The 127,800-nt window shown below is 40.8% G+C and overlaps 2 protein-coding genes across 2 annotated transcripts; one reads left to right on the top strand and one right to left on the bottom strand.

Moving 5' to 3' along the window:
• Window positions 1-23,874: 23,874 nt before the first annotated feature.
• Window positions 23,875-126,213, top strand: SYTL5 (synaptotagmin like 5). Its single transcript, XM_089904638.1, has 16 exons — window positions 23,875-24,609; window positions 55,248-55,457; window positions 74,652-74,767; window positions 76,195-76,303; window positions 79,617-79,751; window positions 93,151-93,292; window positions 99,151-99,283; window positions 100,906-101,012; window positions 102,562-102,654; window positions 107,249-107,427; window positions 109,483-109,582; window positions 111,181-111,342; window positions 119,496-119,602; window positions 121,154-121,300; window positions 124,092-124,300; window positions 125,232-126,213. Exons 1-16 carry the CDS (start codon window positions 24,491-24,493, stop codon window positions 125,372-125,374), a joined length of 2,211 nt encoding a protein of 736 aa, XP_089760764.1. The 5' UTR covers window positions 23,875-24,490; the 3' UTR covers window positions 125,375-126,213.
• On the bottom strand, window positions 35,916-36,948 carry LOC111170453 (E2F-associated phosphoprotein-like). Its single transcript, XM_089903880.1, is given in 3 exon segments — window positions 35,916-36,605; window positions 36,608-36,722; window positions 36,863-36,948. Coding segments are annotated over 3 exon segments (861 nt in total). The 5' UTR covers window positions 36,934-36,948; the 3' UTR covers window positions 35,916-35,930.
• Window positions 126,214-127,800: the final 1,587 nt, after the last annotated feature.

The raw sequence follows: 127,800 nt of genomic DNA, 5'->3' as shown, positions 1-127,800 counted from the left end.
GCTAGGCACTGAAGTTACAGTAGGAAACACTTAGGTCTGCCTTGAAGCGCCTCCAGTCTAGTTAGGAAAGATGTCAATTTACCCAAATAATTTATTACAATTGTGATAAGTGCTGTGAAGTATACTTATTCAAATCCTCGTTCTGTTTGACTCCTTTGCTTTATGTGACATTCATGATCACTTCCTACTTCTTGAATTTTCTCCTTCCTTGTTATCTGTGACTCTATACAATCTATTCAGCTGCTTTTCTACCACTTTCCCTTTTGTCTTACTTCCTCTTCTCTTCCCTAAGTGATGGTTTCCCCCAAAGTTTAGCGTTTGCACCATAATGTATTACTTCTTTCCTTTGCCTGTGACTTCTCATCGACTCATAGTTTTAAATATCACTTCCCAGTGGATGCCTCCAAGATACCCATTTCTAGGTTTTTCTGTCTGCTGTATATTTTCCCACTTGTACTTCCAAGTCCAGCTGTCACCAAATGTTCTTCATGGTTGGAGCCAAACTCACTGTCTTTTATGTGAAACCACTTCCTCTTTCATCCATGTTTCTGCTAATGGCGTTGATGATCTCCTGGTTTCTCACATTTGAAACCTAGGAACCAGTTTTGCATCTAACTTTTCGTTTGCTCTCAATACCTAAGCCATTACCAAGGCCTTTTATTTCTTTCATGATAATCTATCTAGCATCTATCCTTTCTCATCTCCCTTTTCTGTTATTTTTTCTTTTATTCTGTATTTTCTCATCCTCTCCTCCCTGAGAGTTACCTAGGATTCAAGGTCTTGGTTAGACCCCAGCTCCATCAGAAAATCCATACCCAGAAAGTCCCTATTTTATGGGTATCTTCTTTCTCGAAACCTTCAGAACAAAATCTTGGGAGTGATGGGAAGAACACAGGCTCTGGTAGCCAAAGACCCAGGTTTAAATTCTGATTCTACCAGCCACTACCTCCTTTACACTTTATCTCTCTGTGAGCCTTTGTTTCCTCATACTTATCCTATCTCACATAGTGGTCACATGAAGATAAGTTCATGGAGGTGAAGTCATTTAAAACTATGAAGCGTTATATAAATATTACAGTAAGATTTGTTAATATAAGAATAACTCAGGGGGACTTCCCTGGTGGTGCAGTGGTTAAGAATCCACCTGCCAATGCAGGGGACACGGGTTCGAGCCCTGGTCCGGGAAGATCCCACATGCCGCAGAGCAACTAAGCTTGTGCACCCCAACTACTGAGCCTGCGCTCTAGAGACCGCAAACCACAACTACTGAGCCCGTGTGCCACAACTACTGAAGCCCGCATGCCTAGAGCCCGTGCTCTGCAACAAGAGAAGCCACCGCAATGAGAAGCCTGTGCACCGCAATGAAGAGTAGCTCCCGCTCGCTGCAACTAGAGAGAAAGCCCATGCGCGGCAACAAAGACCCAACACAGCCAAAAATACATGAAAAAGAAGAACTCAGGAGCAGGGACCATAGTCCTGGGTCTTGACTACCGAGGCAGTATAGTGTAGGGTTAAATTTGAATCCCAGCTCTGCTACTGACCAGCTGTGTGAAATTGAGAAAATCTAGCTTCTCTTTTCCTGAGTTTCTTCATCTGTAAAACGGGAGTAATAATAGTTTGTACTCATAGGGGTGTTGTAGGATTAAAAGGGTTAATAGATGTAAAATACTTAAAAAAAAAACAACAACAGTGCCTGGCCTATAATAATTGCTCTTAAGTGTGGGAGGTGGTGCTGGCAGCCAGTGGGGCAGCATGTGGATATAAGGTGGGAGCGAGTTATTAGAACTGAGTCACCAGGTGAGGATCAGGTGTATCAAGGATGGAAGCGCAGAGCCGTGGAGTGGACACCTATACCTGGCTGAATCCCTCGTGATTCACATCACAAATGGCCCTGCCATCTGAGGCAGAACTGAGCAGATGCACATAAGGAGATAGGAACATTCTGAGCAGCCATTCGGGGCTCAAGGATGGGGATAATGGTGTTTCAGGTACATTTTTGTTGTTCTTATTAAAGAGAAAAGAATGGTAAGCAGTTTGCCCTTATAGAGTCATGAAATATGGTGATATGTCATGGAATCAAAGTATCAGTATCCAAATGTTAAGAAAACAGACTTATCCTCTGTATTCTAGAAATCTCTCTCTCTCTCTTTTTTTTTTGTTTTTGGCCACACCGCACGGCATGCGGGATCTTAGTTCCCTGACCAAGGATTGAACCCGTGCCCCCTGCAGTGGAAGCGCAGAGTCATAACCACTGGGCCGCCAGGGAAGCCTCTAGAAATCTCTTTCGTTAACAAGCATAGGCTTATAACATTTCAGAGTGCAAGGGACCTTAGAAATTCTGTTCCTCTCAATTTATAGGATCATTGGCCAGAGCATGTATTTTTACTAACACACGGTATTCATTTTGAATGAGGATTTTTTTTTCATGTTAAGAAAGGACAAATAATACTTAGAATATTCCAGGGGTGGTTCTAAGTGCTTTAGATTGTTTAACTCATTTAATCTTCACAAGAACCCCATGGGATAGATATCATCATCCTCACCCCATTTACAGAAGAAGAAACAGGATCATAGAGGTTATGCATAATTAATGAGTAATTGAGCCCAGCTTCAGACCCAGGCAGCCCAGAATCAGAGCCTGTATTCTCAGGCATTGTGCCCTATCATCTCAGCACATCTGTGCTCTAGTGTCTGGCTCAAGAGAGCAGGCTGTGGTGTCCTGGGCAGATGTTAAATGTTGCAGTTCCAATTTTCCTTGACAATTGGTATTAAATGTTTGCTAGTGTTTCATAATATATAAAAATAATATTTATACTAGGTATTCCCCTATCTGTTCAAGAAGAGTCTGATTTTTCTCACCCATGATTCTGTACGTGAGCATCACAGTTGTCAAATAATTGTAAGTTGGCAGCTACTTTGCACTGTACTTCATTGTTGCTTCTGCCATGGGGATGCTCTCTTGCATGTTAGTTCCCATCTTTGCTTTTGCTAACAAAAGTTTAGGCCCAATTTTTAGAGTTGACACTGTTTCCTTTTTAAACTACTTCTTGTTCATTTAAATGTTCTCTCACCTTAGTTTTTTTAAAAAACAATTTTCTCTAAGCATTATCAGCTACAAAAATAATTTTCTTCTTCACTGAATAAAAATATTAAAATCCGACTTACCTTCCCTGAACCCCTTAATAACCTTATTCATTTCCAAGTAGGCACAGTACCATTTGTAACTCTTGTTAAGTTTAATTTAGCAATTTCCAGTCCTTGTAACAGTTGACTTATCCAGGCTAATTTGATTTAATCTTTCTAACCGAATGCCAGGAAACACTCTGTTCCTGCATTATGAACACGTCCAATTCATTTAAGGATTTCTGGTTCATGAAAATAGACTTTGGTGGCATTTTTGTTTTTGGTGTTGTGCAGTCAGAAAATATTTCCAAGAATCAGGACTTGGAGGGAAATTAAGATAATGATTAAAAAAACAACTTGAAGATATATTTCATTTTAAAGGAAGCAAAATCCTTAAAACCAAACAATGTAAATAATTATTTAACATTGACAGTGTCTTCTAAGAATGGAAGTGGTAGATTTTACCAGAAAATATAGTTGACATGGGGTGGGAGGAGGGGTGTGTATGGGTAGAGAAATCATATTTGGAATCTAGCCATCAAATAATGATGTTCCAGGGTTCAAAAATAGACTTTAAATCTAAACATACTTTTATCTGGATTATAAAAGCCAAAGTTCAGCAACAGCCCACTTGGTAAACACAGACCAAGAGAGAGCATATGAAATATATTTATTTAATTCAAGTGTCAGAATATAGACAAGTCCATTGATATATCTTCCCAAGATCTGTGTATAGAGAGCAATAGATTTTAGTCTCCTAGTGTGAAATTATATTAACATTAACATATGATTTAAAAATTTGAAGTTAATTTCATTTAAAGCAAGTGATACGATATCAAGGATGAATTTTCTAAGCAGTAAGGACCTAATGCAAAATTGGCATTTTTTCCCCCAACTTTCAACAAATAATGGTGTATTCAAGGATGTATTCAAATGAACTTATTTACAAAACAGAAACAGACTCACAGACATAGAAAACAAACTTATGGTTACCAAAGGGGAAGGGTTGCGAGGTGGGGAGAGATAAATTAGGAATTTGGGAGTCACAGATACACACTACTATATATAAAATAGATAAACAACAAGGACCTACTATACAGCACAGGGAGCTATATTCAATATTTTGTAATAACCTATATGGGAAAAGCATCTGAAAAGGAATATATATGTATAATGGAATCACTTTGTTGTATACCTGAAACTAACACAGCATTGTAAATGAACTATACCTCGATAAAAAATTAATTAATAAAAAAATAAATCAAGTGATACGATATCAAGGATGAATATTCAAAGTAGTAAGGGCCTGATACAAAATAGGCATTTTCCCCCAACTTTCAACAAATAATGGTGTATTCAAAGATGTCTGTGCCTATAAATAAATGCATAATTTTTAAGTTATAAATTTTGGCTGGAACTAGAAATGTATTAAAACATATTTTGTGACAAAGAATCACTGTCCTCTAATTGAGAGACCAGCTCAGGAAAAGTAACTTAACTACAAGGAAGTTGTCAGAAACATGGAAAAAAAAAAAAAAAGACTGGGATGTTCTCTTTGTAGTAGCCATGTTCCAGAAGGAAGAAGTTAACCTACTTCAAACCATTCACAGCTGTCATCTAATTTTGTTGGCTGTTACTGAGTTTGAGCTCTAAACACAGGAAGGTTATTTCTAAATCAGTTATACAAAACAAACGAAACAGCTATTGATTTTCTTTCAAGTGAATTCCTGTTTGTCTCATTGTTTTTATGAGTAATAGTTATATATATGGCTTTATACTTAAGCACAGTAGGATATGACTAAATATTAGCACCAGTCAGATCTACAGAACAGGTTCCTGAACAATGAAGATAAAATCCAGTGGTAGTATGTGATTGATTGTAGTGTGAAAACTATTGAACCTGGGTCAGCAAACATAAAATGTGGGTCCAGTACTGCCACCAATAATAATAGTAACTCTTCATCCTTCCTGATGATTTCCTATGACCTAAGGACTATTCAAACACTTTCTTTTTTTTTTTTTTTACATCTTTATTGGAGTATAATGGCTTTACAATGGTGTGTTAGTTTCTGCTTTATAACAAAGTGAATCAGTTATACATATACATATGTTCCCATATCTCTTCCCTCTTGCATCTCCCTCCCTCCCATCCTCCCTATCCCACCCCTCCAGGCGGTCACAAAGCACCGAGCTGATCTCCCTGTGCTATGCAGCTGCTTCCCACTAGCTATCTACCTTACGTTTGGTAGTGTATATATGTCCATGCTACTCTCTCGCTTTGTCACAGCTTAACCTTCCCCCTCCCCATATCCTCAAGTCCATTCTCTAGTAGGTCTGTGTCTTTATTCCTGTCTTACCCCTAGGTTCTTCATGACGTTTTTTTCCTTAAATTCCATATATATGTGTTAGCATACGGTATTTGTTTTTCTCTTTCTGACTTACTTCACTCTGTATGACAGACTCTAGGTCTATCCACCTCATTACAAATAGCTCAATTTCATTTCTTTTTATGGCTGAGTAATATTCCATTGTATATATGTGCCACATCTTCTTTATCCATTCATCTGTCGATGGACACTTAGGTTGCTTCCATGTCCTGGCTAACGTAAATAGAGCTACAACGGACATTACAGTACATGACTCTTTTTGAATTATGGTTTTCTCAGGGTATATGCCCAGTAGTGGGATTGCTGGGTCGTATGGTAGTTCTATTTGTAGTTTTTTAAGGAACCTCCATACTGTTCTCCATAGTGGCTGTATCAATTTACATTCCCACCAACAGTGCAAGAGGGTTCCCTTTTCTCCACGCCCTCTCCAGCATTTATTGTTTCTAGATTTTTTGATGATGGCCATTCTGACCGGTGTGAGATGATATGTCATTGAAGTTTTGATTTGCATTTCTCTAATGATGAATGATGTTGAGCATTCTTTCATGTGTTTGTTGGCAGTCTGTATATCTTCTTTGGAGAAATGTCTATTTAGGTCTTCTGCCCATTTTTGGACTGGGTTGTTTGTTTTTTTGTTATTGAGCTGCATGAGCCGCTTATAAATTTTGGAGATTAATCCTTTGTCAGTTTCTTCATTTGCAAATATTTTCTCCCATTCTGAGGGTTGTCTTTTGGTCTTGTTTATGGTTTCCTTTGCATGTAACCAAGATCATGTCTTGATTCAGTCATGTCTCCAAGATCCGGTATCTAACAAATTTCAGAGCCTGGATTTGAACCAGAGTCCCTATTCTGTGCCAGAGTTACCTTGGTCAAGTTAAGTAACTTCTAAAGGCATTTCCCTGGGATATTTTTTTCCTGCTGCCCCAGTTTTTACCTTTCTCCCTGGTTCACAGGCTCACACAATCTGTGCTGGTATCTATAAAACTGTCACTGATCTGGCCCTGTGCGCTAGTGTCTCAGGGGTTGTCATCATCTCTGTGACCTTCTGTCAAGGTGGGGATGGGGGGAGGCTGCGTTCATCATTACTCAAGGCTCTTAGGTCTGCTGGCCCCTCCGCACTTCTGGTTCCCTCAGCCATTGCTAACTCCCCTCTCCCGGCTGAGCTGCTCAGACCATCCTTGCAGGAGCCCAAGTAGCATCAGGCCCTTCCTCACCTCATTTTCCTCTACTCTCTGCACACCTTGACCACTGCCGGAGCTTTCATGTCCTTTCTTAGCCAGGAGAAGCTGCCCCAGTGTCATCTCTTATATTCCTCTCTACACTCCTATAATAAAACTCAACATTCAGGCCTCCAAGCTTTGTTCTTGGCAGAGAGAACACATAGTTTGAGGAACATCAGAAGAGAAAGAAAGCATATTGCAGGTCACCTTCCAGTGTTGTTTCCCGAACTAACTGTGCTAAAGAACCAGTTTCTTTGTGTTTAATTTTCCAAGCCACCTCAAACTAATACTTTTGTAAAATTCACTGTACAGCGAGATGAGTCCACAATGACACACTCCTTTGTCGTGTCAATGTCAGATTCCTATGAAAGTTCTTAAACGCTCTCAATTTTGCACACATCTTGCCGCAGACCAATAACTAACAGTTTATGACCAGCACCAGTCCGTGAACCACACTTACAGTAGCATTGTCATGGAGACCTCCTTTCTTGGGAAAAAAGAACAAAAGGATCTGTGTTTACTGCAGTCCATCTTTCATTCTGCAGGTGTGCCTATATGTCCATCTTTGTATGGTCCTTTGGTGCACAAATGTGTACCCTCCAAAAGCAGGAGTGCTGGGCATTGGTATAATGTTGACCAAGACAAAATTTATATATATATATAAATTTTGTATATATATGAAGAAAAAGAACATACGTGTATCCATACATCTGTGTGTTATATAGTATATAGTTATAAATGTATATATATATGTGTGTATGTTTATAAATGTATATATTTCATTCTACGGTACAGTATGATGATCACAAGCATGGTCACTAGAGGAAGACTGCGTTAGTTTGAATCTTAGCTCCACCACTTTTGAGCTTTGTGGCACTGAGCAAGTTATTTAATCTCTGCCTTATTTTCTCTATCTGTAATAATATGGGAATAGCAAAAATAACTCAAAGGGTTGATGTAAGGATTGAATGAGTTAATATATATAAAGCAATCTTAGAACAGGGCCTGGTACTTGGATATGAGTGCTGCGTGAGTGTCTACAGTCATTATTACCGTGAGCCATAAGGAAAAGGAGTTAAGGCAGGTATAATAATGGAGCAGGAAATATTCAATCCAATATAAAATATAATACAACATGGATAGTAGAACAGGTATGGTTAACTATGGCTTGGATAATGTGAAGTATGTAATGATTTCTTTTTGGCTTTGTATTTGATGTCTGTGACATTCCATCGTGTCACATAGACATTTTGCATTAGCAGTTACTTTTTATCCCCCCAGAAACCCCATGAGATGGGTATTGTTATTATCTCTACTTTACAAAAGAAGAAACTGAGGTTCAGAGAGGTTAAGTAGCTTAGCTTCTGTAACACAATAAGTAGCAAAGCTGGTGTTTGAACTCAGAACTTTCTAACTCCAAAACCTGGAGTCCTTGCAATTCTCTACTTGAGCTGTCTGCTGGAAAACTATGGGAAGTTTTAAAAATGCAACTCCTCGCTCCTAAACCCAAAAATTCTTTAATTTGATTTTTAAAAAATAGCCTTATCAAGATATAATTCACATACCATACAATCCACCCATTTGGAGTATAAAATTCAACGTTTTATAGTATGTTCACAGGTTAAACGCCATCACCACAATCTAATTGCAGAACATTTTCATCCTGGGGTGGATCTGGCAATAGAGTCCCTGGGGTCTTCACTTCAGGGCCAGAGACCCTGTAAGAGTTCTTGAATGGATTTCAGACGGTTTGAGAATGTTTTCTAGGATCCACAGCTTTCATTTCTTCTTTAAAGGGATAGAAATGCACCTCAGATAGTATTAAGAAACTAGACCAGTGTGTTCTCAAACTTTAGGGTGCACACAAACCACTGGGGGCTCTTGTTAAAATTCACATTCAGGGACTTCCCTAGTGGTGCAGTGGTTGAGAATCCGCCTGCCAATGCAGGGGACACGGGTTTGATTACTGGTCCAGGAAGATCCCACATGCTGTGGAGCAGCTAAGCCCGTGTGCCGCAACTAATGAGGCTGTGCTCTAAGAACCCGCGAGCCACAACTGCTGAGCCTGTGCGCCACAGCTACTGAGCCCATGCACCACAACTACTGAAGCCCGTGCGCCTAGAGCCCGTGCCCCACAAGAGAAGCCACTGCAATGAGAAGCCCGGGCGCTGCAACAAAGAGTAGCTCCCGCCCACTGCAACTAGAGAAAGCCTGCGTGCAGCAACGAAGACCCAACGCAGCCAAAAAAAAGAAAACATTCACATTTAGTAGGTCTAGGGTGAGGTCAGGCCTACTTTTATCACTTTGGTTATAGGAGTACTAACATTGGATCCCAGTTAAGTGAAATGTTATCTGTCCTAAAATCCCATTCTTCTCATTAGTAGATATGTGTTATCAAGAAACCCTCAAAAAACTGTATTCAATCATTATTATTATATTTTGAATTTTGTCAGTAAAATATTTGTGGACATTTGTTTTCTTTCTTGTTATATAAGTAACTACAATATAGCCATGATTTTGCCTCTTGTAACAAAAAGCCTAATATATTTACTGGCTGGCCCTCAATAGAAAAAGTTTCCCAACCCCTAGTGTGGAGCATGGTGTAAGGCCACATCTGAGGTACATAAATCTTGTTCATCTTACTCTCCACGGTTCCTTACTGCATTTATCAGACTTGGCATTAACAGTCAGACTGATAGGAATCCGAAAAGTGAGGGGCAACAAGCTGGCTGTATATACGGATAATCCCCCCTCCCCCCGCCCAGGGGAGCCATCTGGGCCTGTGAGAATCAGCTTCAGGTTTAGTTTAAAAATAGATCTTCCTGGGTTGCAAGGTACTTGCCTGAGTAGCATGGGTGAGTTTCCACAAAGGACCCAGCGTCTTCTCAGCTAGGTCACGTGAATAAGATTTTAGAAGCAGGATGCCCTAGGAGTAATCTGCCATCCATATAGAGAGTTTGGTTAATTGGGTGACAGTTAGCTGAACTTATAGGTAGAGTATTGCTTCTTCTTGCACCAACTTTAAAGCTGCTTGGCACCGAAGGGGTTTGCTCAGAGCTCTGAACTTGCAAGAGCTATTCGACCATGCATTTTATATATATGACATTCCTGCTTATTTTCTAACACTAGCTCACTTTGGCTCCCGTGAAAAAGACCTGTGCCACACTCATACTAGAACATAGATGACTCTTCAAACTTCTCCTGGCTTCAGGTAGTTTCCTACACCATAACCTATTGTGGAGCTTCCTCCCATATGTCCATCGTGAACTACTGCTCCCTTTGGTCTTGGTCAGTGACAACTTTAGATCTCCTAACAGATGGCTGATTTTCAGGCTATCTTTCTGCCTTTTTTTTTTTGGATTCAAGAGCTTGTCCAATAATCAACACTCACTGCAAATAATCCTTTGTTACCACAAGGCCCATAACTGTGGTCAGATTTCTTCTTTAAAAATTATTGTTCCTCATGATCTTATCCCTGGCCCTCTTCTCTTCCTGTGTATTCTCACTTGCATGATTTCAGCCATAAATGTAGGTACCAGTAATTCTCAGTTAAACCCCTCTAGTGTAGACTTCTCTGATAAACTCTAGTTCCATATTCCAATGCCCTTCTGGACAGGTCTTTGGTTTTGATATTTGCCTCCTAAGCTCCTGGACGCCAACATCTTCAAATTTTAATTAATTTTTTTCCTCTCAACCTTTTTGATCTTGTATCCTCTGTCTCTGTGACTAGCATTACCATCAACGTTCCTAGGCTTTACCCCAGTCCTCTCGAATCAGGATCTCTGGAGATGGAACCTCAGGAATCTGTTTTTGAACAAACACCATAGGTGGTTCTTATGTACACTAAAATGTAAGACTCTTTGCAGTTCTCCATGCCAGAAACCTCAGAGTCACTCTATTCCCTCTCCCTCATCAGCCACATCCAGTTGGTAACTGGACCTCATTAGATCACTCCCAAATATCTGAAAAATGACCCTTCGTTCCTCTCCCACTAACACAGCTTTAGTTCCCAATCTCTCCCTGGCCCTCCTGCCCAAGTCTCTTCACTGTCCCCATAACTTCTACTCTCTCAGACAATCACTCAGTACTGATGTGTTTCAAAACACACATCTAAAAGAGAAATCTGACTGTGCTATTCCTAGGCTTAAAAGCATTCAACAGTTTGATGGCATGCGAGCAGTTTTCAGACTTTTTAAGGTCATGGAGCTCTTTGTTCAAATAAAATCCTGGCAGGAAATCCAACTGATAGAACAGATAAAAGCAGGGCTGCTCTGTTTGAAGCAGGGATCGGCGTCACAGGCTTGGCCATGTAACCTACCTTGCTGTGTTTCCTAAGAAACCATTCCCACAGACACAGTCTGGAAAACACTGGATAAAGTGCAGGTGCTTTATTTGGACACAAAATTCCTCCCTGGCTGGCAGCCCTTCCTCTCACCTCTCCACCATCAACTCAGGCCCCAGCCCTGGGATGATTCACTGTTCCCTGGGCTAGTCATGTGTACTTGTGACTTTTCACATTTACTCTCTTCACATTGTACAATGACCACGTTCCTTTTCCCAACTGTCCTTTTCTTTGCGTTCTCAAAGCCAAGTTGGCATTTATGACTGTGTTTTTTTGTTTTTTTAATGTTTTTGTCTCCACTACAAAATAGACAAGCTCTTTGGGAACAGAGCCCATGCTTTCTTCATCTATGTATTCCCTAGCTCCAGCCGTTTATTGCACGAACATTTCTATGCTTTGTAACCTTTTGTATCTGTTCTTTGGTTTGGTTTTCTTCCAGACTGAAAATGCCTTAGTGAATTAAGCGTTATTTTAAAAATACATTTATTAACCACAAAGCCGTATAGACTCTACTACTGATTTTTTTCCCCTGTTCAGCAGTCAAGCATGATCAGTGGATATATGCATTGTGTATCATGGCATATGAAGTTGAGCTAATATGGCTAGAATATAGTTTTGACAGCAATGACATTTGCTGTTTTTTTAAACTGATTTTATAAGTAATATGTATTTGTTGTAGAAACATGGAAATGAAGACAGTTATGAAGAAGAATCTAAAATACAGCTATAATATAACTAACCAGAGATAAACTTAATATTTTGACTTATTTCCTCTCATTCTATTTTCTATAATATTTAGTTGTGTAGGTATTTCCTTTAGCACATTTGGAATCATACCGTATAAGTAGCTTTATGTCCTGAGTTTTTCCACTTACCTTCATGTTACGAACCTTCCAGCATGTTATCATATGTCAAAGAATCTTAGCATTATTAAAAATCTTATTATTTTAATAAAAATTGTGGCATTTCTAAGCGATTGCTAAGAAGTTTGTAAATTCTTAATAGAAAGTCTAGGAAGCCAGAGAGAGAGACCTTTGGGAATTTTGTGAATTGAAGGGAATGGAGGTATGTTTTTACTGATCTTTTTTAATGACATTGCTAATTTCAGTGTAAGAACAGAAAGGATGGAGAGGTCTAAAATGTTTTGAGCATCTGTTAGGTGCCAGATACTGTGCTAGGGACTTTGTATACATTAATTCATTTTAAGATTCACAACAAACCGAGGAAGTGCATGTTAATATTCCCATTTTACAGATGAATAAACTGAGATAACAAAAACTTAGAATAGCTTGTCTATGTTATCCTCTCAGCGAGTAGAATGAATCCCATTAGTTTCCAAAGCCCCATGTTTTCTACAACACCAACTCTGAGAGGCTACATAGAGCCAGCCTTTGATTCTGAGGGCTTTGTATCAGCATTGCTTACCCCATGGACTGTAAAATCTTCTGGTGACTACAGTTGATGAATCCCTTAAATTACCCCCACCCCTTTGTCCATTAGAATATATGTATTTTTTCTACATAGAACATATATATTTTTTCCTATAGTCAGTGTTAATTGCCTAAGGTATCAACTGTCCCTCAAAAAAGTTTGAGTCTCTACTGCAAATAATGGGGCATCCACAAGTCTTGCAGAAATACTTTGAGGAGCCTTTACTTTTACTCTCCAGGCCCTGCATTGAGAACATTCTCCTCTCTTGTTCTATTACCCTTTCATGAGTCCCTGGAACCCATTGGAACCAGTTTTCTCCCAATACCCACCAGTACCCTTGATACTGTTTGTTTATAGAAGAGTTTCAAATAATTTACACTTTTGCTGACTGTGCTACCATTTCACTGATTTATGCATCTGTGTGTGTAAAATAATAATGACTCTTGTGTTCTTAGGTCTGAACAGCTGAGCATTTCAAACCCTGCTTACTTCTCTTTGTATAGCTAAAAGTGCCTACACTTGTACTGAGCCATTAACAAAAAACAGGGAGTCATGGTACACATGCGGTTTTTCCATTCCCATCAAGAAATGGAAGAATGCGTGATCCTTGGTCTTCAAATTCCTGGTAACCACAAACTTCCATATCCTGTATATGAGGAAGTAAGACATGGGAAGCTAAAAGGGCCACAAATTCTTTGCTACTCCCATTCCTTTGGAATCTGATTCACCCCCTTCAATCTGAGATGGCTTTTGTGATTGACTTGACAAATAAAAGGTGGCAGAAATAATGGTAAGTCCTAAGATATCTTGCAGTTTCTGCTTGGGCAGAACACTTGCTCTGGGGGAAGACAGCTGCCATGTACAAAGTCTTGACTACCCAGTGACCACTGTGAGGTCAAGAAGCTACGTATAGGTGTTGTGGTCAACAGCCCCAGCTGTGCTCCCAGTCAGTAGCTGACATCAGCTTCCAGTTATGTGAGTAAGTCATCCTTAGCATCCCACCTAGTCCAGCCTTCAGGTGACTTTCAGCCCCACCTGCCCTTTGACTGCAGTCTCGTAAGAGGCACCAAACGTGTGCTTCCCAGTTAAGCCCAGTCAATCCACAAAACTGTAAAAAGATAAGTTTTTGTTTTAAGCTACTAAGTTTTGGGGGTGGTTTGTTACTGAGCATCAGCTAACAAACATGAAGGAATGATTGTACATGTTGTATTTGGAGCTAATAAACTCCACTTTCATTGAAGGTTTCCAAGGAAATGCCGATCATTGGTCTTCTTCCTACATTTTGTATGATGGAGCCTTCTCTTGTCCTTATATTCTCCCTGGTAATTTTTTTTTAATTGACTGAAACAGATTTTTTTCTGTTTATTTTCCATACATCTGCTCTAAGGGTGGCAATATTTAATGAAATTCTGTAACATAGAATTATTAGAAGAAGGTTAACTCTTTGTCTGAGTAAAGAGAAACTACCACAGGTTAACAAGAAGGCATCCATGGTAAGGAGGCCACCATAATGTCATGTACAGTGATGTCAAGTAGTACATTCCACTCTAAATCCACTAGCAGTGCAGTGGCTGCCACAGAGCTGGAATATTGTCCAACTTCTTCATCTCAAGCATCTGCCCAGAGTTTAGTTTCTTTTTTACACTCCATTTTGGCATACAGCATCACCTCACGCTGAGATTTTTATTTTAGGTGTTCCTTCTAAAATGTCTGATTTTTTTCATCTCATTCATTAGAAGTCTGAAATGAGTCTTATAAAGCTAAAATCATGGGTTTGGCAGGACTGTATTTCCTCTGGAGGCTCCGGGGAGAATCCATTTCCTTGCCTTTTCCAGCTTCTAGGAGCTGCCTGCATTCCTTGGCTCATGGCCCCTTTCTCCATCTTTGAAGACCATCACTCCGACCTCTGCTTATTTCATCACACTTCCTTTTCTAACTTTAACTGTACTGCCTCCATCTTGTAAGGACCCTTGTAATTACACTAGGCCCATCTGGATGATCTAGGATAATTTCCCCATCGCAAGATCCTTGACCTAGCCACATATGCAAAGGTTCTAGTGATGAGGACATGACCATCTTGGGGGCCATTATTCAGCCTCTCACAGATACCTGAGCTAGACTAAGAGGCATTTAAGTAGATAGCTGTGGATGCTTAGCAGTTAGAAGATGAGGGGAGGGGGAAAGTGTTCCAGGCAGAGAGTCTTGCAAATTGGAAGATCTGGAGGTGAAGAAGACCATGGCTTCTTTAGAGGAATGAAGTGTTGAGTGTGGTTAAAGGATAGATATGAGAGAGAGGAATAGGCAAGAGTCAGATCCTGAAGGGTTATTTTTTAAACCATATTAAGCAAGTTTGAACTTTTAAGGGCAAAGGAAAGACACTGAAGGATTTAAGCATAGGAGTGACAATGGTCTCATTTGTGTTTTGGAAGAATCTGATGTAGGAGAGCAAGAATGGAGGTGGGAAACTGTGATGCTGAAGAGTCAGGGTGGTGTCACCTATTTCACAACATGTCTAAAACCAAAATCGATTATCACCCACCCAAACCGGCACATCTCCCCAACTTCCCTGTTGCTGGCAGTGTCACCTGTATTCTTCTAAGATCACATTTAAAAAATTATTTTTGGCTTCTCTCTCTTTTGCTTCTAACCACACCTTATCGCTTCTTAAAAATTTTAAAGACATAAATAATATATGATTATATGAACATGTATACAATAAAAAACAATATGTAAAGAAGCCCCCTTTCATCTCTTCTCCACCCTTTGACAATCCAGCTACCATCTTTATAGGCAACGTGATTAACAGATCAGTATGTATCACCCTGTGCCTCTACCTATACATTTACATGTATTATATGTGTGTGTACTGACCGCAGTACATCACATCCGTATGCGTTTAAAAGCATAAATATCTTTCTGTTTTCAGCTAACAGTGTAGCTTAGTTATTTACATGTCAATACGTATTTTTAAATACCTCACTTCAATATGGTACCATGATATTACTATAACTTTAGGCTATTTCCGAATTTTCACTCTTGATGATTACGCTGCAATGAATATCTCTACATTATCCTCATATGTACACACAGGTATTAATTTTTCTGCAAGATAGATTCTTAAGTGATCAAAAACATTCAAAACTTAATTTAAAAAACATTATTGAGGTACGACTGACATAAAAAAGCTGTACGTATTTAATGTATACAACTCAATGAGTCTGGAGGTAAGTATACATCTTTGAAACCATCACCACAATGCCGTAAACATATCCATCACCTCCAGAAGTTTTCCCACATCCAATTTACGTATGTATGTGTGTATGTATCGTGTATTTACGCTAACACGTAGCAAAGTTTTAAGTAAACAGCACCGTATTGTTAGCCGTGGGCACTGGGCTGTCCTGTAGATCCCTAGGAGTTAATCATCTAGCATAACTGAAATCTTGTACCCTTTGACCAATTTTGAAAAATTCAATTCATCCTCTAAAAAGGTTGACAGGAACCATAAAGGCTGTGAGATTTTACCCTACTTTCAAGCTAAGAAGTAGGCCTGTCACTATTTTATGTTTGGTGATTGAAGACACACACTCCTGGGTCATATACAATGTATTTTATTCCTCACAGCAACTCTCATGAGCTTCACATTTGTGTTGGTTCCCCTTGCCCGCAAGTGCCCAGGTGAAAATTGTGCATGCAGTGAATTTGCGTGACAGCTGAAGAACCCTGAACATGTATCCAAATTTTTTACAGTGGACTACAAGCAAATCTGCCGTCTGCCCTTGAGGGAGAGTTTTGCTTTATTAAACAAATTGTAAGCAGATCTTCCCTTTGCTCCAGAGAGAGACATACTATGTCTTTTACTGGTCACTCTGCAAACATTTCTGGAAGGATTGTCCAGAACAAAAGGCCATTTAGTGCCTCTGCTCACAAGACATGTAAATATGGAGGAACCCATGGAGAATCCTCTCTCAGCTAAGGGTTGAACCTATCTCCACTTCCACCAATGGGGCATGAGTATGCCCATTTCCACGCACCCTCACCGAACACTGGATGATAATTGATTTTTGTTTTTTACATTTTCATAACCTAATAGGAAAACTAAAAAGTGTTCTCCTTGTAATTTGCATTGAATGACTAGTGAGCTAAATAAGCCTCTTTTCATGTTTATGTGAATTGCTTGTGAATTGCTAATACTGTGGGTTACCTGCTTTTATTTTTGCCCCTTATTTTACCGGTTTATTTTCTTGTAATTTGTAGGAGCTCTTTATATTTTCTAGATATTAATTCTTTTTCTGGTTTATATGGAACAAATCTTATTCTCCCAGCTTGTCTCTTGTTTCTTTTCACTTTATTTATACTGGCTTCCTTTGTACAGATATTTACAATTTATATATGGTCTGTTCTGTGAAACTTTTTCAGAAATACAGAATTGTATAGGTCTTGATAGTTAAAAAGCATGCAGGGGAACTACCAGATATTATGATCTAAGTGTGTCTTCGAATTTTTCTTTCAAATCTTTCTCTCTTGAATTTATTTAGGTTCTTTCCTAACCAGTTTTTTTATTTTAAGATAGACAGTCTTCTCTTTAAAAATATCAAAATACATGATGCCAAGATTAAGAACCAATAATGGTAAATATCTTTTTCCAGACTGAGGGTTCTGTGAAAATTCACAATGAGCATCAGAGCATTAAAGATTCTGAGAAGTTGTGGGGTTCTGTTGTTCCATGGAGGCCCTGAGAGGCAGTCACTGTCATGGTTGGAAGCAGGGCCCTTGAAACCAGACTGTTCTGAGTTACTTACTGACTGTGTGACTTTGGGCATGTTAATTAATTTCTCTCTGCCTCAGTTTTCTCATCTATAAAATGGGGGTATTAGACTTTATTTTGCGAGAGGGTCATAAGGATTAGTTGAATTATCTAAGTATTAGCTGTTGTGGGACATTTTGAGGATGCTGTTCTTGGAGCATCACTATAAAGCTGATGGTATTGTTAGTTGAGCTTCCTATTACTGTTTGGAGAGTCAATACCATTTTGGAAAAAAATTCAACTACTGCACTCCCATGGAGTGTGCCACACAGACTTGCCCACGTGAGAAGAAACTGCTCTATTGAAAATAAATGCCTGGGCTTCCCTCGTGGCGCAGTGGTTAAGAATCTGCCTGCCAGGGACTTCCCTGGTGGCCCAGTAGTTAAGAATCCACCTGCCAATGCAGGGGACACGGGTTCGAGCCCTGGTCCGGGAAGATCCCACAGGCCGCGGAGCAACTAAGCCCATGTGCCACAACTACTGAGCCCAGGTGCCACAACTACTGAAGCCCGCATGCCTAGAGCCTGTGCTCTGCAACAAGAGAAGCCACTGCCATGAGAAGCCTGCACACCACAACGAAGAGTAGCCCCCGCTTGCCACAACTAGAGAAAACCCACGCGCAGCAACGAAGACCCAAGGCAGCCAAAAGTAAATAAAAAAAAAATCTGCCTGCCAGTGCAGGGGACACGGGTTCGAGCCCTGGTCCAGGAAGATCCCACATGCCGTGGAGCAGCTAAGCCCATGCACCACAGCTACAGAGCCTGCGCTCTAGAGCCCGCCAGCCACAACTACTGAGTCTGCGGGCCTAGAGCCCGTGTTCCGCAACAAGAGAAGCCACCACGATGAGAAGCCTGTGCACCGCAATGAAGAGTAGCCCCCGCTTGCTGCAACTAGAGAAAGCCCGCACACAGCAACGAAGACCCAATGCAGCCAAAAATGAATAAATAAAATACATAAATTTATTAAAAAAAGAAAATAAATGCCCGCAATTCTGTAGCATCTGCCTTTGAGTCTTTCAGCTTGGGATTCATAGCAAAGGAACTATTCATTTCTCTCCTCACAGCATCTTTATCCCTCTGGCAGTTCTCACCTCTTGACAGTCATGTGTAGTCTTGCCTGCTCATCTATTTGAAAGGTACTCCCAAGTGAATTTTGCATGTGTTATTTAGCTGGTTTTTCTAAGCATCCTAAACATCCCTATAAGTGTGCTGAAAATCCATCTCACTGTTGTGTTGTCACACAGTAACAGGCAAACAGGAAGTTAATTTTATTTGTATTAATTTCATCCTAAGAGCACTTTCAGAAACATTCTATTTTTATTTTTTTTCAGTTGGTATGTAAGCATGTTTTATTTTTTTAAAGAATGCTTGTATGATACACGTTGTTCAATAACCTGATTTTTTTAACTTGACATATAGTACGCATATTTCCACCTTAATAAATATATTAAGTTATATCGGTGTGCCCATTTCCTGTTATCTGACATTGTTTCTAATTTTCAGCTCTCAAGCAGTGCTATGGCAAATCTCGCAAGTGTCTTACTAGTTCCTAAGGGTACATTTTATACTTGGAATTGGTGGGTCAAGTTCCTGCCCTTTTGTGGTGGATTTTAAAATACTTTGCAGCTTTTTTCTTTTTTTGCGGTACGCGGGCCTCTCCCTGTTGTGGCCTCTCCCATTGCGGAGCGCAGGCTCAGCGGCCATGGCTCACGGGCCCAGCCGCTCCTTGGCATGTGGGATCCTCCCAGACCGGGGCACTAACCCGTGTCCCCTGCATCGGCAGGCGGACTCTCAACTGCTGCGCCACCAGGGAAGCCCAGTTCCTGCACATTTTTAAACATGATACATGTTGCCAAATCACCTCCAGTGGTAAAAGTCTTGGAGTTAATGTCCTTCATATTGCATTAGAAACAGTTGCCTGCAAAAGAGCTAAGTTATCATGGTCTCCGTTTCATAACTATTATAGTCCCTCTGGCATTACATTTTTTAAAATGAGCATGTTATTGTGGGGTCTTTTCGTGACTAGCTGAATTTATAACTAAGTAACAGTGCAATGAATTTTTTTTGTCTGTCTCATAATCTTCTTAAATGATGGAAGAAGCATAGCTAAAAACATTCTTCACAAAGATAAATCTTGGGATAAGACTGGGTTATAGCTTCCTTAGCAGTTATCACTGTGTATCTTATGGTTATTTTGTGAAGACGATAAAATGTATAGAGGATCATTTGTGACATGTCATCCTTCCTAGAGGTCTTGAGATATAAATTACCCACCTGAGATTAGGAAATGTTATTCAGTCATTTAAAAAATAATTTATAGTTATTCTAATTTCTCTTTTTTTAATATCTTTATTGGAGTATAATTGCTTTATATTCTGAATTCTAATGCATTTTTCTGTAGAAAATGATACACAGTATCTCAGTATGTTTGAGCTGCTACAACAAAAATACCATAGATTGGGTGGCTTAAACAACAAACATTAATTTCTCACAGTTCTGGTGAGGGCCCACTTCCTGGCTTTTAGATGTTGACTTCTTCCTGTGTCCTTACAGGGCAGAAGGGAGGAGGAAGCTCTTGTCATTCATGAGGGCTCCACTCTCATGACCTAATCGCCTCCCGAAGGCTCCACCTCCAAATACCATCACATAGGGGATTAGGTTTCAACATATTAATTTTGAGGGGACACATAATGTCTATAGCACACAGTGTAGTTGTTATAAATATAATTTTGAAGGCTTTCATTTACCATTATCACTTTCCCCATGTGTTTCCTTTCAATTTTTTAATGAAAATTTTCATACATAAAGAAATATTGAAAGAAGTACAGTGAACACTCGTGGACTTGCCGACTGGGTTCTGCAGTTGTTAACATTTTGCCATATTTGCTTTATCTCTATAGTTAATACTTTTTTGAAATTATTTGAAAATAAGTTACAAGTATCACACTTATCAACTACTTCATTATGCATCTTCTAAGAGTAAAAACATTTAAAACAATATTCTTATTAACAACCACAATATTATTGTCATACTTAAAAGAGCTAGTAATTTCATAATATCTAATATCCGGTCCATATTCAAATTTCCTCATTGTCCTAAGAATGTTTTTTTATAACTCTTGTTCTAAAGGATCTAATCTAAATAATCAAGGTTTATGTATTGTATTTAGTTATTTGGTTATATGGCTCTTTGGTCTCTTAATCTACAACAGTTCCTCCATCATCTTTTTTTTTTATATCATTGACTTGGAAACGTGTTGGCCAATCCAGAATATCAAGTACTCCCATTTTATATTTGTAAAACTCACTGTTTTTAAAGCTGCATTTCAAGTACCCCATAATAAGATACATTCAGATATACCCTTTCCTTTGACTAAAATACCAGCCCTCTATTAATTTTAGGTGTGTGTTACTCAAAACAGATGCTTTTTAAGAAACTTATGTCTTTGTGTGGTGCTGTGAGAATTTTTGATTATTGCATCTTGTGTGGCACCGAGCAGACTTAATGACCTGTCCTGAGCTATCTATGCTGAAAGGCGGCAGAATGACATGCAAACCATCTTGTCATCTTTTTAAATATTTTAGCTCAGTTCGGCAAGGCTACTGGCCAGAGAGGGAAAAATCTGTATCTGAAATGGTAAAGGAGAGAGATCTGTTTAAGTGAAGGTTTTGAAGAATAAAATAAAAATGAACTCATCTCTCCTGACTAGTGTTGGGTACATTTAACTAAAAGAATGAGACTCACCTCTAGATAAAATGCACTCGTGATTATTTTTACTCATTTTTTCGCTTGATTAAAGTGTGTACATAGTGGGTAAGGGATTCAACAGGAGGGGCTATGAACTAGCTGAAAACAGGCACCCCAAAATGGTACACACTGGGACTTCCCTGGCGGTCCAGTGGTTAAGACCCCAAGCTTCCAATGCAGGGGGCACGGGTTCAATACCTGGTCTGGGAACTAAGATCCCACATGCCGGAAAAAAAAAAAAAAAGGTGCATACTTAAGTAAACTCATCACAACCCAGATGCTGGTCCTCCAAAGGCTCAGAAATGTGATTTGGTCAGCATACAGAGAACGGATCAGACATGGGTTCAAAGCAGACACAGAGGGTTCCATTGGCAGGACCAGGACATCCATTCCGTGAAGGGAGAGCTCTAGGGGAAGCCAACTTAAACCAGAAGTGTCCAGGAGGAAGTAAAACTCAAGCAAGAGGAAACAGTTGTCTGCTTTGAGTGATTCATGACGTGAAAATTTGTCAGACTGAAGCCTCATCACCCAACATGGAACGTGTACTACCAGGAATACATAGGTTCTTTTCATTTTGAGGCCCAAATGCTTCTGCTCTGGTCAGAGTCTGGATCTAGCATCTAGCTCCTTGGAACTCCTCTCTCTCTGGCCAAGCTTACTGTCTCCTCTGCTCCACCCTGTATTTCTCCAGAAGGACTGGATGACCATCATGTCCATTCCATGCTAGTAAAGTATACTCACAGTCCGGTCCTGGCTTATGGAGGAAACATCCTGATTTTCTTGATAAAATTTTAGCTACTTCTGATCTCCTTGGTCACTCATTTATAAATCTTCTCTAGCAATCCAGGTATAGATGGGTAAAAATCCATTTAGGGCTAATTTTGTTAATTAAGCTCTCACTGACTAATTTCATTTTTCTTATATCCATGCTTCATTTCCCATCTTCTCTGTCACCTTCCTGTGCTACCCCCGTGGTGTTACTACTCCCCTCCGTTTTTTCTCCTCATGAGTAGACCCTTGGATTTTTAGAGGGCAGACTTGCATAAACTTAAGCCCAAGGCAAGGAAAATCATAAGCTTCAAGTCAAGCATTTTTATAGCTCCCAACCCTTTAAGTAAATTCTAAATACAATTCTATAGAATGTTCACATAGGACATTCTAAATCTGACATTTCAAATACAAAATATGTCTTAAGTGAACCTGGTTGTGATGATAAGATGTTCATTAACTGAGTTACCAAGTGCTTTTTCTATTTCTGCATGAAACCAGATGAGACACACAAGGGTTAGAAAAACAGCTGTGCTCTTTATCTGAGAGAGACCACAATTGACAGTGATGTAAAAACCAAACCTTTCTATGTCTGTGGGTCTATTTCTGTTAAATAAGCTCCGTTACCAAAGGGGAAGGGTCGGGGGGAGGGATTAATTAGGAAGATAGGATTAACATATACACACTACTATATATAAAATAGATAACCAACGAGGACCTACTGTGTAGCACAGGGAACTATACTCAATATTTTGTAATAACCTATATGTGAAAAGAATCTGAAAAAGAACACGCACACGCACACACACACACACACACATCACTGTGCTGCACACCTGAACCTAACACGACATTGTAAATCAACTATACTTCAATAAAAAAAAAAAGGAAAAACAAAACAAAAACTCCAAACCTTTCTGAAGAGCCCCTTTTACTCTAAACCTTGTGGTTTCCTCTTCATGTCAATCTTGGGGTCCTCTGGGCCCTGTAGCCTCTAGAACTTTGGAGATGGAGGAAAGGACTGGAGTATATTTAGAGAGTCTACACTCTCTGAGACCTAGCCAGTTTCCTCCAAGGTGGATAGCTCTTGGTCTATAGGAAGCAGTTCAGTTCTGAGTCATTTCAGCAAAGTTCTGGTTTCGTTATACAATGTAGAGAACAAACACATGGGGACTTTGGAAAGTTAAAGAGGCCCTGGACTAGAGCCTATCCTTTCAGGTCTGAGAATTTGAGTCAACCTGACCTTATGGTAACTGGGAGGTCCCAAAGCAACCTTTGAGTAAGTATCTCGTTACCCTTAGAAACCTGGCTAGAACCAACCAAACCAAGTGTAACCTGCATACGGATTGTAGTTCAGAGACCTGAAGGGAAGCTGAGGAACAGTGTCGTGGGATGATGCCAAATCACAAAACCCCGTAGGTCACACTAAGAGCCATCGTTCTTAAGGGGATGCGCAGAGAGAATACAGGTGGCAAGCCAATGAAAGAATGTGCCCAAGAGTTAATATGATGGAGAGGGCCTGGTGAGCTTATGTTGACAAAGGGATAGTTTTAAAACATCTATTTGGTGGTATGTTAATACAGAGCTGGGCTAACTCATGAACAACCATGTACATCGTAAGATATAAACCTATATTGAGGATAAAACATCACCCAGTAGTTGAAGTTCCTGTGTTCTCCTCTCTGATTGCATCTCTCAGAATTCCCCATGAATTTCCTTATATTTATACTCCAAATGTATGTGGTCCTAAATTAGATGTAATGTCTTTGAAAATTATTTCCTCCATGCATATGCTATTATTCTGCATGAATTCTTCTGCAACTTAAGCTTTTGCATTCAACATGTTTGTGAGAGAGATTTAGGTTGATATGTGCAGCACTGATTCATATTTGTTTTGCCGGCAATGCTTTTTTATGTCGTGGTCCTAGTTTTGGGGAGGGAGGGAGGGAAGGCATGATGGAGCCACTTAAGGGACCTGTCCTGTGTCGACAGTCCAGACTGTGCTCTTAGAGTCCCAAAGCGGTGACCCATGGATCAGCTGCAAGGGTGGTAAACGGAATCTGGCTGGTAGAGGAAGCTCTTCATAATGGAAGAAGAAGAATTGACATAGAGAACCTGGAATCAACTAAATATAAGTACTCTTTGATGGTAATAAATACAGTAAGTATTTCATAAATGCATGTTTACTGATTAAAAAGTGTTTTTTGAGTTAGGCACATCACTGTTTCAAAAATTAGACACTCTTACAAGTGCTCTGAGGAAAATGGCCTAATTTTCCTCTCCTTTGTTTTTTCCACCTTTGCAGCGTTTTCTGGATTCTGTCCCAGCGGATCTGTTTCCTGCTCTGTAACTTTCTGGGTTAACGTTGAGCATCATTAGGGAAACTCAGCTGCCACTGGACTGTACACCACCACGAAGGCTTTGGAGATCTTTTCAGTTAAAAGAATGATGACTTTCTTGGAATGTAATCCCAGTGGAGCTTGTTTTCTGTGTTGCCTGGAAGAATCCCTACCTACCATCAGCAGTTCTTCAGAGACCTTATAAAAGCCTCTCTACATCAAGCGACTGAGTGACTCTGGGTTGTTCGGGGAGACCTTAAGAATTGTGGATATCAATTCACCTGGAAGATTCAACCACTGCTACTCAGAGCTACTGCTGAAATACCATGTCTAAGAACTCGGAGTTCATCAACCTGTCATTTCTATTAGATCATGAGAAGGAGATGATCCTGGGAGTCCTAAAGAGAGATGAATATTTGAAAAACGTAGAGGACAAGAGAATAAGGTAATGTTCTTTTGTCTGCCTTCCTTGACTGTTTTCTGTTTGAAGCAATTTAGATCAGAGATGGGGCGACTGCAACCACATTGGTGACACGTGTTAGTGACTTCGTAGAGTGCAAGCAGTAGCACAAATATTAGAAAACGTCTTTGGCACTTTATCATTTATCTAGAAGGAAGGATGGGATTGAGCTGTAAATAGGTTGATGAGAATGTCAAGTTGCCAATGACATCATAACTCATAGGTAAGTGGAAGGACTGCTCAGGTTTGAGAACCAGCTCTGGGATGTACTAGTTGTGTGACCTTGAACCAGTGACTCAACTTCTCCATGCCTTGGTTTCCTCATCAATAAAACAGGGATAATAGTAGCACTCATCTTATAGGGTTGTTGCAAAGATTAAGGAAGATAATGTGTAGTGCCTGGTACTTAAGTGCACAATAAATGTTAACTATTATTTATTTATAATGCCTTTCTTAGGTCAGTCTTAGTGGGAATTTGCCTTGACCAGAGCTGGGAGAGGAAGGGGATCTGGAAAGTGAAAAGTTCCCATTGTATCCCAGAAATCATCTGAATTTCTTGAAATAAGTTTCTGTGTGAGGAAAGTTGAGTAATGTGGGCAGAGTTGAGTTTCACATCAGTTGTAGGCAGGGTTGATATTTAGCTGAATCCCCAGGTGTGACCTCATCTGCCTTTCAGCCAGTATCCATTCTGATTGGTTACGTCATCTGTTCTGAATGATCAGAGCATCATTCTGATTGTTTGCCACATTCATTCTGTTTGGTTGCTGCCTGTCCTGTCCTGCTTGTTAACTATATTTGGTTAGGGCTTCCCTGGTGGCGCAGTGGTTGAGAGTCCGCCTGCCGATGCAGGGGGCACAGGTTCGTGCCCCGGTCCAGGAAGATCCCACATGCCGCGGAGCGGCTGGGCCCGTGAGCCATGGCCGCTGAGCCTGCGCGTCCTGAGCCTGTGCTCCGCAGCGGGAGAGGCCACAACAGTGAGAGGCCCGCGTACTGCAAAAAAAAATATATATATATATATATATATGTATATATATATTTGGTTATTACGTCTCAACTCTGAGTAGAGGAGCAAAGATAAACAGAGTTCCCTCCTCAGTCACAGCCTACTACTGTGCAACGTGTAGCTTTTGTACATCGCGTGTCTACCAAAACTGCAATCAGAAGCTTATGTTTGTTTTACTTGAGGAGAAAACTCATCGTAAGATTATCTTCACATGTTGCAAAAATATTCAACGTGCCTAAAGCAACTAGGATCCTTAGAATTGGAAAGATACTGAAATATTCTTGACTGATTCTTATTTCATAGTGAAGAGCTCAGAATTTTTATTTCCATCATTTCAAGGTATTCCGCCAATCTTAAAGGCTTTGATTAAAATTATTGCACTTTTTCTGTGCTTAGAATTCAGGTGGCAATGAAATGCAGTTAATGATTTTCAAGAAATCAGTAATAGTTGTGGCATTGGTAGTCCAGTCATGAAAAGTGACTACATTTTCTAATGCGCTGCAAAAAGTTATATTGTTTATGGGGGGCAAGGTACAGAGCAATTATTGATAACATTCTCAGGTGAATTCAAAATCACCCTGTTTAGGAAAAAGCAATTTAATAACCAGATCCCAGGAAAGACTGAAGTACAATGAACAGGATTTTGTTCAGAATATTTGTTCCTGTCATTCTCAATAGCTATTAGTAATAATCTATTACACTCCTCCTTCCTTTTTCTCTATCTTCCCTTGCCTTCTTTCCTTATTCTCTTTAACAATTGTGTCATATACAACAGAGCTCTCAAGAATAAAGCTGTTGATTTCCTGATTCTTTTAAACATTTAGAGGATAGCAGAAGAAAGGCTTTTTACAGATCTAAGAGATACTTTTATAGAAAATAGATTTTTTTTTGAAAGTGGCAATGTCTTGTTCCCTTCTTTCATAACAACACTGACTAATATTTAGTTCGTGCAGTTTTTTTCTGCACTAACTGTGTTAGATGCATTGTCTCGTTTTGTTCTGAGCTACCAAGACAGGAGCCCAGGCCAAATGACTCAAGGCTCTGCCACTCTTCACAGCTTCCTGTATTGAGAAGCCACGCCGAAGTGGGTGGCATGGGTTTAGAGTGTGTTGCTGTTGAATCACCCATCTACGTTCGTTGATTCAAATCTTAGTTACACCATGAAGTCTTCGTGTCACTTTAGACTAGTTGCCTCCATAGATCTAGGTTCCTCATTTGACAAAACAGAAATAATAACATTAGCTACCTCATTAGGCTGTTGTAAGGATTAAATAAGCTAATATTACCAAGAGCTTAGAACAAGGCTGGCCTACAGTAAGCACTTAATAATCGCTGGCTGACATCATTAGGCTTATTGTTGGTTTGTGTTGCTCTTGATTTATGAGTTGTTGTGAATACCATCAGTGCTCCACTCCGATCCTTTTGAGCCCCTTTGTTGGATCTGTGCTCTCATCTCCCAGTTTCCACGTGCTTTACTTCTAAAGACTGGCACCTACTACCTTCTTTAGAGGACTACCTTTGGGTGGCTGGAGTTGCCCATAGGAGCAGAGAGCCACAAATGCCAGATAAACTTGAGTTTCAGTCCCTACTGGGCCGCCCCGGGCCAATGGCTGATGGGTACAGAAACCCTTGCCTGAACGCAAGACCGACCGTACAGTGCAACTTCTGCTTCAGAGCTCCCCATGGGATCATGCTGAGACTGGCCTTCAGGTAAAAATCAGTCTTCCTTAGTCCCCCTTCTCTTCCCTTTCCTGCCTCCCCTACTCCCTTATAGATTCCTCCTGAGAGCATTTCATAAATCACTTGCACAGGTATCTACATCTCTGAGTTAGCTTCTCAAAAGCCCAACCAGGAGATTTGTCAGACCAGTCAGTGAACTTAGTCCATTTTCCTTGATATCCTCCAAAGTCATCAACACAAAGAATTTATGGTGTAGCAGATTTTACTGCAACTGTAAACATTCGTGCTAGCTATTACAACCATTGTTTTCACTGTGCTACAGAGGTGTAGGTTGATATTTTGTGGGAGTCTGGAGGAATAAGTAAGCTATTATGGATAAGATAGAAATTGAAGGAATGGTTTCACAGAAGAGCTAACATTTGAGCTGAGCCTTGAAATGGGAAAAGGATTTTGACATTGGCAAGTATAGATCAACTGTGTTTCAGCTGTTTACCGTGACCCATAAATTTGCCTTCAGATTCCGCTAGTAAGTTTCCGAAGGAAGTGGAAGCCAAAGAAAATTTTTAAGAATTACCATGATTACTAAGAAGAAACTGACCTGGAAAGTTAGTACATTGGAGTTTGGGAAGCAGTGGATTTCTTGTTTGTTTGTATATTTATTTGCTTGAGTAGGTTGTCCTTAGAGATAAGGAAAATAGAACAATGAAAGAGTGTAAAAATGGTATTGAATCAACATTTTAGGCCTGTTGCCCAACTGTGCTCCACAGTCCGTATAGCCACCGAAGTGTGTGGCATTAATTAAGGTGGTGAAGCCGAATCTGGCCTCTGTACTCCGACACCTAATTAAATCGCGGAGACAGAGTTTTGGGTGAGGTAGAAAAGAATAGCTTTATTGCAAAGGGGGGCAAAAGGGGCTAACGCCCTCAAAACTGTGTGTCCCAATGCAGGGGGTGAGGGTAGGGGGTTTGTGAGGAGTTTTATTATCAGGGGGACTGGGTTGCTGATAAGGAGCAGGGTGCGTGCAAGGCCTGCATTCCTTCAATCCAGAGATTATCTGGGGTCAGGTGATGATGGGTGAACTGTGACCTTCTCTGGAATGAAGAGTGCTTCATCAAGTAGTTAACATCTTCCATTTGGTGGGGGTTTTAGTTCTGCAGAACAGCTCAAAGATATTGTTATGTGTATCCCTTTAGGGGGAACCAGGACCCTGCCCCAAGGCTGCACTATTGTGTCTTTGAACTGTCTCTGCATCCCCTCCCTTCCCTGATTAGCAACTGTTTCTGAAAGGCTTTCCGTGCCCAGGAGCCCCACAGAGTCCTGCTCGGTTTCAGTGGGACTGACCTCTAGGTGCTTCTAAAGGTGCTCTGCACCCAAAGGCACATGAAAAGTCTGATAATTACCTCCAGGCATGAATTGTAGGCTGGGAAGAGACATTAGCCAACTACCAGAGCATTCTAGGTTGATCCAAGAGGCTCAAATATATTTATTCTTCTCCTTCCGACTAAGAAGGAAAAAGAGGTAGGAGATATCTAGACACAGGTTTCAACTATTAGAAAGTAAGTTTTTAAGATATTCTCTGTGAAGAACAAATCACTTAGATGTATTGATGGCTTTAATGCAATGAAGAAAGAGGGAGGAACTGATGCAAAGAAAATTGAGCTATCAACAGTAATTGCAAATGGAAAAAAATACCGACCGTTTGGAACCACAAAATAAAAATCTTTATTGATCATTTTGTTCCTTAGGTTTTTCTAACTTTGGAAGAACTCAGCCTAACAAATATGAATACATGCCGCATAGTATCTACTCCAAAAAAAACCTCATTAAAAAATTCTTACCCTACTTGATTTTTCACACCTAAAAACAAATACTGTTCAATGTCTACTTTGTGGTATTGGGCTATATATAAGAAATCTTCAACTTATAAGTGACTATGTTACCGAGTTCAAGCTCACTCTGCTCGTCGCACAACAGGCCAATAAATCGGGAGACGAGGTGTTGAGGCAAGGAAGACGACTTTATTTGGAAAGCTGGGCATCTGAGAAGATGGCGGACTAATGTCCCAGAGTACCATGTTATCGGGGTCTGGATGCCAGTTTCTTTTATAGAACAGAGAGGGGGAGGAGGTGAGGAAGTAATATAAAAAGGCCATAAGTCTTGCAAAACATCTCCTGATTTGGCCAGCCTCAGAGAGGGGATGTGTTTATTTCTTCTTTCCTGGAGCCATTCACAGGTGGGCAGGGTCAGAATGTTTCCCTGTGAGCTGAACAAAGGCACTTTACTTTAGTTTAACATTCAGGCAGAGGGGCAGGGTTCCCCAAGGGGAGGCCATTATGTATGCTAATAGCTATAGACAACATCCCTTTGGTGATTATAGTAACAAAAAGCAGCAGAGAGCAAAGGTTAAAGTAGAAGAAACAGATCCAGCATGGAGTCAGATTTTGTTCTTCCCTGTTACAACTGTTCATTTCAGCAGTTCATCTGTGGGCTATATTGTCACTTAGAGGCTGTCATTTCCATTTAGCCACAATGCAGGAAAACATATCTGGCCTTATGTTCTGTTTGGCACCTATTCTTGGGCTTGTGTCAGTGGTGAACTCTGTTGGTTGTCTTACTGCGTACATTTCTCTTTTCTTCATCCCTACCCAAAACTCAGTTTTGCTCAGCTCCAGCAATGGATTTTTTAGGACAGTCCCTTGACGTTTTTAGGACAGTCCCTTGACTGGGATTCCTCTGCCAATTATTATTGGTCTGATGGTGGACATGAGACCAAAGATGACCCACTCAGACATGTATAGCCTGAATTTACGGGAGGTTCTCTTTCTCACTGGATGGGTTCAATGAACCATGTGATCCTGGTTGCTGCTGAGTATAAAAGCCAGCACAGTGATGAAGCGGAGCCAATAGGTTGGCAGAAAATTGTTGCCAGCATCCTGATATGCTAGAACCTGCCACACTTCTGGCCTTATTCTTTAAGCAATATAATATATTTCAGTGTTATTTATAGCAGTTTGGATCAGATTTTCTGTTACGTGCAGCCAAAAGCATCCTACAACCCCCAGAACTCGGGAGTAATCAACATTTGTTGAGCGTGTTCTATGAGCCAAGCACTCTGTATTCATTGTTAGAATAATGGAGGTGAGCAGAGATACAATCTTAATGCTTGTTGGATCCGTAAACATAAAACAGTTCGCAGTCATGGATCAGGCTTTATCTGTGGTATAAACCAAGGGTCAGCAAACTTTCTGTAAAGGGCCAGATAGAGAATGTTTCAGGCTCTACAGGGCATATGCTCTCTGTTGTGACTATTTCACTCGGCCTTTGCAGGGTGAAAGAAGCAATAGACGATATGTAAACCAATGGATGTGGCTGTGTTCCAATAAAGCTTTATTTATAAAAACAGGCAGTGGGCTGGATTTGGCCCAAGGGCTGTGGTTTGCTGACCTTTGGTGTTGAAAACAACACCTTGGTAAGTTCTAGCCTTGGGAATAGCTGCATACACCTGAAAGCTTGATAAGCCATCTTGGGGAGAAGCAGGACATTTATAGCCTAAGAGAGAAGATGGAGTTGGACTAGAAGCCGTCAGCTATCAGAGGTACAACATGGGCTTCTGTCTCGGAGGTTAGATGATTTCACAGGGTCCTTCCATCTCTAGGAGATTTTGATGCCTCACCCAATTTGTAGTGGCTCACGTGCTGGACAGCTTCAATGTATTTCATTGCCTCTGTAGAAGAACAACAAAATGATATGGAGGTATAGAAAATAGCAAGAAATAGCAGGAGGTTCTGCACAATTGCAAGGGACAGATTACAACTCCATTTTCCCAATGAGGTAAGAAGTATTAATTTCCCTATTTATAGGTGGGGGAACTGAAGTGCAAAGTTAAATAACTCACCCGAGATCGCACAGCTAGTAAGTAGCAGAACTGTGATTTGCATTCCCCACAGTCTGGCTCCAGAGCTCACACTCCACTCTTAGGTCACTTTTAACTTCTGAGTGATGTATCTGATCTCTCAGGGGGGCTAGAATAAAAGAGATGTCAAACTCTCCAGTGCCTTCCTCACGCCGGAGAATGGATTACTCAATTCACAAATGGATACTCATTTAATCCTCATGTCACCCCTGAGGTGTATGTACTATTATAATGTAGTATAGCTGTGGCAACTGAACCTTAGATTAAATAATTTGCCCAACTGGTAAAGATGAGAGCCGAGATTCTCTCATTCCATTTTGCTTCCTTTTCCTCTGTGCTGGGATGCTTCTGCGGTAACTGCACCCATTCCGACCCTGTTGAAAGCCCACAGCTTTACTAATAGCTGTCAGAGAAATGGAACAAAAGAGAAAACATTTCCTTAGCCTGGTATCTACTGAAAGCTCTGACCTGTAAGCTGTATAACACTATCCAAAGTTATTACGACTTTTATTGAAGCGTTGCTCTCACAGAATAAAAACTGACAAGAGTTCCTTATGTTGTTCTACCCTTTATGCTGACTGAGAACCAAAGTGCAAGCGTATAATGATTCGTTCCACACAGCTAGCCCAGCTGAGACGGGCCACCAAGCAAACCAGAGGTTAGTATCATCAAGAGACCACAGAGGTCAGCCTGGGAACTGCCATCCACCTTATGGCTTTGTCTTTGGGTTTGATTCCATCATTTTACAGCAGGATGGGGGAAGAAAGAGAAGGAGGGAGAAACAAAAGGGGAAAGTGCATTTAAATTGGCTGTTTGGAATCCTGCAGATAAGCTAAATATTTGGTTCAAATGGATTTGAAGCGATTTCAAGAATTATCCATTCACCCGGCAAGTAAGGGCGACCAACAAGTGCCAAAAACAATATCTTAATACCCTACAATTGTTTGATCTGTGGGGCTGTTTTTTCAAATCTTATCACTACCACCAAGAACAGAATTGGTTTGACCTTCTCAAGAGCGTAGACTCACTGTCCCCATAAAACACCAGGAGAACTATTAGAGTGAACTTCTAGTTTGGTAATTTCTTCTTCTTATTATTACTTTTTTTGCGGTACACGGGCCTCTCACTGTCGCGGCCTCTACCGTTGCGGAGCGGAGGCTCAGCGGCCATGGCTCATGGGCCCAGCCGCTCCGTGGCATGTGGGATTCTCCCGGACCGGGGCACGATCCCGTGTCCTCTGCATCGGCAGGCGGACTCTCAACCACTGCACCACCAGGGAAGCCCACCTCTAACATTTTAGATTTCAGGAATATGACCGTTGTATATCAACAGTTTATCTGAAGGTTCCTATAGTAATAGGAGTTAGGTTTAATTGATTTAACTGTGTAATAAGATTAGGCGACATGCATTTAATAATTTTTCTAATCATTATTTCATTGCAGAGTAATTAAGCATAACTGCTAAAGATTTCATGCACATATCTAAAATTGATAAAACTTCTAATGGCAAGAGAGTTTTTAAGTTTTTAAACTCAATAATGCACTAGGATCTATAAAGAGCATCAATATCTACAATATTTTTGTATTATAAATTCTTAATTCACAATTAAAGAAATATTTAATATCTTCTGATACATTTTTCATTATGGAAGTAGTTATGATTATTATAGAAAATACATATAATATGAACTTTATAAACTCACATGAGATCCCTCTTCCCAGAGATATTTTCCACTTTTGTTGAATTTGCTTTCTGTTGCTTTTCTTTGTGTACATGTAATTTTCACATAATTGGAACCACATTATATATGTAAGTTTGTATCCTCTATCTTTGCTTAACGTTATTTAATGAACATTTTTGATGTCATTCAAAATTCTTTTGAAGCATCATTTTTATTAGCTGGATAAGATTTCATAACACAGATGTGCAATATTTTAACTTCTAATTTCCATGAACATCCTTATTCTTAAATCTTCTGTCTTAATTTTTTATTATATTATGATTCATATTTTGATTTATACTTCCTTTAAATTGAAAAATTGTTTTCCAGAAATGTGTCCATTTCCTCTTCACCAGACTGTTACATTATATCACTGCCAACATCAGAATTATTGTTATAGATCTTTACTAATTTGATAAAGTAGTGTCCTATGTTAATTTGCATTTATGTGATTATTAGTGTTTTTACATGATTGTTAGCCATTTGTATTCCCTCTTAAGTGGATTTTTTATTCGCATTATCTATTATTATTGGATGTTAGTGTTGTTTTAACATTTATTTGTATGAATTTATATTTGGGAAATAATTTCCAAGATTCAGCAAAAATTCATTGAGTACTTATTATGTGCAAGGCATAGGAGATGGAGATGAATTAATTTCTAGTTTAACAGAAGCAAAGTTATATTTTATTGGATTTTTCAAAGTCTCCACTTTCACAGTAACTTACACAAAGAATATGTCAATTTGATTTAAAATACAAATAACTTACATCTTTGCCAGACTCTCTACAATTCGTATTTTAAAGGCAGGATTTGCATTCTTCTCTACTTCTGTAACAGTATACATGCTATTTATTGGTATGGAAATTAGGGTAAGTTCAGCTCTGAGCGTCAGAAAATCAAAATAACAGTGGCTTAAGTAAGAGAGAAGTTTTTTTTTTCTTTTTTTACCTTGATGAAGTCATGAGGAAAGCAACCCAGGGCTGGTAATGGTGGCTTCTTGCTCATCCGAGGCCCAGGGTCCTTCTAATTGGCTGTTCTGCCCTCTTCAACATGGGCTAACACCTGTTAAAGTAAAAAATTATTCTGACACTTATTAAAATGGTAAGGAAGACTCTATTCAGGACTATTGCCATAGATTTCAAGACTATCATGAAAAAATAAAAGTAAAAACAGACTGTGGTAGTAGGAGAGGGAGATCAGGTTCAACTCCAAATACAGCAAAAGCGGTTGCAGACATACAGCCAGTAAGTAGGAGAGGGAGATCAGGTTCAACTCCAAATACAGCAAAAGCGGTTGCAGACATACAGCCAGTAAGTAGGGTGAGGGGGTCAATTAATGGAAAATTACTAAAGCGGAGACATTGATGGTAAGGGAATTCTTACTAAATTGACTTAACAGAATTCTTACTGAAGGCAGGCCAGAGTGATGTCAGATATCAAGGGGTAGGGGGGCACGGGATTCTCGCTAAACTGATTTAGTAGGACTCTTACTGAATCTGGGCTCTGCAGGTTGAAGACAGGGCCCAAGGACAAGGTCTAGTCGAAAAGAGACCTCAGAGGAGCCTGTCTAAAGTTTGGTCAAGGGAAGAGTCTGAGTCACACTTCATGGTCCAAGATGGCTGCTCCAGCTCCCATCATACTGCCCTAATTCCAGTCAGCAGGGAGAAGGGACAAGGGCAGAAAAAAAGACACTTTCCCTTTCCTTAAGGACATTTCTGAGAAGTTTCACGATGACCTTGCTTACATCCTGTTGGCCAGAGTGTAGTCACATGGCCATACTTAGCTGCAAGGGAGCTTGCATATTTAACTGGGGAATGTAGTTTTTAACTCTGCGTGGCCATGTGAACAACTCACTCTTGGAAGTTTTATGGCTCTAAAAGGGTAAAAGGAATGTTGAGAGACAACCAGCAATTTGAGGAGATGGGTGCAATTAAGATCATGCATCTTATGGATCAGATTCGTTTATTCCTCAGCACAAATCTCATCTTCCTTTTTATGGACTCTGAAAGCAATTAAATGTCAGTGGTGATTTTCAATGAAGCATTTAAGAAAAAAATCATAGCACATAAAACAACATTTATATTCATCCTCAATGAATTTCAAAGAAACGGTGATTTGACATTTCTTGTACCATGTACTGATAACTAGGAAAACTGCTGAAAGTGTTTTTTGAAATAATCTTTATCTATGGAAATATAAGTCCCCATAAGCATCACCTAAAGAGGTAAGTGGGAAAAATTAAGTACTGATAACTGCCTTTGCTGTGCATGTAACTCCTTTTTTTGCTGCATTTAAAATTATTTAGTTTACACAAATTCAATTTCCAGACAGTTGAGAAGTAAACTCCAGCTATCTCTTTATAAAAATTAAAACTAGTATGTACCTGTATTCAGCAGAAGTAGTTTTAAAGAATTTTTCAAGGGCAACATGTTCTCTTTAAATTATCTTTTTTGTGTATGAATGCCCAATTTCCTCCCATCAAGTCAATTCTGTCCTTTCATTGTCATAGTAATAATCTTTAAAAGCCCCGTATTTTATCCTTTTTTTTTGTTTGTTTTTTTAAAACAAATGCAGGTTTCCTACTTCTTATTGTACTGATTCTATCTCCACATCCTCTCTCTCTGAGTAATTTACCGTGTGGATAAAAGGACTTTCTCCTGGTTTTTTTTTTTTTTTTTTTTTTTTTACCTGTAACTCCAGAACATTTTAATTCTAAAGAGCTTTAATAAATAAAAAGCCCCAGTTTCCAAATATCTATCAAAAAGAGAATGAATAACGAGTCCCATCAGAGCTGGGGAAAAATTTTTTTTAAAAAGGAAGGGGAGGGATGAAGGTAGATAACAATTTTCTTTTCAAAAAGGTAAAGATAAGACACTGCTTCCTCAAATAACCACTCAGAATGTCACTTGAGATGAGTAGGCAGGAGGAATCTAACGGTCCATATTTGCCTTGTATACAGCACTGGGCAGCTAAACGCCAACTTAGCTATTTAGGGATGGCTTATTAAAACGTTGAAAAAATGAAAGACTTCATCCTTGTCATAGACCACCACTTCGGTGGAACATTCAGTGCACATGACTGGGTGATAGATTTCTTCCACATCTGTCTCTGCCTGCTCCGCAGCGTCTTCTTGGTTAGACCTCATCTTCTTATGGCCTCGCCTTTTCTTCCTGTTCTCTGGGCTTTTGTATCTTAGAATCTCTTCTTTGTTGATAGAACAATTCATTACAAACATTGCTCTATACTGAGTTTTGTATGATTCATGCCTTTGGTAATCAAGACACAGGGTGGTCATGCAGGCCAGGCAATTCAAGACAGCATCACTATGTGGAAAAGGCTGTTGTTGTTGACGTGGCCGCTGTATTCCAAAACCATGGTAGCCTCTTCTCTGTGCATCAACCCAGGCCTGATCTCTGTCATCTTTTTCAGGATCATATAGTAATTCATCATTTGTTGGAATTCTGTGTTGTTTCTTCTTCTTTTTCTCGGTCACCTGTGCTGCTTTGTCTTCATCCTCAGAATCAGAATCCAAATATATATCGTCATAGTACTTTGTCGGAGCTGTTCCAACTTTCCCATTTCCTGAGGAAGACCCTGTTTCTAGAGAGGATAACTTGTCCTCCATTGTTTTTATGGTGGAATTTAATTCAGCTTCCATTTCTTTTTTTCAAATTCATCTTCACTAGAGGATTCACTTTCTCCAGTAAGACATTCTCTGATAAGTTTTCGTTTCTGGTCAGGAGTTCCATGTAAAAGCACATCCACCTCATCTTCAGAACTGTGGCAACTGTCACAGGAATATAAAGCCTCTTTAAAGGCATTTAACTACATGGGAATTCCCTGGTGGTCCAGTAGTTAGGACTCCATGCTTCCACTGCTGGGGACCTGGGTTCAATCCCTGGTCGGGGAACTAAGATCCTGCTCAAAGCCAGCTCCTCACCACTAGGCTCTTCAACTGCGTAGGGGTCATAGTCATCTTGGAGGCGGCTCATGGCGGCCTGCCCCCTCCGATACCGTCCACAGGCGTCGGCAGAGTACCTGCTTTCTCCGCAAGTCCCTTTCCTAAAGCGCTCCAGCACTACTCTCTCCGGTTTTGTTTTGTTTTGTTTTTTTTGCGGTACGCGGGCCTCTCACTGTTGTGGCCTCTCCCGTTGTGGAGCACAGGCCCAGCCGCTCCGTGGCATGTGGGATATTCCCGGACCGGGGCACGAACCCATGTCCCCTGCATCGGCAGGCAGACTCTCAACCACTGCGCCACCAGGGAAGCCCTCTCCTGGTTTTTAAAAAAAAAAATTTATTGGAGTATAGTTGATTTACAGTGTTGTGTTTAATTTCCACTGTATAGCAAAGTGACTCAGTTCTCCATGTATATATATTCTTTTTCATATTTTCCATTATGGTTTATCACAGGATATTGTATATGGTTCCCTGTGCTATACAGTAGGACCTTGCTGTTTATCCATCTATATATAATAGTTTGCATCTGCTAACCCCAAACTCCCCATACTTCCCTCTCCCATCCTCCTCCCCCTTGGCAACCACAAGTCTGCTCTCTACATTTGTGAGCGTGTTTTTGTTTCATAGATATGTTCATTTGTGTCATATTTTAGATTCCACGTATAAGTGATGTTGAATGATATTTGTCTTTCTCTTTCTGGCTTACTTTGATCAGTATGATAGTCTCTAGGTCCATCCATGTTGCTGCAAATGGCATTCTTTTGGTTTTTTTAATGGCTGAGTAATATTCCATTGTATATATGTACCACACCTTCTTTATCCATTCATCTGTCGATGGACATTTAGGTTATTTCCATGTTTTGGGTATTGTAAATAGTGCTGCTATGAACATCGGGGTGCATGTATCTTTTTGAATTATAGTTTTGTCTGAGTATATGCCTAGGAGTGGGATTGCCGGATCATATGGCAACTCTATTTTTAGTTTCTTGAGGAACCTCCATACAGTTCTCCATCGTGGCTGCACCAACTTACATTCCCACCAACAGTGTAAGAGGGTCCCCTTTCTCCCTACCCTCTCCAGCATTTATTATTTGTTGACTTTTTAATGATGGTCCTTCTGACTGGTGTGAGCTAGTACCTCACTGCAGTTTGGAGTTGCATTTCTCTAATAATTAGCGATGATGAGCAGCTTTCTACTGTTCTTGATACTCAAGAAAGGTATCCTTTGGGTTTCAGATTAGTAGAATACGTCCTTGTTCCTTGTCAGGCCAGGAAATTGAGATGATGTTTATTTCAAGGTGTTCCCAGGTGGAAGAGTTGGTTTGATAGTTACATATGAGATCAACTTCTGCTATGATTTTAAGACTATAGATAATAAACAGTTGCCTGTCTGTTCACATGGCTTTGAGAGATCTCCTGGTATGTTCCTATGAGCCAAGCGTTTTACTGCCGGAAAGTGCTTGGTGTCATCTGCAGACATGAATATTTCACAGTGCCCCCTCTCCTTGAGACAGTTTCTTTTCTTTTTTCTTTCTTTGGCTGCACTGTGCAGCTTGCAGGAACTTAGTTCCTTGGCCAGGGATTCAACCCGGGCCCAGGACAGTGAAAGCGCAGCGTCCTAACCACTGGACCACCAGGGAATTCCCAAGACAATTTCTAAACACATTAAATCGACACAAATCGCAAGTTTTCTTTCTTTCTTTTTAAAAAAAGATTTATTATTTATTTTTTTATTTTTTATTTTTTGGCTGTGTCGGGTCTTAGTTGTGGCATGCAGGATCTTCATCGAGGCATGTGGGATCTTTTGTTGCAGCACGCAGGCTACTCTAGTTGTGGCGTGCAGGTTTTCTGTTCTCTAGTTGCGGCGCGCAGGCTCCAGGGCGCGTGGGCTCTGTAGTTTGCGGCATGCAGCTCTCTAGTTGAGGCACGTGAGCTTAGTAGTTGTGGTGTGCGGGCTTAGTTGCCCCGAGGCATGTGGGATCTTAGTTCCCCAACCGGGGATCGAGCCTGCGTCCCCTACATTGTAGGGCGGATTCTTTACCAGTGTACCACCAGGGAAGTCCAAAGATTTCTTTATTTAGTCAAGTGTTCTTTCAATTCTGTTCCTTATTTACGTTCTGCGAAGTAGCTTTCTATCTGAGTGAAATTTTTCCCCAATTCTTGGATGGTCTTGATTGTTTTTAATAGCCTTTGACTTGAAAACTAATCAAAAGCTTTATAAAGTTTATAGTGGTGTTTGTTGAGGAACAGTTCTGTTCTGGATTATTTGTCATGAAAGACTTTGTGATAAGAGGCGACTTGGGCAGGTGCCATTTAGTGGGAGAAGCAGGGCAGGCAGAAGAAACCCTTCATGTTTACTGAGGCTGAACTTTGTGTTCAGCCTGGCTTTGCACAACTAGGAAAGCAATAGCAGTCCTTAGTATAAATACAGTGTTCTTTCTGAGCAACAATATTTTAATACATTGAGAGGCAATGAGGGGGGCCTGGTGTAGGGAAAAGAACAGATTTGGAAAACTAAAACTCTGGATCTGAATCTTGACTGCACCACTTAATAGCCCTGTGAAGTTTCCTTTCTGAGATTCGACTTTCTTATCTATAAAATCAGAATCATAATGTCTTTCTCATGGGTTACTGTCAACGTTTAAGTGCATGACACTTAAAACAGAGTGCGCGTCATTATTGTGGCTAAGCGTTATGATGGTTAGCTTTTAATAATAGGTTCTACACACAGAATCTACAATCAAGATGAAAAAGTCACATTTTTGTATTCAGAGTACGGAAAGGAGGTCTGGTCACATCTGGATTTTCCTTAGGCAAATATGAAATAGCCCCAGTGTTGACGGCATTGCCTCTGGATGTGAACAAAAGACAGGAGCGGTAGGAGGCATGCAACCATTGGCATCAGGCTGCTGTGACATTATTCTGCCCGCATATATTATTTCAAGTGATTTTTGTCTCATTGTTTCTGGTTCGGGCAATACTTTTCGTTAGTCACCATGGTTTTGCTCTCTTAAAGGAATATGAAACTCTAGCTTTAGACAGGGATTTAGCTGGCAGGCACTGCAGCAGAGGCTGAAGCAAGACCTGATAGCAACATCTTTGCAAGTGTACAATAATAAAAAGAGCTAATATTTACAGAGTTCTTATTGTATTTGTTTGGGAAATAAGTTTGGCTGTGGGTGACAGAGACACGTTTTAATTATGGCTTAAACAAGATGGAAACATAATACATTGCTCTCTAATGGAAAAGCCTGGGCTGTTTGGCAGATTTGTGATGTTGTTAATGGTGGCTCCATTATAACATGGGTCTGGGTGCCTTGTCTTCTGTAGTTCTACCATCTTGAGAGTTTGGCGCTTCATCCAAGGTGGCTCACCCCTATGTTCTCATCGCAGCCTCTGGGAAGGAAGAAGGGTTCAAGGGACAGGGATACCGCTTTAACATTAGGGGCATGACCTAGAGGTTGCCTGTATCATTTCTGATCACATCACGTTGGCCAACATTTAGTCTCATGGCAAAACTAACTGCAGGTCATGCTGGGAAATATAGTCTTCACTCTGAGTGGCCATGAGCCTGGCTAAACATTCCACTAATAGAGAAATGGAGAACGCAGATTTGGAGACGCATACTAGAATGGTCTATTCCACAACTGCTGTGTGCCAAGCTGTGCTTCACACTTTACTTATGCTCACCACAGCATCATCTTACTTAATGGTCCCAAGAAACCTATGAGGTTGTAACTACTATGATTTTTTTTTTTTTACGCAGGGAATATTTCGAGACACAGGTTAAGTCTCTTTAAGTCTTGAGACAGAGAGGCTAAGTAATTTTCTTAAAGTCTCCAAGGAAATAAGGGGCAAGGCCAGGATTTGAACCCAGGGAGTCTGACTTCAGAGCCTTATGCTCTGGACCGCTGTATAGTCCACGCTTGCTCATTATTTCTCTTGAGCCTTGATGTGCTCTGCTAGATGAGATTGAGGATTGTGTAAAGATGTCAAGGAATCAAAGAAGCTTTGTGAAGCTTCTGTGGCTTCCTCTTCCAGGCAGCAAATTGCTTCTCTTCTAAAATTCCTAGCGTATTTGATGCAAAATAGTGTTCAGGATAATTAGGTCTAGACAGGGTAACAGAAGAAAAGTTAACGCCACACACAAGTGACAGGAATTTTAATGAAAGCAATTCCTGATTTGAAAGGAATGTGTCTGTGCAGTGATAAAGCAAGCAGTCTTTGTAATGCATTGAACATTTTTGATGATGGGATAGAAAGAAAATGATTTCAGTATATCACTGGAATATAGAAATGAAAATATTCTATCATTCAACTACAGTTGAGATCGTTCATCTCTTCAGTCTTTAGGATTTCAACTCCATATAGGTCATCAGTTCGCATGTTAATACACATGTATCTGTGTAGCAACAAGGAAACATAAAGAATAAACTGATATTTTAAAATACAGGGGCATCCTGAGTTTATCTCAAATAAAGAATTGGTGTTAGCTGGAAGTAAATGTCTTCAACAACTTTTTTCCTTTTCCTTTTTCTTTGTATTTTTTTAAATTGAGGTATAGCTGATTTATAGTGTGTTAGTTTTGGGTGTACAGTATACAGCTCACCGTTGGCTGATGGCTGCAATCACTGATGACTGTGACATCCTTTGTTTACTGATACGGCAGGCAATATTCCATTTGTTAACAGCGGAGTGCTTCAGTTATACGTGTATATGTGTATCTATTCTTTTTCAGATTCTTTTCCAGTATAGGTTATCACAAGATATGAATATAGTTTCCTATGCTATACAGTACATCCTTGTTGTTTATTTTATATATAATAGTGTGTATCTGTTAATCCCAAACTCCTAATTTATCCCTACCTCCCTTTACCCTTCGGTAGCCATAAGTTTGTTTTCTATGTCGGTCAGTTTATTTCTGTTTTGTAAATAAGTTGATTGGTATCATTTTTTAAGATTTCACATATAAGTGATATATTGCATTTGTCTTTCTATGTCTGACTTACTTCACTTAGTATGATCATCTCTAGGTCCATCCATGTTGCTGCAAATGGCATTATTTCATTCTTTTTTATGGCTGAGTAATATCTTTTTCATAATATTCTTTCTCTTTATATTCTTCATTACTTTTTAACAGTTGATTTGGGGCCATATTTACCTCTGCTACACATTTTCATCCATCTCCAGTATTCTTTGTTTCTTTTCAGGTAAGAACAAAGAGAGGAAATGGTTAGACTTTAAACGTTTTCAAGAATCACAAGTTTTGCTTTGTCAACAAAAGTGTAGGAATGAGGTTAAGGAAGATGGGAAAAGTTCTAAAAGTCCTTACCAAGTAATTAAGAACATTCTGTAGTTTTCTCAGGCTCATATTACTTTTTCGAAATGTGTTTGATTTCAGTTTTAGCAAATTTTAATTTGAATTCTTAGACGATCTAACATTGTACATTTTTCTCTTCTCATTCTCTTTTTTAATAATAATGGCACCATATCGTAAAGGGCTCTATAATTCATGAAGCACACTACCATGATCAATTGCCTCTGGCTCTCACAAACACCCTCGGAGGAAGATAGGAAAGGAATTACCATCTTCATTTTGAAGTTGAAGTACTGAGACCCAGAGAGATTTACTGGAATGCCCAGTGATGCCTAGTATGGCTGAGATTTTCTCTCCCCACCCACTCCCTTTCTTTCTCCTTTCGTCCCTCCTCCTTTCTCCTCCTCTGTCACTCACCAGCTTTTGCTTATGCTGTCTTTTATTCATTCCATTAAATGATAGCTATTATGTTCCCAGCACTGCTTATGTGCTATAAAATGCAAAACTGAACAAAACAGATACAGTCTTACCCTCGTGGAGATTACAGAGGAGTTGGCAAGACATTAAACCAGTAAAAACAGCCAAATAAATGTACAATTAAAAATTATGGTAAGTGCTGTGAAGAAAAAGAACACAGTTCTCTGAGTTAGACTAAGATGGGAATCTGTGGTAGATTTGGTAATCAGAGAAAGGCACTCTGGGGGAACAGCAGTAAAGCTGAAATAAAAGAATATATGGAAGCCAGCTAGATGAAGAACTAGGCTATACATTTATCAGTCAGGGCACGCTAAGTGATGCTGTAAGAACAGCCCCAAATTCTTAGTGCCTTATAACAATGAAGCTTTATTTGTCTCTCATGCTACATGTCCATAACAAGATGGCTAGGGACTCTATTTCATGGCATCCTCAGACCAGGACTCAAACTTGCAGGGTACACACTATTTGGGACGTGGCCATTCTTCATGCAAAGAAGAGGGTTTGTGATAAACCATGCACTTGCTCTTATAGCTTTTACCTGGAGTCACATATCACATGTCATGGACCAGTGTGAGTCATGTTACCACATCTAATGTCAGGAGGGCAGGGATCTGCAGTCCCAAGTTGTTCCACTTTCCCAGCCTCCCTTGCAGCTAATGGTGATGCTGTGACAGTGTCTGGTCAAGGGAACCTAAGGAGGACTTCATTAGGGAAGTTCTTCTTGATGGAAGGAATTCTGAATCAATTTTTGCTTTTCTATTAAGATACAGGTGTAACTGGCACGCCCTCCCTATTCTTCCTGCCTTAAACTTGGATGCTCTGCTGAAGATGCCTGGCCATTTTACATAAGAATGATGAGCCATACCTTGAAGATAGGGGACCATCAGAATGAAATGAATTCTTAATGACCTGATTTTGCAGCTGAGCTAATACAAGCAACTACCTAATTCTGGATTTCTTGTATGTGGGGGGAAGAAATGAAACCAATTTTTTAAGCCTGTTACTTGGAACCAGAAGCATTTCTAGCTTATGTGGATGAGAGAGATGAACAGATACTGTGCTTGTGTTGCAGGAAGGGGGACCCCTTCCAGGGCCCGAGAGTAGGGTCTTGTCTAACACTCGGAAAAGAATTGTCCGAGGAGACACACGTGCTGATAAAGCAAGAGACTTTATTGGGAAGGGGCGCCTGGGCGGAGAGCAGGAGGGTAAGGGAACCCAGGAGAACTGCTCTGCCACGTGGCTCACAGTCTCGGGTTTTATGGTGATGGGGTTAGTTTCCGGGTTGTCTTTGGCCAATCATTCTGACTCAGGGTCCTTGCTGGTGGTGCACACATCCCTCAGCCAAGATGAATTCCAGCAAGGAGGATTCTGGGAGGTTGGTAGGACATATGGACTGGCGTCTCCTTTCATCTCCTTTTGACCTTTCCCGAATTCTTCCGGTTGGTGGTGGCTTGTTCTGTATTCCTTACCAGGACCTCCTGTTGTAAAATAACGCACGCAGATGGTTACTGTGGTGCCTGGCCAGGGTGGGCAGTTTTGGTCAGTGTTTCCCCTAATACTTACAGCCCAGAAACTCACCTTTCTCAGATACCTTCCTGAGACTGGACCAGCAATGCAGGAACCAAATGAGGTCCACCTTGCTTTGTGAGTGGGGACTATTAAAGCAGAGGAAAGAGACATCTTCCATCCTGTTCCTCTCTCCTAGCTCCCTGTGCTTCCCTTTCTCCTTGGTACTTATTCTCCAATTGCACACTTTCTTTTCCTGGCTGCAGTTACCCTCCCATTATCCTTTCTCTTCTTCTTGAGCGTCTGAAAATCGTTGTGTCCATTTAAGGTGAAATTATCCTAGATATGATTGAATTAGGTCAATTTCTCAGAGATTTGAGAAACCAGTAAGCTGGGACTCAGGATGGGAAAGAACTGGATACTGCTACGTAGCTAAGGTGCATATCAAAGGAATGATTTCAAGGAGCCCAGACTCTTGCATCTTCCCATACATAGAAAACCGCTAAATTTATTAACTTGAGATGTTTGGTTGGTTTACTTTACGGTAATCTTTTGATGTTCCGACTACCTGTTTTTTGTTTGTGTGTTTGTTTTTTTGTGTTTTGCAAAACTTATATATTTCCTGAGTGCTCCTTTCCCTCTTCTGAGCAGCCCCTCAGAGCTATCTGAGAGGCTGCCTCCTGGGCTTAAATCCTCAGAAAGTCTGCCAAATAAAACAATTCTCAACTTTTAGGTTACGCATTTTCTTCAGTCGATGTGCTTAATATTTGATGCCGGCCTATGGAATTCTCCCCAGCTTTTTCCATAGTCTCAGAGTTAGCTCTCAGGATATGTGGGACAATTAACACCAATTGCCTTAGGAATTCCCAATTGGTGTGTTTGGACCTTGAAGTTCTTGCTTCCCTGTGGCCTGATTTATACAGAGTCCCAAGTCTTTTCAGACTCTAGAAGTGGGAGCTCAGTGAAACCCAATTGCTAAATAAAGTCCTGTGAATAGAACACAAAGAAAGATGCAATATAAATGTTTGACTTTATGGCCATAATTTCTCCAAGTGGTCTCGCCCACTGTAGTTAAGGAGCTGCTAAGTGGTTAAACTTCAGGCACCTGATCATAGAATTTATTTCCGGAAGAGAATTAGTCTCTTGGAGTATCCTGCAATACCCCCTGTTCTCAGTTTCTTATTCTTTGGCCCACCAGCCTACTGGGATAGGACTCAGTCTAGGATTGTTCTTTGTTTTACTCATTTCGATCACGGTGTTTCTTTATCATTGTTGCATGAATTGTTACAGATTTTGACTAGGCAGTGTTTTATTTCTCCTGTGCCCTGAGGTGTTTAAAGGTCTGTTATGCTCTTCCAAATAATACAACTGCAATCTTCAAATGAGAACTCATCCTGTTATTTTAAAACTTGTAGCCTTTACAGGTTTTCAAAAGTAAATTGTGTGGAACTTTTCTTACACTCAATTTCAGGAGCCAGTTGCTCATGAAAAAGGACATAAAGATGTTTTGTAAGCTCTAAATAAGGGATTAGAAAAGCATGTGTTGTGGGTTCTGGTCATTTGTGTTCAGTTGGACAAGAGCGTGAGGACTCTTTTTTTCTTTTCTATTATGGTTTATTACAGGATATTGAATATAGTTCCCTGTGCTATACAGTAGGACCTTGTTGTTTATTTTATATATAGTACAATAGTTTCTATATGCTAACATCAAACTCCTAATTTATCCCTCCCCCAGGCTCTTTTCCTTCTGGTGACCATAAGTTTGTTTTCTATGTTTGTGAGTCTGTTTCTGTTTCATAAATAAGTTCATTTGTGTCATATTTTAGATTCCATGTATAAGTGATATCAAATGGTATTTGTCTTTCTGACTTACTTCACTCAGTATGGTAATCTCTAGGTGCATCCATGTTGCTGCCAATGGCATTATTCTTTTTTATGGCTGAGTAGTATTCCATTTTGTTTGTTTGTGTGTGTGTGTGTGTGTGTGTGTGTGTGTGTGTGTGTATCACATCTTCTATATCCATTAATCTGTCAAGGGATATTTAGGTTGCTTCCATGTCTTGCCTATTGTAAATAGTGCTGCTATGGACATTGGGGTGCATGTGTCTTTTCAAATTAGAGTTTTCATCTTTTCCAGATATCTGCCCAGGAATGGGAATGCCGGATCATATGGCCACTATATTTTTAGTTTTTTTAAAAAATTGAAGTACAGCTGATTTACAATGTTGTGTTAGTTTCTACTGTACAGCAAAGTGATTAAGTTATACACACATATACATACATATATATACACATTCTTTTTCATAGTCTTTTCCATTGCGGTTCGTCACAGGATGTGGAATATAGTTCCCTGTGCTGTACAGCAGGACCTTGCTGTTCATCCTAGAGTGATGAGTCATCTTGCATCATTTGTCCTCTTCTTGACTGACATCAAGGATACTGGGAGTCCTTAGTAGGTGTCCTGTTTTGACTCATTTTCGTATCTGAAGTACAGAATGCCTAGCACACAATAGGCACTCAATAAATGCTCACTGGATGAATGAATGAGACAAAGAACCATAGGTTTTTGGAAACCTTACTCCTCACTTTTAAAATTCTCCATTTATGAATCTCTCATTAGGCTAGGAATTAAAAGACTTGCTTTCTGATTTTATCTCTACTGCTTACTATCTTTAACATGAGGCTCATAATATCTCATAAACTACTTTGAAGGCCCAAAAGAGGTAATAGTTTTAAACATTTAAGGATCTTATGATCTAGCACAGAATTGAGTCCTGAGCAGTATATATAAGAAACTAAAGCCATCGTTCCTGCCTTTGGGGAGATGCTAATCTAGTTGGGTATAACAAAGCAGAGAACCACAAGTGTAGAAGGAGGTGGTATGAGATGTGTGCGATGATCCTGGGATGTCTGGGGTATTTTTGTTTGTCTGTTTTTGGTTTTTTCTGGAAATGTATTGAAGGAGGGAATGGAGCTGGATAACAAAAGAATGGCATGTCTGTGAAGCATTTAAGTGGGAGCGAACCTATCTTCTAGAGGAGTGTTTTCCAAATCTGGCAGTGTATTAGAATACATAGGGAAGCTTTAAAAAAAATCATTGCATGGGCCACATCTCAAACCGATTATACCAGAATCTGTGGGGATGAGAGTTGGGAAACAGTACTTTTTTTTTTTAATACATCTTTATTGGAGTATATTTGCTTTACATTGTTGTGTTAGTTTCTGCTGTATAACAAAGTGAATCAGCTATATGTATACATATATCTCCATATCCCCTCCCTCTTGAATCTCCCTCCCACCCTCCCTATCCCACCCCTCTAGGTGGACACAAAGCACCGAGCTGATCTCCCTGTGCCATGTAGCTGCTTCCCACTAGCTATCTATTTTACATTTGGTAGTGTATATACGTCCATGCCACTCTCTCACTTCATCCCAGCTTCCCCTTGCCCTCAAGTCTGTTCTCTACATCTGCATCTTTATTCCTGCCCTGCCACTAGGTTCATCAGTACCGCTTTTTATGTTTTAGCGTACGGCATTTGTTCTTCTCCTTCTGGCTTACTTCAGTCTGTATGACAGATTCTAGGTCCATCTACCTCACTACAAGTAAGTCGATTTTTTTCCTTTTTACGGCTGAGTAGTATTCCATTGTATATATGTGCCACATCTTCTTTATCCATTCATCTGTCGAGGGACACTTAGGTTGCTTCCATGCCCTGGCTATTGTAAATACAGCTGCAATGAACATTGTGGTACATGACTCTTTTTGAATTATGGTTTTCTCAGGGTATATGCCCAGGAGTGGGATTGCTGGGTCGTATGGTAGTTCTATTGTTAGTTTCTTGCGGAACCTCCATACTGTTCTCCACAGTGGCTGTATCAATTTACATTTCCACCAACAGTGCAGGAGGGTTCCCTTTTCTCCACACCCTCTCCAGCATTTGTTGTTTCTAGATTTTTTAGTGATGGCCATTCTCACTGGTGTGAGGTGATACCTCATTGTAGTTTTGATTTGCGTTTTTCTAATGATTAGTGGTGTTGAACATCTTTTCATGTATTTGTTGGCCAGCTGTATGTCTTCTTTGGAGAAATGTCTATCTAGGTCTTCTGCCCATTTCTGGACTGGGTTGTTTGTTTCTGTGATATTGAGCCGCATGAGCTGCTTGTATATTTTGGAGATTAATCCTTTGTCAGTTGCTTCGTTTGCAAATATTTTTTCACATTCTGAGGGTTGTCTTTTCATCTTGTTCATGGTTTCCTTTGCTGTGCAAAAGCTTTTATCTTTCATTAGGTCCCATTTGTTTATTTTTGTTTTTATTTCCCTTACTCTAGGAGGTGGGTCAAAAAGGATCTTGCTGTGATTTATGTCATAGAGTGTCCTGCCTATGTTTTCCTCTAAGAGTTTGATAGTTTCTGGCCTTACATTTAGGTCTTTAATCCATTTTCAGCTTATTTTTGTATATGGTGTTAGGGAGTAATCTAATCTCATACTTTTACATGTACCTGTCCAGTTTTCCCAGCACCACTTATTGAAGAGGCTGTCCTTTCTCCACTGTACATTCCTGCCTCCTTTATCAAAGATAAGGTGACCATATGTGTGTGGGTTTATCTCTGGGCTTTCTATCTTGTTCCATTGATCTATATTTCTGTTTTTGCGCCAGTACCATACTGTCTTGATTACTGTAGATTTGTACTATAGTCTGAAGTCATGGAGCCTGATTCCTCCAGCTCCGTTTTTCTTTCTCAAGATTGCTTTGGCTATTCGGGGTCTTTTGTGTTTCCATACAAATTGTAAAATTTCTTCTTCTGTGAAATGTGCCATTGGTAATTTGATATGGATTGCACTGAATCTGTAGATTGCTTTGGGTAGTACAGTCATTTTCACAATATTGATTTTTCTAATCCAGGAGCACTGTATATCTCTCCATCTGTTTATGTTATCTTTGATTTCTTTCATCAGTGTTTTATAGTTTTCTGAGTACAGGTCTTTTGCCTCTTTAGGTAGGTCTATTCCTAGGTATTTTAATCTTTTTGTTGTGATGGTAAATGGGATTGTTTCCTTGATTTCTCATTTTGATCTTGCATTGTTAGTGTATCGGAATGCAAGAGATTTCTGTGTATTAATTTTGTATCCTGCACCCTTACCAAATTCATTGATTAGTTCTAGTAGTTTTCTGGTGGCATCTTTAGGATTTTCTGTGTATAGTATCATGTCATCGGCAAACAGTGACAGTTTTACTTCTTCTTTTCCAATTTGTTTTCCTTTTATTTCTTTTTCTTCTCTGATTGCTGTGGCTAGGACTTCCAATACTATGTTGAATAATACTGATGAGAGTGGACATCCTTGTCTTGTTCCTGATCTTAGAAGAAATGCTTTCAGTTTTTTACCATTGAGAATGATATTTGCTGTGGATTTGTCATATATGGCTTTCATTATGTTGAGGTAGGTTCCCTCTATACCTCCTTTCTGGAGAGTTTTTATTATAAATGGGTGTTGAATTTTGTCAGAAGCCTTTTCTGCATCTATTGAGATGACCATATGGTTTTTCTCCTTCAATTTGTTAATATGGTGTTTCACATTGATTGATCGGCATACATTGAAGAATCCTTGCATTCCTGGGATAAACCCCACTTGATCATGGTGTATGATCCTTTTAATGTGCTGTTGGATTCTGTTTGCTACTATTTTGTTGAGGATTTTTGCATCTGTGTTCATCAGTGATTGCTACTATTTTGTTGAGGATTTTTGCATCTGTGTTCATCAGTGATATTGGCCTGTAGTTTTCTTTCTTTGTGACATCCTTGTCTGGTTTTGGTATCCAGGTGATGGTGGCCTTGTAGAATGAGTTTGGGAGTGTTCCTCCCTCTGCAATTTTTTGCAGGAGTTTGGGAAGGATAGGTGTTACCTTTTCTCTAAATGTTTGATAGAATTTGCCTGTGAAGCCATCTGGTCCTGGACTTTTGTTTGTTGGAAGATTTTTAATTAAAGTTTCAATTTCATTACCTGTGGTCGGTCTGTTTATATTTTCTAATTCTTCCTGGTTCAATCTTGGAAGGTTGTACTTTTCCAAGAATTTGTCCATTTCTTCCAGGTTGTCCATTTTATTGGCATATAGTTGCTTGTAGTAGTCTCTTATGATCTTTTGTATTTCTGCAGTGTCAGTTGTAATCTCTTCTTTTTCATTTCTAATTTTATTGATTTGAGTCCTCTCCTTTTTTTTCTTGATAAATCTGGCTAAAGGTTTACCAATTTTATTTATCTTCTCAAAGAACCAGCTTTTAGTTTTATTGATCTTGCTGTTGTTTCTTTGTTTTTAATTCATTTATTTCTGCTCTGATCTTTATGATATCTTTTCTTCTACTAACTTTGGGTTTTGTTTGTTCTTCTTTCTCTAGTTCCTTTCGGTATAAGATTAGATTGTTTGAGATTTTTGTTGTTTCTTGAGGAGAGCTTGAATTGCTATGATTTGCTTCCCTCTTAGAACTTCTTTTGCTCCGTCCCATAGGTTTTGGATTGTCGTGTTTTTGTTGTCATTTGTTTCTCGGTTTCTTTTTTGTTTTTCTTTTTTTGCGGTACGCAGGCCTCTCACTGTTGTGGCCTCTCCCGATGCGGAGCACAGGCTCCAGACGCGCAGGCTCAGCGGCCATGGCTCACGGGCCTAGCCGCTCCGTGGCATGTGGGATCTTCCCGGACCGGGACACCCCCTGCATCGGCAGGTGGACTCTCAACCACTGCGCCACTAGGGAAGCCCTGTTTGTAGGTATTTTTTGACTATCTCTGATTTCTTCAGTGATCTCTTGGTTATTTAGCAGCGCACTGTTTCTCTCCACGTATTTGTGGTTTTTTTCTGTTTTTCTCCCCTGTAATTGATTTCTAATCTCATAGCGTTGTGGTCGGAAAAGATGCTCAATACTATTTCAATTTTCTTAACTTTTCCAAGGCTTGATTTGTGACCCAAGATGTGATCTATTCTGGGGAACGTTCTGTGTGCACTTAAGAAGAAAGTATATTCTTCTGCTTTCAGGGGGAATGTCCTAAAAATATCAGTTAAGTCTATCTGGTCTGTTGTGTCATTTAAAACTTGTGTTTCCTGATTTATTTTCTGTCTGGATGATCTGTCTGTTGGTGTAAGTGGGGTGTTAAAGTACCCCTCTATTGTGTTACTGTCGATTTCTCCTTTTATGGCTGTTAGCATTTGCCTTATGTATTGTGGTGCTCCTTTGTTGGGTGCATAAATATTTATAATCGTTATGTTTTCTTCTTGGGTTGATCCTTTGATCATTATGTAGTGTCCTAGTGTCCTTCCTTATCTCTTTTAACTATCTTTATTTTAAAGTCTATTTTATCTGATACAAGTATTGCTACTCCAGCTTTCTTGTTATTTCCATTTGCATGGAATATCTTTTCCCATCCCCTCACTTTCAGTCTGTATGTGTCCCTAGGCCTAAAGTGGGTTTCTTGTAGACAGCATATATAAGGGTCTTGTTTTTGTATCCATTCAACCTGTGTCCTTTGGTTGGAGCATTTAATCCATTTACATTCAAGGTGATTATCAATATGTATGTTCCTATTATCATTTTCTTAATTGATTTGCTTTTGGTTTTGTTGGTCTTTTTCTTCTCTTGTGTATCCCGCTTAGAGAAGTTCCTTTAGCATTTGTTGTAAAGCTGTTTTGGTGGTGCAGAATTATTGTAGCTTTTACTTGTCTGTAAAGCTTTTGATTTCTCCATCGAATCTGAATGAGATCCTTGCTGGGTAGAGTAATCTTGGTTGTGGGTTTTTCCCTTTCATCACTTTAAACATGTCCTGTCACTCCCTTCTGGCTTGCAGAGTTTCTGCTGAAAGATCAGCTGTTAACCTAATGGGGATTCGCTTGTATGTTATTTGTTGCTTTTCCCTTGCTGCTTTTAATATTTTTTCTTTGTATTTAATTTTTGATAGCTTGTTTAAAGTGTGTCTTGGCGTGTTTCTCTTTGGATTAACCGTTATGGGACGCTCTGTGCTTCCTGGACTTGATTGACTATTTCCTTTCCCATGTTAGGGACGTTCTCAACTATAATCTCTTCAAATATTTTGTCAGACTCTGTCTTTCTCTCTTCTTCTTCTAGGAACCCTGTAATTTGCATGTTGGTGGGTTTAATGTTGTCCCAGTGATCTCTGAGATGTCCTCAATTCTTTTCATTCTTTTTTATTTATTCTGCTCCCGGCAGTTATTTCTACCATTTTTTCTCCCAGTTCACTTATCCATTCTTCTGCCTCAGTTATTCTGTGATTGTTTCCTCCTAGAGTTTTTTTAATTTCAGTTATTGTGTTGTTCATCACTGTTTGTTTGCTCTTTAGTTCTTGTAGATCCTTGTTAAACATTTCTTGTATTTTCCCCATTCTGTTTCTGAGATTTTGGATCATCTTTATTATCATTACTCTGAATTCTTTTTCAAGTGGGTTGCCTATTTCATCTTCATTTATCTGGTCTTGTAGGTTTTTACCTTGCTCCTTCATCTGTAACATACTTTTTTGTCATTTCTTTTTTTTTTTAATGGGTGGGGCTGTAGTCCTGTCTTACTGGTTGTTTGGCCTGAGGTGTCCAGCACTGGAGTTTGCAGGCAGTTGGATAGAGCCTGGTCTTGTTGCTGAGATGAGGACCTCCGGGAGACCTCACTCCTATTAATATTCCCTGGGATCTGAGGTTCTCTGCTAGTCCAGTGGTTTGGACTCGGAGGAGCTCAGGCCCGACCTCCAGCCTGGGAACCAAGATCCTGCAAGTCATGTGGCATGGCAAAAAAAAAGAAAAGAAAAGAAAAAAGGAGCAGTACAATAACAAAGAATAAAAAATAAAATAAAATTAGAAAAATAAAAAATATATCAGGAAAAATTAAAATATAATTGAAACAACTGCAACAAGGTAAAATAAAACCACAACAGAAAGAGGAAAAAAAAAACAAAAAAAGGCGAACAAGCCAAAAGGAGCAGAACAATAACAAAGTATAAAGAATAAAATAAAATTAGAAAAATAAAAGATTTATTAGAAAAAGTAAAAATATAAAGAAATCAGCAAGGTAAAACAGAGCCCTAATCTAAAAGAGGAAAAACGGGGGGAAAAAAAGCCTTGGCTGTGGTGGGAGCAGTTTAGGTGGGAGGTGGAACTTAGGCAGGGGTGGGGTTTAGGGTGGGGCGGGACCTACATGGGGGTGGGTGGGGTGACGTTTGAGCATGGGTCAGGGCCCAGGCTCAGGACCATAGCCGGAAAAGGCCTTGGGGGTGGAGCCTAGGCAGGGCAAAGTTCAAGCGTGGGGCAGGGCCTCTGCTTAGGACCTGCAGGGAAGGGGAGAGGCAGCACGTGGAAAGGAGGGCTTCTGGAGTGTGGAGTTCCGGAGTTTGGAGGTAGGGCCCTGAGTGAGGGTGTGTGGGTGGGGTTTAGGCACAGTGTTGGACGGGGTCTCTGAGTGCAGCAGTAGGGCCCTGGGTGGGAGTGTAGGGGTGGGCTTGGGCTCTGCACGGCAGGAGGGAGGCTCCAGAGGGCAGAGGATTAGGCCCCGGAGCCCAACAGGCTCCCTGGTGCCTAAGTGGATAGGGAAAGCGCTGGCTGCATTCCCTTCCATTCCTCCACTACCCCGCCCCCCCACGTACCCTTCTGTTCTCCTCCTTCCCCTCTGGACCCGTAACCTGTGAGTGGATCCCGCTGGGTGTAGGAACTCCTCCCCTCCCCCAGCCGCCCCTCAGGTGTGTTGGTCCTGTTGGTCCGGCCTTTACTTTTGCTCCCCCTTCCCACCCTCCCACTCCCTCAGGACCTGCGTGGCTAGAGGCGGCCTTGGTGGGCAGAGGATCTCAGCAGGCTCCTGGGGGCCCAAGTGGGCAGTGGAAACCTGGCCACGCTCCCTTTTGATCCTCTGCCCTTCCAGTGGTCCCCCAATTTCCCCCTTCGGGTGTGGGATCCCTTCCCCTCCCACAGCCACCCCTCAGGGGCGCTGGTCTTGTCCTGCCTCCACTTCTCCTCCCCCTTCACTCCCCCTCACTACCCCCCACTCCCCACGTCCTACCTGGTTGCTAGGGGGCTCCTCCTGTCCCCTTAGGTGTCTGTGGTCCCCAACTGGTGCCTGCGAGGTGCCCTAGTTGTGCGGAGATGTGAATTCCGCATCCTCCTAGTCCAGCATCTTCTCATTTAATCTTAAAAACAGTCCCAGTAGAATGTTGGGCTTCCCTGGTGGCGCAGTGGTTGAGAGTCCGCCTGCCGATGCAGGGGACACGGGTTCGTGCCCCGGTCTGGGAAGATCCCACATGCCGTGGAGCGGCTGGACCCGTGAGCCATGGCTGCTGAGCCTGCGCGTCCAGAGCCTGTGCTCCGCAACGGGAGAGGCCACGACAGTGAGAGGCCCGCGTACTGCAAAAACAAAAACAAAAACAAAAACAGTCCCAGTAGAATGTTAATACTCCCAGTTTAGAACTGAAGAGACTGAAGTTGAGTGGGTAAATCATTGTTTAAGGTTGAACAACTAATTCATGATGGAACCTCTATTCAAAGAAAGGCATATCTAATAGCAGAGCCCCCAGGTCAGTGGAAGTTGTTGGAAACCCTCATATATTAAGCGGAAGCATTTTGACCTGAAATGATGGACAGTGTCTTTGCAGCAAACTCTTCATTGGCTCTCTTAAGGAAAGTACCCATGTTGCCAAGCTTGATTTCACACTCTCGCCTCATGTAATATGTCTAGGCAAGGAGAGAACATGGTATTGTGCATGCCTGTAGACTGGGGTTGTATTCCCATGTTATGGTATCAAGGATACCCTGGAGAAGATAGAGTGGAATGTAAATAAATACTAATAGCAAAATAGTAGTGTCAAATTAAAACAGACACATTATGTTTTTCCACTACTGAGATCAAAGGATTATTGATTCTGGAGGGAGAAATTGTGTTTTTTGAGTCATTTGACTCTAACTCCTTGATTCTTTCAAATATTCTTCCAAACGAAAACATCCCTTAAATGAAGATAGCTCTGCTCCTCTGCTTTGTTTTTGGGGATTTTTGTAAGTGATTTTTTTTCTCTTCTTCCAGGAAGCTGAAAAATGAACTTTTGGAAGCAAAACGTAGAAGTGGGAAGACTCAACAAGAGACCAACAGGGTCTGTGCTCACTGTCAGAGAAACCTGGGCTTGATATTCGACCGCGGAGACCCGTGCCAGGCCTGCTCACTCAGAGTGTGCAGCCAGTGCCGGGTCTCAGGCCTTGGTGGCAGCTGGCGCTGCACCGTCTGTGCCAGAGTCGCGTGAGTTTCTTGCCTTTGTGTGGAAAGTCCGTTTTGATGACTGAAGGGTTTGGAGTGGGGGAAAGCAAGAAGGAAGAAGAGTATTTAAAAGATAGGGATAGAGAGTAGAACTAAAAGTGTAGCCCAGCCACAGGCTCAGCACTGCCTTGGCAGGGTGTGGTGTGTGTGTGTGAGAGAGAGACAGAGAGAGAGAGAGAGAGAGAGAGAGGAAGGGACAGACAGACAAAAACAGAACATTATGCTTATTTTTTAAAACTATAAAACACAGTACAACTGGAAGCCTCACAGAACATGGTCTCTTGCTGCATCTGAAAACCACCCTCTGGCTTTCTTAGAGCCATACGTGGCTCCACGTGGCTTCTCAGAAGGCACAGACAGTTGCCCTTGAGACATTCTTAGACATTTGGGGTGACTGGTGAGATGAGTATCAAATATCCAGCCTGCTCTTCACATCAGCTGAAGTAGCCCCTGAATTTCCTCCCAACCTAGTTCTTGAGAAAGGGTGAAGGGAGACAGCTTTATCATTCGCCTCCGTGTTTAGCCTGCGGGAATGTCATGGCTGTGGGTTTCACCCTGCCGGCCAGGGTGCACATCAAGAGTCATTGTTTTCTAAGTTCAGTTAAACTGGAGTCCAAGCACGATAAGGTCTCTACTACTCCTTGGGCATGCCAAACTCCATCCTTTTAAGAAATCTGACCCTGGATCAACTGGTACGTTTTCTCCCTCCCAAGGTCCCTTCATCTCTTCTGCTCTGGATGGCACCTAATAATCTCATCTCCAGGCAACTCCATGTTGACCTCTCTTTCCTGTGGTTGAGGTCGGGGATGCTGGCATCACATCAGGTTTACCTGGTTTGGTTGGGTTTGGTTTATCTTTTATCCTCACTAACTCATTCTCTTATAGGAGTTAAGAGGCTATCTTGGGAGGAAAAGTGAATAGTTTAGTAGTAAGAGTGAGTGACCTTCATTTCCAACTTCTCTGAATGAGGACGACTGTGTTCTATTGAGGTCTCCTGTGTTCACTGATTGCATTATTTAACCAATGTTATTTCTCCTGTACTTTTTCATAAAATTGATCATAAATTGAGCAGTTCATACTATGTTTCCACACTACATTGAGATAAGCAGCTCTAAAGAAATGAACCATTTAAGGTATCTCATTTCTTTCTTTGGATACATTACTTTGATTTACCTAAGCAACCATCTTCAGTTCTTTGTCTCGCATAAATTCCTCTTCATACTTGCCTCTTAGTCATTGGCAAACATCATTTACCAGATCTGGGGGAATGAGCACTGATGGAATCATTGATATAATGTGTTGCGACGTAGCTTTTGTTGATATTGGTATTCTTTCTCTAAACTGAGTTTAGTCATCTGCAAATCAAGATGCAAAAATAATCGTGGGTACCTTCCTGTTTTTCCCATGAAATCAAAGTATTTACTTCGGATATTTCTCCATATACATATAGAGAAAAGTATCAGTAATGCACTTTGCTTTCTACTTAAAAGAAACATGATACATCTGTGACTCAGGTAAGTAATGCAGAAGTTGCTCTTTTAGACCCTGGACTCTTCCTAGAAAATTTGTTTCTGTGTGGGATAATGCTTTCTCCAATCCTGCTTTCCTTTACTTGGCATTTCAGAGTTGGATATAAAGGTTCTTCCAGTATAGTCAAATAATGAGTTATAGAGGAAATAATTAATGGACAGAATTTCCTCAATTACAGTTTTGCTTGTATGCAATTTTGCGGGAGCATTTGTCCCTCTCCACCCTTAGTGACCACTAGAGGACCACAAATCAAATTAACAAGAAGCAAATGAGTAGAAAGAGGAAAACTTGGAAAGAGGCTAGCATCCTTTCTGTTTATGAATAAAAAACATGCACATGGCTTTTTTTTAAAAACTAGAGTTAACTTACACAAAAGGGCACAAATGACAAGTGTACAACAGGATTTCTCAGTTTCAACGTCACTGATGTTGTGGACAATATGATTCTTTGTGGAGGAGGGAGGGGGAGGGGCTGTCCTGTGTACTATAAGATGTTTAGCAGCATCCCTGGCCTCTACCCGTTAGACGCCAGTAGCACTCCGCCCTTTTCCAGTGGTAACAATGAAAAGTTCCTCCAGACATTGCCAAATGTCCCCTGAAGAGCAAAAGTCACTTGGGGTTGAGAAGCAGTGGTGTACAGCTTTGCAAATCATCACAATTTCTGTGTAGCTATCATTCAGGTGAAGAAATAGAACATTACTAACACCCCAGAAACCTTTCTTCTTCCTCCTCGCAAACACCAGTCCCTTCTTATTCCCCAGGTATAAATACTCTCCTGCTAACACCATAGATTAACTTTGACTTTTTAATATTTTATATAAATTGACTCATACAGGGTGTGTTTGTTTGTTTCTAAGTACTTTTGGTCAACAATATGTTTATGAGACATCCATTTTTGTTGCATTTGGCAGCTGTCTACTTATTTTCACTGTTTTATAACTTATAGGTTGTTCCAGGTTATCCTCTCACTAGCAATGCCTGGAAGTTGATTACTTGATATTTTTACCAACCCTGTTTTTTGTTTTTCTATTTTCATAATTTTGTTGGGTGTGCAGTAGATTACTTTGCATTTTTCTTTATTACTGTTGAGAATGAAGATATTTTCATATGTTTATTGACCATCTGAACATCCTTTTTTGTGAAGTACTAGTTCAGGTCTCTTTTTTTCTATTAGATTGTCAGTCTTTTATTGACTAGTGTGAAGGAGTTCTTTGTATATCCTGCATACAAACAGTGTTGGTTCCTTGTGTTGGAGATATTTTTTCCCAACTTCTGATTTGCCTTTTTGTTCTCTTACTGGTGCCATTGATTAACAGAAATCTCTAAGTTTTCATAACTCAATTTGTTCATCTTTTCCTATATGAGATTAGTGGGATTTTTTTCTGTGTTCTGTTTAAAAAAACAAAACAAAACTTTTTCTAACTCCCAAATGATGAAAATATTCTCCCATGTGATCTTCTGTAATTGTTATTATTTTAGCTTTTATCTTTACACTTACAAAAATGAGTTCCAACTAGATTGTATATGCTGTTAGTTAGGGATTCATTTTCATATTTTAATATGGGTATCTACTTGACCCAGCACCATTCACTGAAGATTATTTTTTCACTGCTGTACAGTGTTAACCTTCACAAATAAAGTATCATTTCTGAACACTCTATTATGCCTAACATTGTGCCAATGACACATTATTTTCATTATTGTAGCTTTATAATAAAATTTTATATCCACTAGACTTCCTACTTTTTTGTTTTTGTTCAAAACACCCTGAGTATTATTGGCCTCTGGTATTTTCAAATATGTTTTAGAATCAGCTTTCCAGAAAACAAGTCCTACTGGCATTTTTATAGGGGCTGCATTACATCAGTAGATACTTTTGGACAGAATTGATATCTTTCAGTATTTAGTCTCTCAATCGACAAACACTATGTGCCCCTTCATTTATTTGCCTTTAATTTCTCTCAGTAATATTTTATAGTTTTCCTGGTCTTATACATTATTATATTTATTCCAAGTATTTGATTTTTATGTTATTATAAATAGTATGCTTTTAAAATTTTTGTTTTCTAATTGTTGTTGATATGTAGAAATACGAATTGATTTGGGTAGTCTAATCTGTATCCAGAAATCTTGTTAAATCACTTCTTAACTATAACAGTTTCTGTGGTGCCTTTCAGATTTTATTTCTGCACAATTATACTATCTTTTCTAATACTTATATCTTTTTTCTTGCCGTATTGTATATTTTCAATTTATTGGTTTCTTCCTTGCTCTTTTCTTTTACTTTCTTTGAATTTATTTTTGATTAACAATTTTTTGATTCAGGTATTTAGATACTTGATTTTCCAGCCTTTGTTCTTTTATGACATATACATTTAAGGATATGAATTTCCCTGTTTTCACTGCTTTAGCTGCATCCCACACATATCAGTTATTTTTATGATATTCATTTCATTCTTTCTATTTGCTAATTTCCATCATCATCTTTTTCTTTAACTATGAATTATTTATGATTGTCTTTCTTAATTTATAATTTCCTAGAGATTTTCTGTATCCCTTTTTGATACTGAATTCTAGCTTAATTCCACTGTGGTCAGAGAACATACTCTTTGTGGTTTCAGTATTTGAAATTTGGCCCAGAAGAGGGTCAGTTTTATTAAATATTTCCTGTTTCCTTGAAAGAAAATGAATTCTGCAGGATTGATTTGAGTATCCTAGTTATGTCTTTTAATGATGTTTGTTAATTGTGTTGTCCAAATCTTCCATATCCCTACTGATTTTTTAATCTACATATTCTGTCTGATATTGAGAGAAATATATACTAACTTCTCTCAATAATGATTGTGGATTTTCTATTTTTCCTTTTAGTTTGATAATATTTGCTTTATATATGTTGAAGTTAGAGTCTTGGGTGCTTAAATATTTAGAATTGAGATTTTACACATGTACAGAAACCTTTATAATTATGAAAAATCTTTCCTTATCTCTAGTTATGATTTTTTCCTTGAAGTTTACTTTGCAATTAGTATGGCTGCAATAGCTTTCTTTGGTTAGTGTATGTTTGGTAAATCCTCCTTATTCTTTACTTTCAACCTCTCTGTTTCCTTACGTTTAAGGTGTGTCTCTTGTAGGCAGCATATAATTGCATGCACATGTTTTAAATCTAGTCTGACAATTGTCATTTAATTAGTATATATGTTCCATTTGTAGTAATGAAATAACTCACATATTCTACTTAAAATCTGCCTCTCATTTACTCATTCTCTCTTTGTCCCATCTATTCTGTTCTTTTATCTCTACTTATTTGCCTTCATTTAGGTTGTCTAAGTATTTTTCTATTTATCTCCTCTAATATCTATACATTTTTTATCACTCATCTAAGGATTACTCTAGAGATTACAACATACATTCTTGACTTGTTAAAATCTAATATTAATTAGTACTTTTGGTACTTCCAAGACAATAGCAGGACCTTAAGACTCTTTAATTCCCTTTACTCCCCTCCTAGTGCTATTGTATATTTTAAATAGCTGTATGTCTATCTATATCTGTGCACACACATATACACACATATGTATTTATACTTATAGATATATATAGCTTGTCCTAGTCCATTCAGGCAGCTGTAACAGAACACCATAGACTGGGTGGCTTTTAAACAGCAGCCATTTATTTTTCGTAGTCCTGGAGACTGGGAAGTCTAAGATCAGGGTTCTTGAAGATTTGTTGTGTGGTGAGCGTCTGCTTTCTGTTTCATAGCTATAGTCTTACTGTGTCCTCACATGGCAGAAAGGGCAAGGGAGCTCTCTGGGGTCTCTTTTATAAGGGGATCAATCACCTCCCAAAGGCTCCACCTCCAAATACCATCACATTGGGAGTTATGTTTCAACATTTGAATTGTGGGGGGGATACATTCAGTCTATAACATACTTAATCCCACAAGATATTATTATTTTGTAGTCAATATTCACTTAAATTTACTACATAGTTACCCTTCTTGTTGCTCTATATTCTTTATTACTACATCTCTGTATTCCTATCTGGAATAATTTTCCCTCTGCCTAAAGGGTAACCTTTAGCATTTCCTTTAGTGTAAGTTCTCCTAGTGATAAATACTCTCAAGTTTTGTTTTTCTTAGCATGGCTTTATTTCACTCAGTTCCAAACATGTTTTGCCAGCTTATTCAATTCTTGGTTAGAAGTTGTTAACTTTCAGTAATTTGAAGATATTATTCCATTGGCTTCTGGTTTCCAGTGTTTCTGTTAAAAAATCAGATGTCAATATACTGTTGCTCCTTTGAAGGTAATGATATTTTTCTTCAATTACTTTTAATATTTTCCCCTTTTCCATTGGATTTTTAACAGTTATTATACGACACCTAGGTGTGATTTTCTTTGTATTTGTCCATCTTGGAGCCTTAGTCCCTGAGAGAGCAGATCTGTTTTCAGATCACATTTATTCCTAGGGAAGAGTCCTACAAGGTCTCAAAATATACCTATTAGATAAGAGAGGTGATTGATTTTATATATTATAAATAGTGGAAATAAGAACACTAAGAGGATAGAATGTGTGTTAGTAGAGTTGGATTGAATAAGTATCAAAGTTTGTCTGTTTGTTTTTTCCACCCAGCTCTTTTCCCACCAGACTCTGCCAAGGTGTGGTTTGCCATTTCAGGGCAGAGAAGAAAGGAAATGGGATTTTAACAAATGACTGACCTTCCAGTTGCAGGGTCTGAGGACTTAAGGAATTTCTCAATAACTATTTCTTCAATTCTTATACAGTATTCTTTTATTTGATCCCTAGTATTTAATCATTTCCATTTTTTGTTCCATTACTGTTTACCTCTTCCCTACACCCTGGACCCTCATTTGCTCAGACAACAGTAACTAGGGACTGTGACTCATGGGTCTTTCAATCAGGAGCTGCCTCAAGCTTCTGTATGGGGAGAGTAATTTTGTCTTTAATTTCTAAATGCCAGTTGTAATTACTGAAACATTCTTTTCAGTACAAGACCCAAGGGGCTTGTGTATCCATGCATTGCTAATTGAAAGTTTTGCCATCAACTCATCTGCTAGTCAGTATGGATGGTAACTGCGGGTCTAATTCACAAAAAATTTCCCCTAAATCTTGTCAGATCAACATTAGGTTATATATATAGAGAGAAACTTTTAATGTGTTAAGCCAATGGAATTTGCAAGTTGTTCATTATGGAAGTTAGCCTACCCAAACCAACATAACCCCTTCCTGTGTTTTTTCCTCTTAATATTTATATGCTATATACTTTACTTATCTTGTTTATTATCTTTCTTCCTCCACTAGAATATAAGCTTCATAACCATGAGGGCAGGGTTTTTTATCTATAATGTTCAATGAAGTAGTTCTAGTGCCTAAAAGAATCCCTATAGCAGGTACTCAGTGAATATTTGTTAAATGATTAGATGGATGGATGAATAAGCAAATGAATGGATAAATGAATGAATGAATAAATGGCAGGGTCCCACTTAAAGCATGTCAGGCTTAAGCAAGTTATGGAACAAATGTGGTTTTCTTCTGTCAGGAGAATGGAATTAAAATACACGTACACACACACACATACACATACACATGAGAGACGTGCCAAATACATTTGCCTTCTGAACAGAGCAAATTTCCAGCTGTCACTGAAAGGTATAAGACAAGTTGTTGTCAGAAGGGTGTAAGAATAAATAATAACAAATTGAAGGTTCTATGTCCTCCTTAGGAGATGTTAATGCATCAATACAGAACTTCTGAATCACTTGTACTTCTTTTATTGGTATAACAGTAACTTAATAAACCCAGCTATCCACTTATCCAGTTGATCTATCCTTTGACCCACCCATCCATCCGTCCTACAACATTTATTGATAACCTGTTGGTATACTAGGGGATAAGGATACAAAGATGAATAAAACATGGACTACACTCAGTGGTTTCAGAGTCTAAGGAGGAAGATGAGTTTATTACATTATTGTCTCAAAGTAGAGGAAGAAGCAGAGCTCTCATTGGTTCTTACACCTCTTTGACAACAATTAATAGTTGTTAGCATCTGTGACAGCTGGAAATTTACATGATGAGTGTTTAACTTGATATAAACAAAATCCCTCCTCATTTTTAAAGCTGAAAACAGAGACCATTATTTCTTCAATATTCCAGCTATGAGTCTACGAGATCTCAGAGAGTATCTGTCAGTGCTGGAAGTATCTTATTTGCTGTTCATGGAGTGGTTTTCAAAAAGGAAGTGTGAATGATATTTTATTGGCAGTGAATGTCCTTTGTTTGTTGTGAGAGAATGCTGCAGTGCCAGTGGGCTGTCTCCATGTTCAATAGACCATAAAATTGAAATTCCCACCGTGACCTCTAAGAGATGAAATGAGTCAGAAAGTGACTCATTCTCTAATCAGTTGGAAACACAACCTTTATTGTCATTTACCTTGGATTGGATAAAAGTAAAGAGATTTTATTGCTGTAGCACTGAAAACGATTACAGCAAGGACTGATAGAGGGAGGCTCCCTCTTACAGTGGGCTGAGCAACCCTTGACATTTTCTCCAACCCCTTCTGGTTTTAACAAGTAGGTTGCTGTTGGTCTAGTTTTAAAAGTAACTCTATAGAAATAGAATGAAAGGGATCCCCGGCACAGCCAGTTAGTTCATGTTGCTATCTTAATGAGACCTACAAAATTCCACATGATTATGTTAGCTGAGGCAGTTGCCATGCAACACAAAGACAGTCATAATGATTATTTTTCCTAATTAGCACCTCAGTTGAACTCAGAAAGACCCCTAAGATAAAAGTGACATGATAGAGATTCCCCCAAATGAAATAGTTCTAATATGATATTGATGAGCTGATCTTATATATATTTGTGCCATGTGGTGACATTTCATGCTGCTGTATGTCCTTGTGAAAGTCTTTGTAATTTTAAAGGAGGAACCTGGTGGTTGTGTTTTTGATGAATTTGTAGTGATTACTGCAAACAGATGAAATACAACTGAAATAGACAAAATATTAGTCTCAGTAACTTAAAAGACAATAGTACCAATGGCTGGAAGATACACACAGAGAATGCAGGAGGAAATATATAGTGCTTTGTTATGAGGAAGAGAAATACAGCTCCTGACATCCGGAAACTGATCTGACATTTACATGTGGGCCTTGACGTTGTTGGGAGCTGATCTGGCACTTTCAGGCAGGCTGTGGCGTTCTCCTGGTGGACAAAAACGACCTCAGAGCACCAGCCTCCCACACGATCACTCTGCAACCAGGATGAAGTGAGAGAAAATAAGAATACTTCATAATCTTGTCTAAGCATAGACCAAAACAAGGTGACAGGTCAAGCCACAAAGTATCAGACATCCCCCTCTCTTGGCTAATGTGAATCTCGTGCTACCTCCTTACCAATTACAGCTTTAGCCTTTTAGTTGGCCCATCTTCTTTATAAAACTTAAGATACCAATCATAGCGTTGTCCCCACTTCCTGACATCACCTAATCTAGAGCAAATCCCTGTTGCCTTGAACCCTCCCCATAATTACCTAGCATAACCCAAAATTCTATATTAAATCCTTTCAAACGCCCTCTTAGTAAGAGACTTCCTGTGGTTCTTCATGGCATGTGTTTTCCTTCATTGCAATGAACAAAAACCTCAACTTGTTCTTGGCGATCTTTTGGTCTCATGGGTACTGGCAGTTGCCACATAGTCATTTCAAAGTCAATCCTAGTTTAGCAAATTTCTATAATCTAGTTACAAGGGAAAGATTCACATCAGAGTAACCCCACACTGACCCACAGATTTTGGGGGTGGTAAGAAGCTGTTTTGAGCGCCTTGACATGCTATTTTCAGTCACTTATTAATCATATACAAGAGCCCTCCCCTGTTTTTAGAATGTTCTGTTCACTGTGGTTTAGTATCTTAATACCTACATAAACTAGAGGGACTTTTTTTTAATATGGAAGTGTCATACATATCAAGACACTCTACATGTACTGTTTAGACGATAATAAAAGAGTGTCTGTATTCAGTACCCAGTTTAAGAATGAGCATTCTTGTTTTGCATTTTTTATTCCCTTGCTTTACTTTATGGTTTTACTGTCTACTTGGATATATCCCTAAGTAATATATTTTCTAATTGTTCATTTTTGAATTCTATAGAAATGGAAATCATACTGTGTGTATTCTTTTTTTTTTTAACATCCTTATTGGAGTATAATTGCTTTACAATGGTGTGTTAGTTTCTGCTTTATAACAAAGTGAATCAGTTATACATATGTTACCATATCTCTTCCCTCTTGTCCTTTCCTCCCTCCCACCCTCCCTATCCCACCCTTCTAGGTGGTCACAAAGCACCGAGCTGATCTCCCTGTGCTATGCGGCTGCTTCCCCCTAGCTATCTATTTTACGTTTGGCAGTGTGTATATGTCCGTGCCACTCTCTCACTTTGTCACAGCTTACCCTTCCCCCTCCGCATATCCTCAAGTCCATTCTCTAGTAGGTTTGCATCTTTACTGCTATCTTGCCCCTAGGTTCTTCATGACCATTTTTTTTTTTAGATTCCATATATATGTGTTAGCATACAGTATTTGTTTATCTCTTTCTGACTTACTTCACTCTGTATGACAGACTCTAGGGCCATCCACCTCACTACAAATAACTCAATTTCGTTTCTTTTTATGGCTGAGTAATATTCCATTTTATATATGTGCCACACCTTCTTTATCCATTCATCTGTTGATGGACACTTAGGTTGCTTCCATCTCCTGGCTATTGTAAATAGAGCTGCAATGAACATTTTGGTACATGACTCTTTTTGAATTACGGCTTTCTCAGGGTATATGCCCAGTAGTGGGATTGCTGGGTCATATGGTAGTTCTATTTGTAGTTTTTTAAGGAACCTCCGTACTGTTCTCCATAGTGGCTGTACCAATTCACATTCCCACCAGCAGTGCAAGAGTGTTCCCTTTTCTCCACACCCTCTCCAGCATTTATTGTTTCTAGATTTTTTGACGATGGCCATTCTGACCGGTGTGAGATGATATCTCGTTGTAGCTTTGATTTGCATTTCTCTAATGATTAGTGATGTTGAGCATTCTTTCATGTGTTTGTTGGCAGTCTGTGTATCTTCTTTGGAGAAATGTCTATTTAGGTCTTCTGCCCATTTTTGGATTGGGTTGTTTGTTTTTTTGTTATTGAGCTGCATGAGCTGCTTGTAAATTTTGGAGATTAATCCTTTGTTGGTTGCTTCATTGGCAAATATTTTCTCCCATTCTGAGGGTTGTCTTTTGGTCTTGTTTATGGTTTCCTTTGCTGTGCAAAAGCTTTGTGACTCTTTTGGCTCAACGTTTTTTTGTGAAATCTGTCCATGTTTATGTGAATACCATTCCGTTCATCTTCACTGTTGTATCATTCTATAATGTATCTGTTTTCTTGTTGATGCAGATTTTTGTTGTTTTAGTTTATAATGTTACAAAAAATGCTGCTATGACATTCTTGTACATATGGCCTAACAAACATGTACAAGAGTTTCCTTGGGTAAGGTTTTTAAACTGTGAGTTATGACCTATTGGCGGGTCATGACCAGCATTTAAGAAAAAAAGGAAACAGAAAATGTCATCATATATAAAATTATATGTATGTAAGTATATATATATTCTTGTGTGTGTGTGTGTGTGTGTGTGTGTTTGTGTGTATGTGTAGTTATTTTCTGGATTGTGGTATAAAACATACTTTTTTCTTTCCAATTCCCCTTTCCCCCATCCCCTGCCTCCGATAACCATAAATCTGTTCTCTTTTTCTATGTGTTTGGGGTTTTTTTTGAAGTATAATTGACCTCCAACACTATGTAGTTCCTGGTGCACAACATAAGTCTAGTTTACATCTGTCACCATATGAAGATATTACATTATTATTGACTATATTCCCCATGCTGTACATTTCATCCCCTTGAGTCATTTATTTTGTAGTTGGAAGTTTGTACCCTCTAAATCTCCCTCACCTAACTCACTCATCCCCTCGCCCCCCTCCCCTCTGGCAACCAGCTGTGTTTCTTACTGTGACCTCTGCCAAAAATGTTTGAGAAGACTCCGGTAGGGAGTGCACCTAGGAATGAAACTGAACGGCAAATGGTATGAGCATTTTCAGCCTTATAAGATGATAAGTTGTTTTTTATAATCGTTGTACCAATTTAAACTCCACGAACATTGTATAAAAGTTGCCTTTACAATCTTACCAACGCTTGGCATCATGAAGAATTTTAATTGTTGTCCAACTGGTAGGTATAAATGGATATCTTATTATGATTTTAATTTGAATTTTTCTGATTACTAATGAGGTTGAGCATCTTTTCATAGGTTTATTGGCTGTTTTGGGTTCCTATTCTGTGATATGACTATTTATATGTTGCCATATTTTCTATTAGGCTGTTAGTCTTTACTGATTTGAAGGTGTTTTTTTATGACCCCCTTCATCTCTAGAAATGCTTTTGCCTTAAGGTCTATTTTGTCTGCTATTCATGCAACGATATCAAGTTTCTTTTGGTTAATATTTACATGGTATATATTTTTTTACCATTTGCCTTTCAACCTTCCTGTGTCCATATGCTTAAGATGAGACTCTGTATAGCGTAGCTGCTATTTTAAATTATATGTTATATGTATTTAAATATTTGCTATACATATATGCTGTATGTATAATGTGCTACATATACATGCTATGCATATATGATATATAATTGTTAAAAGTTTAATTTGACAATATTTTTTCTTAAACTATAGAGTTTAGTCTACTTATATTCATTGTAATTGCAATATTTGCGTTTGTTTCTATTGCAATTACTGTAATATTTGCTTTTATTTATATTATCTGTAGATTGAAGTACTATATTTTTCTCATTCCACTTTATCCTCTCTACTAGTGTAGATATTATATGAATTTTTATTTTTAGTGGTTACCCTGGAAATCACAACATTCATATTTAATTTTATAAATCATTAGTTATAGCCTTCTTCTAATCAGTAAAAGGAACTTGGTATTCTGAAACTCCAGATGTCATCAGCCTGGCTTGTATATACTTTTTGTCCTATGTTTTAGACATACCTTATTTTTCAATTCAACAATTTAGATATTATCATTTTTGTTTTACATCAACATTCGTTTAGATTTATCCACGTGTTTTACCAATTTCACTTTTCACCATCCCTTTTTATATCTCAGATCTACTTTAATTAACTCTTCTTGAAGTCAAGTCTTTAGAAGTTCCTTTAGCGAAACTCTTATCGATGGTAAATTATCTCACTTTTTATTTTACTGAAAATTTTTTTGTTTTACTCTTATTCGTAAACAGTGTTTTCTCTGGATATACAGTTCTGGATTGATAGTTATTTTCTCTCAGAGCTTTGTAGATACCATTTCACTGGCTTCTGGATTTCATTATTTCTACTGAAGGTCAGCTGTCATCCTAACCATCATTCCTCTGTATGTAATCTGTTTCCCCCTCTCTCTGTACGTTTAAGATGTTCTCTTTATCTGTAGTGTTCTGCAGTTTCACCATAATATGCCTAGGGGTTTCTTTTTACTTTTCCTGTTGGAAGGGAAGAAAGGAATAAATATATACCATCATCTCCATAAGGCCAGGGTCCTTGTTTGTCTTTTTCACATCTGTACTCTTAGCCTTAGCACAGGGCTTAACACATGTAGGAATGCAATAAATATTTGATGTGTGATGCATAAATTTAGAAATAATTCTAGTTTCCCTATGAATAGTAAGAAAGAAACTCATTTCAGCATATCTAATAAGCGGGTCTCATCTCAGATGTCTCTGGTCACTAGTAGAAGATAAAGGAAGAAAATGAATCTTTTGGTCACTGTTCTTTTTTAGGATAAGATTACCTATTTTTCGCCTGTAAATCTAAGGACAACTTAACTTGACTTTACATCTAAATAAGCTTCCAAGTGAAAGTTTGAACTCCCATGAGTTTAATGTTAAAATTAGGGCCTAGCAAATTCTGAATACTCGGTAATCATTAATCAGAAATAATGAGTGTAACTCAATTTCAGTCAAACTCACTCTTTAGAGTATGACCTATAGGAAACACATCGTCTATTCTGAGCCTTGTATTTCTGAAATATTAGATTGATGTGGCAGAGAAGAATATAACTTTTATAGTGGGTGTCATGTTTATTTTCTTTCCTCTTTTACCCCTCCTTTATTCCTGTCACTCTGCCCCCAACACAGAGACACACTTGCAGGCACGTGTACATGCACACACACACAATCATAGCCCATCATATGAAATGCTACATGTTATTCCTTGGCTTCTCTACGTTTTCACCCTTACTCAAAGCCTTGTCATACCTGACAGCTACAAGTTCTTTACTGACAATTTTGCCAAATATAAAGGGCTTTCGGTATAAATCCTGTTTTTGTCATAATATTGTATCACTTTGGACACGTTATTTAACCTCTGTGGGCTTTGATTTCCTCATCTGTAAATTGAGCATAACATAGCTACTTTATGGGCTATAGTGAGGATTCTAGGTGTCACGCGTCAAGTGGCTAATGCATGACTTGGTGCGTGGTACACACTGACTCAGCATTAGCTCCCTGTTCTTCAGCTAAGCCTTCCATCTACCTCCAGGACTTGAGAAGGTGGCAAAGGCATAATCCCAAGAGATTGTTCTGATGTTGGATGTTGCAGAGTTCTGAAACGACAGGTGACTCAAGTCCATATCTGAGTCGAGCAAATATAAGGATTATAGTTATTGTTCTTATAAGGATAGCAAGAAGTAATGACTAACAATTCTGGGAAGATCTTATTTGTGTTAGGTGTTGGCAGCTCTAGGCATATATGGTAAAGATGATATGGAGGCCCATTTCCTGGGGCATGTAGACCTGGTGTGGCCCTCTTTCCCCTGTCACACATGAAACGGCCATCGATGTGCCATCCACCTCACCCTATATCTCAAGAACATACCAAAAAACAAAGACAAAAAAACCAACTCAAACAAACAAAAAATACGAGCTGAGACTTTGGCATGCCTCTCTTAGGTGGTTCTCTATAGCTGATCTGTATTATTCCCCTTGCTCTTGTTTCTTTTTGTGTCAATTCTTTGTTCTATCGCAGAGGTTGGCAGGCTTTTTAAAAAATAAAATGCCAGACAGTAAGTATTTTAGACTTTGTGGGCACTGTGGCCTCTGCTGTAACTCCTCAAGTTTGCAGTTGTAGCAGAAAAGCAGCCAGAGACAACACATAAACAAATGAGCATGGCTGTGTTCCAATAAAACTTTATTAATAGACACTGCCTTTTGAGTATAATTCATATTAATTTTCACATGTCATGAAATCTTCTGCTTTTGATTTTCCCCAACCATTTAAATTGTAAAAACCATCTCTAGCTCGTAGGCTGTACAAAACAGGTAGTGAAGTGAATTTGGCCCACAAGCCATAGTTTGCCTACCTCTGCCCTATTCTTCCTCTGAATTTTTCATAGGTATCTTCTTAGAAGCCATGCAAATCATTTCCTGAGTTGAATGCTAAAACAAATAGGTTTTTATGCTTAACGACTCTGTTAGCTTCCTGTGGCCACCATCACAAATTGCCTCAATGTAGCAGCTTAGAGCAGTGTAAATATATGATCTTGATGCCGAAAGCTCGGCCTCCGTGCACCGGTGCCGAATTGAATCTTGGAGACAGAGTTTTGGGTGAAGTAGAAAAGGATAGCTTTATTGCTTTACCAGGAAAAGGGGGACACAGCGGGCTCATGCCCCTGAAGAACTGTTGTCCCAACCTGAGAGGATTTGGTGAGGAGTTTTATAGCAGTGGTTCAAGGAGGGGGTTGCTGTTAAGATTAGGGTGTGTGCAGGGCCTGCACTCCTTTAATCTGGCCTCAGGTAGTCTCTTGATGAGCTTCTCTGGTTCCTTTAATCTGGCCTCAGGTGGTCTTCTCTGGAATGAACAATGCTGACATCTTCCATTTGTTGGGGGTTTTAGTTCTGTAAAGAGCTCAAAGATACTGTTATGTGTATCCCTTGAGGGGGCACCAGGACCCTGCCCCAAGGCTGCACTGTTGTTTCTTGACTGCTCCTCCCTTGTCTCTGCATCTCCTCCCGCCTCTGATTAGCAACTGTTCGAATCTGCCCTTTGGAACACAGGGAAGGTCACAGAGGCTGTAGTCTGTTCCCTACAAACAAGAAACAACAGAAAGGCTTCCGTGCCCAGGAGCCCCACAGGGTCCTGCTCGGTTTCAGTCTCACAGTTCTGTAGCTCAGGAGTCTAGTTTGGCTTGGCTTGTTTCTCTACTCTCGGTTCACTAGGCTGAAATCAAGGTGTCCGCTGGCTGAGCTCCTATCAGGAGGCTCTGGGAAGATTCCACTTCCAAGCTCATTTTGGTGGGCAGATTCTGATTCCTTGTGGCTGTAGGAACGAGGCTTCTGTTTCCCCACTGGCTGTTAGCTAAGAGCCAGCCTTTGCTCCTAGAGGCCTGTCTCTCTGAGCCTTGCATATGGACCTCTGCATCTCAGAGCCCTCTTCTCACATTTGGAATCTGTCTGACTTCCCATTCGGCAGCATCTCAGTATCCAACTTCCCCCTCTTCTTCCTCTGTTTTTAAGGGCTCAGTGATTACAGTGGGCCCACCTAGATAATCCAGGACAAGCTCCCTATTTTAAGGTCAGCTGATAGGTAACTTCAGTTCCCTCTGCAAAGTTCAGTCACAGCAGTACCTAGATTAGCATTTGATTGAATAATTAAGGGACAGGAATCTAGAGGCAACATCTTTAGAATTGAACAACTACCACGTAGATTTCCAACATAAGTACTGATGTATAAGTCTAGATCACTTAAGATGTATCCAGAACTAATTTAACCCATTCAAGTATTCAGTTTGGGTGTATTTTATACAGTTTTGGAGCTAATCCAATAATCCTTGCTTCTCAGTAGATGATCTAGCCACTTGGGAGGAAATTTGAGATGTACATGCCATGGTCATTCAATGAATAATTTGCTCCAAGGATGACATTTTCACTTTTTTCCCAGTAGTAGAACTGGGTTTCATAGATAACTTACCTTTGTTTCCTACATTCAGTAGTACTTCAGGATAATTGCTGTGGAGAACAAATTGACATATTTTTCTGGAGTGATTTTTTTTTTATATTTAAGATCCAGTTGTTAATTTCTAAGTCCAACCAGGTACTGAATCTCATGGATATAATACTCTAGGGCTAGAAATCTCTCTTTGACTCCTAGCTGCTTTGCTTCAGCCACCATGTCAGACTTGTCACCGATCTTGCTGATTTTCATCCTCAGTTGTTACCTGAAAACTGGGTTTGCCTCTTGGTGGGTGTTGAGCCAATAGACACAGCCAAGCCAAAGATCGGGAGAAGAAGGAAGGATTTATTATTACTTGAAGCAAGTAAGGAGAACACCAGGGATTGTTCTCAAAAGAGTGTCTCCCCAACAGCAAAACTGGGGAAGCTTTATGCTAAGAGTACATGCATATTCATGAGGGAGCTTCAGCATAGAATTGGGGCAAGTTGACGGAGTCCAAGCTTCAGTTGACTGAAGTCAGGAGGGGCGACATTATCATTCCATCCTCCACCTGGGTGGGGGCCTTAGTTCCTGCAGAACTCAAAGATACTATGTTTATCTCTTAAGGAACCAGGACCCTGCCCCAAGGCTGCACTTTTGTTTCTTGACTGCTCCTCCCTAGTTTCTGCATTCCCTCCCTTAAGATCATTAATTACTGAGACCTGTTCCAGGGCAAGTATTTTAGCCAGATTCAGATCACAAAATGGCTTAGGCCAAAATGGGTTCTACGTCAAGAAAGCCTTTCCTGGTTCCCTTTCTCCAGGAACCCCCTAACCTATCTGCTTCATAGTGGCCCAAGTATCTTTATCTTTCTTTTCACTTCTTGCCCCCATGGTACCCTGATTCACATCTTCATCATTTCCTATCCTATCTGTTGCAATAACTTCTTCATTGACCTTCCTGCTTCTGGTTTCTCCCCCTTACAATGCTCCAGAGATGCTGTGATTCAACCTGAAATTTAGAAAAACTGCCGGAGTTCCCTAGCACCTCCAAAATGGCATTCCAACTCCTTCACTTGACATTCAGAGATTCCCATTATGTGACCCAATCCTACCTTTCAACCTCATCATTTTCCATTACAGTCCTCCATAGAGGTGTTGGGACAAGTAGTAAGTGAACATGGGCCATGTTCTGAGAATGGTAAATAGGTCTGTGTAACTGGGGTAAAGGGTTTGTGTAACCCTTGCAGATGGGTGTGATTATTCAAAGGTCCTTCTTTACCACATTCAACGTTCAATTGATTGTGAAACCCAGACAGGTCCTTCTACCACCTACATTTTTAATTTGTCTCCTCCTCTCTATTAGTCTTGCCATTGCCCTAGCTCGGGTTTTGCCATCTCTCTCCTGGACTGTTGCCATGGCCAACCTGTCTCTTTGTCCCATTCTCTCTTTACTCTAACTCAGTCATTATATTACATCAAGGTATCGTGCTAAAACAGGGTCTGATTGGGACACCCTTGGTGGTCCAGTGGTTAAGACTCCGTGCTTCCACTGAGGGGGCACAGGTTCTATCCCTGGTCAGGGAACTAAGATCCTGCATGCCGTGCATCATGGCCAAAAAAAAAAAGAAAGAAAGAAAGAAAGAAAGAAAGAAAACAGAGTCTGATCATGGCCCCTTTATAATTCAAAACCTTTATTTGTTGCCCACTGTTGTCATTAAAGATTATTTACCCACTGATGCAGTGGTTAAGAATTTGAGCTATAGCATAAAAAAGAATGAAATAGTGCCATTAGCAGCAACATGGATGGACCTAGAGATTATCATACTAGATGAAGTCAGAAAGAGAAAGACAGATACCATATGATATCACTTATACGTGGAATCTAAAATATGACACAAATGAACTTATTTGCAAAACAGAAACAGACTCACAGACATAGAGAACAGACTTGTGGTTGCCAAGGGAGGGGGGAGGGACGGGTTGGGAGTTTCGGATTAGCAGATGCAAACTGTTATAAATGGAATGGATAAACAACAAGGTCCTACTGTGTAGGACAGGGAACTATATTCAATACCCTGTGATAAGCCACAGTGGAAAAGAATATGAGAAAGAATGTATGTATATATGTATAACTGAATCACTTTACTGTATAGCAGAAATTAACACAACATTATAAATCAACTATACTTGGATAAAATAAATGTAAAAAAAAAAAGAACTTGAGTTATAGGCCAGACTGCTTGGGATGGGATCCTGGCTTTACGTGTGAGACACATCATTTTGTTGCTCTAAGTCTCAGTTTCCTCATCTATAAAATGGGGATAATAATGTTTACAGAGGGTTGTTATGTGGATAAAAGTATACTGAGTATGAAGAGCAATTAGCAGATACCTGGTACATAGTACGTATGCAACTAATAGTGGCCATTATAATCACCATAATATACTCCAAAGATTGAGATGGACTCTGTAAATAACTATAGGCTATTTTTTAGCCTATAGGCTATAAATAACTATAGGCTCTTTTTTTACTTAATTAAGGATTTTTGAGAGTTTATTTGGCTAAAGAATTGAATTTCAGTGCTGTCCTCTTTTCTTTTGAGTAGGCAGCTAAGGACTGTAACTGGTGAATGGTTTTTTGAAGAAAAGGCAAAGCGTTTCAAGCACGTCAGTGTTCTGGGCACTGATGTCGTCCGACAGTCCATCTTAAGAAGAAGTCCAGGTAACTAAAGCAAGACTGTTTTAACCTTCATTTTGGCAGCTAAATAACTTCCCTATATTATGTAGCAAATGAGAACAGTTGAGTTTCCTGAATCCCTCGGGTCATTTCAAAACTCAGTGGCATGAAATCTAAATCTGCAGTTCGTACAAGGGAAGAGGAAGTCGGTAGAAAATAAAACCCACAGTGATTTTTCATATATGTGACACACTGAGATTTTCAGGGGAGGCATTTATCTTCATCACAGACGGGTCTTTTCCTGAATGCACTTCCAATATTTTACTAAACATTTAAGAATGTAACATAAAACAGGTGAATTACATGATTCACATTGTGAAAGCAGTCCTTGGTTTTTCAACAGGATGTGTTTCAGATTTCATTTAAATGCTGCTTTTTCTCATCCAGTGATTCTCAACCAGGGGCTGATATTTTGTACTGTGCCCCCCTCCATCAAGCTAGGCGAGTGTTGAGATATGCAAGGGGGCATTTTTGGTTGTCCCAATGACTATGGGGGAACTAATGGCATTTAGAGATGCTAAATGGCCTGAAATTGCACAAGACGCTTTCACTCAATGAGGAATTATACTGTCACCAAATGCAAATAACACCCCACCTTGAGAACATTACTCTGTGCATTGAGACTACAATTTAATTGGTTAAATATTGAGTGAACCTGTGTTTAGGATCATGTTTCTCAGGTATGCTGTAGTAAAAGGTGGAGCAGGTGTCTTTTGGTCTGTTCCTAGGGTATCTTCCCTTTCAGACACTGGAGACAAATGCCCTTATTTTTAAGTCTGGCGGGTAGGGCTGGGAGGCTTGGACCTGATTCCAGTGCCACTTCTGGGTGTCACAGTAGCAAGGAAGGGCTTTCCCAGGTGGGTAACGTCAGGTCTGATGCCACAGTGGGACAGAGTGGAGTTAGAAGTAAGCAGTTAGCTCTGGCTGCTTCCTCCGCTCAAACCTCAGCACCTTCCAAAGTGTAGACTGTCTCTCAAGTCACGAGGTGTGTCCACAGGTGTTGGCCCTCCCGGGAAGTCTGGCTTATGTGCTCAAAAATCAGGGTATCGTTTCTAGAATCCCATGCTAGAATTCAGTCTCTAGGGATTTGGAGTTCTCATGAACCAGGCTCCCCTTCCCTAAAAATATTTGCAGAGGGATCATGTATAGTTGCTCCATTGCAGTCACCCCTAGAAAGCTTATCTCAGCAAAACTCCCACAGATGAGCCCCAATCTTAGTCCTCACTTAACTGTGGAACACTCAACAGATTAGAAATAAGTGCGTGACCGGGAAACATGGATGGGCACATCACTGCCAATTTTTTAGACTTCTGTGTCCTGTGCTAATGTAGGAAAGTGAATGAAGAATAGAAAATTGCTCTCATTTCTGGCCACTTCATATGTAAATTTGTCTTCTGGTTGTCTTTCATGAGGAGCTGAAGAAATACAAAGCCAAGAACAAACCCACCAGAATGCAGAAAAGTCAGACGCTTCGCTTTCTGCTGGGCGGAAGGCCAGCCACGATGGGCCCAGGAAAAAGGGGTAAGACCCAGCCTCTTCAAGGGAATCTTTGATCTTTGTTCCAGTCACCTGTGAAATAGATGCCTTAGTTTCTCAAGTCTAATGTCACCTAAGTGACCCAGAGAAGGTCAGAGACTCATCCGAGGTAACCTTCTCCTATCATTCTCAGGAAATGCAGTTTTAATTACTTTCAGCTTTAGATAAAGGTCCCTTCTGACCTGAACCTGTAAGAGTTTTTCTTTCACTTGACATATCTGGTCCTTTACTTCTGGGTAGAAGGTTTCATGCTAGGGCCAGTCTTGTCTGTAAGGAGGTGACAACTGCCTTTGTTGTAGGGTCAACATACCTGCCCCGCACCCAACCTGAGTGCTGACGCAAACTGAAACCTCCAAATCAGAGATGTATTAAGAGGGCTTAAAACATTGTCTCCCCTCTTTGAAATGCGGGCCTCCTTAAGGAAGAAATCATTTGCCCACCTCACTGACTTCATTCAGAAAGCAAATATGTGTCAAGTGCTGGGAATAGGAATGGGAGGCACACAGGGACGCAAGATTCAGGGAGGCGCTGGGAAACTCGGAGTGAGAAGGTTCCATCAGGGAGAGTCAAGTGGCCCCCAAAATGCAGGTCATAAGGACCCAAAAAGCAAACTGTAGCCTTACAGCCCTGCCTGTTGCAGTCTCCATTTCTCAGGCAACTGGTGGCCAGTTTTGTGGCCGAGGGAGTGAGAATCCTAATCTACACCAAGTGGCTTTATGGTTCTTTCTGGGTAGTGTGGCTTCGTTCTCAGCAGAAGCCAACGTGAGGGGCTGCCAGTGCCTGAGCCTTCATCTGTCACTACAGAAAGTCCATTTTGTTCTGTTTTGTTTTGTTTTTTAAAGAATCTGGAACTGTGAGTAGACATGAAACCTAAATGTCATTTGACTCAAAGACTCATGACTAACCATGTCTTTGTTAATTAGCAGAGATGAACGGGAAAGATAGCCTAGAGGGACCATACATCCTATGTGTTGAGTCTTCCTACCACGTTAAACCCATTTGTCACTCCTCGAGGCTCCCACAGTGCCTTGTGCCCATGCGTCACTCGTTACTTGATGCGCTCTGACACAAAGCCCCTCCTTACACAAGAATGTAAAGTAAATGAACTGGTCTCGCTCAATACCACCCCCGTTTAATTGTAAGCTCCTTTAGTGCTGGCCCAGTGTCTTTTTTGCTTTTGTGCTACAGTATCCAGCATGGTGCCTGGCCCATCGAGAACAATCAGTGGTCTGATTGAATTAAACTCAGAGCCCACAGGTGCTTCTAGGAGCTGTAGTGCACAGACCCCAGGCCAGGCATCACTGTGTGGGTTACAGAATGGTGGGCTTGGAGCTAGGAGACAACAGTGAGCCCTGCTAGAACTCAAAACTGGCATCTGATGCTTCTGTCTTCAAGGAATATAACACCTAGTCGGGAAGAAAAGGTTCAAAGGTCCACACCTGAAAAGTTAATTTGTACAGAAGGATTTTAGAAAAACATAAGATGACAATATGAGCTGCCTGAAAGCCTGTCTAAAACAACAAGACAAGGAGTTAACTACAAGAGATAGAATATGGAAATAAATAATTTAAATTTTAAATTTATTTATTTATTTTTTGGCTGCATTGGGTCTGGGTCTTAGTTGCGGCATGCGGGCTCTTCCGGGTGTCTCTCTAGTGGTGGCATATGGGCTCCAGCGTGCGTGGGCTCTGTAGTTGTGGCACACGAGCTCTCTAGTTGTGGCTCACATGTTCAGTAGTTGCAGCATGCTGGCTTAGTTGCCCCACAGCATGTGGGATCTTAGTTCCCTAACCAGGGATCGAACCCACGTCCCCTGCATTGGAAGGCAGATTCTTAACCACTGGGCTACCAGGGAAGTCCCAATAATTAATTAAATATTAAATAAGTGGCTTAGATCATTGATGTCGGGAGGGCACAGGGGCCATTGGGAAAGACATGAAATTCTAAGTGGGACTTGATGAGGACTTTGAAAGATGGATGGGGCCAGGATAGCAAAAGAGGAGGAACAGTGATTCCAGGTGGAGGAGACACCATAAGCAGCACTGCGGAGGTAAGGACATGCACAAGGTGGTTCTCAGAGCAGCATAAATGGACATTATATTAACTGCTATTCTCACCAAAAATGTAATTTTCCAGTTAGATTGAAGCTTCTGAGACTTTGACAAGACATTCTTCTAGTGGTCTTTGAAACAGAAACAACTTGGCAGATTCTATTAAGATTGTCCCAGTACCTCTGGAATACTTTTTCCCCCTGAGAAAACTGGAGCCTGTAAAGTAAATGAACTAGTCTCTCCAGATACCATCACAAAAAGAATATAGCTTTGGTTTTTTAATCCAAGTGCATTTGGAAAGATCCATGTTTGAGGCCTTTGGTAGCCTGGATTGTGACTTGAATCTTGGTTTCTGAAAAGCTCTTTTTAAGTTCCTAGTAATTTAGTGCAATGGGCATGCGATCAAATTTCATCTGGTATGAGCCATTCCATTGTTCAAACTTATTACCCCAGGGACATGGGTGCCGTCACTTATTCCACAAGAATTGTCTGGGTTCTAGTACGTGCCAGGCATCTCTCTAAACTCAGGGGACCTAGCAGGGAACAAGAAGAACAGAGTTGCTGCTCTCAGGGAGCTGCAGTCTAATAAGTTGCTACCTCAGTTGGTCTCAGAGGATCACCCTAGCTCTCCTCTCTGAGCAAGGTGAGTTCAAGCTCCCTTTTCTCAGTATCCTATAAACAGGCTCTGCCCAGGCGTTGCTTCTCCATTCTCAGGTGACAGTGGCGAGTCCCCAAAGTCAGTGGTCTTCTTCTTAGGAGGGACAGAGGCCTGGCTTACCAGCAACTGGTACAGCCTTGGGAGCCTACCAGAACCTTTGACACTCTACTGCAGAAGCCCTGGGGACTGTCCAGAATTTCTCAGCCCCAAGTCTGCTTGAAAGAAGAATTATTTACTGTTGAAAGTACAAGAAATGGGTTTTTTTTGTTTGTTTGTTTTGGGGTTTTTTTTGTTTTTGTTTTTGTTTTTTGCGGTACGCAGGCCTCTCACTGTCGTGGCCTCTCCCGTTGCGGAGCACAGGCTCCGGACGCGCAGGCTCAGCGGCCATGGCTCACGGGCCCAGCCACTCCGCGGCATGTGGGATCTTCCCGGACCGGGGCACGAACCCGTGTCCCCCGCATCGGCAGGCGGACTCTCAACCACTGAGCCACCAGGGAAGCCCAAGAAATGGTATTTTTGAAATGATATGTTTAAATGCTTTCTTGTCTTGCTTTTAAATATATATATATGTGTGTGTGTATAATTTCAGATTTCTTCTTAGCAAGTTCAGATCAGCAACCAGAGGAGAAATTGTAACTTCAAAAACTGAAAGTGGGCGGAGCTACAGCTTGGACTTAGACAGCCAAAATTTTCGGAGTTTAAAGTCAGCCCCTGGTTCAGACAGGTAAGACACATACAGATTGGCCAATGGGATAGCCTGAGGATAAGGTTGATGAATTTCCATCCAAACAGTGCTTCTGGACACCTGTAAAGTATTCCCTCTCGGAGATCTAACGCATAATGTGAAAAGCCAGGAGGATGCATTTTAGTTGAAATGGAAAGCACTTACACTTCTGGGATTACAGCTATTGAAATCATCTGTGTTACCTGCACGGCTGAGACTTGATGTTTTGGGACTCAGGGCTGCAGTTCAGATGGAGAGATCCAGGAAAATAAATTATTTTCATTGATTTCTTGATATTTTTCTGTTTAAGCTTCTGAAAAAGAAACCTCTAAGTGTCATACATTCCTTGCAGCTTTTTTTAAAATATAAATTTATTTATTTATTTATGGCTGTGTTGGGTCTTTGATGCTGCGCGCGGGCTTTCTCTAGTTGTGGCGAGCAGGGGCTATTCTTCGTTGTGGTGCGCGGGCTTCTCATTGCAGTGGCTTCTCTTGTTACGGAGCACAGGCTCTAGGCACGCGGGCTTCAGTAGTTGTGGCTCGCGGGCTCAGTAGTTGTGGCTCGTGGGCTGTAGAGCGGAGGCTCATTAGTTGTGGCACACGGGCTTAGTTGCTCTGCAGCATGTGGGATCTTCCCAGACCACGGCTCGAACCCCTGTCCTCCGCATTGGCAGGTGGATTCTTAACCACTGTGCCACCAGGGAAGTCCCCTGCAGCTTTCAAAAAATTAAAAATAATTTCATTTGAATTGCCTCAGAGAATTTCCATAAATTCCACTTCTTTCTAGTTCCACCACCTCTAACTTGTTGTCAGTGGGCCAGCTCCTCATATCTCCTATGCATAGAGCTATCGCCTTGTCAAGAAAAGTAAAGAGAGAAAGGATAGCTAAGAGCGTAGTCATTTCATATCAGGCTTGATGTTCTTTATCCTGTTGGGGCATAAGTCAAGGCTTATTTTCACGACCGGTGTATTATCAAAGGCAACGATGAGAAGAAAGATCTACCCTCATGTTTCATTAAGAGCACAGGTACTCTCATACTGATACCTTTTTCCCTACAGCAGCGGTCCCCAGCCTTTTTGGCACCAGGTGCCTGTTTTGTGGAAGACAGTTTTTCCCCGGGGGTTCCGACAGTAACGCAAGCGATGGGGAACAGCAGATGAAGCTTCAGTCGCTTGCCGGCTGCTCACCCCCTGCTGTGTGGCCTGGTTCCTAACAGGCTGCGGACCGCTACCAGACCCCTGCCCTGTAGCATTCCTCTAAACCAGTGTCACTTTATGTAAAACTGCACAGAAAAAAATAAGCATAAAATAAATCACTTCTCATCCACTATCAAAAGATTATCACTGGGGCTTCCCTGGTGGCGCAGTGTTTGCGAGTCCGCCTGCCGATGTGGGGGACGCGGGTTCGTGCCCCGGTCTGGGAGGAGCCCACGTGCCGCGGAGCGGCTGGGCCATTGGGCCATGGCCGCTGAGCCTGCGCGTCCGGAGCCTGTGCTCCGCAGGGGGAGAGGCCACAGCAGTGAGAGGCCCGCGTACCGCAAAAAACAAACAAACAAAAAAAAAGATTGTCACTGTATTCACTCTTTTCCACATTTTTAAGAATGTAGATTTATTTCCTTTATGATCAAAAAAAATACTTTAAACCCTGGTTGCATTTGTCCTTGAAGTCATTTCCTTTGACTTCCCTTGGGGTAGCCCCCTGTCGTGTCCCACGAAAACTCTATAAAGAAAAAAGCTCATTTTGGGTTTTGATTGCTGAATTCCTGACTCTCAGACAGTGATCAAGATTATTTAGAGATGATAAGCATCTCGCTTAGTGTTGCTATTTTTTTTTTTTTTTTTTTGCGGTACGCGGGTCTCTCACTGTTGTGGCCTCTCCCGTTGCGGAGCACAGGCTCCGGACGCGCAGGCTCAGCGGCCATGGCTCACGGGCCCAGCCGCTCCGCGGCATGTGGGATCCTCCCGGACCGGGGCACGAACCCGTGTCCCCCGCATCGGCAGGCGGACCCTCAACCACTGCGCCACCAGGGAAGCCCAGTGTTGCTATTTCTGTTCAGCCTCGTGGGGACTCGGTGGAGGAGCCCTCTTGGTTCATATTTCAGGCTGGCATTTAAAAGGGAAAATATATATACATAACGAGGAAAGATGGAGTCCCCCGTTAAAAACACTTAAAGTCTCCTGGCCCAACAAACATTAAATTATTGCATTTTAAATTAATTTGTCTTACAGTTACTCAACAAGAGTAAGGGGCATGCTGTCCAGTATCACATTGCTTACCCCGTTCTTTCAGAATCTACCTGCCTAGGTTTATTCCTCGAGTCTTAACTACTGCTGGGTATAAATACATTTGACTCTGGAATAACACAGGGGTTAGGGGGCCGACCACCCCCCAACACACACACTGCCCAGTCAAAAATCCGAGTATAACTTGACAGTCAGCCCTCTCTATCCACGGTTCCTCTGTATCCAAGGCTTCACCCAACTGTGTATCGTGTAGTACTATAGTATTTACTGTGGGAGAAAAGTCCGTGTATAAACGGACCCATGCAGTTAAAGCTATAAAGCCATACGGACTTGTTTCACCAAAGACTGGTGTATTGACCCAGGGGTTTTCTTGTTGTAAACTGGAAGGTCGTCCCTAAGTAGATTTTCTATTTTAAATTGTAAATACCCGAGATGGTTTATAGACAGAATATAGCAGTCAGCGTGCTTTGGCTGAAGCATGCCAAGAACAGTGTTTCCGCATGAAGGAAGAGACTGAGGATGTTTGGGACATCAGTAGAACAACATGTCCTTTTCCTAGAACATGTATTTATCACAGTGATGACTCATTAATGGACTGCCATAGCAAGATGCATTACCTTATCCCCAAATTATTCCTTAGAAAAGTTGGGGCAGGAGGTGGCCCATCTTTTCTTCAGTCCCATCACGTAAAGATGTTAGCTTCTTTTTGTTTGCTTGGAGCTGCAATAATTCTGCAAAGCCAAGTGGTAAAGCTGGCAGACTCTTTTCTCCTTAGGTTCTGCAAGCAGAATTGCAGCCTCCCTATAAATCCTTTTTAATATGGAACAGCACGTTCCCCAAAAGAGAACTGCAAGATTGTGGTCTCTTTGGTCTATTACCTGACCTAGCTTAGCAATGAATTCCCCTTTCTCTTCCTCAGTGCGTGTTTCTTCATAGTTTGTTGCTCTTTCCCTGAAGCAGTTGGGCTTGGGCATCCTTTTTTAAAACTCATAACATATCAGAGTAGAAATGATGTTTTAGTAGATGCCTGGGTAGAGTTTATTTCTTTTCAGTAGTTTCAAAGCAGGGAAATGTGTGAATGGCTTAGTCAGGCCTCAGCAGCCTCTCAGAGGAACATGGCGAATGGCTCTTCACTGGTTGCTAGGGACTTGACACATGAGACAGATGAGATTTTTTAAAAAGAATGTAAATGTGAAATATGATTAATAAACAGAATGCTCTTCAGGGCAGTGATTCCTAATTCCTTTCACTTTGATGACTTGTTGTGTGATTGGCGAGATACCTATCTTAAATCTTACTCTCCTAGAAACGAACCCTCAGGCAAGGATTCCTAAGTGAGGAATTTGTTAATTGAAATGATTCCAGGAGGAACGAGTAAGGGAATAAGAAAGACAGAATAAAGAAACGGAGGAAGATAAGCAATGTGCTATCTCAGGTGAGGTCTGAGTTTGAGAACTCAGCCTGATCCTGCAAGGGATTCTGGAACATAAAGTGTCCCCAGGTTTTTCCATTTTGAGCAGCTGAACCATTGCACTTCTGTCCCAATCAGTCATTGTCTGTAGGTTCCCTTAGACAGGGTTTCCATATTTAGCAAATAATGACACAGGATGCCCAGGTAAGTTTTAGTTCCAGATACAGGACTTTTTAAAAAGCATGTTTCATGAAATCTTATTTTCATATACTATGTAAATAGTAGTATATTTTTATACTAAAAACTTCTTGATTGTTTATCTGAAATTCAGATTTAACTGAGGGTCAGGCGAGGCACACCTTAAGGCATGTCTTGGCCTCCAATGCTAAAGGCAAATCTCTGAAGGTCATAGGTGCAAGCCATTAGCAGAAAAGCACCCAGAAGCTAGGGATGCGTGTGTGGAGCCTGGTACAATGGATCTGAGGGGATCTGGGTGCGACATCAGTAGTGTCCCCTAAAAGACAGAAAGGAAAAGTGGAACTTGGAAGTGAAATTTTATTCTGTTCAGTAACAAATGGATAAAGGATGCTGCTGTGCTTCTCAGCAGCATTTCTATCATGACATTGGGGGTTATGGCAAGCATTTAACCATGGGAACCTGTACCTTCTGATAACCAACCAATTTCTCATATACCCCCCAGCACCCCCTGCCCAAGCACATTCCAGTTTTCTCCAGTTCTTTTTTTTTTTTTACATCTTCATTGGAGTATAATTGCTTTACAATGGTGTGTTAGTTTCTGCTTTATAACAAAGTGAATCAGTTATACATGTACATATGTTCCCATATCTCTTCACTCTTGTGTCCCCCTCCCTCCCACCCTCCCTATCCCACCCCTCTAGGTGGTCACAAAGCACCGAGCTGATCTCCCTGTGCTATGTGGCTGCTTCCCACTAGCTATCTACCTTACGTTTGGTAGTGTATATATGTCCATGCCACTCTCTCACTTCGCCCCAGCTTACCCTTCCCCCTCCCCGTGTCCTCAGGTCCATTCTCTAGTAGGTTTGTGTCTTTATTCCTGTCTTACCCCTAGGTCCTTCATGACATTTTTTTCCCTTAGATTCCACATATATGTGTTAGCATACGGTATTTGTATTTCTCTTTCTGACTTACTTCACTCTGTATGACAGACTCTAGATCCATCCACCTCACTACAAATAACTCAATTTTGTTTCTTTTTATGGCTGAGTAATATTCCATTGTACATATGTGCCATATCTTCTTTATCCATTCATCCGATGATGGACACTTAGGTGGTTTTCATCTCCGGGCTATTGTAAATAGAGCTGCAGTGAACATTTTGGCACATGACTCTTTTTGAATTATGGTTTTCTCAGGGTACATGCCCAGTAGTGGGATTGCTGGGTCATATGGTAGTTCTATTTGTAGTTTTTTAAGGAACCCCCATACTGTTCTCCATAGTGGCTGTACCAATTCACATTCCCACCAGCAGTGCAAGAGGGTTCCCTTTTCTCCACACCCTCTCCAGCATTTACTGTTTCTAGATTTTTTGATGATGGCCATTCTGACTGGTATGAGATGATATCGCATTGTAATTCTGTTTTGCATTTCTCTAATGATTAATGATGTTGAGCATTCTTTCATGTGTTTGTTGGCTATCTGTATACCTTCTTTGGAGAAATGTCTATTTAGGTCTTCTGCCCATTTTTGGATTGGGTTGTTTTTTTGTTATTGAGCTGCATGAGCTCCTTGTAAATTTTGGAGATTAATCCTTTGTCAGTTGCTTCATTTGCAAATATTTTCTCCCATTCTGAGGGTTGTCTTTTGGTCTTGTTTATGGCTTCCTTTGCTGTGCAAAAGCTTTGAAGTTTCATTAGGTCCCATTTGTTTATTTTTGTTTTTCTTTCCATTTCTCTAGGAGGTGGGTCAAAAAAGATCTTGCTGTGATTTATGTCATAGAGTGTTTTGCCTCTGTTTTCTTCTAAGACACATTTATGCCAAATCGAAACAGAATTCAACATATTAATGACTGAAATCCTCCTTTAATCAAGGTACCATCATACACTTACTCAGCCATCTCATTCATAGATTCATTTCCAAAAATCTACTGGGTATGTTTAATAATTATTTACCAAAAGTTACATATATTTAAGCAATTTGGTTATTACTAGGTATCTTTATTATTAATGATTGTAGCTATAACTCAATCTAAAGGATTTTTAAAAATACTGACAACCTTATAGTCACAGAAAATTGTTTTAAAAATTGAATTTAAAACCACATGGGTGTATTTGTCATATAGAAGTATGACAGAATGATTAATAGAAGACTTTATAGCATAAATATGTATTACATTAGGATACAACTCTTTGGGGAAGTGGACTGGAAATATGATTTAAAGAAGAAAGAGGACTGATAGGAAACTTCTAATTATTAATGATGACCTTGTTCTGCGTTTTTTTTTTTTTTTTTTTTTTTTTTTTCTTCGGTACGCGGGCCTCTCACTGTCATGGCCTCTCCCATTGCGGAGCACAGGCTCCGGACGCGCAGGCTCAGCGGCCATGGCTCACGGGCCCAGCCGCTCCGCGCGGCATGTGGCATCTTCCCGGACCGGGGCACGAACCCGTGTCCCCTGCATCGGCAGGCGGACTCTCAACCCCTGCGCCACCAGGGAAGCCCGAGACGTTCCTTATTATAACATCAATAATGTGAGGCAGTATGGAGATCGGGAGTTCAGCCAGACCCTTGACACTATACTTAGGTTGAACTAAACTGGGTTTTTGACTTGCTCATCCTTGTGGCCAGATGATTGTAAGCCGGAAGCCGCCTCCTTGTTATCTTGTCATTTCTCCACTTGTTTCCCGCCTATGCATTTTATTTATACAAATGAATTCAACACAAAGCTCTGCCAACATTATTAGCCTAGTACTATATGCCAAGTGGTAAATGTGGAAGATCTTAGCTAATGCTACTTTTCTACCCGTTCGTGAACGTCCAATTTGGCAGGGAAGGTTGGGATGACTAAACAAATAATTTCAAGACAGTATGGTATCATGCTAAAAAGATATCTCTGTGCTATGGGAAAACCAGAGATAGGCATTTAACCTTCCAGAGGATTCAGGGAAGCTTCCTGGAGATGGTCCCCAAGCAGTTTGAAGGAGTGAGGAGGACTTGGCCAGGTGAAGAGAGGTAAGAAGAACATTCTAGATAGAGGAACTAGAAAGTGCAAAGGAAAAGAGGCATAAAGCAATTTTGCATGTGCTAGGAAACAAACAGTTCACGGTTTTTAGAGTGTAAAATTGAAATGTGGTTTACAAGAGGTGAGATGGAGAGCTTCATTGGACCAGGATATGGATGGCTTTGGATTCCTTGGTAACTTTTTTCTTATAAACAACATAGCATTACAGGTAGAACAAGAGTTCAGCAAATCCGAACTACTAAGTACAGAGTAAGTGCTTGTTCCATTTAGTTGCTGAAAGCTAAGTTCAGCTAAACACTTGCTTTCCTTGCTGTCTAGCGGGGGAGGGCACTTGGTTTTCTTGCTCTGACTTCTTGTCCACCCAAGGTTTTGCATGGCTGCTGGCCTCCCATCCAAGTGGCTACCAGCCATTCTTTATTGTTTTTTGTTTTTGTTTTTGTTTTTATTTTTTTGCGGTACGCGGGTCTCTCACCGTTGTGGCCTCTCCCGTTGCGGAGCACAGGCTCCGGACGCGCAGGCTCAGCGGCCATGGCTCACGGGCCCAGCCGCTCCGCGGCATGTGGCATCTTCCCGGACCGGGGCACGAACCCGTGTCCCCTGCATCGGCAGGCGGACTCTCAACCACTGCGCCACCAGGGAAGCCCCAGCCATTCTTTAGAAACTAGACATGGGAACAGAATTTTGTTGTGATTGTAAACGACCAAAATATTATCAGACAGAGTTCTACCTGTTCTTAATTTTCTTTTCCCTCATACCCAGAGTCCTTCCCTCATGATGACTGTCTGCTCCATTTTAGAGAGTCTTTTTAAAGGAAACAGATTCATTGAGGAAACCGTAAACATTTACAAACCATCAAACAAATCAGCTTTTGTTTTAGTAAATCAAATGATAAAGCCTCTTTATACACTTAACACTAAGATTCATCGAACAAGATTTCACTGAGCACCTACCACATTGTATTATATTTGTCCTTTCTCCAAAAAGGAAAAGGAAGGAAAATATGTGTAATTCAGCCACAGAAAGCTAGTGGCTTCAGAGGAACTGCTCAGTGAATTTCCACTTCTTCCATTTTTATCTGCTTCTCTAATTCAGAGTTCAAGAGCTCTTAGGATGGTTCATTTGTGCCTAAGTATAACACACACACACACACACACACACACACATACCCAGTACCAGAAATTCATTCCTTTGGGGTGTGTTGACCTCTCCAAAGAGTTTGGTTTTTAAATGGAGACACACACACACACACACACACACACAGGGGCCGACAAACTTTTCTGTAAAGGTAAAGATAGTTAATATTTTTGGCTTTGTGAGCCAGATGGTCTCTGTCTGAGCTACTCACTGTGCTGTTGTAGTGTCGACTGGAAAAAAGTGCACAACCTGAGAGTTGTGAGTTAAGTTTTACTGGGGGCAAAATGAGGTCTGTCGTCTTGGAGACGGCATTTCAGAGAGCTCTGAGGAAGTGCTCCAGAGAGGCAGGCGGAAGGTCAGTGTACTATGTGACTTTAGGGAAGGGGGACGTGCAGTGAAGCACACATGTTGGCAGAGGCTGGCTGCTAGTCACGAGGAGCAGACGTCCCCGTGAAGGATTCTAGTGCTTTCCTAGATACAAAGAGATGCAAGAATTGGGCTCATCAAATCTTCTCCTGAGAATATCTAACTCTCTGAAGAGCTGTTCTGCCAGTTTTTCCCAGAGCACAGAGGGCCTCATTCCTGATCTCCACCTTGAATTCCTTTCAGGGGGTGTTGGAGATCAGCGGCTGCAGTGGTTAGTGACGTCATCCTTGTAGAGGCAGATGGCAAGCGCCAATTTGTCGTTGGCAGGCGCATGAAAGCAGCTGAACACAAAACAAAAAGTGAATGTGCATGCCTGCACTACAATAAAAGTTTATTTATGGGCACTGAAACGTGAGCTTCACATAATTTTCACATCACAAAATATTCTTCTTTTGAGTTTTGGGTTTTTTTTTTTTCCCCAGCCACTTGAAAATGTAAAACCACTCTTAGCTCGTGGGATCTACAAGAACAGGTGGTGGGCCAATTCGATACAGGGGCCATAGTTTGCTGACCCCTGGTGCCATACATTCACTCACCGACACAGAAAGCGTCCTTCCATTCCTCACAATCTAAGCTGTGAGGACAGCTCCGCTCTCTTGATGCGAGCACCGTGCTGAATAAAGAAAGTCGTGCTAGGAGAGGAAACGACAAGGCGGTTGGAGAGATGCCTGAGATCAATGAATTTAAACTCATCCACAGTTTGGGCCAGTGTTTGTCAGCTTTGGCTGGTGGTAGGGGATGCGGGAGCCGTGGTAAAACACATGGATGCCTAGATCCCGTGCCCAGAGGCTCTGATGTGGTTAGTCTTGGGTGTGGCCTGGGCATGGGGATGTTTAAAACCTCCCCGGGTGTTTCTGATGTGCAACCAAGGGTGAGGGCCACCCAGCTCACATAAGACGGTGTTGACAAAGACATTGCATTTGGGGATCACCAAAAACTGGAAGGTTTGAGCCACGTACAGCTTTTTTCCCTTTTGTTTCTCCTTTTTAACACCTCTTTCCCATTTAACAGGCGCGCGTCACTTTCTAAGTACAGCCTCCCTTGCCTGTCCCTTCCATACTTATTTCAGATCTGAAATAACCAAAAGAAGTTAGGACAGCGCGTAAACTGCAGAACGAATGTCATGCCACCTCTGTGTCATGTTACGCCCTAGCCTCGTTGTCCCAGCGAGTGTCTTATCTCTCAGGTTAATGCTGCCTTCGGCTGGTCTTTAGGGGAGCATTCATTTACCCAGGCAGGCACAGGCTCAACCTTGTCAGCCTGCTCTGGGAAGGTTGAATCCTGGGAAATTCTTTCCGGGCTCCAACTCCTGGGAGACTTCTCTGTAAACCAGAAAGGCGACTCGTTAAATTAGAGTCTCTGTCCCCTATCCTTGGATTCTTTATCTAGAAATGGATATATCTAGGAAGCCATTTTCAAGGTTTTGGGCCAGCATGAAATCAGAGATAACAAAACAGAAGGCTTTTAAAAAGCATCTCATAAGCTAAAGTAAATGACACTCTTTTTTTACCCTAGGGAATGTGTCTTTCAAGTAACTCAGAATTTCCAAGCTCCCCAGACAGTGTCATATTCCCCATACTTCGGGCCCTATTAGAACGAGATAGATGTATCTTTTTCTTGTCGGTTTCCCCCTAAGCCGAGTTCAGCTTCAAGGTTTGGTAGCACTGATTTCTAATACTTCTAATTTAAATATCAGTAACAAGATATCGGGATCAGAAATAGCTCTTTCTTTTTTTTTTTATTTTTTTTAACATCTTTATTGGGGTACAATTGCTTTACAATGGTGTGTTAGTTTCTGCTCTATAACAAAGTGAATCAGTTATATATATACATATGTTCCCATATGTCCTCCCTCTTGCGTCTCCCTCCCTCCCACTCTCCCTATCCCACCCCTCCAGGCTGTCACAAAGCACCGAGCTAATATCCCTGTGCCTTGCGGCTGCTTCCCCCTAGCTATCTACCTTACTACGTTTGTTAGTGTGAGTATGTCCATGACTCTCTCTCGCCCTGTCAAAGCTCACCCTTCTCCCTCCCCATATCCTCAAGTCCGTTCTCCAGTAGGTCTGCGTCTCTACTCCCATCCCACCCCTAGGTTCTTCATGACATCCTTTTTTTTCTTAAATTCCATATATATGTGTTAGCATACGGTATTTGTCTTTTTCTTTCTGACTTACTTCACTCTGTATGACAGACTCTAGGTCTATCCATCTCATTACAAATAACTCAATTTCGTTTCTTTTTAAGGCTGAGTAATATTCCATTGTATATATGTGCCACATCTTCTTTATCCATTCATCCGATGATGGGCACTTAGGTTGTTTCCATCTCCGGGCTATTGTAAATAGAGCTGCAATGAACATTTTGGTACATGACTCTTTTTGAATTTTGGTTTTCTCAGGGTATATGCCCAGTAGTGGGATTGCTGGGTCATATGGTAATTCTATTTGTAGTTTTTTAAGGAACCTCCATACTGTTCTCCATAGTGGCTGAACCAATTCACATTCCCACCAGCAGTGCAAGAGTGTTCCCTTTTCTCAGAAATAGCTCTTTCTTAATTGAACTTTAAATTTCTCTAATTTAGGCTTGAGGAAGCTTTTATCCTCTTTCTATTTAAGAGGTGAAGATTCATGTATTTTATGTCAGATTTTACATAATGTCTAAAAGAGTTGGCACCCAATGGGTCCTAGCAAGGCTAATCCATGATGGGGACTTCTCCAAAACTACCTGGGTCTGAGAGGACCTTCAGCACAGACACAAGCAGAAATACGCACATAAATCCCCTTGGATCATAACGTCTGGGCTCCTTTCTGCAAGATTCAGTCCTAGCCTTTATTTTTTAAGGAGATTTTACCTAAAACAGGAGGGAGAGAGATTTTTGTGGTTGTATTGTAAGAGTAGAGAACCTATGAACACAGGGCAGGATCACTGGGTAGGTCTCTAAGACCCTTCTAAGTTGGACTTCTGAGAATAAGTAGCATCACTTGGGAAAGGTATGAATATATTTAACTGTTGTCAAATGTAGAACTGTAGCACCCGAGATAGGAGGACTCAGGTAAATCACCAAGGAACTGAGAATTTCAAATTGTATCAATGTACTTAATCACAAAATTTTATTTTCTTGTTGTTAGACTCAAAAGACACAGTCATAGACCCCTCCTGAGCAGAGTCCATAGTACTATAATTTACTCAAAGTACTGCTTCTAGAAAGGAGCAGCAGGCTCTGTTTCTGTGTAGTATTGAAGGACTCCTACCCAGAAAATTTTCCTAGCTCTCTTAATCGAATTGTAAGAAACGAACTCTCAGGTCTCTGATCCTTTCGTTATCTTCTTCTTGATAGCATCCTTCTTCTACGTTCTATCCATGTAGAACCTGCCTGGTTGTGACAATTTGATCTTGGTGAAATGATGAATAAGCAATGTGAGAAACTAGCATGAGCATGAGTGTAGGCTTTGGATAAGCAGACAATTCTGTTTTTATCCTGACTTTGTCATGTACTAACTCTGCCGTGTATGCACACACAGACGCATGCATGTGTGGAGTAACTGCTTAACCTCTCCAAGACTCAGTTTCTTTATCTTCAAAATAGGGATGTTAATACCTTTTTTTTTTTTAAACATGGATGTTGCGGAATGGAGAGTGTCAGCCACCTAGAAAATACTCAGTAAATGCAGCTGCTATTTGCATAATTATCGAGAGTGTTGGTGGCTGCTCGTATCAATTAGGGCATTTTTGGTTTTGGTAGCTTCTCTGGTGCAGAGCCTTGAAAAAACTTACAAGCTGTGGTTGACAGCTCCACTGGTCATTGCTGATTCTTTCTTCTGCCAGATTTATCTTCTAGTAATGACCCGTGCGCCATCATTCTTTTTAAGAAGGCCCCTTCCTTTATTCCTGTAAGTCTCTCCTCTTATTGGCTCAACTGTGAGCTCTAATCACTATTGTGCTTTAACAAGAAGATGTTTATTATTATAGGTGCACTTATAACTTATTAAAATAGTAACTGAAAGAGTGAAATTCATAAGGGCTTATATTTTCCCATTTAGCATATTTTGTACTCACTGAGAACAGAATAAAAGAAGAACAAACACTTCTCTTAAACTAATTTGTCAAAACTTACTTACTTACGAAGCTCCATTTAATAAGAAAATTGTGATCACCTCCAGGCAGGAACTGTTTCTTCATTAATCATTATTGAATGGCATTGAATCAGATTTAGCAAACATGAAAGTGAATCAAACCCATTTACAAAATGTCATTATTTTTATCCTACATTCATTAAATGTGCGCCATGAGTCAGTCACTGAAAACAACACTGAGAAAATATAATCGCCAATCTTTGATTACATAGGTACCGAGTGCTTCCTTTGCACCAAGATATTGTGAAACTGCTAGAGATATCATGGTAAATATGTCATCAACTCTGTCCCCAAGGAGGTCACAGTTGAAAGAGGTGCCAACGCCCACGTATCTGTTAGAGACCAAACAAGACATTGTGTAGGCAACTTCTACATGGTTTGGCAAAGACTGTAAATTACCAGAAATTGAGTAGAGCAGAGGTTGACAAGGCCTGTGATAGACAGGGAAGGCATGACTGGGGAGGCTGGACTTCATTTGGCCCTTGAAGGATGGGGAAGATTTGGATAAACAGAGAATGGCAAATAGGGCGTATCAGGTGGGGAGAACGTGAGCAAAAGCCTTAGAAGTGGAAGCATGAGCACGAGCATGGTAAGCTGAAAAAATTGTAGGGAACCTGGGCTGGCTGGGAGTGTGCTGGTGAGCAGTGGGAAGAAAAAAGGCTGGAGAGGTAAGTTCAATTACGAAGACCCTGGAGTCAGACAAATGATGTTGAACCACATGAGCCCCTGGAGGTGTTCGCGTGTTGCCATTGTTTTCTTGGAAGCTTTTCCCTGACTGTGTCTTTCGTCGCTGCTCTGCTTCCATGTTAAAGTCAGAATATTCTTTCACACTTAGGGGAAGTACTGGTTCATCAGGTTCCAACGAGCAGGAAGCTGGTCCTGGAACTCCAAAGAGCATCCGGAGCAGTGGTGTGACCCCAGTCACTCAGAGGTCACCGGCGCCAAGCACACGCAGCGTGACCTCAGTCAGCAGTCGAGTAAGTACACGGATGTGAAGGAACACTCCCGCTTCTGGGACTAAGCCTCACCACCATGGCATGGCTGGGCTTCAGCTCTCTGTACCTGAGACCATGTTGTTTATCTTGTTTAACATAGATGCTTCTTTATCAGGACTGAACCTCCTGCATCCTTAGCTCCTGGCAGGAGGCCTCAAGTGAGAAGGAAAGGGAAAGAGCAGGTTCAAAGGTGGAACTTGTTTGATGGGGGTATCGACGGCTATGTGGTTTCAATAAAATATAAATAATGCTCAGCAGTCTCTGATTTTGATCTTCCACGTTGCTTGTCAAGATCTTGACTGTTCTAAAAATTTTCCAAACCAATTAAAATTAGGAAACCTAGACTCTTGAAATATTTCTATCGTTTTCTTTTCTATACATCCATTAAAATAAACACATAATGGAGACTTAAATCGCATAGTGTGTGTGCGTGTATGTATGTGTGTGTGTATAAGCTGTTCTTTTAAATGAATGAATATCTAGATTTTTTGATTAAGCAGGAAACTCCATATATATAGCTGATATCTATATTTAAGAAATCTTTATATACAAACTACAATTCTTTGATTCAGCCAGTATTTAATGATGACCTACTTTATGTCAAGCCCTGGTCAAGCAAAGACTTGAAGGAAGTGGAAGAATTAACCATGCAGGAGTCTGGGGCAAGGTTTTCATCCATGCTGGGACAGCACTGATATTCAGCAAGTACATTACAGGAAGGTTGTTCCAGTCACTTTATGGCTGACCTCCATCTTGCATAGTCAGTGCCCTTACTTCACCAGTGTCTAAAAGATCTCTAATGCCCCTGGAGGAGCAGCCAGTGCAAAGATCCTGAGGTGAGAGCATACCTGGTGTGTTCAAAGACGAACAAGGAGGCCAGCGTGGCTGTTGTGAGTGAACGAAGGGAGGAGTACTAGGAAATGAGTTCAAAGGGGTAGTAGGGCCAGGTAGGGTCTTGGAGACCACCGTATGCACTTCGGCATTTACTCTGGATAAGACGGGGGCAGTTGAAGGGTTTTCAGCAGACTAGTGAGATCATCTGGCTTCTGTTTATACAGGAACTGGGGGCTTTTCTGAGAAGCAGCTGTAGGGAAATAAGAGTGGAAGCCAGAAGGCCAGTTAAGAAGGAGGCCATCGCATTACTGCAGGCAAGAAACTGAGCTTTGGAACAGGGAGATAGACATGGAGGTTGTGAGCATCCAGATTCTATAGATACTTTTAAGGAAGAGCCAAAAGGCATTCAGACAGATTGAATAATAATTAATAAGTGTCTTTAAATACTTATAGTCTAAATTTGCTGATAAGATAAGAGGCATATTTAAACTTTTATCAATATTTATAGTAAGCTCAGCAAGCAGTACTGTCCAGAAAAGTGCACGCATAGTTGGTGATTGCACTCGCTGCTTTGGCAACCTAACAAGGAATGGTATTCAAAATATTTAGCAACTGGTATGGCATGGGCACTGAGCCATCAGAACAGACCCTGGCGCAAGGTTGCACAGCATCCTGGGGGCCCTTCCATGCCGTGCAGTATCCTGGATTGCGGGGAGAACTACGGTTGAGGAGGAGAGGAGCACAGGGAAGGGGAGATGGACTGGGAGTAGCTCTGTTTACCAACTGATACAGAAGTATTTAAAAAAATTGAACAGCTGGTACAGCTGTACCCATGGGTAGCAGACTATCAGTCCAGTAACTAGTAAGTTAGTCAAGTTCGTTCTCAAAACAAGGCTTACCTTCCTAAGTACCGTCATTGGCGGGATGGGGGTGGGAGGGAATCACCCTTGTCATGTGCTAGTACCCTCAAAACTAACAGCCTTTACAAGAATATTTCTTTATTTTTTTATTTTATTGAAGTATGGTTGATTTACAACGTTGTGTTAATTTCTGCTGGACAGCACAGTGATTTAGTTATACATATATACTTTTTTTTATTCTTTCCCATTATACGTTTTTTTTAACATCTTTATTGGAGCATAATTGCTTTACAATGTGTGTTAGTTTCTAGTGTATAACAAAGTGAATCAGCTATACATATACATACATCCCCATATCTCCTCCCTCGTGCGTCTTCCTCCCACCCTCCCTATCCCACCCCTCTAGGTGGTCACAAAGCACCGAGCTGATCTCCCTGTGCCATGTAGCTGCTTCCCACTAGCTATCTATTTTACATTTGGTAGTGTATATATGCCCGTGCCACTCTCTCACTTTATCCCAGCTTACCCTCCCCCCTCCCCGTGTCCTCAAGTCCATTCTCTACATCTGCGTCTTTATTCCTGTCCTGCCCCTACGTTCTTCAGAATCTTTTTTTTTTTTAGATTCCATATATATGTGTTAGCATACGGTATTTGTTTTTCTCTTTCAGACTTACTTCGCTCTATATGACAGACTCTAGGTCCATCCACCTCACTACAAATAGCTCAATTTCGTTTCTTTTTATGGCTGAGTAATATCCCATTGTATATATGTGCCACATCTTCTTCACCCATTTATCTGTTGATGGACACTCAGGTTGCTTCCATGTCCTGGCTATTGTAAATACAGCTACAGTGAACATTGTGGCACATGACTCTTTTTGAATTATGGTTTTCTCAGGGTATATGCCCAGTAGTGGGATTGCTGGGTCATATGGTAGTTCTATTTTTAGTTTTTTAAGGAACCTCCATACTGTTCTCCATAGCGGCTATATCAATTTACATTCCCACCAACAGTGCGAGAGGGTTCCCTTTTCTCCACAGCCTCTCCAGCATTTATTGTTTCTAGATTTTTTGATGATCGCCATTCTGACTGGTGTGAAGTGATACCTCGTTGTAGTTTTGATTTGCATTTCTCTAATGATTAGTGATATTGAGCATTGTTTCATGTGTTTGTTGGCAGTCTGTATATCTTCTTTGGAGAAATGTCTATTTAGGTCTTCTGCCCATTTTTGGATTGCGTTGTTTGTTTTTTTGATACTGAGCTGCGTGAGCTGCTTGTAAATTTTGGAGATTAATCCTTTGTCAGTTGCTTCATTTGCAAATATTTTCTCCCATTCTGAGGGTTGTCTTTTGGTCTTGTTTATGGTTTCCTTTGCTGTGCAAAAGCTTTTAAGTTTCATTAGGTCCCATTTGTTTATTTTTCTTTCCATTTCTCTAGGAGGTGGGTCAAAAAGGATCTTGCTGTGATTTATGTCATAGAGTGTTCTGCCTATGTTTTCCTCTAAGAGTTTGATAGTGTCTGGCCTTACATTTAGGTCTTTAATCCATTTTGAGTTTATTTTTGTGTATGGTGTTAGGAAGTGTTCTAATTTCATTCTTTTACATGTAGCTGTCCAGTTTTCCCAGCACCACTTATTGAAGAGGCTGTCTTTTCTCCATTGTATATTCTTGCCTCCTTTATCAAAAATAAGGTGACCATATGTGCATGGGTTTATCTCTGGGCTTTCTTTCCTGTTCCATTGATCTATATTTCTGTTTTTGTGCCAGTACCATACTGTCTTGATGACTGTAGCTTTGTAGTATAGTCTGAAGTCATGGAGTCTGATTCCTCCAGCTCCGTTTTTCTTTCTCAAGATTGCTTTGGCTGTCTTGAGAAAGAAAAACGGATATACCATGTTCTTGGATTGGAAGAATCAACATTGTGAAAATGACTACACTACCCAAAGCAATCTACAGATTCAGTGCAATCCCTATCAAACTACCAATGGCATTTTTCACAGAACTAGAACAAAAAATTTCACAATTTGTATGGAAACACAGAAGACCCCGAATAGCCATTATGCTTTGTTGTAGGATACTGACTATAGTTCTCTGTGCTGTACAGTAGGACCTTGTTGTTTATCCATTCTATATGTAAGAGCTTACATCTGCTAACCCCAAACTCCTAGTCCATCCCTCCCCCAACCCCCTCCCCCTTGGCAACTATAAGTCTATTCTCTATGTCTGTAAGTCTGTTTCTGTTTCATAGGTAGGTTCATTTGTGTCATATTTTAGATTTCATATATAAGTGATATCATATGGTATTTATCTTTCTGACTTCACTTAGTATGATAATCTCTAGTTGCATCCATGTTGCTGCAAATACAAGAATACTTTATTAAGCAACACCTAGATTTCCCTAACAGAAATTCCCTACAACCGTGTATACATACATATATATAGGCAGTGTCTTTATTGATCTCACTTTTGCATTCTAGCTGATCTAGGTGGTCTTTTCTAAGACAAAAAGAAACACAAAGAGAAATATTTTCTGTTGAATAGACTTAATACAGCACAGTACTTTATGAAACAGGTTTGCTCTTTCATGATGAAGGGAAGACCTATGTAGAATTAGATGACGATCAAGGTCACAGCTTCTCAGTTTCTCCCATTTCTCAGCATCTCTTTGTTTCAGTGTTCTTGTCTGCCTTAGTATGTGAGAAGTACATTTTTAAAATGGAAAACTCTTAGAACATGAAAGTCTCTAACCTGTGCTCTGCTGTGATGTAACTTATTAATTTTAGGCTTCACATCCTGAATCTTCAGGGTATGTGTTACATGTTCATCACTGTACAATATTAATTGGCCTGTTAGTGCTCAATATTAATGATACCGCAGGGTGCCAGTTCGAAAATTTGCTGTCAACGTAATTGCAAGTTGGTCTCGCTTCATTGGAGAAATCCATGTGTGACCAACTTTTTGAAGAGGTGTTGAAAACGGACCTATCCTTTTGACCTCCATCACAGTCTTTTGATAAACCTTAGTGGTCTGTAGCAACTAGAAAAGTTAGGAGCCAGATTCCTCCTGCTACAGGTAGTATGTGTTGGAGGATACTCAAAGATCAAAACCAGTCTATATTGAAGCTGCATTGATTTGCATGCTAAGGAAGTGAGAGTTCCATCTTTCCCGAATGAGTTCATTAACATCTCCTCAGTGTCTAAGGTATGGGGTAAAGATAGGGCAACAAGAAGGGAATGCCTTTCTGTAGGACTTTTGAAGGCTCTTTTTGATTGTTTACGGAAGGGGGAACGAAAGAGTCTCTCTTAGGTTCGATCATTATCACACCGTGGTATCATTTTCATGGAAACTTAACCTCAGCCCAGTTCTCAGAAGCCCAAAATTAGTTTTTCAAAACTCAAGCAAATTTGTAATGATGCAGTTGTGAAGCCCCTATGGGCACAGGCAAAGTCGGGACAGAATTTTCCTTTATAATGAAAGTAAGTGTCTGAATTCTGTCACGTGTGCAAGCGTGTATTAGCAAGCAGGTTCCAAAAAAAATAAATAAATCACCTACTCCTGTAAGCTGGGGAAGTCCCCATTCTTTATCCTTTTATGAACTTTAGTAAGTGCCTTGCATGAAATTTCGTTCCAATAATGACGTAAGCAACGCTGTTCTGATAACCCAGCCTACTAGATGGGAAAGGTGGCATGGTCTTCTGTTAAGTGAGGGGTGCTGGAAGTAAGGGGTGGTTGAGGAGAGAACGTGAGGACAAATGTGGGACCAAACAGAGTTCTAACCCCGAGCACTACTCTGAGGCTATGAAGCTTGCCAGATTCTTATACATGGTTCATTTAAGTTTGGAGGTACTTGTATTAATACCAACTTTCCTGCTAACCATATGTTAGAACACTCACTAATTTTGTCAATGAATAATTATTTCAAACACCTTTTGTGCTAGTTAGCAAACCTCTTAGTATATATTTTAGAGAGTAATTATTGATAGTAAGTTTTAGAGTTATATGGACTCCAGATATCAGCTTGCTCCTCCTGAAGAGTAATAGACATAGATGTGGCTATACTGGTATATATTTATATGGAAGGATTTGGAAGTCAGTTACAGTCAGTATAACGGGTTTTGGGTTTTTTTTCCATTTCTACTTTGTGAGAAGGAACACGGTTTTGAAAATTCCATGGATTTGGCTGCCATTGAAAGCACCTCTGAGGATCACACAAAGAGTCATCACCGAAAAACTTCTGGCGCACCTTCCATAGCAGTGTCCACGGCCTCCCTCTCCTCAGGTGGGTATTTGCCACATGACTACTGTGTTGTAAACATGAATAAATCGGGTGGAGTTGACTCCCTTGTGTGGCATTAAATGGATGTTTCATGCCTTAGAAAATAATCATCCATGGAGGGAGGCCCACTCCATAAGAACTGCTGAAAAGCCTCTTGCATTCCATGCAAAATCCATGAATCTTGGATTTGGCAGGAGTATACAGTATACAGTCATCACTGCCAAGTGTCCGAGCTATACCAAATGTCAGTAGAGGAGTGCAGGAAATACAGCTGGCTCATTTGATACAAAAGATAGACACATGCCCAGAGTTCAAGGAAATGGTAGTTCCATTGATATGGGCGTCAGAAGTGCCCTGTATCTCGACAGATTAATCATTATTCCATGGTTTAAATAAAGAGTTCTTTGCAAGCAACGTTAAGGGATTATTAATAACCCTTTTCATTTGTATGACACCTTCAAAAGTATCATTTCACTTCAGTATCACAACAGCCCTGTGAAGCAGAGATTATTTATGTTGCGATTTTATTACCTACGAATAAGGAAACTCTTTAGGGAAACATGTCATAATTAGGAAGTTTGTGTCCCACGTGTAGATTTGAAATCATGACAAAATCCTCAACAGAAAGAAATTGCCACTTACTCGATGATATTTACCTAAAGCCTAAGGCTGGATTCTCTGTGCTGAGTTGGAGAGCCTCTCCCAGCTAGGTAGCCCTGAAGGGTTGTCTAAATGTGCATGCTTATTGTTGCATTTTGTCCAGGACTAGAAAATCGGTTCACCCGTTAAATGAAAAATTTTAAAGTAGCCAACCTCATAGCGTGCATTTCTACTACTTCTACTCAGTAGGTCCTGTGTTTTGAGTACATCCTCTGTGTCAGGTGCCGTGCTAAGCAGTTCTGTGTCATTTATCATTTCAAACTTAATCGCTCTCTTGCTGTCTTCAGTCTTTCTCATTTATAAGCCACTCTTCTATCTCAGCAGTGCTTTGACATAGAACTGTTTTATGGAAATAAACTGTGTCTTGGTAAGCTATCCACGGCATTACTGAGTTTTGCATTGTTCTTTATATTTTTAAAAGCAAGAAATTCTGCTCATGAAAGAATGTTGTGGTGCCTAAAGAAATAGAACTTCCTCTCAGTTTCCCTACAGCCACTCCCTTTTTGTGTGAAAGGAACTTGCTGTATCATTTCATTGCGTTTTGTGTCAAATATGAAAACACAGTAGATTCTCTAAATATTTAAATAAAGAATGGTTAATGTTTTATTTTTTTGGTAAGCTTAAGGGCCCATCCTGTGAGAGTTTTCCAAAGTGTATGAGCAAAGCAGAAGCCTTAAACAGCTTAAAACGTTAGTATTTTATAGTAGAGCATTTGCCCTCCTATGCTCAAAGGAGAAATGAACACATCAGTGTTGGTAAGTCAGTCCAAGGAAATTTCAAAATACTGTTAAAAAATGGAAGTACGTTAGCATAACCAGCACGAAGGTACTGACTCTGTTGCTTTCATGACACTGTCTATGCCCTATGCCGAGAAAGAATTGGAATAGCGATGAAACATTCGCAATGAAAAGTGAACCCTTCTAACAAAACAAGATGATTCACATCTTTCTTTTTCCTTCCTCCAGACCGGAGTCGATCTGAGTTAGATTTGAGTGGGTCATTTACAGAAGACTTAGAGGATACTGTAAGCCTAAGAAGCAAGTCTGTCCCTGGGGCTTCAGACAAAGACTTGGTAAGTTGGGTGTGGAAGAGTCTAATGATCATGAAGAAAGGGCACAATCTTGTTCCAAACCTGTCCACTTTGAGGTGAGGATGAGTTGAGAGTGAAGTGAGGATATACAATAATTTCTTCCTATTAGTCTTCACAACTAACGTATAAAAACAGCCAAAGAATGATTTAGCAAAGGTAACGGGTGGGTGGTGGTGGGATGAATTGGGAGATGGGGATTGACATATATACACTAATATGTATAAAATAGATAACTATTAACCTGCTATATAAAAAATATAAATAAGATAAAATTCAAAAAAGTAAGATTGGCGATAACAAGTGTTAGTGTGGATGTGGAGGAAAGGGAATCCTTGTGCACTGCTGGTGGGAATGTAAATTGGTGCAGCCACTATGGAAATCAGTATGGAGGTTCCTCAAAAAATTTGCAAAATTTTGAACTACCGTATGCTCCAGAAATTCTACCTCTGAGTATTTATCTGAAGAAAATGAAAACACTAACTTGTAAAGATATCTGCACCCCCATGTTCATTGCAGTATTATTTACAATAGCCAAAACATGGAAACAACCTAAGTGTCCATCAGTAAATAGATGAATGAGTAAAGAAGTGGTGGTATGTGTATACAGTGGAATACTATTCAGCTACAAAAAAGAATAAAATCCTGCCATTCGCAACAACATGGATGAACCTCTTGGGCGTTATGCTAAGTGAAATAAGTCAGAAAGACGAATACCGTGTGACCTCACTTATATGGAGCATCAAATAAAAGAGAATGTAATTCCAACAGGATGCAAAATATTAGTTTCACATGTGGGGGTGAGAGGAGTGCCAGGGAAGAGAGGAGAAGCAAAAAAGAAAGGTGTCCGTGATTTTAAAAAAAAAAAAGTATGCATAATATAATCCATTTGTGTGTGTGTATGTGTGTGTGTGTGTGTATCCTATCCATACCATCAAAAATTTTTAAAGTTTGATCATTAATGTTAGTGGAGATATAAGTTTTTTATATTACTTGAAATTTATCTACATTGCTTAAACTTTTTGCTATAAAAATGTATTACTTAAATAACCAGGAAAAAAACAATGGGGGAAGAAAAGTAGAATCTGGGATTTTGGACAAGAATCTAGTATCTAAAATAGTTTATTCTATTGGAGAGATTTTCAAGATACATTTCCCCATTTTGACGGTATATATACACACACACAAATGTGCCCCAATTTTTTAAATTAAAAGATAACTTTCAGTACATTGCTCAAAGTGAATCATTTTAGTGAGCAGGGAGGTAGGAATCGAACGCCGAGGTCTGTGTGATTCCAAATTTCGTATTCTTTCCATAAGGCAAGCATCCCTAGGAAGGAGACCCCAATCCTCTGATGGTGCAGTTCAGGTACCATCAGAGTGGAAGGCAAAAGAGAAAAACCTAGGAATGGGGTGATTTCTAGATATTTGTATCTGATTTTTCAAGTATTTAAGAAAGTGGTTTTTTAAGTGAAAAGACTTTCTAGGAAAGAAATAAACCAAACCACTGATATTTTTTCCCATCCTTCCTTAGGACTACTTGGAAGAGACAGAAGAAGGCATTGATGACTTAGCGTCCTCTCGGTTTTCTGCAAACACCCACAGTCTAGCAAGTGGCCTGTCAGCCGTAAGCAATTCTCTAGCATGCGCTGGAAGAGTCTTCCTCCGGTGATTTTCTGTGCATTTCCAAAGGAGAGAATAATGTTCTTCAAAAACGCGTGATAGTGATTTAAAAGTCATTATAGTCTCCTGCTTGCTCTTTGTCCACAGAGTAGTTTTCACTCAAATTTTGTGATGGCTTTTCCTAAGGCTTCTGATTCCTTCCCTCTCCTACTTTAAAAACCTCTCCTCACCCAGGTGTTTTTTTTTTTTGCGGTACGCGGGCCTCTCACTGCTGTGGCCTCTCCCATTGCGGAGCACAGGCTCCGGACGCACAGGCTCAGCGGCCATGGCTGTCGGGCCCAGCCGCTCTGCGGCATGTGGGATCTTCCCGGACCGGGGCACGAACCCGTGTCCCCTGCATCGGCAGGCGGACTCTCAACCACTGCGCCACCAGGGAAGCCCCTCACCCATGTTTTAAAACCTATCACTCCCTAGTTCAGGGCCTCGTCAGCGGAAGCCTATGAATTATCTCAGTTCTCAGCTGTTAAATTTCCCTGCCACCGTTCTCTCAACTCCCCAACTATCCTCCACTCTACCGCCAGTCACTTTCCTAAAACATGTACCCAAGTAGGTTTCTCTCCTACTCACACATCAAGTCCATAGCTTTCCACTGCCTGCGGAATAAAATCCCTTCTTACTTTGGTGTTTGAACCCTTCTTTGAGAGAGCTTTAGGAGCTCCCGTGTCCTTATACCCATCTATATGCCTACAAGTCTTGTCTTTGCTTCTCTGATTTCTGTCTGTTGCTCTAATACCTTTTTTTCTTTTGACCTTTGGGTGGCTTCCTTAAAGAATTCTCAAGCAGGCTCTGACAGGAAGTGGACCTACCTAAGTGTGCCTGATGCTGACTCAGACACTGTGAGTGTTCAAGCTTTTCCTTTTTTCTAACCATACTTCACAAAATTCATGGTACAGGGAATCTAATTAGGTAGGCAATTTGTCCAGCATTTGTCTCTTTCTGGCTTGTATACAGTTAACCAGAGGTTCTCTTTTAAAAGGTAAATAACATGATCAGAATCCAGGTATTCCAAAGAAAGAACATTTGTTAAACATTAGAATCTGAGGAACAGTGAAAAGATACGTGGTCTAAAATGATTTACCACGAACAAGGCACCTTTAGAGTAAACATCTCTGTTTAACTCACAGCATTGGCTTGGTTAAGAGCGTAAAGTTTGGTTAGTAGTAAAATTTCTGTAACTTCTTCATTTTCTCCCAAGCTTCAGCAGTTGTGGGTCCTTAAACTGTCTTTTCTATATATGGATGTCATGCTTACAGAGGACCCTCTTTGAAGAAGTGGCGACAGAGGAATGTGGTGTAGATACAAGTCAGTGATACAAGGAGGCAGTGAGGTATGGTGGAGAGGTCCTCAGACTAATAATCTTGAAATCTTGGCTTTATGTTTTCAACAAAAAAATTAATCAGTCGGTCTAAGAAAGAAATGGGAAATTTTATTGGAGCCAAATTGGGGATTATAACCCAGAAACAGCATCTCCAAAAGCTCCAAGAACTGTTCCACCCTTGTGAACTCAAGGCACAGTTATATAAGTTTTTTGAGACAGAGGGCTGTACATTAAATGATGTATTATTGACAGTTTATACAATTGAGATCTAAGTGTCATCATGTCCCCTTACAAGAGCAAGAAGGAATGTTATCTTTTACTGAGTTTCTTATTGATGCTAGGAGAATGTTGCTTTCTGTCGTTGAGCAGTTATTTCTGCGAATGGGGGAGGTCTGGTCGATGCATAATACAGATACACAATGTACAGTGTGGGGAGAGAGGAGGCCAAAGGGTAAAGAAGATTTTTTATGTTTAAATTTTTCTTATCTTGCCATAAAATACGAATTTTATGTCACAGTGTCTTGGCACTGCCAACAATTTCTGTGAGCCAGACTTTACTTATATGTAACGTGAGGGGGTTGAGGCTTATTCTTGAAGCCCTTGAAGCTCAATGCATGGTCCGTGGACCAGCAGTATTGTATCACCTGGGACAGAGACTGGAAAACGCTGTCAGCTCACAGAGCCCCTAGTGTCTCAGTGATAATTTCATAGCACTCCTAGGCCCAAAGTAATACCTGACTAGCCCATTTATTAAGTAGTTAGCTTGAAAAACAAATTTAATAAGTACTGGGATCCTAACAACTTAGTAGCCATTTGAAAAAATAATATACATAACTTGAAAGAAAAATAATATTTTTATTCCAGTCTTAAATAGCCCCTGATGGGATGTGCGTGCCTGATGGGCACTACATGACTTGTCAGATCTTGGAATCTGATTGGGTAGCATCATTTTCATTTCCTGTTCCCCGTTGATTTTTGTGCAATACTTGCTTTTTGTCATAGCAACTGCCCCAAACTCAGCTTCACGTAGATAGGACTTCATTGAAAAGAATAAGGTGGAATTTAATGTTAATACTGTGAACCACTGTTCGTAGTTTGCATGGTGTCTGGTAGTTGTCGCTGTGTTTCCCTTGAAATTTTAAAATATCCTGCTTTGCCCCTGTGAGTTGGCTCTGCTGCTTTGGGATGCCGAGACACACAGTTTGGGAGCTGTGGACCTAGGAGTTTGTTAGAAAAGCAGAATCTCAGACCCCCCCGGGACTGAATAGATCAGAATCGTCATTTTAACGAGATCCCCAGGTGACCTATATGCAGTTAAAAATATATATATTTATTCATTTTGACTGCATCGTGTCTTAGTTGCGGCAAGTGGGATCTTTAGCTGCAGCATGTGGACTCTTAGTTGCGGCACGTATGCGGGATCTAGATCCCTGACTAGGGATCGAACCCAGGCCCCCTGCATTGGGAGCATGGAGTCTTACCCACTGGACCACCAGGGAAGTCCCGACCTATATGCAATTGAAGTTTGCAAAGCACTGCTCAAAGACACTTGCTATCATGAAAATTTTGATGTTTTGTTTTATGAATAAAAAAGATGAAGTAGGTCACTCACTGGCTTTCTTTAAGTTTTAATCTCCACATAATTATGGAATCCTTGGTTTGCCCTTGCCCTTGACTTAAGCTTGGAATAGATACTAGCCACATCACCCACTTCGTGTTTTTTGATCAGTCTCTACTCTGAGCAATTGGAGGAAGGTAATGACTTTTGTTTTATGTATAAACAAAAAAGTATAAAAAGTAGGAAGTCTAAACTCTCTTTGCACTCACCATAGTCCTTCCCAGTGGTTCACAGACAGGCTTTTGAAACTCCTGGGTCACTCCTGAAAGCCTTCCAGGTGGCCTTTTGTGACAGTCGTGTTGCTAAGACATAGAGTTTGTGCTGCTGGTACTACAGGATAATTTTGTTACGTTTAATTTAAAATATGTCTCTTGCTATTAGTGTGTCATCAGAAACTTCATTCATTCTGGTACATTTGGATAGAGTTTCTTTTTACATTTTAATTTTATTTATTGGTTGCTGTGTTATTTTCTTCTTTAGTGTTCTGTTTTGTGGGTTGCTATTTTATAGATGTGTACAAAGCCATGGTCTTATTACTACCCATGTGGCTGCACGGCTGCTCAGGGGGGAGCCTGACAGCTATGGGCATGTGACGTTCTCCTGGCATGCCCTTGTTAAAGATGCAGTTTTGTTACTGAACCAAACTTGGGTCTGCTTGCCTGGGCACGGTAAAGGCAATCTGCTGACACCAGATCGTGGTGAAGGAAAGTACAGTGTAGATTGTAAAAGCACCAATATAAGGAGGACAGGTGGTTGGTGCTCTATAAACCCCAGAACTCCCCAAGGGGTTTCAGCAAAGCATTTTTAAAGGCCAGGTGAGGGACGGGGGTTGCAGGGTATGTGATCAGCTTGTGCACAGTTCTCTGACTGGTTGATGGTGTGCAGTCTTTAGGCTCCAGAAGGTCTGGGGGCTACATGTTCTTGGTCATCAAGTAGTTAATGTCTTCCAATTTGGTGGGAGTTTTAGCATCTGTAAAACAACTCAGGAAGTGTGCATCTGATACTCTTATCTGGGTGCTTCAGAGAGGAGCTATAGCAGAGGATATGGGGGCGGGTCTGTCCTGGGAAGGCTGCATAGGGTCTTGCTCGGTTAGAGTTCTGGCTTCCCAGAGACTGATGGGGTACTCTAGGTAGATGTCAGAGAGAGAAGCTTGTGGCTTATGCTAGCACAGAAATAGGAAATGAGTTTTTCTTTGTCCTGGTCAATGCATTCTAGACCTTGAAGTAGATTGACCTTGAGTCTACCAGTGAAAAAGGAGAATGCTGCAGGGATGAGGAAAAGAGATATGATGGGAAATGCCTCAATGACCCTGTATTCATTAGAAGCAGTGAATAAACACAGGGTATTCACTAACCCGAGAAGACAATAATGCTTCCCCTCAGCAAGTTTCCTGACTTCCTTACTAATGGTCCTAGTTCTTGTCCTTTTTCAGGCTTTTATACAATACCAGAAAGACAAGCGATTTTTGCTTTCTTCCTTTCACCCTAAACTTCCCTGCTCCTTATAGACAATGGGAACTGTAACTGAATGAAGGGAGGTAACCTCTGTGAAGAGATCACTAGCATAACACTAGATGCCTCTTTTCATCTTGTTTATTTCAGACCAGCCTGAACAGCATGATGAGTGTTTACAGTGAAACAGGAGACTATGGCAACGTGAAGGTCAGCGGGGAAATCCTTCTCCACATCAGCTACTGCTACAAAACTGGCGGGCTCTACATTTTTGTCAAGAATTGCAGAAATCTGGCCATAGGAGATGAAAAGAAACAGAGGACAGATGCGTAAGCATATACCATATTCCTTAGACTATTTCGGTCACTGCATATGTGAGTATGTGTGTTTGTCACGTGTGTTTCTTTTTCAGAAGCGTCTTAGCATTCCCTAGATTCAGAAAGTTGATCGTCACTTTCTTCCTGTGCCAAACTTCTAAATATTCTTTGATGTGCATGTATAATGGTTGCATTCGTGGTTACCTGATTTTTACTTTTTTATTTTACTTCTATTTTATTTTATTCTATTCTATTTTACTTTATTGTATTGTATTCTATTCCATTCCATTCCATTCCATTCTATTCTATTCTATTCTATTCTATTCTATTCTATTCTATTCTATTCCATTCCATTCCATTCCATTCCATTCCATTCCATTCCATTCCATTCCAGCACTGCACGGCTTGTGGGATCTCAGTTCCCCGACCTGGGATTGAACCTGGGCCACGGCAGTGAAAGCACCAAGTCCTAACCACTAGATGACCAGGGAACTCCCAGATTTTTTAAAAGCTATTACTCAGCGTGACTCAGGACTGACAGATTTGTAGTTCACACAGAGGCAGCTCTTTGAGATAGAAGGCTGACACATTGGCACACCCCAGGATGTATAAGAGCATCCTGTTAATTTTTGTTCTGGGAAACACTCCAGAGAAAATTACCAAGCTGTTCACCCAATTGAACAACTTGAGAGGGCAATTTTGAAGCTCTCAGGATTTCAGGGACGAGCCCGGGAGGGCAGGGATGAGTATAGCACATTGGAAAGAAGCTAGATACAAAGATATGCCATGCCTTCCCAGGACCACTGCCAGGTTTGATGATTCACTAGGAGGACTCACAGGTCTCCACACATAATCAGCAAAGGGAAAAGGCATATGTGGCAAAGTTCTAAAGAATCCAGGCTTAAGCTTCCAAGTATCCTTTCCCAGTGGAGTCACATGGGATGCGCTTAAGGTGCTTAAGTCCTCCAGCAACAAATTGTGGCAACACATGTGAAGTGTTGTCTACCAGGGAAGCTCATTGAGAGACTCAACTGGGCATATAACAACAAATTCCCAGTCTCCCAGAAGGAAAGCAGGGGTTCAGCAGAAGCCATATTATTTCCACAAATATTTTAGTCACAGTGAGCCACTTATATCTGTTCTGGGAATGATGAGAATCCTCCTGAAATCCAGGTTCCCACATGCCAGCCAAGAGCCGAACTTATAAGCAGGCATTTCTAAGGAGAGCAGTCTCAGACCTGCTGTTCACCTTTTCTCTACATAAAGATGACCTAGGTTCAGTAAACAACTCAGCAAAGCTGTTTCCAACTTAGACAAACAGATGGATTCTGAGTACAGATTGGTCCACTTACCTCCTCAGCTAAATATCAGAGAGCTTCAGAGCTTCAATACCATCATTTAGACTAGCATGGAAAGGGATCATCTAAAGCCCATCCTGAAGATGTGCTTCAGGACTCTGGTAGCATCCTTTACATTTCAATCTTGTACATTTCTGAGTCTGCCATGATGCTTCACTCCAAGAGACTCCTGGGACCGCTCAAGGCAAGGTATTGGGTAGAATTGCTGTTGTGATTTCCTCTTTGCACCATTTTTCTTCATCCATCCATGGCCATTGACTCCACCCATCAGAAGTCCTGACATCTGAGTGGAGAGGAAAATAACCCCATATTTTGTGAGACCATTGATCATAATAATAGATTACATTTATTGAGTAGTATAATATGTCAGTTTCTTGTATGGCTCAGCTAATTTTATCTTCACAATGCCATACGTAAGCTCTTGAGTTCACCGAAACCAGTGAGGCCTGGAGTGATTCAAACCCAGCTGGCTTGACTCCAGAGCCCACACCCTCTACCACTCGACTTTACTGCTTCTCTCTTATTGAAGGTCCAGAGTTATATTTCAAGGTGTCCTGTTATGTAGACAACATTCCCTTTGGTTCTGTCTCTTATACTCACTAGCCTATTCCCTTTGCCTCTTTTATTCACTGATGTCCCCGAGCATTTCTTGCAAAGTAGATGTTTCCCAAGAATTATTTTCATTTCTTTATTTTTTTACCATCTACAGTTATGTCAAGTCATACCTTCTTCCTGACAAGTCTAGAAATAATAAGCGCAAGACCAGAATCAGAACAGGCACCAATCCAGAATTCAATGAAACACTGAAGGTAAATAAATATTCTCTCAGAGTAACTTTAGTGATACAGTTTACAGTCTCATTGAAACTACAGAGGATTTGCATGTCAAGGCTTATATGTATTTTAGCAAAGTAGAATTTGAATCAATTAATGTGATACCCTTGGCTTTCTGTTTCTGGAAAAGAAAAATGTAAACCACTCTTAATCTGTTTTTCTCTGGTGCTCCTGAAATTGCACCTTAAGTAGAGACAATCCAGGAAAATTACATCTGACCTGATACATCCTGTCAAAAAGTATGTTTCACCCTTGGGAAAACTGTGTTTTTTCTAGTTTCCCCTGAAAGAAGTTTGTCACAGTTTTGACAGTAACATAGCAGGTCTGTACCCAATCACTGTTCTGCTAACACAGCGTGAAGATGTGCTGTTTCTTGTAAGGGTTTTGGAATCTGGCTAAATTTAAGCATGTGGTTAGTGAACAGTGGAGATGCAGGGCCGGATTCCAGAACTCTCAGAGACAGTGGCCCAGATAAGAGATGACCCAGGCCCCAATTCTAGAGAAATGACTTTTCCCTATAGGCTTCCACGTAACCTCTTCTCTCACCCTGGACCAATCTAGCCTGGTAAGAAAGATCCAGGGAGATGGGGATGTAGACGTTATTGCCAGTTGCAGAGTAATTTATGGATCTTGTGCCCAGAATGATGGAGTCAGAGTCTACCATAGGAGGAAGTTGGTGAGTTGGGGTATGTGTCGGTGGGGTCATATGTGAAAGCAGGAACCAATATCAAAACAGATCAAAGTGAAAATGAATGAATATAGGCAGAGGGTGAATCCAGCAGCCATGACAAGATAGCAAAGATGAGCCCAAGCAGAAGAGAAAAACAGAGTGACGTGGCAGATCCAGGAAGCAGGGAGCCCAGGTTGATCATGCCAGGAATAGCAAGGATGGGTGTAGACGCAAATCCGAGATCAGGAGTCAGTCAGTCTGAAGCGTGTCCCAGGTGGTCATTTGCTTAGGATAATCAGGAGGTTTTGAGGGTGTATGGGCTTGTGGCCCTGGATGATGTTCTGCTGGAAAAGGCAAAACCATGCCAACAATATTTCCTTTCTGCTCAACCTACGTATATATCGATTCATCCCTGCACTTAGGCTGAACTTTATGAAGTTTGGCATTTGCAAGTTTCTCACTGTCAGTCTATCCTGGATTTGGGGCTTCTTGTTATAACTAAAATAAGACAGATAAATTAGAGAATTGATATATTAAACATTGTGCTTACAAAGTAGTTGTTGACAAAATAATTAGGCAAATGAAAAGCAGGTAAAACTGAAAAGGGGACAAGCTTCATCACCTGACACTTTTTATACAATATCTGAAATTTATCGACTCCCCCCCCCGCAAACAGTCTGTTGATATATGGTTCCGTGCTAAGGCTCACACAAAATGATTTTATGGAATAGAACCTCGGGTGTAGCAGAAACGAAGAAAAATGAAGATTTTTTTCTCTTGGGTTTGTTTTGTTCATATTACTAATGTATTTGATCTGAAAGCTGGTGGTAGTAAATTTCAACCTGTCCTAGAAGTGGGCAGAGTCCTCCTTATGGAGTGTGATGTTGTAAATCTGATTTTGCAGTATACCATCAGCCATACCCAGCTGGAAACGAGAACTCTGCAGCTCTCAGTCTGGCATTACGATCGATTTGGACGGAACAGCTTCCTTGGGGAGGTGGAGATTCCTTTTGACTCATGGAACTTTGAAAATCCAAGTGATGAGTGGTTTGTCCTTCAGCCCAAGGTAGGAAATGCTTCCAGATGAGTCAAACAGTTATACAAGTAATGAGCAAAACTGATGTCACAGGCCTAAAGAATCTGGAGACTTCCAGTTGTCAAGTGATAATCTGAAAAGGTTAGTGCAGCTAATTTTGGAATAATATAATAAATGTAAATCCATTCTTTTGGAAATCCTTCTTCTTCGATACAGACTGTCTGTAAAATCAAGCCCCATAATCATATATCATATTAATTTGATCTACTAAAAATATAGTCGTCATTCGAAGGTTGCCATGGATAAACAAAAGAATACATTATATGATCCTATTAGAAAGAGAAAGCGTTCATTTTCACATAGACAAAAACAGCTCCATAGAGCACGATCAGTCTCAAAACATTCTCTCTCTTCCTCATTCTCCACAATTCAGACATGAACAGGTGTGCTCTTGCCTTAGCTCACATGAGGAAGTGACCAGCAGCTAAAGTTTCTGGTTTCCTACATTCCTACTTTTGAGATTCAGAACCCAGGTCTTGAGTTACAGTCAGAAGAAGAAATCTCAAAGCTGGTTCTAGAAATTAAATGCTACTATCGTATGTTCTAAACTAAACCAACAGTACCTGAGATTCACTCTGTGCAATTGATATCTCTACATTTACAGTAGTTTTTGAAGTCAAAAGTGAGGTGGAATAAAGGTCACATTTACGTAACCAAAGATTGTTCTTTATAGAGAGAAGGGCAAAAAGAACATGATGGTAAAGATAGTGGATGCAGATCAGACTTCCTGGGTTCAATCCTGGCTTCATGACTCTGTGTAACCTTGGGCAGGTTACTTAACTTCCCAGGCCTTGGTATTCTCACTGGTGATAAAAGAATTGGACATCAGTTATAGGGATGCTGTGAGGCTTGATGAAGCCTGCTATGTGATGTTTTCAGTATTGTGTCAGGCACGTTGTAAACTTCTCACTAAATGCTAGGTAGTATTTATGTTACATTGGAGTCCTTATATTGCAATTAACAGAAACCCCAGCTCATACTACTCAAAAAAATAAAAGGAAATTATGGGCCAGTGATTATCAAGCATGGCTTGATCCAGATACTCAGATCTTAGCAAGGCCCTGGAGTCTCTTGGTCTCTCTTCTCTGTGTTAGCTTCATTTGCAGACTTCATGCAGTGTGGGCCTCCCTCACTAGCTCCACGTCTGCTTCTCTTGGACACCACAACAGCTGCAAACCTCTCATCCTTGCCTCACACTGTCCAGGAGAGGAGAGAGTTCCTCCTCCTCCCAATAGTCCAGCCAGTGCCCTGGCTCTGGTTCCTAATTCTCATTACATTATTTGCCCATCCTGAGCCAATCATTCTGGCTAGGGAGGTGAGATACATTGAGTGGCTTAAGACAATCAGAGCATAACTCTGGCCTTGAAGGTGGTATTGCCCCCAAAGAAATCCTGGTACAGTAGTACTAAAAAAAAAAAATGGTGAGTGGATGCTAGACAGCAAAAAACAAGTGACCATCGTCAGTAACACTTGTTGATCATCAGTAGCAGCATCGTTTATGTCTCATGGTTACAACCATCAGTGTGGGGTTAGCATAGTTATCCCCATTTTATAGAAGGAGACTGAGACTCAGAAATTAAATACAGTATTCTAGTGGATTTTATAAGTGTTGACCTTAAACTTGGTGTAAATAACTCATGGGAAATCTTTAGGAGGTTTAATTGGGCTACGGGTAAAATGGACAATGAAATAGAAATCCTCAAACAGGAAATAACCTCATTCCCATGACTAACATAAATGTGGTAGAGATAGGAAGTGCAGTGTTAACAAGTCCATGATAGCATAACATTTCTCTGACATTAAATATGAGAAATATTTGGTCATTACAGTACTAAGTTTCTTGGAATTGAATGAAAAGCCTCAACATAAAGGATAGCAATTAATCTGACTTAACAGTCCCCTGTCTCATGCTTCCTTTTGTGTAATGGGTGAGCATCAAAGAATCATAGAAAATGTCCAACATGTCATATGATGCGTGACACTGATGAAGGACAAGTGACATGTATCTTAGTCCATGAAGTTAATTTGTCTGTCAGAAATACAACATGAAAGCACAGAGGGGCTCTTTGGAAACCAGCTTGGAGGGTTTCCAGTCAGTTTCTTGGAAATGGTTGGAGAATTTGCACTGAGATGATATCAAAGCTCTCCCAGGCCTCTCCCAAGCATCCTCTGTGCTTAGGGGTCAACAACTTTCCATGGTAATCACCTTCACATTGACGCTGAGTGGTTTGACTTTCTATCATAAGGGAGAAGCATCTCTCTGAGGCTGCTCAAGGTGGAAACATCCTGATGGTGTTTAATGGCCCTGGAACTCCTTTGGTCCTCTGCCAGAGGCTCTCTTTAGAAGTCTGTCCTCAGGCTATTGTAAATTTTTCCCACGTAGGCAGAGAGCCAGAAATTCCTGGGAGCTTATGTACCCCCTGCCACAAGGCAACCCTTAGCCAATAACTGATAGATGGGGGAGTTGGAAAGCTCAGTTCCATTACTGAGAGTGGGAAAAGCTCTGAGGCGTTATACTCCAGAGCTCTCCTGCTGGATCTAGCTGTACCTTTGCCTGGCTTCCTCCTCTTCCCCAGCCTATTTCCCCAACCCCTTCACTGGCCTGTCCTGGGAGCACTTGCTTAAATAAGTCACTTGCATAAGAATCCTCACCTCAGGGTTGGCTTCTGGGGAATGCAACTGAAGTTGGTGTCTCTAATCCCTGTCATCTTTTTCCACCAAGCTCCCTCTGACACATACAGAGGAAAGCCTGCGGATTATTCCGACTTGCTTAGATACCATGCCTTCCGAAACCAGGGAGGCAGGATACCAAAACATGCTCTGGACGCCGCCTCCTGCTTCGTGAGTGGCTCATCCTCGGGCTGAGCTGGGCTCCCTCTGGTTGATTACCAGCTGACTCTGAGAGCTGTCATTTCGTTCTCCGTCTGCCCCTCAGTCGTTTCAGTGCAGGAGTCACTTCATCAGCTACAGCTAGAGCATGGGCAGCCTTGGAGACTTGATGCTTCTTGTAGATTATCCAGCTGAGGAGCCGAAGTGTGAGCTACAGGGACCAATTTCCTTAGTAATAGACGATCGGAATTAATAGTCTTTAAACATTCAGAAATACTGACATCCTTTGGCAGTGGGAAGACTGGAAAGACACAGTGCCTTATTGCTTATCGACTCTGTGTTGGTGAAAAGTCCCTGGACACCTTCCTTTGTTTTTTTTTTGTTTTTGCGGTATGCGGGCCTCCCACTGCTGTGGCCTCTCCCGTTGCGGAGCACAGGCTCCGGACGCGCAGGCTCAGCGGCCATGGCTCACGGGCCCAGCCGCTCTGCGGCATGTGGGATCTTCCCGGACCGGGGCACGAACCCGCGTCCCCTGCATCGGCAGGCGGACTCCCAAACACTGCGCCACCAGGGAAGCCCCTTCCTTTGTTTTTGCTGGGTCTTACAACCCATATGGAGGCCAATGCAGACGGAGAAAGAACTCAAGATGCCAGATGTACTTACTATAAAGTAGTTTCACAGTATAACTCCCATTTACTGCATGACGTGGGACTGTTTATTAGCTATAACTCGCTGTCTTACCGGAAGGCATGTTAGGTAGTTAGGCAAGAAGAGTTTGTCAGTATAAATTGCCTTTCGAGTGTTCCCAGAAGGTGTGATTATATAAAGGATCTTTGAAAGTCAACAGCAAGCTTAAGTGGTTTTCCAAGGAAATCTTCGCCATCCCACCTTCAGGCAGAGTCAGTGTAATATAAGGTCCCGTGAAATGATTGCCTAGCTAAAGGGCTCTCTCTTTATGTGGCAGTTTGAGCAGACTTATGTCCATGATATATGACCCCACCTTAGACCTGTAAGTGTCTGAGTGGAAACTCTGCTTCCTACTCTGATGGAAAGTGGATCTCTATCTCTTCAAAAAGCCTTCTGGAGCAGAGGAAGATGTCAGTGCTTTACCTATATCCCCATTTTCATGCATACATGGCTCCCCATGGCTGTCCCTCCTGCCAGCCAACACCTACCAATCTTTGTAGGAGAGGCGTCCTCAGGCTGCTGGAGTGGGCTTGGAATGTGGGCTCCCCCCACCCCCCTTCGTATGTCATCATCTCTCCCATCCTTTAAGGACCAGACACGGGCCCCCTCTTCACCCCATTCTGGATTATTCTCTTCCCACAGTAGTTTCTTTGTACTTGTATTGGGAACAACTGTCATCATTTGTCTGGCGTTGAGCTTGCTGTGTGGTAGAAGCCCTCTTCTCCCAGCAATCAGGACCAATAATAGTAGGTCAGTTCATAGACTAAGTCACAGAAGTCAAACACATACCCACTCCCCGAGTGCATTTCTTAATCATGTACTTTAACTTAAAACAAATACATGTGCATTCATTTTCAGGTCTTCTAATATAGGGGCACTTTGTTTTGTTTGAGTATGGTTTCAGTGATTGCAATTCTGTCATATGCTCTTGGCATAAATTCTGACCCTAATGTATCCTAATCGACAGTTGCTAGTTTGCGTTTCTCTAAAGTGAAACAAAGACTTAAGAGTACTTTCAAAGTCAACCAAGTGCAAAAACCTTTCTAAATATTCACCATCTTGTTCCTAATCTTTTACAGCTTGGAGCCCAAATATAATCCAATAGCAAATTTATTTTCAAATCTTTAGTTCTGATAAGTCGGTCAACCTAATTTTTATAGTAGCAGCTGTCTTTTGGGACTCTTCAATTTGTGACACTCAGTTATATAATTACAGCCACAAATAGGCCTGGCATAGAGCTTCGGGGACGAATGCAGCTGACTTAAGCATGCACTTCAGCTGATGGGAGCGGGCACGCACGGTCTTTGTAGAGGATTCTGCTCTTCGCTGGGAATGGAGAGCATTCGGGCAGATGAATAGAGCTTCTGTTGAATATATATCTCCTGGATAGAATGAAAATTCATTGAAAGCCGGGTCTCTCTCCGTGTCCCCGTAGCACTTAGCAAAATGCCTTAAAATCATTACCACAAGAAGCCATTCCATATGTGTTGGTAGAATTGAATAAACTGTATTGAATTCTGCAACCTTTTTCTGAGTAGGAGTTGGTTGAATAATGTAAAATGGTAGTATGCCAGGACAGGATGTTGCCTTGGAATTTCCTTGCAAGTGTACCAAAAATACCCCCAAGATATTAGCTATGTGCAGACTGTAAGATGACTCCCTCCTTTGGATTTCTTTTGTGTGTGACTATAATGCCATAAGACTTCACCTTTATTATTTTCTACTCCCACAAGATTTGAGGACTGTGTTTATACCAAGTCACCAGTGTATTTGAATTTCAGCTAGAAAGTAATGCGACATTAATAAATCCCAATAATGCATGTTTTGATCTCTACAAATACACTGCACGTTAGTATGTGACACCTGCACATATAATTTTTTCTGCCAATACATTTTCCTACCCAAAGATCTCAGCTGAAAGCAAACAGAGCTTGCACTGGTTAACTGTTGTTGTATAGAAAGCTACCTTAAATCTTAGTGGCTTAAAACAACAATTTATTACTATTGCTCTTGATTCCGTGGGGTGACTGGACTCAGCTAGGTGGTTCTTACTTAAGGTCTCTCATACGGTTGAGGCTAGGTGGTAGACGGAGGCTGAAGTCATCTGAGGGCTTGACTGGGCTGGTTGCTCCAGTTGGCTGTCTCATACTTGATGTTGGCTGCCAGCTAGGTAGGAACTCAGCTAGGCCTGCCGACTAGGAACTCAGCTAGGCCTGCCGACTAGGTAGGAACACAGCTAGGCTTCTCCATGTGACTTGGACCTCACATCATGGGTTCCCAGAGGGAGAACCCCAAGAATATTCATTCCAAGAGAAGAAGTAGAAGCTGTTCATTTTAAGGCCAGGGCCCAGAAACTGGTACATTATCACTTCTGCCATATTCTACTAGTCAAAGCAATCACAGATCCCACTCAGATCCAGAGAGGACAAATACCTCACCTCTCTTTAGCCGTAGTACCAAAAAAGCAGTTGATCTCTTTTATCTGTCATAATATCCATTATAATTTTCCATTTGTGACTTTCACATAAACTAAAATTTACTGAAACCATCAAAACAATTAGAAAAGTCCTCTTACAAGGCACTCAATTTAAAATAATTAAATATTAGATGGATAGTCTATTCCACCATCTAATATCATTTGTGCCCCTGGCAAGATAGCTGAATAAAATACTTCAAATGACTTCCCCACCTTTACTAATAAGTTTTACCACCACCAAGAGGAAACAAAGTAAGGCAAGGATTCCTTTTGTAATGGTATCAGTCTTTTTCGCTGAGGCTTGAACAGCCTTGGGCTTTCTTGTGGGTTTTGGGGTTTCTGAATTCTTTCAGTCTGCCCTCTCTCAGAGGAGAGCAGTTCTCAGCCCTTGACTCATTGCTCAGCAGTCAAGTTCCTGCAGGAAAAGTCTGAGGAAAGTACACTACTTTTCTTACCCTATTTATGAAAAATCAAAGTTCCGTTGACTCAGTGGCAAACGGGAGACCTATAGAACAGAGGCTGTGGGTATGTGCTCACACTGCATTTTTAAATTTTAAATTTGATTTTGAGAAGACTGTAGATCCCCATGCTATTGTAAGAAATAATACAGAGAGATCCTACATACCCTTTACCCAGTTTCCCCCAATGGTCACACCTTACAAAGCTATAGTGCAATGCCACAACCAAGGTGGTGACATTGATACAATCCACTCATCTTATACAGATTTCCTCGGTTTTCGTTTGTGTGTTTGTGTATTTATTTCTGTGCAGTTTTGTCACATGTGTAGCTTTGTATATTCACCACTACAGCCAAGATACAGAATGGGTCCATCCCCACAAGGATCCTTCATGCTCTTTTATAACCACACCCACCTCCCCCCCCGCCACCCCCATTCCTAACCCCTAGCAACCATGACTCTATTCTCCATATCTATTATTTTGTCATTTCAAAAATGTCATGTAAATGGAATCGTATAGTTCGTATCCTATTAAGCTGACCTTTTTTCACTCAGCATAATTCTCTGGAGATTCACCCAAGCTGTTGTGTGTATCAATAGCCATTCCTTTTTCCTGCTGAGTAGCACTCCATGGTATGGCTGTACCACAGTTTATTTGACCAGTTATCTATTGAAGGACATCTAGGTTGTTTCCAGTTTTGTACTGTAACAAATAAAGATGATACAAATATGTATGTACAGATGTTTTTCAGTGTGCACAGTCTTTGACTTCTCTGGGATAAACGCCCAAGAGTGCAAATGGCTAGGGTGTACGGTAGTTGTATGTTTAGTCTTTTAAGAGGATGCCAAACTGATTTCCAGAGTGGCTGAACCATTTTACAGTCCCACCAGCAATGCTGGAGTGAACCAGTTTTTCCTCATTGAGTTTTAATGAGGGGAATTACCAGTATAGCTTTTCATAGTTGGTGGCTGGCAGCCCAATGTGAACCAGACATTACTGCCTACTTGCCCCTTCTTGGACACTTAGGAAGGCCTTGAGACATCAAGGACAGACAGAGAGAAGGATCTTCTGGGGCTGTTTTCAGTGACATCTTTATTCCTGCCTCATACCCCAAATTATTTGGGTATGTTCAATGATGGGTCCAGTTCTCAATCCATCACAGGCACTCAGTGTCCGTTGATTCACCGAACGTGTGTTATATATCTCCTCTCAAATTCCTTTTACTTTAGCGTTAAATGTTTTTTGTTTGTTTGTTTTTGCGGTACGCGGGCCTCTCAAATGTTGTGGCCTCTCCCGTTGCGGAGCACAGGCTCCGGACGCGCAGGCTCAGCGGCCATGGCTCACGGGCCCAGCTGCTCCGCGGCATGTGGGATCTTCCCAGACCGGGGCACGAACCCGCGTCCCCTGCATCGGCAGGTGGACTCTCAACCACTGCGCCACCAGGGAAGCCCTTTAGCGTTGAATGTTATACTCAAATAGCTTCATAGAGTTTTCCAGCCTCTCTTTTCTCATGCCTGAGGCATCTCTTGAACCAATAAGTGCCAACATAGTTGAATGGGAATAAATTGTCACATTTATGCTACCAAGTAAATATTGTACATTCGAATATGGGCTACAAAATTACAAACCAAGCATTCTCACTTTTTCTTTTCACCTGTCTCCTCTTGGCCAGGTGGAATTTGCTGAGGATATCGGCCTTCAGTACAAGGGAGAGCTGACAGTCATTTTACGTTACATACCCCCAGAGGAGAACCTGACACCTCCACTAGGACAGCTTCAAGGTAGAGAAAACAAATCAATGACTTTGATCGGGGACATTCCATTTCTAGAAGTGTGGAAATAGGGATCAGGGGACTATGTTACTTTTACATTACACAGATGAAATGGAAAGGTTTAGGTGTCACTGTCGTTTAAGGAGAGTCGAAAAGTATACACTGTGTATGGGGAAGGGTGTCAGATTCTTACAAGGAAAGGACAGAGTTCATACTTAGAGACCAACCTTAATGTTGAGATTTGTTTCCTGGAAGTCCAGGACATATAGGATCTTCCCCCCTGCCGGGTGGAGTGGGGGGGTAGTGGGAGATGGGGGATGGCCTGCTGAGAGGGGAGGTGCAGAAAGATGCTGTCTGGATTTATGACATTCACAGCTGCTCAGGGCATCCTGAGAAAGGAATTAACCTGGAACAAAAAATACAAAGGAAAAATCCAGATGGAGTCAACTTTTTTTTTTTTTTTTTTTTTTTGCGGTATGTGGGCCTCTCACTGTTGTGGCCTCTCCCGTTGCGGAGCACAGGCTCCGGACGCGCCGGCTCAGCGGCCATTGCTCACGGGCCCAGCCACTCCGCGGCATGCGGGATCTTCCCGGACCGGGACACGAACCCGTGTCCCCTGCATCGGCAGGCAGACTCTCAACCACTGCGCCACCAGGGAAGCCCGGAGTCAACTTTTAAATCCCTTTTGCCCTTCTTCTTTCTTCAACTCCTACAGGCAGCCTCCTTTATCTTTCTTTTCCTATCACCCTTGTCATTGTGACCCTGTGCAACTAAATTACTATCTCTCAGCCTCAGTTGCCTCACTTCTTAGGGATATTGCAAGAATTAAATAGGTTCATTCATACAAAGCACTTAGAACAGTGTTAAATAAAGGTGGTGGTGGAGGCGGTCCTTATTCATGTTGAGCGTATGTCATCAGAATAAAAATGTGATGCGGGAAAAGTTTCCTCTCACCCCCAAATGTAATTGTGTCTGAGCTATATAGCCTTTAGAGCTGGCCCAGCATGGAGTTGACAATGTACGTGACTAAAATATCCAAGACGGGAGTTAGGAATTTTCTCTTTGGGGGTCTTGGCACATGTGTGTGGCTTTCATTGTAGCTGTTCCTCACAGAGAGCAGGGATGTGGCCCAGGCAGCTCTCGGGGTCTTTTCTGTTTTATCCCTTTATATTGTTATAGGGGAGTATTTAATTTTTAAAAATTTATTTGCTTATTTTTTTCAACAAAACTGAAAGATATATCCAGAAGGAATGCAGTGGTGTAAAAGCATTTAAGTGATTACATGGAAAAGTATACAATAATGTAAAGATCTCATTCACTCTGAAAATGAAATCTTTGTGGATTTTATTTGTAAATTTTGAAATGGAATCCATGATCTATCTCTTCCCTTCTTTTCTTTCTCTTCCCCTCCCCCCCATTCTCATTCTCTCTTTTTCTTTCATTCTCTCTCTTCCTCCCTCATTCTCTCTCTTCCTCCCTCATTCTCTCTCTCGCTCGCTCGCGCTCGCTCTCTCTCTCTGGCTCTCTCTGTGGCTCTCTTTCTCTCGTTTTCTCTGATGGCTGATGCAGGAAAGAAGCCCTTTAAACGAGGAAAGAAGAAGGATTCTCCTGTCATCTCTGGAGGAATCCTAGAAGTGTTCATCAAAGAGGCGAAGAATTTGACAGCCGTGAAATCAGGAGGCACTTCTGATAGCTTTGTGAAGGGGTAATTTTGTTTGAGCTCATTTTCGATGGTACTTAATGGGAGATGAAAAGGTCTGTGATCCATGAGACGGTGGCTGTGGGGCTTCTGTGTTGTTCTTATTCTAAATGTGCTAGGAAAGAACTCCCCTTCACCGCTGGCGTTTACATTGAAAACAGTGCAAGAGAGATCTGCCTATTCTAGCTCTCAGCCTGCTTCTAGCATATTTCAGAATGTCCTGTGACTCTCGCCCTCAAGACTGGCAAATTTTCCTGTGAGATTAGTTTCTCACAGGAGGAGAAAGTATGGTTTTCTACATGTAATATGCTTGTATTGTGCTTTTTTATCATTTGGTGCTGACTATATGCAGCGTCAACAAAAATATTGGATCCTTGGTATTTTGCTCTCTTGGGGGAAATTGTAAAAAGTGGAGATGTCAGGGCATCATCCCTAGAGATATCCACTGGAGAGTGCCTTGAGGAAACTCCAAGACTGCCTCTTGGCCATTTGTGCCCACTTTGTGGAGCCCTGGGCAGTTTCTTGAGGGAACGCAGCCCTTTTAATGGACATTCTTACCCATTCAAGGCAACCCAAACAACAAATCCCTCCTGATTTCTATTTGAGATTTTTCTCCTATAATTGGAAGAACTAGAACCAGCAGGATATTTTTCATTCATTGCAACAAACACATACATGCACACGTTCCAAGCACTAAGTCCTGCAGTTCCAAAAATAAGACACGGTCCCTGCTCTCACAGAGCATCACAAAATGCATAAGGTAAAACAAAGTCCCGTGATGCCAGCCGTGAGGTTAATTCTTTGAGTCAGATGACAGTATCATTCCTCTCCTCAATCCTTCTTAGAAAAGTGTAATTTTTCCTACAAGGAAATGAGTCAGTCCTTTATGCTCACACAGTCTAACTTTGGTAAGGGCGGTAATAAGGAGAAGCGGATGTCTGGGGCTTCCCCACTGGTGGGTGTGTGTGCCTGAATCCTGGTCCATCTGTCCTTGACTCTTTCTCCCAGGAGGTTTAAGCACAGAAGAAATGCTTTCTGTGGATTCTGCCGTTGAAATTTGCTTCCCCAGCCCTACCATCTAGCTCTGGCCGCTTCCTGCTCACTGGTGGGATAAGGGTATGGCTTCTCGCCCATGAACTCATTGTGGCCTTGCACGGATGATTTAACATCTTCTGGAATAGTTTTTACTTTATCATGTTGAACATTTATGAAGCAGAGATAATAAAGGACTGTATCTTTGTTTTATATATATATATATATTTTTTTTTTTCCTTTTTAAAGGCCAGTAACTTTCTAGTAAATTCTCTCCCTAGTTACACTTAAACATTGAGCTGATTTTAAAGGGACCTCAGATTTTTTGAAAAAGAGCATGAGAGAGCAAGAATAGACCTTTGTGTAAAATTTAATATTATATATCAGTAAATATTAGGTCTGTCCGTGAGCCAACATAACAGTGGCTTAAACAAGACAAAAGTTTTTTCTCTCATATGTAAACAAAGGCTAAAGGTAAGCTATCCCATTGGCCAGAACTTAGTCACATGGCTATGTGAGCTACAAGGGAGGCTGGGGAATGTAGTCTTTATTCTAGACAATCTTGTGCCTAACTTTAAAAAAATGAGGATTTTTGTGTTTTTTTTAGAAAAATAGGGAGAGAATGAATTGGGAGGTAAGCAGTCTCTGTTTGGTACATGAAATGAAATCTCAAGTGTCATAATGTATCTTCTTTATTGTAAGGTCATTTGTGGTATTTTTCAGGTTTGGTGTACTAATTTCATACCCATAAGTCTCCTTCCCTAAAGTCTGCTCCCTGACTCGTCAGGTACTATGATCAAAAACAGAGTAGAGAAAATGAGACAGTGAAGGGAGGGAAATTGATAAAAATATGTTACTAGGCAGGTTACCACTGTGAGCAACTGGGGCTCAGTTCCACTTAGGAAGCATCAAGGAACTCTGTGGAATGTACCTTAGGATCATCCCTTCAAGGGACAGGGAAGCTGGGAGACTCATCCACCAATTTCTAAAACTCATTGGTTGAGGGTTGCTCCTGGGGACATTAAATTCCCAGTAATTCCAGGGTTTCCTGCACAGAAGCTGAGTCAGCTCACAGAGCACCAAAGTCCTTAATTAGAGAAGCAAAGAGACACAGGCACTTGAAGTAGGAAGCTGTGCACATGCCAGGAAGTGCTCATCGTGGCTTCATGTCACCTCAGAGGTGGGCCAAAGGTGATAGGAGGCAGAACATTATTACATAGTGTCTCCCACAGGAGGTATTTTCATTTCAGTAGGAGGGAAGGACCAATACAGGATTAGAAAGGAGAGGACGGGGGACTTCCCTGGTGGCACAGTGGATAAGACTGCGCTCCCAATGCAGGGGGCCCGGGTTCCATCCCTAGTCAGGGAACTAGATCCCACATGCATACCACAACTAAGAGTTCGCATGCCACAACTAAGGAGCCACCTGGAGCCCGCCCGCCACAACTAAGGAGCCCACGTGCCGCAACTAAGACCCAGTGCAACCAAATAAAGAAATATTTTTTTAAAAAAGAGTGTGGGCATTTTACTATTGCCCCACTTAAAAGAAATAATAAACTATTCCACTAAATAAACCCAGATTTAAGCATATGTGATGCTGGGAAAGAAAATCAAATAGACACACACAGATAAACACACACACACACACATACGCACGCACGCATACACACACACGAGGAATTATGGGAAATTGACATGACTACGCAAGGGTGCCTTTTTCTGCTTTACTGTCTCACTGATGGCTTGATTGTGTTTTCTCCTGCAGCTACCTGCTCCCTGATGATAGCAAAGCCACCAAGCACAAAACTCTGGTAATAAAAAAGAGTGTCAACCCTCAGTGGAATCATACTTTCATGTTCACTGGCCTGCATCCCCAGGATATAAAGAATGTTTGCCTAGAACTTACCGTCTGGGACAAGGAGGCCTTTTCCAGCAACATCTTTCTGGGAGGAGTTCGTTTGAATTCTGGAAGCGGTGAGGGACTTGGTAAACCTGAGATAGTCTGTGACTTGGCGTGGGGCAGGGGAGTGGTTCCTGCACGTTTGATGTGTCCTAAGTGTATATGTAGTTTCCTCTTAGCCGACTCTCGAAATTTCCACAGATGCTCCATTACTTTAGCCAAGGATTGGTTCATTGTTAAAATTACTACTATGTAACTTTGTATCCTTCAGCTAGAAGTGTGGTGTGTATAATGCTTATATTCAGTCCTTTCATAAAATACCATTTACACTTCAGTCTAAGTGAATTTCAACTACTTTCTTGGGCCTTACTTCAGGATTTGCTCGGGAGAGGATCACTAAGACAGCACATGCTTCTGACCGGGGAGAGAAGGACTTCCAAGACGAACTTGACTTCAACCTCTTCTCAGTTCTGTCCATGCTTGCAGCCATTCCACTGCTTGAATCGAAAGGAAATCCATTTTTCCCCTAAAAAATAATGTCTCATGTTGTTCAAACAGGTCATGGAAACACACCACTGATTCCACAAGACACAACTTTAACAGGGCGAATTGGGGAGGGTGGGGGGAATTACAGCAGTAGAGCACGTGTATAGATTAGGGAGAGCCAGGACTACCTCTGCCACTAAAACAAAAACTCCCAGTCAGCCTGTTCTTCTCTTGTGTTAACTCAGTCTAGATGAGCCAGCTTTCTACCTAAACTACCAAAGTGAGGGAGAAATGAGCCCCTAGGGCCATCCTGGTTTGTTCCCCCATCATCTAGGCAGAGGAGAGGAATGCAGGCTACGAAGGATGTAGTCCATGCTAACTCCACTCACTAGATAAGGTGACAACAAGCCACTGAAGGGCTCTCTGGTCAGCGGGTCCGCCTCAGAGGTTGATAGGTGTCTTCCAGAGGATCAAAACGTTTCATTTGTAAAGTGTAATGCTTCCCTTTCCCTTCTTTAGGTGTGAGCCATGGGAAGACCGTGGATTGGATGGACTCTCATGGGGAAGAGCAACGCCTCTGGCAGAAGATGGTAGACAATCCTGGGACTCTGGTAGAGGGCGTACTCATGCTCCGTGCCAGCATGGGGAAGAGTAAGCTCTGAAGGTACCAGTTCTCCAAAATGAGGCCTCTTGGGACTGTCTGGGTGTTATTTCCTACCAGTAGCAGGCTTGGGACCTGGAGTCTGCTTCCCTGCCATTTCTCACCTGAGGGTATTGGGACATGAGAGGAGAGATATCAGTGTTATGAACACCTAGGGTCTTGCCAGGTGTCTAAAAAAGCATGTACCTCTCTATGTGCATGGGCCAGGGCTTTTTTGATTGGGTGATAGAAAGTATACCACACTGTCGTGTCAACAAGCAAATTGTGCAATGATTCATAGGCTTTATACCGTAGGGGAAATGGCACATGCTTATTTGAAGCTGCAGTTGAGATTGGGAGTCCCCAAACTTTTTCTAATTTGTGAGTGACTTTAGGTTTTCTCTAGGTTTGAGGGAAAAGGGGGCCACTTGGAATGTAGACCACTTGAAGTGTAAGAAGAGGGGATAGTGGGAATCCCCATGATCCAAAGGAGGCATTGTGGGTATGGACGCTGGGGCAAGGGCATGGCCCTCTTATTGTGGCCAACTTGTGGATTAACCGGGTAGGTTTTCAAGGGAATTTTACTAGTAGGAAAGCTAGAATCATCTTCAGGCTTATTCTAGCTAATTGTTCCATATTCTGAATTTCTTCTTGAATTTTGAAAACAGGTTTAAGAATATATTTAGCATTATTCTTAGAAAGGGGAATAAGCAATCCATAATCATTAAAAAAAAAACAGGCTCTCTAATTCTAGAAAATTGAAGTTATTAGTCTAGTGTAGCTTAGTGCATATGGTACATTTTTTTAAACTCACACCCATATCTCTATGTTGCCCTTCTTAAAAACAGAAAACAAAAAGTGTACGATCGTCACTACTTCCTATATTGGAAATATAAATTGTCTTCAGACTTGATATGACTGAGTATGTCTTCAGAGACATTTTAGGGGAGGTGAGAGAGGGTGGCGATGGTGAAGCCTGGAGACATCTCTAAAGTAGACAAAATGAGGTAGATTCATTCACTAATAATAAAAGTGGCAAAATTAATCAATTCCAAAATTTATAACTCAAACTCAAGATGAGCATGAACTTTATGTATTCAGACCTTTGCCACAGTCAGAGCAATTCTGTGTCGTGACTTCATAAAATCCAACATCTAACTGGGTATTTCCATAATGCAAGACCCAGGTGTGCCTAAGTCCATCAGAAACCTGTTGGTGTGGCTCTTAAAAATAAAAGGTAAATTGATCTTTAGGTTACTCTTTTTTAAGTATAGTGTAGAAGTACAAAAAATATTTTTAATCTAAGTGATACATGTGAATGGCATAAAACTGAAATGGTTCAAAATTGTGAAAATTAAGTCCTACCCCTTCCTCTTCCGTATCAGAATATATTGACAGCCTCATTCTTTTTTATGGCAACAGGGTATTACCTTATGGGGTATATTAAATTTATTTAACCAGTCCTATCAAATGCCACATTAAATATGGTTAACTAAGCTCTCTCTGTTTGGTGGCTTTTCTAAGCAATCTTTTTTTCAAAACTAAACACTTTGAAATTCAAAATGAGATGTGTATATTGCACAGCAATTCTACTTTTGGGTATTTATCTTACAGAGATAGATACATATGTGAGAAATGAGTACATACAAGGGTGTTGCTTGCAGAAGATTGGAAACAACCCAAAAGCCCTTCAATAGAGGCCTTTGGCAATATCATACATGCCTAATTTTTCTGTTTCATTAATTGTTCCCTTTCCTTCTCTGTTAAAGATTGTTAACATTGGATTCTTTGATGCTTGTTCTTTCTTTTCTCCTCACTTTATCCATCCTCTCCGGCATTATCATGTATTGTATGCTCATGGTTTTATGATTATTTATGTGCTTACAACTACAGATTCACATCCCCAACCCAGATCCTTCCTCTCAGCCCCGCATCCAACCGCCTGTATGATATCTCCACCAAGATAGCTCATGCTCTTGACATACTCAAAAATGAGCTCTTTATTCTACCTTCTCTCTTACACCCATGTCTTTCTACTCCAGTACGTCCTGTCTCAGCACCTGGTACCATCATCCACCAGGTTATGCTAACTAGACACTAGATAGTGATCTTTTTTTTTATTGACATATAGCTGACTTAACAATATTATGTTAGTTTCAGCTGTACAACATAGTAATTTGATATTTTTATACTACAGTTATTCTAAAACGTTGAGAGTACTCTGTGTGCTGTACATTACATCCTTGTAACTTATTTATTTGATACCTAGCGGTTTGTACCTCTTAACTCCCTTCATCTGTTTTGCCCCTCCCCCCACCCCTCTCCCCTCTGGTAACCACTACTTTGTTCTCTGTATCTGTGAACCTGTTTCTGGTTTTTTGTTTTTTTTTTTCCTAGTTTTATTTATTTATTTATTTTTGGCTGCGTTGGGTCTTCGTTGCTGTGCGC

Source organism: Delphinapterus leucas, chromosome X (assembly GCF_059928025.1).
Source record: "Delphinapterus leucas isolate spDelLeu-1000000601 "Yukka" chromosome X, BTC_Dleu_Yukka2, whole genome shotgun sequence".
Taxonomy (NCBI): Eukaryota; Metazoa; Chordata; class Mammalia; order Artiodactyla; family Monodontidae; genus Delphinapterus; species Delphinapterus leucas.
The sequence above is the reverse complement of the archived record's forward strand: the minus strand, read 5'-3'. Positions and strand labels throughout refer to the sequence as shown.

What these genes read in the sequence shown, in the direction of transcription:
- SYTL5 (XM_089904638.1), top strand. Translation starts at nt 24,491, where the DNA reads ATGTCTAAGAACTCGGAGTTCATCAACCTGTCATTTCTATTAGATCAT. An exon ending in CACGGCCTCCCTCTCCTCAG is followed by an intron (nt 99,284 to 100,905) that starts GTGGGTATTTGC and finishes TCCTTCCTCCAG; the next exon opens with ACCGGAGTCGATCTGAGTTA. An exon ending in TCTGATAGCTTTGTGAAGGG is followed by an intron (nt 121,301 to 124,091) that starts GTAATTTTGTTT and finishes TTTCTCCTGCAG; the next exon opens with CTACCTGCTCCCTGATGATA.